The 120,166-nt window shown below is 42.6% G+C and overlaps 4 protein-coding genes across 6 annotated transcripts; 3 read left to right on the forward strand and 1 right to left on the reverse strand.

The window, feature by feature from the left end:
• Positions 1–5,515: 5,515 nt before the first annotated feature.
• mrps18c (mitochondrial ribosomal protein S18C) lies at positions 5,516–16,116 on the reverse strand. 2 transcript variants are annotated; one of them, XM_067994382.1, is made up of 6 exons: positions 16,008–16,116; positions 11,649–11,710; positions 10,066–10,149; positions 8,444–8,501; positions 7,396–7,455; positions 5,516–5,683 (listed from the first exon to the last, which is right to left on the reverse strand). In XM_067994382.1, exons 1-6 carry the CDS (start codon positions 16,036–16,038, stop codon positions 5,607–5,609), a joined length of 372 nt encoding a protein of 123 aa, XP_067850483.1. In that variant the 5' UTR covers positions 16,039–16,116; the 3' UTR covers positions 5,516–5,606. The 2 variants fall into 2 exon arrangements, with proteins under 2 accessions (XP_067850483.1, XP_067850482.1); XM_067994381.1 differs by lacking the exon at positions 16,008–16,116 and adding an exon at positions 14,419–14,467.
• A 91-nt stretch (positions 16,117–16,207) lies between these two features.
• helq (helicase, POLQ like) lies at positions 16,208–56,879 on the forward strand. 2 transcript variants are annotated; one of them, XM_067994377.1, is made up of 18 exons: positions 16,208–17,086; positions 19,426–20,236; positions 20,664–20,842; positions 20,953–21,153; positions 24,778–24,850; positions 26,541–26,638; positions 30,530–30,628; positions 31,312–31,457; positions 37,467–37,706; positions 41,722–41,863; positions 43,525–43,629; positions 47,035–47,260; positions 47,647–47,804; positions 50,265–50,363; positions 52,807–52,980; positions 54,072–54,185; positions 54,563–54,697; positions 56,091–56,879. In XM_067994377.1, the coding sequence occupies exons 1-18, from the start codon at positions 16,883–16,885 to the stop codon at positions 56,196–56,198; spliced, it is 3,312 nt and encodes a 1,103-aa protein (XP_067850478.1). In that variant the 5' UTR covers positions 16,208–16,882; the 3' UTR covers positions 56,199–56,879. The 2 variants fall into 2 exon arrangements, with proteins under 2 accessions (XP_067850478.1, XP_067850479.1); XM_067994378.1 differs by lacking the exons at positions 54,072–54,185; positions 54,563–54,697; positions 56,091–56,879 and adding an exon at positions 51,799–51,938 and having other exon boundaries at positions 52,807–52,892.
• Positions 56,880–58,592: 1,713 nt separating this feature from the next.
• Positions 58,593–91,788, forward strand: hpse (heparanase). Its single transcript, XM_067994383.1, has 12 exons — positions 58,593–59,042; positions 62,600–62,745; positions 69,931–70,053; positions 70,345–70,515; positions 71,554–71,728; positions 73,938–73,985; positions 75,529–75,622; positions 76,688–76,794; positions 78,371–78,485; positions 82,204–82,331; positions 83,897–84,043; positions 89,382–91,788. The coding sequence occupies exons 1-12, from the start codon at positions 58,825–58,827 to the stop codon at positions 89,539–89,541; spliced, it is 1,632 nt and encodes a 543-aa protein (XP_067850484.1). The 5' UTR covers positions 58,593–58,824; the 3' UTR covers positions 89,542–91,788.
• A 6,430-nt stretch (positions 91,789–98,218) lies between these two features.
• Positions 98,219–117,546, forward strand: LOC137329026 (protein farnesyltransferase/geranylgeranyltransferase type-1 subunit alpha-like). Its single transcript, XM_067994384.1, has 9 exons — positions 98,219–98,599; positions 102,479–102,564; positions 103,656–103,770; positions 106,068–106,172; positions 106,267–106,393; positions 109,789–109,937; positions 111,834–111,896; positions 113,495–113,666; positions 116,946–117,546. Exons 1-9 carry the CDS (start codon positions 98,412–98,414, stop codon positions 117,096–117,098), a joined length of 1,158 nt encoding a protein of 385 aa, XP_067850485.1. The 5' UTR covers positions 98,219–98,411; the 3' UTR covers positions 117,099–117,546.
• Positions 117,547–120,166: the final 2,620 nt, after the last annotated feature.

Here is a 120,166-nt window from a genome sequence, read left to right on the forward strand (position 1 = left end):
TTGTGAATTTGCTCTTGAATGGCCTAGCACTAATTTTATGTCTCCTCATCCTTGATTCCCCCACCAGAAGAACTAAATTCTCTCTACCCTATCGAATACTTTTAACATTTTAAACACCTCGATCAAATCACCCCTCAATCTTCTGCACTCGAGGGAATATGAGCCAAGTTTATGCAACCTGTCCTCATAATTTGACCCTCTAAACATTAGCCCAGCCCGATCTATCTTCTCCCTTTCCTGCCCCTTCACTTCTGTATCCTCATTTGTGAATTGTGCTTCACCCAGTGCCCATTCCTCAAAATCACAAATTCCCTGCCAAGAGGTGTTAGTATTTGGGTTATGGCAAGAGGGGGAGGGTATCAACGCACTCTTCCGTGATGGGCACTAGACCATGGTGCTGCTGTGTTCTGGGACGTCACCTTATAACCAACCTACAGAAGGAGAATATGGCAGCTAGTTATAAAGCATCCTCACAATAGTGCCTTGAGAGAGGCAGGAGCGTAAAACATTTTGTGTGTCATACAGCAGTTTAGCAAGTGAAACCCCAGCAGACAAGCAAGATAGGGAATATGGGAGAGATGTTAAAAAACAGGATACTCACTGGATGTCAGAAGTTCCATCTCTCTTTTCACAGTGCCTAGTTATGACCAGGCTTGCCCATATAACAATTTGCATTTAAAGCACTCCTTTAATGTAGTAAAACATCCCAAGGTGCTTCACAGAAGTGTAATCAGACAGAAATCGACACTGAGCCAAAGAAGGAGATATTGAGACAGGTGTTCAAAAACTAGGTGAAAGAGGTCGGTTTTAAGGAGCGTCTTAGAGAAAGATGGAGAGGTTTAGGGAGGGAATTCCAGAACTTAGGCCTAGATGGCTGAAGCGACAGCCCACCAATGGTGGGGGATGCACAAGAGGCCAGAGTTGGAGGAACGTAGAGGGTAGTAGTGCTGTAGGAGGTTACATAGACAGAGGATCGAGGGCATGTAGGGATTTGAACACGAGGGTGAGAATTTTAAAATCGAGGCGTTGCTGGACCTGGAGCCAATGTATGTCAGCGAGCACAGGGGCGATGGGTGAATGGGATTTGGTGCAAGCTAGGGTACGGACAGCAGAGTTTTGGATGAGATTTAAGTTTATGGAGGGTGGAAGAGGGGAGACCAGAAGAGCATTGGAATAGTCGAGTCTCGATGTAACAAAGCATGAAATTTTAGCTCATCCGGAACTGGGATGTTGGTTTAGCACGTGGGACTTGTGTTTTTGGGTGATGTCATCTGAACACCAACTGTCACCATCCCACTTAAAGCAGGTACAGACTACAGGCAAAGAACATAATGAGGAGGAAACATAAGACAAGGGACCAAGCACTGCTGGTTAAGGGAGTAGTAGTGGGATGGCTGTAGCATCTGCAGTGGCGACCTCAGTTACATGGACACAGTGAGGATATCTCTTTATGAATGCTCCCATTGCTGCTATAGAAGCTTTGTGATCCAAATTCCAAGATGCATGGATGATTTCAATTCAACGTGGAGAACCTTTGCAGGCAAGTAAGGGGAATTCTGAGACCTCAGATGCTCTCTGTTCATTTAGATGGTATCAGTGGGAGGTGCTCATGCAACAGTACTGAATTATTACAAAGCCCTGCACATCATTTCTGAAAGCCGATAAAGGTTCATCATGATTGGTTACAGATATAAGTGGCAGTTCTTTATCCCCTACTTTTTGTACAAAGTCGGGCACATAGGAACAGCAACAAGCCATTCAGCCCTCGAACCTGCTCAGTCATTCTATTAGATCGTGGCCGATCTGTACCTCATCTAGATTTTCCCGGCTGTGCTCCATATCCCTTGATACCCTTTACCTAATAACAATGTCAATGTCTATCTGAATCTTGAAAATTTTAATTGACCCAGCATCCACAACCTTTTGGGGGGGAAGAGAATTCTAAATTTCCACTCCCCTGTGTGCACAAGTGCTTCCTGATTTTACTCCTGAATGGTCTAGCTCTAATTTTAAGATTTTGCCCCCTTGTTTTGGATTTCCCCCACTAGAGGAAATAGCTTCTCTGTATCTACCCTATTGAATCTCTTAATCATTTTAAACACCTCGATTAGATCACCCCGCAACCTTCTAAACTGAAGGGAATACAAGCCAAATGTATGCAACCTGTCCTTATCATTCTGGTGAATCTGCGCTACAATGCGTTCTGCACAAGACAATACCAGTAGCATCTGCGGTGGAGACCTGTTACACAGGTCATGGACACAGTGAGGACATCCCCCCTAAGACCTATGTATCCTTGACGTGTGGTGCCCAAAATTGAATGCAGTACTCCATATGGGATTTGACCAAGGCTTTGTACTACTGAAGCATCACTTCATTACTTTTGAATTCTAATCTCCTTGAGATAAAGGCCAAAATTCCATTAGCTGTTGCATTAGCTTTTAGTGATGTGTACTGGACAGCTAAATCCCTTTGCTCCTCCACAGCTCCCTGTTGCTCGCTATTTAGAAAATATTCCAATTTGCACTTTCCACATTGAACTACAGCTTCTATACTTTTGCCCACTCACTTAGTCTATGTCCCTTTGTGACTTCCTGCTCTCATCTACACAACTTACTGTGCTTGCTAACTTCGTGTCATCTGAAAACTTGGATATACAATTCTCTCTTCCTTCATCCAAATCATTGATATATATGGTGATCCCTGGGGACACCACTGGTCACATCCTGCCAATCATAGAATGTTCCCTTTAACCCTACTGTGTCCTATCTTCCAACCAATTAGCAAGCACCAGATAGAAGTTCATGACACAATGCAGCATCGAAACACATGCTTCATAGATGTCATTGTTCCCTGTCAGATGAATGCTGAAAAGGATGTGGTTAGTGGCATGTTCATATATATCACCTGACTATGCCCTGAATCCAACCACCTTGGGAAGCAACCTGGGCTGTCAAAGGCAATGATCAGGATTGACATGTCTGCTAGGCTTGTGCAGAGATGTTACTTGAGAAGCAGAGACTAACAAAAAAATCACTGCTAGTAGTACCAAGCATTGTGGACTCTAACTGGAATCCCAAACAAGTCCCCAACCATAAATTCCACAACATACCTTTGCAGAGGGAGGGGCAGGTTATTACCAGACAATGGGAGCACACTCTAATTGGTCCCCAACAATGCAGAAAAAGGTATGCCCACCCAAAAAAATCTTTCAAAAGGGTAGGGTTGCCTCCATGTTTGGCTGTATCGCCTTCAGTCCTTCATGTTCGCCCTGATCCTAAAGTGTAAGAAACTGCAAGTGTACACATAATTATGCCATCATTGTGCCCTCCTGTAAATGCCATGGAGAATATATACTATATCAATGTAGAACCAGTGTGCAATTTTTCTCTTTTGCAAAACAAATTAAACATTTAAACTTTGGCTGTTACATGTTTAGCCATTTTCCCATTCAATTTGTAGTCTGTTTATTTGTAATGGTTAGCTTCATGAAATAATTTTTTTAAATACCTCCTTACATCTTAAAGAGACACTTGGCTGTCCCTGGACATCATGATGAACCAGTTAGCACATCTCAGTCATAGCGTCTCTGGTGAGCCTGAGCCACCTCCGTGCCCAAATGAGATGACTTGTAGCCCCTCCCCCCACCATACCCATAACATTTCCAGGTGACCCTCCTCAACCAGGCTATTCCTGGTAGTGGAATCTACATCCAAACTTGTGGTCAGACAACTCAAGTGCTGTTTACTGCTCACAAATAACTTCTCTTTCTACTTATCTACCTCTGAGCTACTCGTGTAGCTGTTGCAAGTCACGTGCCTTTGGGAAAAAAAATACATGGTGGGAAATGTGGTCTTATTTATTTACTCTAATTTGAAGAATGCCAACAATTACATCCAAGGGGATAAACTCATGATCTTCATTTGTTACACATCACATATTATTGGAGATGGGATAGAAAGAGAATTACAGCCCTACAGTAGTCAGTCAAAATTAGGTGTAGCAACTCTACAGCTTTAACTCCATATAGAAGTTTTGGAGTTCTAATTAGACGAGGGCTCTTTTTAAGTATGTGAGTTGCTAAGTTTAAGGAATTCCCAAATTGGGTGATATTCCAACACCACCTCACGTGGAAACTTGGTGGTAATTGACCCGTGGCATTCATATTTACCTTTGCCTTTATTTCTGTCTAGTATTTACAAAATATATCTGACATTTCAATAGTGACAATTTTATTTAGACAGATGATGACGTGGGTTTCTTGTTAATTACAAGAAATCTAGTTTGAGCTAAACAAGATTTGACAATCATGGGAGCTCAGCTTCAGACATTTTCTAGGAACTTTTGTTCCTGGTAGATCTGAGCTGAGAATGAGGCAGCTATTTAACTCAACCAATCATTTAATCACCTACAGATTACTCATCTCATTTCTACTGTCAACATTTAATAAAAAAGCTCAAATAAATCTCAACATTTACAGATTTTATAGTTTGGAAGTCCGCCTCAAAGGACCAAGGAGGCAAAGTAAATTGTGTGGATGGGAGGAAGAAGTTACAACGGGACAGAGACGGACCAATGAATGGGCAAAACTGTGACAGAAGGAGTTCAATGTGGGGAAGTTTGAGATCACCCACTTTGGATCAGAGAAAGGCCACTTGGAATAATTTCTTAATGGTGAGAGACAAGGAGGCGAGCCAAGGGATTTAGGTGTCCATGTATACAAATTACTAAAAGCTAGTGCACGGATAACAAAAAGTAATCAAAAAATTATGGAATTTGACCTTTATCTCAAGGGGTTAAGTGACAAAGTATGCTTCAGTTGTACAGAGCTGTGGTTAGACCCTATCTGGAGTATTGTGTTCTGTTTTGGGCACCAAACTTCAGGAAAGATATACTGACCTTGGAAGGGGTACAGCACAGATTCACCAGAATGATACCAGGGCTAAAAGGGTTAAATTATGAGTTCAGGTTGCATAAACTTGGCTTGCATTCCTTTGAGTTTAGAAGGATGATCTAATCAAGGTGTTTAAAACTATTTGAAAGAGCTCTTTTAGGGTAAATCAGGGCAAGAGTGCATAATCTTAAAGCTGGGCCAGTTAGAAGTGAAATCAGGAAGCACTTTTTCAAACAGAGTACTGGAAATCTGGAATCCGCTGCCCCAAAACACCGTGGATGCTGGGTCAATTGAAATTTTCAAGACCGATTGATAGATTTTTGTTAGGTAAGGGTATCGAGGGATATGGAGTTGAGGTACAAATCATTCGTGATCTAAATGAATTGGAGAACAGGCTTGAGGGGCTGAATGGCCTACTCTGTTCCACTGCAAGTCATCCAACGAATTTGGATTGTTATTTCAGTACAACTGTGTAAAGCTACAATATAAAATTACTTCCCTATATTTAAAGAACAAAAGACTATACTACAATAAGGTGTAACAATATATTGCAAAGTAGCTATATAAATCAGTTTTGCATTGAAAATGTATAGAAACATGAACAACAAATCCTCCCACATATCAGCATTCAATTCAGTTTATTGATTCTTGGAATATCATTTCTCGAGGAACTTGAGAGCATTGTACCCCAAGTAGTCACTGTGATTGATGGTCATTCTCGAAGTTTAATATCACAAATGTTTGGATCCTTTAAGAAAGCAGGGTCCTTCAATGTGACTGACATAAATCCTACAGAAAAAAAAATCATTAATACAATCAAAAAAAATCCCTGCAGCACTCAACATGAGATTTCATATTATAACAGATGACTGAAGCAAATATTTAAGAAGGGAGGACAGGTCTTTTACTCTAGCCTACCAGAGGTTGTTCAAAAATGTTGAATGAGTTGTGTCAGGGTGGGGAGTACTGAGTGGAGTGCCTCAGGGTTCGATGCCAGGACCACAACTGTTTCTAATTCACATATGACTTGGATTCACAAATTTAGTGCAAAGTGGTTAAATTTGCAGAGGACACCAAACCAGATGGTGTAGTGAAATCAGAGGAGGCAACACCTTTTGCAGAATGAGCTAGATAAAATATGTGAGTCAGCAGAACAGCAGCAGATAAAATCTAATTACAGACAAGTGCAAAGTACGCGTAAGGGAAGGAAAACACGCGACACACGTACTCCACGAATGGTGTTGAACTAGCCAAGGATGAAGCAGAATGAAATCTAGGAGTCTCAATGCTCAACATGTCTAACCAATGCACAGCAGCAATCAACAAAGCTAATAGAATGTTAAACTTTGTACCCAAAACAGTGAAATATAAGTCAGAGGAAGTTGTGATCAAACTGTACAGGGCTCTGGCAAGACCATATCGCCAGTACTAAGTGAGATATTCAAGCACTGGAGGCAGTACAGAGAAGAGCCACAAGGCTGATGCCCAGTGTCAGGGGGTCTGAGTTATGAGGAAATACTGGAGAGGTTCAGGCTTTTCAGCCTAGACAGGAAGCATCTGAGAGGTGATCTAATAGAGGGATGTAATAGTTAAGGGAATGGAAAAGGTAAATCCAGAATATTACTTTATATTAAATTATAATATAGGACAAAGGGACACAGTTTCAAACTAGTAAAAGGTATTTTTAGGACTGCCATCAAAGCAATCATGTGGAATAAAATATGTACTAAAGTCTTATAACAACAATTTGCAATAATATAGTAACTTTCATGTAGAAAAACATCCCAAGGTGTTTCAGAGCCATAATCAGATATAAATGGATGCCAAGCCAAAGAAGGAGATACTAGGAGGATGACCAAAAGCTTGGTCAGAGGTGGGTTTTAAGGAAAGTCTTAAAGGAGAAGAGGGAGGTGGAGAAGTTTAGACAGATAATTCCAGTGTGGGGCTTAGGCAGCAAAAGGCACGGTCGCCAATGGTGGGACGAAGGGAAGGGGGTCGAATAGGATGTCGACGTTGCAAACAGTCTGGTTCAGCCCGAGACAATGGCCAGGCAAGGTGATTGAATTGGCAACTGAATGGAGTTTGTGGCGGAGTCGAAGACGATGACTTCGGTCTTCCCAATGCTTAACTGGAGAAAACTGCTGCTCATAGAAGACTGGATGTCGGACAAGCAGGTGTGGAGAGGTAAAACTGGGTGTCTCAGCGTACATGTCAAACTGAACCCATGTCTTATGATGTCATTAAATATATGGTCAACTAACAGAACCACTTTTGAAAACTTATGTCCATGGGTCACACACAGAACACGAGTAAGCCAAATGCACATCATTTGTCAATGGCCAGGTACAGAGGGTGGGAACATACAGCTGCAGTTCAAAGACAGAAGAATCTAAGCCTTTGAACATAGGCAAGATAACTATAAAAATGTTTACACGTGCCAGTTAGGAAAAGGTGTTCAATGTTAGCTTTAGAATTAACGTTTTTTTTAAATCAACACATACCCATTTGCTGGGCTCTTTTGATGGTCTTGGAAATTTCTCTTTGTTTCTTTCCACATAAGCCTAAAAAGGGGAGAAAAATTAAAAATAACAATTTACTGCACTAATACAACAGTAGGACGTACTGCTTGATACATACTTCAATTTCTCGACAGCTGACTGATCACAGGTCTTAACCAGGAAACTCGACTGATTCATCCAATAAATGTTTTAGCTAACAGAAGGTTTATTTATCTATTCCAAAATGAATGCCTTCAAAAGTGGGGAATGAAAACTTCTCTTGCCTTAATTCAATCACTTAAAATTCTACTAAGTTGGTGCTTTTAAGTTATAAGCTGAATTTTAAAGTTGGTTTCCAATTCCTGCTCACACTGATCAACTGTCAAAGAAAGGCTTTCTATTCTGTAAATAAATATTCAAAGCAGTCAGCTTGCAGGTATTGTGCATTTGTACTGACAGGAATTGAGATAGAACTAATATTCCAGCAACAATCCTGCACTCCATGGTAAGTTGTGTGGTGTGAGTGTATGCAAGGGTCATGTTTGAACGTTGTGAAAGAAATGGCAATTCCTGATTCTATTTTTAAACCCTTAACAAAAGCAAGCCCAATGAAACAAAACTAAATCAGTACATTTCTTCTTAATGTAAATGGTTATTTGTGTTTTGTTCTATCCTCTTTCTTTGCATTTCTCCTCTCTCTCTTTGCCTCATTAATGTTTATTAGTGGTAGAGTTTTTGCTTTGAAAAGTATCTCTCCCTCATCCCTGACATTTCAGTTACAATTTTTTTTTATGCTATTATATTTCAATGATTGAGATAACTGTACCTCATCTGAATTTAATTGGAATCCCCTGCTTTACAGCATGCTGGAGTTTCAAGATTCCATGCTCTAATATATTAAGAAGCTCACCAGATCCCTAATGTAAACTATACCTGTTCTCCCCTACTTCAAAACACACACACACTGGCTGTGGGTGTTTGTCAATATGAAAAGCCCAGAACTTTCTCAGTTGGAGCCCTAAAGAATACCAAAACTTTTCTGGTGTCTTACCTGTTATATGTCTGCCAAAAATGCGACCCGTATATGGAGATACAAACTGGGACAAAAGCTTATTAAGGGTGGGGGGAGGGGAGAAGAGAGAAAAAAACAAAAGAAATGGAAATAGATGTTAGTGTCAATACATTCACAAGGTTAAAATACAAGTATTTTGTATTTGGTTTCAACTGAAGTAAAGTAAATGAGCCATTAAAAAGGTTGTAAGTCTCAAGTTTCTCTCTTTAGAGAAAATTGACTTCTCAATTCCAAAATTAGTTTTATAACTTTCATTTGTTTTGGATAACATTTGTTGTAAAATGAGTTTGGGTAGTCTCAACCCAGTAACTGATGGGCATGGACCCATATCACAAGACCATCCATAACTGGGCAATCTCACCGAGACAATCCACAAGGATGGCTGGTGCAGGACATGAAAAACATTCACAATGCATAAAGAGCTGCTCTTCTGAAGCCGGGCTTAAGGCACATCATTGAGGCTGAATAGAGGATGCGTTACTTTGCAGGTGGCCTGCGTTACATCTGACTTTGGAGTACTTGTTGCTGAAAGAGTGGAAAAGTGTTCTATTCCTCAGTATTCACCTTGATATGCACCAAAATTGAAGAAAGAAATCCCACCTGATCCTTATTTGATATGTGTGGCTTCTAAAATGGGAATCCCCCCCACCCTGGTATTAGCATTAATTAATGACACTAAGGCTACTACATATATCAGAAGCAACAGAAACATATTCATGGCACAGCCATACACAATTAGGACAAACATTCCAATCCTCATCTTCTCTGCTCGACGTACAATTTTGACCTTAAACTAATGCAAAAATACATCACATGACCTCAAAACGTATCACTCTACAGCCAGAGTGCAGCCATAAAGAACGATAACTGCGGGGGAAAAACTCTAATGTTGCGGCCAATATATCTCACACTCAGGTTTATTTTCTGTAAACCACTTGCCCTGGCTTGTATCTTGTCTGTGTTCCACCCATCTTATCAGTGGGGCACTCCAAACGTGACTTCAAAAAATCGAAACCAGATAAATGTTTGTGGTCCAGTGACGTTCAGGGCAGTAAATGCATGGACAAACACGATGTTTCGCTACCTACATCGTCCTCACAGGGGCACTAGTGTGACATTTTTCATTTACTATATATTTTCTTATCTTTCTAACCAGAACTCCAGAAGTATGACAGGGATATTTTATACTTTGGATTCATTGCCATGAGATACTAGTTTTAGAGTCAAGAAGTTGAAGCATTCACCAGAGAAAGGAGACATTTGTTCAACCCGTTTACATTGAGAGGATAGCAATACTCTTTCACCATACCGTCCAGTCGCTCATTTAAGATTTTTCTTTCTAGAGTCATGGACAGAATAAATGGAGTATGTATGAAGGATATCTGGAATCACAATTATAAATAGCTGCTATACTGAGCAACCAATGCATTCCAGCACAGTAAACAGTAGCATTCGTCTAGAGTGGTGGAATTTTAATAATCAAATACTATTCCATGCCAAAATCACGTCAACTTATTTGCCCAACACACAAACAACTTATGTTTATTTATTTGATCACATTTACATCTCTCCCCAACCCCCAGTGAGTAACATGGACAAACCTGTATGTTCTTGTAGTCCACTGAAACACCACACAGAATGCACTTCTTGGGAGGTTCTTTGTAAGGATTTTCTAACTTTATTGGCTGTAAGAAAGTGGAAACTATTTGAGCTCTTGAAACACATTCCTGCACTAAACCATTTCCCTCCTCAATTCATACACAATAGAAAAAATGAGTTGTTTACAACATAGTATGTCATAAAAAGATACAAAACATACAAGGAAATTTTGCATTTCACCCCTTACTATGTCTTCCCCATTAAGACAATCATAACATTAAATCTTCAGCAAACTATTATATAAATTGTAGATGCAAAAGAGGGAAAGTTGATGTGGTATTTTCTTGTATTAGGGGGGTGGGCACTGACCAAAAGATTGGTTCAAGAGGAGAATTTTAAAGAGGGTCTTAAAGCGAGAAACATACAATAAAAAAGTAAACGTTTAAAAGGAGTAAAGCGAAGAAAAGAACGTGCTTTTATATAACATATTCTCAGAACAAATTTCAAAGCACTTCCCAGCCAATTAATTATTTTTGAAGTGTAGTCACTGTTGTAATGTAGGTAAATTGTGCAGTATTAGGTCCTTCAATAAGCAATGAGATGATCTCATTTATCTGTTTTAGTGATGTTTGTTTGATCAGACTTGGGGCTTCAGGTACAAAATTTTGGATTTCAAGTACAGACGAGTTGATAAAGCTGTTTAAAAAAAAATGGGATCGTAGGTTTTATAAATAATGGCATAAAATGTAGAACAAATAGGTGATTAAATCTCTACAAATCATTGGTTAGGCCACAGTTAAAATGTTGTTTCCAATTTTTGGTGTCCTACTTTAGGGTGGATGTCTAGGTCATGGAGAAGGCACAGAAGATATTCACTAGGATGACACTAGGGATGAGAAGCTTTAATCAAAAGGAGAAAATAGAAAAACTTGAACTCTCTTGATTACAGCAGAGAAGGTCAACAGAAATTCTAATGAAGATGTTCAAAATTATGAAGGGTTTTGATAAGGTAAATATAGGAAAACTATTTCTGCTGGTTACTGAGTCGGTAACTAGAGGGCATAAGTTTAATATCATCACCAAAAGAACAAAGGGAGAGGTTAGGGGATTTACACACAGAGGGTTGTTAAGGAATGAAATGCCCCATCAGAAACAGTAGTGGAAGCAGGATCCATATTAGCCAGTAACTGAACCCAAGACCTTTCTGTCTTGCAAAGCTGAATACAACACCATTCAGTGTATTTACTCATTGATCATTGGGAAAGACTAAGTAAAATTTCCTTTAACAATAATGAGATACAGCACATCACCCTCTTCTACCAGCTCCAATGCAATATAATCACCACCAAATGTCAATACAGCAGAGTAGTAGAACTGTTCAAATTAGTGGAACATTTTAGAACATATTTATTTACTCAACACAACCCATGGTAAAAGCACGATTTCTCTGGCATAGCACATAGTTCACTCAACTTTGTTCATTCACTGCCCCTAGGAAACTGAATGTCATTTTGAGACTACTATGAACTTTTAGGATCTAAAAATACTTGGTGATACGTGTTCACATCAGATAATGCTTTCTTACCATGTCAGAAGTGTTACTAGCGGCTGGAACATGTTGAGTGCTGATCCCCTTTTGCCAGTACCCTGCAAAGTAAACAAATGAGAAAGGAAACAAATGAGAAAAGGCCAGTTTTCTGTTGTCTGGGTCTTCGGGGGTTGCTAAATTGCAAATGCTCAAAATCACTTCACTCAGGAGCAGGAGTTCAACATTAGATTTTAAACCAGGGTCCCATGTGTGAAGACATTTCTAAACAATTACTGCAATTAACACCAAAATACTCAATAATTTAATAACAAAATCCATTTTGCAAACATCATCAAGGCCACTTCACAAAATGGTAATTGTCAAAGTAACTCCAGACTTTTGTGTAAGATCAACATAATCCTATCATCCTTAGGGTTAAGCATGTCAGTTTCTGGGCAGGTTGAACAGAAATTTCCAAAGTGTAAACTAGGCACCTAAAATATAAGTTATTCCCCCCCATTTACTTCTGCATCTTATGATGCAGAAGCACTAATTAATGTAGAAGAACATTTTAGGGGGTTGCACTTTCCATTTAAAGTTCTTCTTGACAAAAAAAAAAATTGGTAACCAATATAAGATATTGCCAAGTTAGTTGCGACACTGTGATCCACCATTTGGGTCTCCTCCCCTCGTCTCAGCCACTCCATGGTGCAAGTTACAGGGAGGGGCCCTTTCAAGTCTTGGAGCATTTTCATTGAATTTAGTCGGAGCCCATGCTGTGGACCAACTTTAAAGCTAATCCAAAGCAACCCAATCCCCAAAAGCACTCTACTGGCCAAATATGTAATACTCTGTTTTGTCTAGGGTCAGGTTGTACCACATCTGTGGTGAGCTTTGTAGGTAAATTGAGTGTAATGAGCGCTGGGAGATGGAAGAACAGATGAGATAAAACTGGAGGAGGAGAGGAGTTTGAAGTTGTTCTTGCAATTTTAAGCGATGGTGCAGAAGTAAGCAGATTTGGCTGTGGAAGGGGAGATAATAGTACTGGTCGAGGTGGTAAGCTCTTAGAGTGGGCAGCTGGGCCAGTCAGTCGCCATGTACATTTGATCTGAGAGGAGCAAAGAAACCAAAGGGAGACGGTTGTGGGGTAGAATGTTAAAGGAGATGAAGTCATCACAGGTGGTAGACCAGAAAAGGTTGGCATTCAAAAGGGCACTTGAAAAAAATTGCAGGGTAGTTTTTCCCCCTAGGGCCAGACGAGAGTGGAGGAACTTGGGGCAGGCAGAAAAGATAAGTTTTTTTTTATTGTTTTGTTGGATATCAGCACACACAAATTGGGCCCCAACCCAAAGCCATTATTCATTCAAAAACTTCATAAAAGAAGCTAACACACACAAAAGGCTTCAGATTTACCAGGAGCTCTAGAGACAAGCAACTCTAGACAAACAATGTCACTGAAGTTCCTATACTCTTCACTTTAGACTGGACGTCAGAGATATACATTGCTGATGTGCTGAAGAACTCTCCATTTATCAGATGCCAGCAAGATTACCAAGTGTTAAATGCTTTGACTGCTTCTTCCAGTAACTCACACCAGGGAAGGAAAATCTAAAGGGCTGGTGTCTCCATGAGGCAATAAATTCAATGTTTTTAAAAAATACTGCAATTAGGTGAATTAAAGATCATTAAAGTCTTAACTGCAGATTTAAAAACCGATTTTTTTTCAGGGTCAGAAACTGAGAAATTGATATGGGGGGGGGGGGGGGGGAAACAGCACCATAGAATGCAGGGAAAATCAGCAAATATTAGTTATATTTGGAACATCACTAGAAGTCAAGAAAAGAAGCAAGGGACTAAATGTACAGTTAAGCTAAATGACCAACCCTGCCTTTTAAAATGGTACACTAGTTCCAAAATTTCAGGCAAGCTTGAAATGTACCATCTAAATTAAAACAAGATTTTGACACTGTATAATGGAATCAGCATTTGTTTTTAAACAAAGTAATAAGACCGCTACAAGGATATTTCTTGGCACAGTTTGCTCTCCAGATTTGTACCAGACGCCTCTGTTGTCAGCCAGGTATTGTAACTCCTTACATGTGTGCATAAATGTATTTCTGTACCCAAAGGATGCTATAGATGCACTGATCAAAAATTAGGGCCTTATTAACTCAACACTGAAAGATGCTAAGAGTACAATCACTGACCCCAATTCCCTGTTGAATTTGGCACTGAAATACACGCACGTTGCAGTAGTGACAATAATCACACACGTTGCATGATTTACATGCAATGTGTGACACACAACACATGCAATGTGCAAGCAGATATCTCTACTACAAAGCACACACATCCTAGGACCCAATTTTCAGCACAAAGATTAGGGAAAATTCTGGGATTTTAATACAAAACTCACGAGAGAATTTTTTAAAAACAGATCCACCAACCCCCAAAAAATCCAGGAATGGGTACTGATTCCTAGTTACAATACTTGCCACATATCACATTGATAGTGTAGTGCACCAAAGAGAACCTTTGCGTTTCTTATGGATGACTTTGAAAACTTATTCTTGGCTCATGATATTTCTTATAATGTAAAATACACATTCGTTTCCATTGCAAATAAAAACCAAAAAAGCTGCAAGTATTGCCAAATCTGAAGCAAAAACATAAAATGCTTGAAACACACACATCAGTCAGCATCTGTGGAGAGAACAGACAGCCAACAGTTCAAGTGTAACCCTTCAACACAGCTGAAAAAATGAAAAGTAAACAATGAAATAGAAATCAGAACTTATGAAGGGTTACACCCAAAACATTAACTTGCCTGTTCTCTCCAAATCCTGAATGACTGGCTGCATGTTTCCAACATTTTCCAATTTTTAAATTTCTATCACCCCCCTCTCAAGCACTTAAACCATAGACGTTTACAATGCAGAAGGAGGCCATTTGGCCCATCGTGTCTGTGCCAGCTCTTTTCTGGAGCAATCCAAAACTAATCCTACTGCCCTGCTCTTTCCCTATACCCTGTATCAATCCCAAACTAATCCCAATGTGCCACTCTAGAATCATAGAATCATAGAAGTTACAACATGGAAACAGGCCCTTCGGCCCAACATGTCCATGTCGCCCAGTTTATACCACTAAGCTAGTCCCAGTTGCCTGCACTTGGCCCATATCCCTCTATACCCATCTTACCCATGTAACTGTCCAAATGCTTTTTAAAAGACAAAATTGTACCCACCTCTACTACTGCCTCTGGCAGCTCGTTCCAGACACTCACCACCCTTTGAGTGAAAAAATTGCCCCTCTGGACCCTTTTGTATCTCTCCTCTCTCACCTTAAATCTATGCCCCCTCATTATAGACTCCCCTACCTTTGGGAAAAGATTTTGACTATCTACCTTATCTATGCCCCTCATTATTTTATAGACTTCTATAAGATCACCCCTAAACCTCCTACTCTCCAGGGAAAAAAGTCCCAGTCTATCTAACCTCTCCCTATAAGTCAAACCATCAAGTCCCGGTAGCATCCTAGTAAATCTTTTCTGCACTCTTTCTAGTTTAATAATATCCTTTCTATAATAGGGTGACCATATCCTGCATCAATCCCAAAACCCCGCTCTCTCCCCATATCCTGTAACAATCCCAATGCCCTGCTCTCTCCCCATACCCTGTATCAATCCCAAACTAATCCAAATGCCCCACTCTCTCCCCATACCCTGTCTCACCCTCTGCTCCAATTTTCCCTTAAAAGGTAAACAATTTTACAACACCAAGTTATAGTCCAGCAATTTTATTTTAAATTCAAGAATTTAAAATAAAATTGCTGGACTATAACTTGGTGTTGTAAAATTGTTTACAATTGTGAACCCCAGTCCATCACCGGCATCTCCACATCATGACTACCCTTAAAAGGTGCAATGGTTTCTGCCTTAAAATCCTACAAAATCCAAAATCTGTCGCAAAGCATTCCATGCTCCAACCTCCATGGAAAGAAATTTCTAAGCTCTCTCCTCACTCTCAGTGATCATTTTAAATTGATGCCATCACCACTCACCCATCACCAACCAGAAGTCCTATTCATCTATCAAAAACTATACATAATTTTAAAACCCTAAATTAAATCTGCTCTCTGCTTCAGTGGAAACAGTCCCAGTATCTACTCGCAGCTATAGTTTATCATCCCTGGCACCATCCTGGTGAATCTCCGCTGTACGCTCTCTTGTGGCTTAAATGTCCTTTCTATAATGGGGCTCCCAAATCTGCACACAGTAAACTGCGGCCTGACCAGTGTTTTATACAAATTTATCATCACTTCTTCAGTCTTGTAAGCCACGAAGTAACTTGGTTTCCACCTTCCCGTCCCCTTTAAAGTGTTCCAGGGGGTTTTTTAATCGCCCGCCGGGCCTGTTACCTAAGCGCCATGTCCTCGCCGCCCGCAGCATCCCGCCTGCCCACCGGAAGGGGTACGAGCGTTGCGCGCGCGCGCACAACACGCCGAGCTACCAACGAGCGCGCGACACCTCAGTCCTCGCGCGCACTGGTTTCGATGATTTGAATCGTCAACCGCTGCGTCATCAACGGACCAGAGAGCGCCCAGGAGCTCCTGACCGCGCCGGAAGTGACGAGTACCATTCGGGCTCTGAGTTGAGTGAGTGGAGCGCAGCTTGCTGTTAATGTGGGCCGGGCCAGGCCAGGCCGAACCGAGGGGGTTGGAGTCCGTCACTGTAATGTGATTTCTAAAGACATGGGGAGGTTTGGCCTGCCTGGAACAGCAGCAAACCTAGACACGCCTGCACAAAGCGTCAGCTCCCAATCAGCGTGCACCGTATGAATTTAAACTGTCAGCACAGTGGGACGATATTAGTGAGAAGTGATTATGACAGCTGTAGTGTGTGTGTGAACTTTGGGGTGTCATTGTGAATGTTCTAGTATGAGTGTGAACATTGAGGTGTGAGTGTGACAGTTCTAATGTGATTGTGAACACTATGAATGTGATTGTGGCCGTTCCACTGTGACTAAACATCAGGAGTGTGATTGAATGCTCTAGTCTGATTGTGAACGTTAGGAGTATGATTTGGTCTTCTCTTGTGTGATGTGAACATTGGGGTGTGATAGTGACAGCCCTAATGTGAGTGCTAGGGGTGTGATAGTGACAGCCCTAATGGGAGTGCTAGGGGTGTGATTGTGACCGTTCTAATGCAAGTGAAAATATTCCAGTTTGATTGTGTTTTTCTGGGGAGATGCTGAAACAAGACAGAACTGGTGTGGCACTGAGCGTGTCGTAACATGGATTTGGACCAGGCCAACAAGAGCCAGGATATTAATCAATGGGTTTCTATCCGGAAACGAGTTAGGGAAAGAAAAATCAGTGTCCAGACTCCACCGCCCAGCAAGAAAAAGAATAACCACATGAGCCTTCCTGAAATGAATGTGAAGGGAGAGGAGGAGGTACATCCTGCAGCATCACTGACCCAGGATTACATGGAGCAGGTACTGCAGTACACAGTGATGTGAAGATTTGCCAGACATATACACAACAGAATATGTGGATTTACACAAGAGATTTTAAAGGGATGCACAACACATTAAAAAAATACAGAAAAACTTGGGTAAAAGACAAAATAGATATAAACAACAGAGAATGAGTTAAATAGAGATATGCAACCGAGATATAGATGTATATAAGACATGTAAAGGGGTGTATAGGATACAACAAATATCTACAACAAAGACCTGGATTAAAAGAGAAACAACATATACAACATAGGCCCAGCTAAAAAAGATGTTCAAGATCTAACTGGCTTATACAAAGGACATGTACAAACAAACCAGAGATGTGCAACAGAGATTTGCTGATATACACAAGAGATGGATGTATAGAGAAATAGAGGATACATGTCAAGGACTAGTGGTAAATGGAAAATGAATCAATGAGTAGAGCCAACTTGGTAATTCACGAGGCATACAGATGTGACATGCTTGCTGTTTAAATTTAGAGGGTTACATGTGCTGAGGACTGTTTCTTGGCTCATATTCCCACATAAACTACTAATGTGTCCATGCTTAATAAGGAAAACACTATTAAGATTCAATTAAAATTATGTCTGGCAAGGCTGTCTCCCCAACCCCAAGAGATTCCAGGGGATGTAATTATATCCACCAACCTCATGTTTAACCTCCTTTCACTCTGCCAAATCACACTTCTCTGCTGTCCAGGTCCTCAATGTTCATCACCTTCAGCCCAGTTTCTAATTACTCTAATCTCAGACAATTAACATTTAACTTTGAAATCAATTTACAACTTTAATATTTTTAATTATAAATAAGTATGTTAGTTGAACTCCCATGACGTTACACACAGGGTGGGGAGATAGGTCATTTTGATAGTGCGCGTTAGTGTAAAATGGGTGATAGCGAATCGCAGCTATCACCTATTTTACACTATCGCACAAAGTCAAAATTACCCCCAGGGAGTCACGGCCAAGTGTAGTCTTCACTGCAAGGTGAAGTGAAGTTAGAGGGTGGGAGTAATTGGGTCAGGGCACACAGACGTAATTCAGTTCCCATTTTAAAGTCTCACATTCTATTATTTTTATAATTCCATTAATTATGAATTCCTCTGTCCACATTTATAATAGAAACTGCCTATGTAAACTTATCACACTGTGATTCGACCCTCCAGTAAGTGGTGGTGCTGCAGTACCTCCACTGACGGAAGTATAATAACAAGTTTACATAGACAGTTTCCATTATAAATATGGGCATAAGAATTTATAATGGAAAAAGTTGATGGGAAGTTCATACAGACATAAGCTTTTTAATGTACTTTTAGATACTAATTGGTCTCCTGTGGTGCAAGTAGTTAAGATCAATTTGAATTTTTCAGGACAGGGAAGGGAGAGAAAGGGGAAAGAGGAGTGCTGAGGCAGGGGAATTCAGATCAACGGGGATAGGAGTAGCATTTTAGGGGGAATGGCAGCCAGTGAGCGACTGGGGGGAATGGGATTGACAGCTAGTGGGGCGGAGGGGAAGGGGTCGAAATCTTGTTCATTGGGGGAGGGACCAAAATCTTGCTCATTTGGATGGTGTTGTCAATTCATCTGCTCCGGTTGAGGTGGTGTTGGGGGGGGTGGGGGTTGAGGGCTGAAATCTTCCTTCGTGGAGGCAGGGGGGGGTGGTTGTGTTGGTTTACTTGGTCACTTCATGATTTTCTGGTATCATGATTTTTATCAGAGACTAACACACAGATTCCTGTGTGTTTAGTTAGGGGCTATCATGTAATTGTTAGACTCGGCCCCATTGTAATGAATTGTTCACATAACGTTCTGTTTGCAGCAGCACCAGCTGGTGCAATAGCTTTATAATCTTGAGACCACTCACTTTTTATAATAAATAACAGATTTTTATATTTATATATAATGTGCATGTGTTTATTTTTTTGTATACACTTAATCAAATTGAACGCAAGTTATATATGGTGTGCCAATATATCATTAAAAATTAATCTCTTTGAAGATAAATGTTATTCATTGGTCAGTTTTAAGCAAGATTTTCTCAGCCAAATAGTAACACTGAGCATAAAGTTTAGTGTATCTGTCCTTTCCCCATATTTAGAAGAGATGCAAATATCCATAAAGGTCTGACTTGTACATCAAATTTTAGTTGTAAATTAATGAATAATTATTGCCAGGTTGTGATCTCCAAACTTTTTTCAGCCTCCAAGCTTTCCTCCTTGTGGTTTATTGTTTTTTTGTATTATTTGATGTGGATGAAATTACTTTGTGCACTACTTTAATTGTGAACTCTTTGTGCTACTGTATTTTTTTCAGGTTGACTGTGACAGTCAAGAAGACCTCTTTGGGGACTATGATAGCTTTGCAGATGACAGCTGCTTTTTGGCAAAGCTTGAAGATACAGAAAGACGACATCCTGTTTGTACTTCAAGCCCAGTGGAAAATGAAAAGGAAGACTGGACATGCGCTGTGGAATGTCTGACAAAATTTCAGAATCCTGAGTTGCTTAATTGTTTGCAAAATGATGAGAACAAAACGCACAAGCATCCTACAGAAGATGCGATCTTTGCTGCTGTCGACGCAGTTACAGACTCTAGTAGGAATAAGAGTAATGCTGCTGCAACTGAACAGATTTGTACTAAAACTTTGTCTGTGTTGCATGATGAAAGCACAGATGAACTAGATGAGTTACCAAGCTCACAACTTGCACTATTGGAAGAACTTAACTCGCCACCAATAAAACAAGAAAACAAAGAATTAGAATCAGAAAATAGTTGGTTGTTGAACTGCTGTGTCGATGACAACCCTGCTGTTCCTTCAATTTTGGATAAAAAAGCGCTAATTCCTGATAAAATACAAAACCAATCAAGGACTACAAATTCTGGAACAAGTAAGCGGTTGAGTCTGAAAGATCAGATGAAAAATACAATGGCTGGAAATGCTAAGGCACCAGCTCCACAGACATCAAGATGTAAACAACTGAAGGAGATTGTTCTTTCTGAGGAAATAAATGTTGCTATGAAAACGATTGAAGCTACTTCAGGCATTGATATGGGGCCTTTTTATGGACTTCCAAGCAAAGTTAAGGACCTGATTTTCCAGTTCAAAGGCATCAAAGAACTTTATGGTAAATATGATACAAACTTTAATCAGGCATTTAACTGTCATAGCCATGTACTAGGTATATGGATAAAAGAGCCGATTAAGTTGACCAGTATTTATGCCGTGATGGGACATGATATCCAAAATCTGTCTTAGGTTATTTCATGATTTACTTTCTCTACATCTTGCATTCGGTAACAACAGTACAACAGAACGTTTTCACAAATTCTATTACACTTGCTGGTTAATTTTTATAATTACAGAATATGCAACGAGAGTAGACGTTTATAGTGACAAATTTGTGCAGCGGCAAGACCTCTTGGTGAAAAGAAGACTGCTAATTAGCCTTAATGCTAACTTGATCTTAACACTACATTTAAGTATATTTTATTCCTGAAATACTAAAATGATTTATAGTGAAACATCTGGTGATCTTTTATTAAACTTTACAGAGTGGCAACATATTTGCTTGACATTAGAATCTGTGCAGGAAAGAAAAAATCTAATTTATTCACTGCCAACAAGTGGAGGGAAGACACTGGTTGCTGAGATTTTGATCATGCAAGAACTACTATGTAGGAAGAGAGATGTACTGTTTGTTCTGCCATATGTGGCTATTGTCCAGGAAAAGGTGAGAAAAACTGTTAACTAACTTACGATGCAATGTTTTTAGTTAGTCCTGCACTCTGAAATAACACAGATGAATTATTAGGGAATTGTTCATTTCTTTGATTCCTTTAGGTGCGAGGACTCTCGGCTTTTGGAATAGAATTTAATTTCTTGGTGGAAGAATATGCTGGAAGCAAAGGCAGGTTCCCTCCAATCAAGCGTAGACAGAAGAATTCCCTGTATATTGCCACCATTGAAAAGGCCCATAGTTTGGTGAATTCTCTAATAGAAACAGAAAGAATTAATAGTTTGGGACTTGTTGTAGGAGATGAGGTAAGCTTACTGATTGTTGCCATATTGATTATCCAATTAACTGATTTTGTCTGTAGGATTAAAAAGAAGTTGAAATGGCGGTGTAGAGGTGCAGCAGGTTGAAACAGCAATGTGCAGCATTATAGAGTGGAAGGTTGCAGATTCAATGCCTCATTCACTGATTCCCAATTTCATCTGCAGTCCATAGGAAGCAGCAGAGACAAGCTGCCCCCTCTCAAGGAAGAGGGACAATTGGAGGGGTGTCTTTACTAGTCACTCATACAAAGCTCCTGCAAGCAGGCGTCTTAGCAGCTGGAGCAGCATGGTTTCGCAGGGGAAGGGGAGAAACAGATGATTAAGTAATCTTGAGGGAAAGAGGTATGCTCTTTCTGAAGCATAACGCCTTGTCCTAGGCTGAGTTCCAAAGATATACAGTATACAATTTTAAATTCCCAGTTCTAACTTACACGTTCTAGTGAAAATTTAGCTCATCGTACTTCACTATTACAAAGTAGAGTTGTGTTACAATTCAGGCTTCCTCCCAGACTTTTTTAAAATTTGTGGTCATGGATGAAAGCAGCTTCCTTAGGCTGACTTGAGCCTCAAGTGATCCAGATCTTCTAACCTTATTCGTGCAGTTAATGGGTTAGCATGCCACAAGATTAATAATGACACTTTTACTGAGTTACTTTGCACCACATTTACATATGGGTTTAACAGCTTATGCACTTGCTCTCTTTGTTAGACAGAAAAACCTTAAAGTTCAGGGTGTAACACCAGTCAAAATTATTGCAAGAGAGCAACTCACGTGGAAGTAAAATGAATACTACAGAACAGTGTTTAACTTACACACTAATATTTCTTAACCTGAAAATAACAAAGTATTTTGGAGTCTTATGAGTACTTTTTCAGACTCTTCAAACTGAGTTCTTTTATGGCCTATTATACGCAGCAGGCCGGCCTTCAGAGTTTTCTCTCACTGCTGTGATGTGGAAAATAAATGGTTAAACTGAGTGAAGTAAGGATGAACAGCTATTGCAAAAATAATAAGCTTTTCATGTCAGCAGTAATAGTTTTTGTCTCAAAATTGTCTTCCCCTTGATAAATACACCATTAAAGATAACAGATTTTGTTATAATAACAAAATAATACCTGCTTCCTCAAACTGCACAATTGCACAAGCACCGTATTTAAAAGCCTCCTATATGTGGCCAAATCTTTAAAGCTAGAAATAATTAAATAATTGCAATTTGTGTCTCTTTTTTTCCCATCATGGATTATACAGTTTTTTTGAACTCAGGTAAAAGGAAAAATTCATGGTTGCCATTCTGTCCCTGATGTGAACATAATTTTATTCTGGGCCTGAGCAATTAATATGTGGTGACTCCTCTCCAGGGGCTCATGCAGAAACATGAATGTTCTTGTATTCACTTAAATCCAGGCCCCAAAGTAGAGACAAAAGAAATCCTTTCAGAGTAGGTTACCAGAGCTCCATTTAAAAGTCACAATACTTCAGCCTAGCTTCAATTTCATATGAGCAAGATATAACAGGACAGGGCCTTGCATCCATTGCAGTCTGCTTATTCTTTCCCCATCTGGGATAGATATGGAAGGTGAGAGACCTTTGAAGGTGAGGTGGAACAAAGAGAAAACTTAAAAGTATAAAATTATGCTCTCATCAGGGACAGAATGGCAACCATAAATTTTTCCCATTACCTGAGTTCAAAAAACTATAATCCGTGATGGGGAAGAAAGGGACAAATTGCAATTATTTAATTATTTCTACCTCTAAAGGTTGTAGTTATAATATCTAGATATCATATATTAAAAATACTCATCTGTGTGCACTTCCTGTTAACTGTTTTCATTATAAATTCCTATTTCCACATTTATAATGGAAACTGCCTATGTTAACTTGTCACACTGTGATTTCACCCTCTTGCCAGTGGTGGTGCTGCAGCATATTCACTGATAGGAAAAACATGAACAAATTTACTCGGGACTTCTTTTGTTGAACTGCAGTAACTTCAGAATTTTGGTGGAAACCCTGTTTACGCACTTAGAGTTTCTGCTGAAGTAATGGTGGTGGAGTGGGAGAAGCCCTGAGAAAATTCACCCCATAGCAGTTACAACGCGGAACCAGGTCATTCAGCTGAACCAGTCCATGTCGCTGTTTACTCTCCACACAAGCAAGCAGTCCTAATCACAACTACCCACCTTGTTACCATATTCCTTAATTCCCTTTTTTCTTCATCCACCTATCCAATCTAATCTTGAATGTTGACGTAGTGTCTATGTCAACCACTAATCCTGGTAGTGAATTCCACAGTCTCTCACTCTCTGTGTGAAGTTTCTCTTGCTCTCTGTTTTAAATCTCTTATATTTAATCTTGCCAATTCCAATGACCTGCATCCTGACTTGTACTGTGCCCACTTGCCCAGTCAGTATTAGGACCACTGCTCTTTTTGATACATATTAATGACCTGGACTTGGGTATAGAAGGTAAAATTTCAAAGTTTGCAGATAACCAAAACTTGGAAATGTAGTATCCAATGTGGAGGATAGTAACAGACTTCAGGAGGACATAGACAGAATGGTAAAATGGGCGGACACATGGCAGATGAAATTTAACGCAGAGAAGTGTGAGGTGATGCATTTTGGTAGGAAGAATGAGGAGAGGCAATATAAACTAAATGGTACAATTTTAAAGGGGGTGCAGGAACAGGGAGACCTGGGGATGCATATACACAAATCTTTGAAGGTGGCAGGACAAGTTGAGAAGGCTGTTAACAAAAAAACATATGGGATTCTGGGCTTCATTATAGGCATAGAGTACAAAAGCAAGGAATTTAGGCTAAACCTTTATAAAACACTTGTTAGGCCTCAGCTGGAGTATTGCATTCAATTCTGGGCACCACACTTCAGAAAGGATGTCAAGGCCTTGGAGAGATTGCAGAAGAGATTTACTAGAATGGTGCCAGGGATGAGGGACTTCAGTTACGTGGAGAGACTGGAGAAGCTGAGGTTGTTCTGCTTAGAACAGAGAAGATTACGGGAAGATTTGATAGAGGGGTTCAAAATCATGAATGGTTTTGACAGAGTAAATAAGGAGAAACTGCTTCCAATGGCAGAAGGGTCAGTAGCCAGAGGACACAGATTTAAGGTGATTGGCAAAAGAGCCAGAGGCAACATGAGGAAACATTTTTTACACAGTGAGTTGTAATGATCTGGAATGCACAGCCTGAAAGGTTGGTGGAAGCAGATTCAGTAGTAACTTTCAAAAGGGAATTGGATAAATACTTGAAGGGAACCTTATTCTGTCCCATTCAGTCATGTTGCAACAAAGCATCATGACCCTCAATGCTCCCCATCCACTAGCAGCCATGTAATCTCCTGGGAGAGGCTGTACTTCCTGGACTATCCTTCCTAAACTCTCTAACTTGCTCCCTTTCCCCCTGCCTTTTAAAGGCCTTCTCAAAACCAACCCATTAACCCATGCTTTTGTCACCTCACCCAACTCCCCACTTATGCATGAAGTCCATTTTTTCTCCTTTGTGAAATGCCTTGGGACATTTTGCTGTGTTAAAGGTAATATTTAAATGCACACATTGTTGTTATTATTATGCTTTTTCTTTTCTAATGTAGCTGCACATGCTTGGTGAAGGAAGCCGTGGAGCTATACTAGAGATGACTTTGTCTAAAATCCTCTACACAAGCAGTAAGTAATACCAATATTATTTGCAGTTAGCAACATTTTTATATTTTGTTATTGTTCATATCTTTTTCTGAGTGCATGTCCCCTCCCTCCAGTTAGCCTCTTCAATGCTAATTCATCTCCTGGTATAGAAGACAGTCCAACTTGCTGTGGCAGACAATACATACAGCACCATTTCTTAATTTGGCAAAAGCTATATTTGCAGAGTGTGATAAGAAGACCTTTGAACAGATGACCTGACCAAGATTTGTCAAAGCAGGTATACAAGAATAAGGCCTCTAATTTCCCCTCTCCAGATGGCCTGGAATAGATTGGGAACTTATGCTGCGGGGGAGAGCCCCATCCTGCTACTTTACAACACACCCAGGCACCAACTATAAAATTCTTCTGTCATTTTAAACTTTTAATAAATCTTTTCCCCACTTACAACCACACTGCTAATAGCCAACATTGGCCAACTGCCCTCCCACGACTACTGATGGCTGATTCCATTGTTATGCTTCACTGCACTTTGTGACCTACTGACATTACAACGAGGCATCCATTAAAAAGACTGATGCATGAATGGTGCTTACGCCCAGAATCCAAGTTTAAGTATTCTGAATGACGCAGTACTGCTAACAAATTAAAAAGTTGGTCCCAAGCTCAAGTAATTGAGAATTTTCAAAATAGCTCATAGTATGTTTTGAATTGTGCTTAGACCGCTAAGAATCCTTAAACTTAAGTTATTGTATTGGTGTCACAGATTAATTATACCATTGTCGTTTTAAGTGAGCAAAAAAAACGTAGGTAAAACAGTCCTAAAAGAGCCCGTAAATACAGCAGTTGATTTTCTTTCTCATGCTCTACATGTTAGAGGACACTGGATGACTGACAAGGTACTAAATAGAAGCTACCACCTGAGTCCAAGTGTGATTCTCTATTTAAATGTGAACCCAACAATTTAACACACAAGTGTCATAAATGATTCTGTTGGGTTGAGTCCCTCTTGTCGTAAACTGCAAGAGTGAATCTGAAATGGTTTAATTGGCATTTGAGCCCTAGGGTTGATGAGAGGCACTTATCTCCTGGCATATATCTAGTACTTTTATGTTAAATTGGAATTTTTAAAAAATTACACCAGCCACTCTAATTATGGGTTGGTGCTCAGGAACAGATCCTTATTAGATATCAATCTGTTGTGTAGGTTCACATAGGATTGCACCAGGATATTTTGGATAGCTAATTGCAAAAGAATTTACCTTCCTCTGAATAATATGTTTAAAAATAATGAAACGGGCAAACTTGGTTACTCAAAATTAAAAAGAACTTGCAATATTTATTTTTGAACCAGGCCAATAATCTCATAAATGTATAATGCAGAGCAGTCTGCAGAGAGAGATTACATGGCCAAAGTGATTATCTATTATCAGCCTAAACTTTTAGTAACCAGATCAAGCTTGAAAGTCATGATGTGGAGATGCCGGTGATGGACTGGGGTTGACAATTGTAAACAATTTTACAACACCAAGTTATAGTCCAGCAATTTTATTTTAAATTCACAAGCTTTCGGAGGCTTCCTCCTTCGTCAGGTGAATGATGTGAAAAGCTTGAAAGTGTACTCGGAGACTATGGGACTAAAGAAGCTAGCTGGTCCAGTTCCAAAGACAAGTTCCAATATTTCACTGTTCAATATTTTCTGCCCCCTTTCTAGAAACCACACAAATCATCGGAATGAGCGCAACCCTGAATAATGTTAGTGATTTGCAGCACTTTCTGAAGGCAGAACATTATACCAGTAACTTTCGACCTGTAAGTAAGGTGAAAAGTAATAAAACCACATTGATGTTCTGTATTTAAATTTCATTTTGGAGACGCAATCTGTTGCAGATTTAAACTATGGATTTCTGTTTCTCTTTTGCATTCTATATCAGTGTTAACAGTTAATATTTAACTACTACAATTAGTTGAGATCATTTACAGATAACAAATATTATGTGGGATGTTTTGTTACAGATACTTGCTTTCATTAAGTCCCAAAAGGACTCCATTCAAAATTGCCCTAATTATCTTTCTTTGTAACCAGGTGCCTGTAATAGTTTTTGCACATGAAATAAAGAATTGGCTTTAAAACTTACATCTGCATAGGTGATACACAAGTGCCAAAACAGAAAGGAAAAATGGAAGATAAACAATGTCAGTATATGGTTATGATGTGGAGATGCCGGTGATGGACTGGGGTGGACAAATGTACGGAATCTTACAACACCAGGTTATAGTCCAACAGTTTTATTTGAAAATCACAAGCTTTTGGAGATTATCTCCTTCGTCAGGTGAATGAGTGAATGAGAGGTTCTCAAATCGCATATCTTATATTAGGCTGGGACACCATCACACCAATCAAAGGTGTCGTTGGTGTTCAGACAGGTTAGCCACGGAAAACAGTAGGTCCCAGTATACTGAATACACAATGGGTCAAATTACACAGACAAAGAAAGAAAGAGACCCGAAAGGCAGAGAGAGAGAGAGAATGTCCAGTTGTATTAAAAACAGATAACTTTTTTTTCCTGCTGGTGGGGTTACGTGTAGCGTGACATGAACCCAAGATCCCGGTTGAGGCCGTCCTCATGGGTGCGGAACTTGGCTATCAATTTCTGCTCGACAATTTTGCGTTGTCGGCCTTCGAGACACACGACAACGCAAAATTGTCGAGCAGAAATTGATAGCCAAGTTCCGCACCCATGAGGACGGCCTCAACCGGGATCTTGGGTTCATGTCACGCTACACGTAACCCCACCAGCAGGAAAAAAAAGTTATCTGTTTTTAATACAACTGGACATTCTCTCTCTCTCTGCCTTTCGGGTCTTTTTCTTTCTTTGTCTGTGTAATTTGACCCATTGTGTATTCAGTATACTGGGACCTACTGTTTTCCGTGGCTAACCTGTCTGAACACCAACGACACCTTTGATTGGTGTGATGGTGTCCCAGCCTAATATAAGATATGCGATTTGAGAACCTCTCATTCACTCACTCACCTGACGAAGGAGATAATCTCCGAAAGCTTGTGATTTTCAAATAAAACTGTTGGACTATAACCTGGTGTTGTAAGATTCCGTACATTAGTATATGGTTACAGTGAGGATGAAGATGAGGCATAATCAAGGATCATTAAAATCAGTTTTTTTTTTACCAATTTAAAACCCCATTTTTTCAGGTTCTATTTTTAACATTAAAAGCAGGAGAAAATCAGTGGGAAAATTGAACCCCAAAAAACCCAGGTAACTTTGGAAACTATCAGTAGTTATTTGGAGCATCGCTAAACCTCACAAAAGCAAACCAAGGACAAATACACTGTTGTAGTGAGTAGAAATGAAAAGACACTGTAATCTAGTTAAATGAATAGCAAATGTGATTAATTGCACTGTTTGCTGTGAGTGACTTACTGTAATCATTACAAGCTAGGGAGGATTTTTCTTGTGCAGGTAATGCAGTGAGTTACCTATTGAGCCTGTAATATCCTCATATTGGTAGAATCCAGAAGGCTTGTACTTTATCGGCTTCTACCACCTTATATAGGAGGACCTCTATTTCCTCCTTGCCTGGAGCCTTTCGACTTCATCTACCTGGAGACCCATCAGCATTGATGCTGCTTTTTCTCACTTGTTATTTAATCTGGAAATTAAAATTTGCTAACTGGGGAGATCAGTGCTACTCCACTTCTTTTCCTGCCAAAAAAAGTGCCCCAAGATGTGCACGCATCACATTTGTGACCTCATCATGCACATTGCATCACTCATGGCACATGTAGCATGCATTGTACATGATGACATCATGAATGTATTGTGCGTGCATCTCGGGACCTGATCTCCTGTAAGAAGAACAGCAGAACTGAGGGCTTTTTTTTTTAAAAAGAAAGATTGGGTGGAAATAAATTTTTACTGATCCACCAACCAAAAAAAAATCAGGAAGATTAGGTGGTAATTGGCAAAAACAGACTTTAATGATCTTGATTTATAACAATGCAGATTATTGCTTTCTTCAGCTAGTCAACCTGAGTGTTTTTTGCATATTCCAATAATAGTTAAAGAATCACACAGGCAGATCTATGATGTAGTAATGAAAGTCCAAGCACGTTTTGCAGTTGAATAGGAGACAGGTGTATCCAGACTTAACTAGTTTCAGGACCCCTGAAGAAAGCATTCATAAAAGTCATTAAAGGAGGACTTTAACTAGACTTTGGCCTGAAATATTAAATGCGCGCTTTGATGTGCATGACAAATGTGGAATTACCTTTGAAGTGTACCCAGATGTCTGTGAATGGCATTCACGTTATAGGAGGTACTAGAGAATGGCTCTGATTAGCTTGCCCTTCCATTTTACCCTCCTGCCTTATAGGGATATGCCTCGTGTATGCTTGATACCCCTTCCAACATCACAGCTGAGATCAGAATCTTTCCATCTGGAGAATTGAGTAGCAACCCTCATCCTATTTTTCAACTCAGTGCTTCGGAAGACCAACAAGTTTACCAACTCAGGCAGCAGCAGCCACCTCGAGCCACCTCAAAGCATCACTTTGCTCCACTATGCATACCACTTATTGTACAACTTAATTATCCCCTCCTACCATCCTCACTCCCACCCCTGCTAGAAATGCTGTGTTGTTGCTGACAATAATGCACACCAATAGGTGGGAGGACAATGCAGGTTCCTAATTTAAATGAAGATTATTAATGAGTAGGCAACTTAAAAAAAAAAAATAGGGTAAATGTTTGTCTGTAATGCTCCTGGCTATAGCTTTGTGTGTAGGGAGCACCTATCAGAAAACTGGGCTGCTCACGATTTTCTGCCCATTAAAATGAATGTTAAAGACTAAAACCTTACCTCAGACTGAAATGCAAGTAAGCAAATTATTTATATGCAATTGGATTGTAAATGCGAAAGTGAATGAAAGCACATTGTGAAGCTTGTTTTTTTTCAGGTGAGTAATTTTAGTGCTGGAGAGTGTAACATTTTCATTTACCAAAAATAATGAAGGGTGTAACGGAACAATTACAATAGAATGATCTCACTAAGGGGTTCAGATGGAAGATTTTATTCTTTTTTTGGAGGTGGTGTCCTGGCCAACATCAGTTGCCGAGATGCTTTATTCAGTTTATGTGTGACAATGTTATCAGTAAAATATTAAACTTCTGACACAGGGGAACTGGGTGCACAGTGGCCTCTCACCTGTGATTCCTGGGTTCAAATCCAACCCAGACTGATAGGATGAAAGTTTCCTCTGTCTGGTGTCTGTAAGGACCCTTTGTGAAATGAGTTTTGGCAGTGTCAGTCCAGCTCCTAGTGGGCAGGGCCACACATTTAGCAGCAATTGGCAATCTCACTTGGAGAGAAGTGGGAAATGGAAAATTGTTCTACTGGTGCAGCACGGGTACTCTTCTGAAGTTGAAGCCGAGGTACATTGTTGGAGCAGAGTAGAGGAAGCTTTACTCTGTATCCGACTGTACTATACCTGACCTGGGAGCGCTTGATACTGACATTGGATGCCTGGAATGGAATAAAGTTTCATTCTACAGCACTCATATCCATCTCTTGATGAGCACAAAAATATTATAGAAAAAAACTTGTGATATAAGTACCTTTGGGAAATAACACTACTTTTTAATTATTTTTGCTTTTTAAACTTTACTAAAATTATTTTTCTAGGTCCAGTTAAAAGAATATGTTAAAATTCGTGACAGTATTTACGAGGTGGACAACAAATCAGAAGACTATTTTACATTTTCTCGTGTATTAAATTACAAGGTACAGTACAATGTGAAATGATTCATTTTTCAAAAGGAAAGATGTCCAGGCTCATACTTAATTGCAGTTCTAAAGCAAACTGGCAACATACTTCTGTATATTGTTTCAGTAGTTACAGTTATAATAAGTACTGTTACATGCAATACTGCTAAACTAATAGAAGCCCTCCCCCCCTCCTTTTTTGATTTTATTTTTGCTTCCTTGCTTCCTTTTAAATTTCACATATGCCATCCCCAGCCTGGTAACCACTTTCAGATGTACATAATTCATACGATACAGATTTTGAATTCGTCCTGGGTATCTGCCAATGCCACTGTGTAGCCAACTGTTAAGAGGGGTGCAAGAGTAGTCTGTGTATAGCCAAGTAATATTTATGTGTATATACTTTAGATTTGCTAGTTAATCTCTCATTGCATTGCTCATAAATAAGAATTGAATACTTATAATTAAGTGGTCTCTTCACCCAGTGCAGATAAGTAAGTGAATAAATAAATTTGTGCCTCTCATGTTCCACAGTTACATAAACAAATAAATCTGTGAATATAAGGTATTAAGTTACATACAAAATACATCTGTCCAGACCATCAACTTTGGTACTGATATAATAATGGAAATAGGAAAAATAAGAATGAGAAATTATAATATTTATAAGAATGTATGTTTTTGTTTTGTTTTTCTCATAGTATTCAAATAATATGGAGAAGATTGATCCAGATCACCTAATTGCGCTGGTGGCTGAAGTTATTCCAAAGCATTCCTGTCTTGTGTTCTGTCCCACCAAAAAGAACTGTGAAAATGTGAGCAAGATGCTCTGCAAGTATTTAAACAAGTATGTACGTAATTACTGCAAATACATTTCATATAGTGGAATTTCAATTGTTACATTTTCTAACAACTGATATATATGTGGCCAAAATATTAATAATACAAAGCAGTCGTGCCTTTTTTGGATCAAAAGCTCCATTCTGGTCTGATTGAACCAACTCAGTTTGATTTCCTAACCCAGGTTCATGTTCATGCCTGTTATTAAGGGATGTATTTGTGGGTTTTTTAAAATTCATTCTCGGGATATGGGCGTCGTGGGCAAGGCCGGCATTTATTGCCCATCCCTAGTTGCCTTTGAGAAGGTGGTGGTGAGCCTTTTTCTTGAACCACTGCAGTGGTGAAGGTGGTCCCACAAAGCTGTTAGGTAGGAAGTTCCAGGATTTTGACCCAGTGACGATGAAGGAACGGTGATATATGTCTAAGTCAGGATGGTGTGTGAATTGAAAGGGAACTTGGAGGTGATGGTGTTCCCATGATCCTGCTGCCCCTTTCCTTCTAAGTGGTGGAGGTCACAAGTTTGAGAGGTGCTGTCAAAGAAGCCTTGGCGACTTGCTGTAGTGCATCCTGTAGATAGTAACCACTGCAGCCACGTTGCACCGGTGCTGGAGGCAGTGGATATTCAAGCTGGTGGATGGGCTGCCAATCAAGTGGATTGCTTTGTCCTACGTGTGTTGAACTTCTTGAGTGTTGTTGTGGCTGTACCAGTCCAGGCAAGTGGAAATTATTTCATCACACTCTTGACAAGGTGGTGGAGAGGCTTTGAGGAGTCAGAAGGTGAGCCAATTGCTGCAGAATACCCAGCTTCTGACCTGCTGCAGTAGCCAAAGCATTTATGTGATTGGTCCAGTTCAGTTTCTGGTCAATGTATAATAACTTAAACTATGCTACTTTTTTCAGCATCTTTGTGTATTAATTGTATTAATTCAGCTCCTTTTAGCACTTTACTCTTTCAATTACAAGCTCAGGTATTATAAAAATTATCCAGAAATGAAGGTAAATGCACAATACCTTGTTATGTTTTCAAAATTAGTCAAAATGCTACCATCACCTTTTGAAGAAATGAGAAGGCTTTTACTATATTTTGAACCATATTTGATATGCTGTTTTTAGGGCCAGATTCTGATCTTTACCTGTTGACTTCTGCAGCAGGTGCCCCTAGTTAATTTTGTACAACACAAGATAACTTTGCTACATCACGAGCCCAAGAATTACTGTTGGTGATAAAAGCAGATTAGCATTTATATTGCAGCTAACAATCTGAGACCCATAGTTCCAGTTCAACTTCCAGCCAGACAGTCCCCTGTTCACAGAGCTTGGCTGAAATTTCAGTTATGTTAGCCACAAAAGAGCTGTGCACAGACAGGCACAATATGTAAAATATAGACCACATTGCTCAAAGATTTAAATTAATTGCAGGTAGGTCTAAAAAGCATCTAGGGGCTCCAAGGAATCCCTTGGGCATGTTTTACACCTGCTTTGATATCATGCTGCAGTTACACTGCATGCAATTTAAACTGAAAAAACGTGAAGTTACTTCCTCCAGGGAGTCTCGTACTACTTCTCTCCGGATTAACATAAGAACATAAGAAATAGGAGCAGGAGTAGGCCATACAGCCCTTCGAGCCTGCTCTGCCATTCAATCAGATCATGGCTAATCTACGACCTCAACTCCACTTTCCTGCCCGATCCTCATATGCCTTGATTCCCCTAGAGTCCAAAAATCTATCCATCTCGGCCTTGAATATATCTAATGACTCAGCAACCACAGCCCTCTGGGGTAGAGAATTCCAAAGGCTCACAACCATCTGTGTGAAGAAATTCCTCCTCATCTCAGTCTTGAATGGCTGACCCCTTATCCTGCGACTATGCCCCCTTCTAGACTCTCTAGCCAGGGAAAACAATCTCTCAGCATCTACCCCGTCAAGCCCCCTCATAATCTTATATGTTTCAATGAGACCACTTCTCATTCTTCTAAACTCCAGAGAGTATAGGCACATTCTACTCAACCTCTCTTCATTGGACAACCCTTTCATCCCAGGAATTAATCTAGTGAACCTTTGTTGCACTGACTCCAAGGTAAGTATATCCTTCCTTAGATAAGGAGACCAAAAACTGTACACAGTACTCCAGGTGAGGTCTCACTAAAGCCCTGTACAACTGTAATAAGACTTCCTTACTCTTGTACTTCAGCCCCATTGCAATAAAGGCAAATACGCCATTTGCTTTCCTAATTGCCTCCTGTACCTGCATTCTAACTTTTTCTGTTTCTTGTACAAGGACACCGAAGTCTCTGAACACCAACATTTAATAGCTTCTCACCATTTTAAAAAATATTCTTTTTTTCTATTCTTCCTACCAAAATGAATAACCTCATACTTCCCCACATTATATTCCATCTGCCACCTTCTGCCCACTCGTTTAATCTGTCCATATCCCTTCGCAGAGTTCTTTGGGGGAAAAATTCGATAAGGGTCCGTTTTGGGCAGATGCGCTAACACCCCGCACCCGACGGACCCTGGGCAGACAAGATGCAAGTTTGGACCCAAGAGAGCACTTACCTGCAATCGGCGCTCCTTTCCAGGCCTTGCACGTGGAATCAATGCAATTCGCACTTTCCACCACAAAAGAGAGCTCAATCTCTTAAAGGGAGGATGTTTCTTAGAAATCTCTTAAAGGTAGCTGGTACCTGTTATTTGCTGAAATAACAGTCTGCATGGAGTCTGAACAGAGATCAGACATCGCACACATAAAACACAGATGCAGATCCCATCCCTATGTTTACACACTGATGAGTTATGTTAAAACACTGAATAAAGGTTGCGCAGTACTAAATCCCATATCCTCCAATCTGCACACCAGACCTCACCAATCTGCCGATCCGAGTTGGTACCAGGTCTGCGAGAGTGCATGCACCAAGGTTCTCTGCTGATGCACTAGAGGCCTTGGGTGCAAGAGGTGGACAGAAGGAGGGACATCCTATATCCGCAGGGGCGGGGGAGATGGGGCAAGAGGCCCTCCAGACATATACTCAAAAGACAGTGGGAGGCAGCGGGGGGCGAAGTCAATGCCAGGCGCACAGCATCATGAACATGGATGCAGTGCAGGAAAAAGTTCAATGCTTTGACATGAGTGGTCAAGGTGAATGAGGTCAACTGTCAAGTGGCGACTCCTACCAACTGCACCTCCGTCCCCCACATACCAATAAACTCTTTCCATCAGGACTCAACTCTTCCAATCAGATGCTTCCTCTCACCCTTACACGTTACCGCTGTTACAAGCCGCCCACCCATAACTCACAGGCCTCACACGCTGGCAGCTATTCAACTGTGACGGGCACATCACCCAGGTACACTTTCTTGCAGGAGAAGGTGGCGTATATCAAGAGGCAGCAAGTGGCCGTGGCATTTAGCCCCTCGAGCCTGTTCCACCATTCAGTGAGATCATGGTGGGCCTGTGACCTAACTCCATATACCCGTCTTAGCCCTATATCCCTTAATACCCTTGGTTCACAGAAATCTAACAATCTCAGATTTAACATTCACAAGTGAGCTAGCATCAACTGCCATCTGCAGAAGAGCATTCCAAACGTCTCCCACCTTTTGCGTGTAGAAGCATTACCTAACTTCACTCCTGCATGTCCTGGCTCTAAATGTCAGGCTATGTCTCCGCGTCCTAGTATTCAAGTGTAGGAGACCTCCAAAAACAGTTACAAATGTCGCGGCAGCCAGAGGCAATAATCCAGCCACTAACCTGTAAATCCTGCGTGGTCCCTTTAAATAGTGCCGGTGGGGGGGGTCCTCCAGGAACTCTAAGACACGTTCAGATGGTCGGGGTTAAGACTGTGCGTTGAGTTGAGCGTTAAGTCCCAAAATGGTGTCTTATCACTTTAAATCAGCGTTGCACACTGATTGAAGCCATTTTCTCCCTACTTTACATGATTCCAGCGTTCGTTATTTGCGCCTGCGCAAACTCCTATACCAAGATGGCGTCTGGCGCACATCACGCAGTAAATGTACATGCGCGTCCAAGACGCCATCTTGGATGTCAGAGAGGCCATGTACCGCCGAATCAACGGGCGGTACATGGCCCAATTTAGCGCCCTTTGTGTCCTCCTCATAGCTTACTTTTCCCACCCAGCTTTGTATTGTCAGAACTTGGATACATTACACTCGGCCCCTTCATCTAAGTCATTAATATAGATTGTAAATAGCTGAGGCCCGAGCACCGATCCTTGCGGCACCTCACTAGTTACAGCCTGCCGACCTGAGAATGACCCGTTTATCCCTACTCTTTCTTTTCTGTCCTTTAACCAATCCTCTATCCATGCTAATATATTACCCCCAACCCCATGAGCCCTTACCTTGTGTAACAACCTTTTATGTGGCAGCTTATCGAATGCCTTTTCAAAATCCAAATATACTACATTCACTGGTTCCCCTTTATCTACCTTGCTAGTTACATCTTCAAAAAACTCCAATAAATTTGTCAAACACTATTTTCCTTTCATAAAACCATGTTGACTCTGCCTAATCATATTATGATTTTCTAAATGCCCTGTTACCACTTCCTTAATAATGGATTCCAGCATTTTCCTGACGACCGATGTCAGGCTAACTAGCCTGTGGTTCCCTGTTTTCTCTCTTCCCTCCCTTCTTGAATAGCAGGGTAACATTTGCTACCTTCCAATCCACTGGGACCGTTCCAGAATCTAAAGAATTTTGGAAGATCATAACCAATGGATCCACTATCTCTGCAACCACCTCTTTTAGAACTCTAGGATGTAGGCCATGAGGTTCTGGGGAGTGTCGGCTTTTAGTCCCATTAGTTTGTCCAGTACTTTTTCTCTAGTGATATATATTTTAAGCTCCTCACTCTCATTTACACCTTGGTTCTCCACTATTTTTGGTATGCTTTTTGTGTCTTCTACTGTGAAGACAGATACAAAATATTTGTTTAACGCATCTGCCATTTCCATATTCCCCATTATAATTTCTTCTGTCTCAGCCTCTAAGGGACCAACATTTCCTTTTGCTGCTCTCTTTCTTTTTACATACTTGTAAAAGCTGATCAGGAAGAAAATCACATTGCACCAAAACTGAAGTTGTAGTGTAAACACGCCTTGATTTAATGTCTTATCTGAAAGTAATAACATTACAGTCATTAATCCTTCACACATCAACAAGTGAGAACATAAATTGTCACCAGTATCCTCACTAACAACTATTTGCATAAAAACACAGACCTAAAATGCTGTCAGATTAATCATTATTATAAAAATGCCCTGGAGTGCTTTTGAGCCATTAATCTAATCTGATATAAATGATGATTATTATTGTTTAAAACTATGAAAGAATGGTAAACAATTTTACAACACTAAGTTATAGTCCAACAAATTTATTTTAAATTCCACAAGCTTTCGGAGGCTTCCTCCTTCCTCAGGTGAACGGTGGAATTTAAAATAAATTTGTTGGACTATAACTTGGTGTTGTAAAATTGTTTACAATTGTCAACCCCAGTCCATCACCGGCATCTCCACATCATGAAAGAATGGGACAGAGTAGATAGAAACAGACTGTTTCCAGTAGTTGAGGGACCTACAAACAAGAAACCATACATACAGGTTTAAATGTAAGAGATTTAGAACAGAGAACAGGAGAAACCTCTTTACACAGAGAGGTATAAGGCTGTGGAATTCACTTCAGGGGTTAGTGTTTGAGGCAGAAACTATATGCACACTCAAGATTAGATTGGCTAGGTGGGTGAAAGAAAAGAGGATGAAGGGAAATGGGATCAGGGTGAGTAAGTGTGATTAGGATTATTTGCTTATGTGAAGGGTTAACTTCAACACAGGCTGGTTGGGCCAAGTGGCCTGTTTCTGTGTTATAACTTCTATGTATTTCCAAATATAAATGCTGTTCCAAGTCAAAAGCATCCTTTGGACGCTAAAGTACTCAGTGCTCAGGTACTCATTGTGTATTCATGTTTAATCTCCTCAATAATCTGCTTTCCCCAGGTCATTTATAACCCTAAAGGAGAAAGAAAAAAGTGTTCTTATTGAGGAATTGAAAAACATTGGAAATGGTGTTATATGCCCTATTTTACGTGGCACTGTGCCATATGGATTAGCGTACCACCACAGCGGGCTAACAAATGATGAAAGAAAGCTTATAGAGGAGGCCTATTCTGCAGGAATACTTTGCTTGCTTACTTGTACATCAACACTTGCTGCTGGTGTTAACCTACCAGCTCGGAGGTCAGTACCAATTCATTACTGTACCATTGAAACAATGCTGTTTGAACAGATGAAAAGTCTTGTATGATTTTCTTTCATCGATTTTTTTTTCATCTTATCACATTCACAATTTAAGAACAGCTTCAGAAGGACATACTGCATTGTCAGCACCTCGGTCAAGTGGCCATTCTTCATGTATGAGCCAAGACAGTGAGTGCCAGCAGGCTATTTAAAGGTGGGGGATAGTATGGCTGCAATATAGTATGGCTGCAATAATCTTACATCCATATTTGCGCTCTTTTCCACAGGATGAGATCTGGCCAGTAGTGATGGTCTCCACAGTTGAATAGACTGGCAACCCTCACTGTCCAGGCTCACGTGAAGAATGACCAATTGGGTACAGTGCTGGAGGGCTGCTTCTAACTACAGAACTGCATCCCAGTATAGTGGTCAACTTCTGGAGATGTAGGACAAGGAGATTAAAAAACAAATACCTAGCATAGATTTAGGCTTCCCTCTGGGATTTCCTTCTTTAAATAAATTAGCATAATGTATATTTTTTGGGGTGAGGGTGAATTTTAGTGAGCAATATCACAACTGATGAATGGAATATTTTTCTATCTTGGGCACCCTGTTTTAGCACCTGGCGCTTCTAGACCAGTTTAGCACAAGCCTAATGCAGAGCAGAACTGCTTTTTTCTGCCCCAACAATGCATCGTAAACTCAATGTCAGAAGAGCAGCTCCTAATTCATCAGTGTGATTTTTTTTTTCCTCTTCCCATACCACCCATCCTTTTGGCCTCTCTGGTCAAGATTGCAAAAAGGGGGGCGGGGGAGAGGTCAGGTGAGGGGAAATTTAGAAATCAAAAGAGAAAAGTCAAAGCAACAGAGCAGCTTAGTGATTTGGGTAAAGATAAGCAGACTGTGGCAGGAAGGGACAGAGAGTTTAATGGCAATAGTGCATCAACGAATAAGGTCAAAGCAGGGAAAAATGGTAAAAAGTTATAATTAAAGGGTCTTTATTTGAATGCACGAAGCGTTCGTAACAAGATAGACGAATTAGTGGCACAAATAGAGATAAATGGGTTTGATGTAATAGCCATTACAGAGATATGGTTGCAAGGAGACCAAGGTTGAGAACTAAATATTCCAGGGTAATTGACGTTTCGAAAAGACAGACAGAATGGAAAAGGGTGGGGGGGTGGGAAAAGCCCTGATAATAAAGGATGACATAAGGACAGTGGTGAGAAAGGATCTTGGCTCGGAGGATAAGAAAGTAGAATCAGTATGGGTGGAAATAAGAAATAACAAGGGGTAGAAAACACTGGTGGGAGTAGTTTATAGGCTCCCTAACAGTAGCTATACCATTGGACATAGTATTGATCAAGAAATAATAGAAGCTTTTAAAAAAAAAAGGTAATGCAACAATTGTGGGGGACTTCAAAACTTCATATAGACTGGACAAATCAAATTAGCAAAGGAGGATGAGTTCATGGAATGTACCCGAGACAGTTTCCTAGAATGGAACCAACCAGCGAACGGGCTATTTTAGATTTTGTATTGTGTAATGAGACAGGGTTAATTAGTAATCTCACGGTAAAGGATTCTCTGGGGAAGAGTGATCATAATATGATAGAATTTCACACTGAGTTTGAGAGTGACGTACTTAAGACCAAAACTGGAGTCTTAAATTTAAATAAAGCCAATTACATAGGTATGAGGGGCGAGTTGGCTATGGTAGATTGGGAAATTAGATTAAAAGGTATGACAATAGATAAGCAATGGCAAACATTTCAAGAAATAACTGCCCAAACTCATTTCATACAAGATCTTCACAGCCAATTGAGAGAGGAGACTTTCACCCATCGTTCTGTGCTGGCTTTAAACCCAGATCCTCAAAGTTAACTTACTGAGCTAAGCACCCTCACACAATTATATTAATTTTTAATTGAAACACAGTTTTAAAAACTGGAGAATTTTTCAGTGACTGAGGGATGCTTCCTATCAAAAGCTGAGGCATGGGAAGGCTAGGAGCATGTATCCAGGTGCTTCTACTCAGGTCTGGGTACTCGAGCCTCTTAAAAGCAGGAAAATGGTGCGCTCAAACAGGAGGTGAGCCACAGATAAGGATTGTTTTTAAATCATTTAAAAACCTACAAATTGTACATCGTAAGTGAATCATTACTGCATTCTTGGTGAGCCTCCTGTGAGGAAGGCTTATTAAAATTGTTTGGAGCATATCTGTATGTGTATATCAATTCTTCCCAATGCGGTAACAATTAGATGGATGGTCAGATTACAAATAATATGCAGAATAATCATTGAGGACATTGCACCTATACTCTGACTTCACCCAAGTGGCAACCTAGTATTTTTGGATGCATATAGATGTTAGGAAGGAAAGAATACTTCAAAAACCACGGAAACTCTGTACTTCCATTAGTTTTGAAATTTCAACAAAACTGTATTGTCTCCCTTTACCCATTCTCAAAGTGAAGATTCATGCTAGGTTTCTATTGGTGAGAGTGCCCTTCTAATGTCTTTCCCAAGTGATTTCCTGTGAGCATGGACTGTGAATGACACCATGCTATGGAAATCAACTCGGCATGATCTGGCCCTATGCTTGTCTGGCATCCACACACTTGCTTTTCCAGAAGTAATCACTAGGTAGCAATATAGGCATCTCCCGTAACTGCCCAGGCTGACATTGGCTAATTTAGTACCAATCAGTTAGTGAACCTTACTGAACCATACTATGCAGTGCATATACTCACTGAGCCACTGGGACAAGCAGGACTTAATGCAAACTCAGGAGCTTCACTCAACAAGTACCGGTATCCCACCCCAGCAAAAATAGTGACACCCTCCTTACACCTGCAAAAAGTAGTAAAATTAAAATAAGGATTTTGGGGGAATTTTACCCCCCCCCCCCCCCCCCCGCATGATGGGCAGGAGAGGGTCGGGGGGGGGGGGGGTTAAATTCCCAGCAACCCGTCGCAAACAGGGTCATTTCCGGTTTTATCGCAACGGGTTTGAGGGCGGCCGAGTAACCTAATCTGGAGAGGCAGGTCGGTGATTATAATTTTTAAATGAGGTTGCATTCCTCAGATTTTGGCAGCCATTTGAATTTAATGGCCACAGGCTCAGGAATCTCGACAGCTGAAGGGAGGCGGGAGCTGCCAGCTCCAGCAGGCAAGTGCTTTTCTAGCATAGCTTGTGGGTTAGGAGGAGCAGGAGTGCTCCTCAAGCAAACCTTCTCTCCCTCCCCCGATTGGCCGATCCCCACACAATTCTATCTCACCCCCGCCCCCGCGATCTCAATCACCCCACCCCCCACCGTGCGATCTTGATCACATACACCCGTCCCCCCACCGCAGTCTCTGCCTGCCCCCCACCCGCGTAGTCTCTCTTCCCCGCACCCGCCGCGGTCTCTCTCTGCCCCCCCCCCCCCCCAAAGCCCGGTCTCTGCCCCCCCACCCCCGTGATCTCCCTCCCTCCTTGCTGCTGCCCACCGAGCCTCTCCTCTCCCCTCCCCTCCCCCCCACCCCCCCCCCCCCCACCCTTTACCAACAGCCCCTGATCTTCTCAATTGCTGGTGACCATCCCCACTGGTCCCCGGCTGCTGCCTACTACAACAGGCTTACCCCGCCCGGTAGCTGGTCAGCGCCTCAATCTGGCCAGCTGCCAGGCAGGAAACAGAGTAAAATAATCCTAACAAGGTCCTTCCGTTTTTCCGGGTTGCCCGGCCGCTGTCACACATCCCCCCACTTCCTCTACACCTCCCTGTAAATATCAGGACCTTGGTGTCGACTCCAGGCATGAGTCAGGCCTGAAAATCAGCTCAGCATCAGTTTTGTGGGAGCTTGGGATAAGTGGTTGGGGAAGGGGAAAACCCAGTGGCCTTCAGCTGTGAAACACGAAACCTACAGGCTAAGGCTGGGGAGAGAGAGCTATTTGAGTAAGTCATTGAGTTGATCAATTGCTAAAAGTCCAAATTGTTCTGATTTTGCTGATCTTATTTATATTTTTTTTCAAGGGTTATTCTGAGATCACCTTATGTTGCCAGAGATTTCCTAAAGAGAAGTCAGTACAAACAGATGGTTGGTAGGGCTGGCCGAGCTGGTATTGATACAAAAGGAGAGAGCATTCTGATAATACAGGAGCAGGACAAACAGCTGGTAAAATCATTTTAAAAGTTATGTTTTAATGTAATGCTGCATGTGCTTGGTTTATTTTTGATGCCCCAGACTGATTCACATTCGTCGTTATGTTCAAAGACTAATCTCTAGAAAACTCAAGTGAAAATACACATTTCAGTGTCCCCTTAACAAAAAAAAATGTATAGGTTATATATTCTCAAATTGTCACTATGCAGCTGGGGGAAGGTACACTTAGGAAATGGTCGATAATTGGTTAGGAGATAGGAGACCGAGAGTAGCCGTTAAGGGTTTGTTTTCTGATTGGCGGGATGTGACAAGTGGTGTTCCCCAGGGACCTGTACTGGGGCCTCAGCTTTTCACCATATTTGTTAATGACTTGGATGAAGGAATAGAGAGTTGTATATCCACGTTTGCAGATGACACTAAGTTGTGTGGATGGGAGTAGGAAGTTACATCAACAGAGTAAGTGAGTGGGAAAAACTATGGCAGATGGAGTTTAATGTAGGGAAGTGCGAGGTCAGCCACTTTGGATCCGAGAAAGACAGATTGGAATATTTTCTTAACGGTGAGAGACTAGGAGCTGTGGAGAAGCAAAGAGATTTAGGTGACCACATACACAAATCACTAAAAACTAGTGCACGTGTACAAAGAATAGTCAAAAAATCTAATGGAATGTTGACCTTTGTCACAAGGGGGTTGGAATTCAAAAGTGAGGAAGTAATGCTTCAGTTGTACAGAGCCTTGATCAGACCCCATCTGGAGTACTACATTCTGTTTTGGGCACCGGACCTCAGAAAGGATGTATTGGGTTCGGAGGAGTACGGCACAAATTCACCAGAATTATAGCAGGACATAAAGGGCTAAATTATGAGGGCAGGTTGCGTAAACTTGGCTTGTATTTCTTTGAGTTTAGATGGTTATGGGATGATCTAATCAAGATGTTTAAAATGATAAAGCAATTTGATAGGGCAGATACCGAGAAACTATTCCCTCTGACAAGGGAATCCAGAGCAAGAGGGCATAAAGATAAAATTAGAGCTAGGCCATTTAGGAGCGTAATCAGGAAGTACTTCACTCAAAGATTAGTGGAAATCTGGAATTCTCTCCCCCAAAAGGCTGTGGATGCTGGGTCAATTGAAATTTTCAAGACTCAGATCGATAGATTTTTGTTGGGTATGGGTATCATGGGATATGGAACAAAGGTGGGTAAATGGAGATGAGGTTTAGATCAGCCATGATCTGATTGAATGGCGAAACAGGCTCGAGAAGCTGAATGGCCTACTCCTGTTCCTATGTGCATGCAGCCTTTACAATGCCAGCTGAATTGTAACAATGTACAGTTTTAAACTAATCTAAAATATTTTCCTCCTATTTAAATTATTCTATCCACTTATGTTCTGCTATTGAAAGACAGACAAGCAACCTGTCCCTAGGTTGGTGCTAAGCTGGGCAGCAGGAGGTGCACATAAGGAGCCTGAGTTGACTCAACAACTTTCCTAATGTCAGGAAAACTACATTACCTCTGATTGATGTCTCCTGCTAAATGGCTGACCAAGATTGGGAATTTGGAATCCTATGTGAGGATCACAAATCACAACTCCTACGTATAAATACATTGTTACATGATGCTCTGCATTTACCTAATTGTAATAACTTTGTATGTTTTGCATCTCCTACAGGTTACAGACTTGGTCAGTAGACCTCTGGAAGATTGCTACAGCCATCTTATACACAGCAATGAAAAAGGAATTAAAGATCTGCTGCTATCCCTGATTGGGCTAAAGGTACATGTCACATACTGTAAAAATGTAATAGTATATGGGCACTGTTCACTTAAACTGGTAATAGATTATAACTAGTTCTGGGTTTTCTTTCTACATGTACTGTCCAGTCAAACAAAATCACGTTCTTCTGATGATATGAAAAGCATTGGTCCTGAACTTATGCCATGGATTACTAGTTACGGATGGCTAACATATCGTTTCGAAGTTCCTTTCTCTGCTCTTTTAGCAGAGACATTAACCCATTAAGAGGTAGAAAGGAATGTTAGACAAATGTGTTAAACATTTGTATGCTACTAGTTTCAGGGCCCTTGTGATTGCTGGACAGTTAACTTATGGGTTTTTTTTCGCTAACAGCAGCTGTTGTAGAAACAATTGATTAACCACTGTACTCCACTGATATGAAATGCATGCTGAAAGATTAATGACACAATCACTACAAGTTATCAAGTGACAAATAAGAGCTGATTATTGGGAAATAATAGTCAGTATTTATTGTTATCTTGAGGTTCAGATGAAAGTTATAAAGTGCTTGAGCTTTGCTGTTCTGATTTATAACAGTACCTGAAACCCTTAATTACATTACTGCCTTACAATTACTTCAGGATATCAGTTATTCCCTGCGTAATATATGTTGAATTGTTTACTTTAGAGATTTAGAGAATCTTCAAAGGGCAAGCTATTCAAAGATAATATCGTTAAGATTGCCAGGTTTCCCCATCCAGTCCTATATCCCGTTTCTGGAAAGAGGCTGTTTCACAGTGCAGGAAAGGATGATTTTGAATAAATCCAGTGTGTTGGTTACTATGGTGTAAAAATCATATTCACAATTTGACTTTGTGTCATTAATGTGAGAGATGCTAGTGCTGAGGAATGGCACACTGCAATCACCCAGTGACCGCTTCAGGCACTTGAAGATTAAATATAACCTGAGCCAAATGAGGATTCAAGGTCTTCTACTGATTCCACACTTTGCCTTAAGCCCAATCTCAAAAGAGCACTTGCCTGTACATTAGTGTAAACTTCTCAATCAGATACCTTTGTGAGCTATCCCAATAGGATTTCCGGTTTGTTTGCAGTTTTGTATTATGGATCCATATCTACTAGGAATTGAGTTTAGATTTGTCCAAACTCCTATTTCACTAATGACCCTAATAAGTGGCAGAGAGAAAAGGATTTTAACCTATCGATCTTTGCTAGATTCAAACCCAGAATCCGGAGATGAAAAACCAGCCAGTCCCCTTGAGTTTATGATTTTTAAAATCAGGATTTCTAAATTGAACTAGTGCCTAAGTTGAATTCCTAGGTTTGTGGGACAAAAAACCCTTCATGAAATTGCAACTTACACTGTAGATTATGGCACAACACTTTTTTACATACAATCTGTCTTTGTCTTCCTGCAGTCTCCCATATTCTTCCTCACAGCCCGCAGTTTGATATCGTCCACAAATATTTGATATTATTCCACCTACATGCGTGTCCAAATCATTTATGTAGATATAGAGAAAAAAGAAGTCCCAGTGCAGGTCCCTGGGTATCCCACAAACTGTACCTTACCAGTGCGAGAAATATCCTTTTACTCCACTCTCTTCATCCATGCCACCATTTTACTTTTAGTACAGTGATATTTAACAAGGCTCTTATATGGCACTGTTTCAAATACTTTTTGAAAGTTCAAAAATACTACTCCACTGCATTACCATTGTCTACATACTCGGTAATTTTTTCAAAGAACTTGATTAAATTAATCATGTACAGCCTGCCCTTTACAAATTGTCCCTGATTATCCCATCCTTTCTAAGTATTTACCAGTGTTATTCCATATTGTGCTGTTTTTTAAATTTTGTTCTTGGGAGGTGGGTGACACCAGCAAGGCCACATTTATTGTCCATCTCTAATTGCCCTGAGAAAGTGATGGTGGGCCTTCTCCATGAACTGCTGCAGTGCTTGTGGTGATGGTGCTCCCACAATTGTGTTATGTAAGGAATATCAGGATATTGACCCCACAACAATGAAAGAACAGTGATATATATCTGAATCAGGATGGTGTGTGATTTGGAGGGGAACTTGGAGCTAATGGTATTCCCTTGATATTGCTGCTCTTGTCTTTCTTGCTGGTAGCAGTCAAAGGGCAGGAAAATGCTGTTGAAGTAATCTTGGTGAGTTGCCGCAGTGCATTCTGTAGATCGTATGTACTGTAGCCACAGTGCACAATTGGTGGAGGGAATGGATATTGAGTCCAGTGGCAGGGGCGCCAATCAAGCAAACTGCTCTGTCCTGGATGGTGTTGAGCTTCTTGAGTGTTGCTGCGGCTGTACCATCCAGGAGAGTGGTGAGTATTCTGACTTATAGATGGTGGAGAGGCTTTGAGGAGTCAAGAAGTGTGCTACTCATCAGAGTACCCAGCCTCTGCCCTAACCAGGAAGCCATGGTGTTGATATGGCTGGTCCAGTTAAGCTTCTGGTCATTGGTGACCACCGTGATGTTGATGGTGATGGTTAGAGACTGGGCAGTGGTGGTGCTGTTGAAGGTCAAGGAGAAATGGCTAGACCCTCTTGCAGTTTGCCTACTCCTAATGTTAAGCTATCTAGTTTATATTTAACTGGCTTATCTCCTTCCCTTTTGTTATAACATAACTGTAATATATGTTAGCTACAGGATTAGCAGCAACCAAGTTCAATAAGGATTGTTCAACAAGGATTATTCACATTATCATTATCTGAACAAAGGAACAAAATATTTTGCAACATGAGGCAAGATTGTGTCTTTGTCAGTTATATAGAAAGTGGTAGTTCAGGTCATATTGCTTTCCCAGCAGAAGGAACGAATCATGGCACCAGGTTACTAACAAAAATGTAACATGTTCTTGAAGTGATTGGGGGATCAAGAAGGGGAACTGAATTAAATTTATTTTTAAAAATCACTGACAGAACTTGGTTTTATTGTTAAAGATTTATCATTCATGTGGCTTGTGCATGATTCAATGTGTGTATCCCAGTGGCTTTGTTTTGTTTATGTTGTTTTGAACCTCTTATGTCCCAAGTGAATATCATACTTAGTTTAATCTTGATTAAAGCTGCCTTCTTCACAGTGGTAACAGAACACTTAAGATTTGCTTTGGAATGAAACAAGTTTTTAATAACATTTATTAATTATACATTCAAAGCCCCAATGCCTTTTCAAACTATTTGTAATCGTAAAGAGCATATTTACAACAGTTTTCACTAAACATTTGCAGTATGTTATGTCAAGTGGCTCATTCAGTTTTTCTAAAGGATAAATAGCTATTTGCTTTTGTTGGAAAACCAAATAAAAATGTTTTGCCATGTGAGGCAACATTGTCAGCTGTATAGAAAATGGTAGTTCAGGTTGACCTTTCACCTAAATTTGTGGTTTTTTCCCCCAAAGATTGCCCAGACACTTGATAAAATTGTTGAGTTCATGGCTGGCACACTGCTTGGTGTGCAGCAGCAACACCTCTTCAAAGGGAAAAGCTTTCTGGAAGTCATAGAACAAGCATTGGAATCGTTGATGGAAAAAGGTTTAATAAAGGGCAAAATATCAAGTGGTACTGGTGAAGAAGAAATGTGCCACAAGCTGGAAGTCACAAAGCTGGGTCATGCTACCTATAAAGGTGAGCTGGGCTCTCACATTTTCAGCTACTGACCTCTCGTTTATTTGGCAGCATCTGAACATTTTAAATCTAGGAATTAAAGTGCAGGGAGCTCCTCTTGTGAAAGCGTCCTTTTTTTCTACAAGAAGAATGTTTTTCTGACAAGTGTTGTGCACTTAACCAAGCCTCTCTACTGAGCAGGTTTCCTATTACATAATGGTCTGGAACTGCTGTATGTGTTTCAATCTCTGTACTGGGCAGGTTTCCTACTATATAATGGTCTGGATCTGCTTTCTGTGTTTCATTCTCTGCTGGGCAGGTTTCCTAATATATAATGGTCTGGATCTGCTGTACACGTTTCAGTCTCTGTACTGAACAGGTTCACTAATATATTGGTTTGCCTCTAGGATCAATAGACTTGGCTTACTGTGATACTTTGAACATGGACTTGAAGAAGAGTTTGGAGGGGTTGGTGCTTGATAACTACCTTCACCTCATCTACCTGGTTACACCATATGATATGGTATCCCAGTGTACTCCAGACTGGATGATCTACTTTAGGCAGGTAAGACATAGGAATTTAGTGTGCCATTCACAGTTACACAAACACTACATCTGAGTCAGTATCCACACCTCAGTGCTTACTCTCGTATTTATAAAGACAAAACTGAACAAAATGTCAGTGTGATCTTTACTTCAATACCGGCAATGAGAGACTTGGAAAAACTAGAGCTGCATTTGATGGAGCAGAGAAAGTCATGGGGAATGTAATAGAAAGTTTGAAAGGTTTGTGAGCATAAATAATGAAGTCTTTTCACTGGTGATTTGGGAACAAGTGGGTATAAAGTTAGGATTAGTACAAGAAGCATAGAAGAAAGGGGGTAGAAGAGTTTGTTCATGCAAAGGCATTTTAGAACATGGAATGCTGTACTGCAAGTGGCTACTGATCTCAAATTAATAGGATTTAAGAAGGAAATGGATAAACACTCGAAGAAAAATATCAAAAGATACAGAGTAAGAGAAGGGAAATGGGATCAGAGTAAATAACTCGTGTAGCTGGCATAGGCACAGTGGTTTTCTTCTGTGCTGAAATGCCTCGATTCTACAGTATTATTTGATGCAGTATTAACATCCATGAGAGTTCAGGAAATCCACAACGTAGTACACTCTTAAAATTCTGACAGCTAATGCATCTCTTATAATCTTTCAACACTTGTGCATACATATTCCAGGAAGATTCCAGTTTGGATAAACGTGGTTCAAAAAGACATTGACACATTATTGTGGCTTTTACAAACGTTTTTCATTGAGAATTGCTGTGTATAATATCTTGGTTTGAAATTTCTTAGAAACCAACAGTCACTATTAGTCATCAGAATTTTGTAAACCTTTGCTGTGGGTCCAATGTGAGAGAAGTTGTTGCGTGCCATTTTTTTATATAGATGTTCAACACTCACTACATAGAAATACATAGAAGATACAACACACAAACATTTAACCCAACCAGTCTGTGTCGATGTTTAACCTCCACATGTGCAAATCATATTTACCCACCCTGTTCCCATATCCCTTCAACCCCTTTTTCTTCATCCACCTATCCAATCCAATCTTGAATGTTGACATAGTTTCTGCCTCAGCCACTAATGGACTCATAAATTAAGTATGGGCGCTTGGATGAGGTACTAAAGGGTTGTTAATTGTATTATGAGATTTAGATCAATTAGTGTTAATTGTATTCAGTTGGTGTGTGCCAAGTGGGGACTCTCTTGTATCCATTTTATATGAGAGCTTATCTAAGGTGTGTGTGAGACGAATCTCTGTGAATAAAGGATTGGAAGCAACTAAAGACCAGGCTCTAGTAATCTAACCTTCACCAATTGGCTATCCTATTCGTAACAAATGTGACCAGTGCCTGAATAAGCTTAACTCGACAAGAGTTTGAAGAAAAGGAAAGGGCAGAAAATTGGGAGGAAAATTACTACCATCTTTTCCATACCCCTTGTGACATTTACTCTCTGCATCCCATATTCTAATCGTCCATCCATCATCTATTGATTTGATTGTTCATTATTAAGTACCTTGCTTCTGTAAGCTTGCGGTCCAGCTATGAATAAAGAGAGGAACTTTTGTGGACAATCTGTGTGAAAGCTGTAAGCATACTCAAGAATGAATTTGTGGAGAATGTAAATGTGCGTGTGCACATGCAAATGCATATGTGTATTGGGAGAGAGAGAGGATAGAGATACAGATTATACTGATACTGTAGTCCAGTCTGATTACTCCAGTTCTATTCAAGTTGAAAAGATAGAGATACTGATTCTGTAGTCTGCCCAATTACTCCAGTTCTTCTCTAGTTTAAGTCTAGTGTCCAAAAGTTTAAAATCCTGAACCTACAATATGAAATTTAATGCCACAATGATGCTGCTCTCATCTTTTCTCATGAACGGTCCTGTTAGATCACATCTACCACCAAGTTCCGCTCCAAATCACACACCATCCTGACTTGGATATAAATCGCTGTTCCTTCATCGTCACTGGGTCAGTATCCTGAAATTCTCTACTGATGTCCGTGTGGGAGCACTATCACCACATGGACTGCAGCAGTTCAAGGAGAAAGCTCCACCACTTTCTCAGGGCAACTAGCGATGGGCAATAAATGTGGTCTTGTCGGCGACGCACATCCCAAGAACAGATTTTTAAAAATAAGATTAAACTCCTAACAATGTCAGTGGAAAGCTTTAAACATAATGGAGTAGAAGTTACTATTTGCAGCATTATTATATGAACACTTGACCCTCCTCGTACCAGATTCCTCTTTCATTCACAGTAATCTATGTATATAGCTATAATTTTAACGAGGGATCCACTGCATGTCCAAATTTTAGAGTCTATTATCAGAGCTTCCGATTGGGGTTTTATTGCCTCTTTGGCCCTATGGGAAGTGCAGAGAAATATTTAATCTTGTGATAATATTACAGCAGTGTGCTAAAGAATGATTTCAATAAATGTTTTATTCCAATTCTAGTTTCATCAGTTGGATGTAATTGAACAGAAGGTCTTTGCCACTGTGGGTGTACCAGAGGGCTTCCTTACAAAGAAGGCATCAGGTCAAGCAGTCAGGAAGGTAAGACTGAAGTCTGCTCTGTTGAGGGATATTGGAGAGACATTCCCCTTACAAATAGGCAGGCTGATTTCCCCTAGATGGGAATCCAGAACCTTTATCCTTTGTAAATTCCTTGCAAAAGTAGATTCCTTAAAGTTTAATGAGAAGATTTTCCCTGACTTTTTTCACAGCCAGGAAATATGTGTCCTAAACATTAATCTCTCCTGGCAGTTATATTTGTTTCAGATGCTCTCAGTCCTGATACCACGTGCCACCTTCAGGATATTAAATCACCATGTGGGAGGTTTTTGTAAGGTGTCAGCCTTGGCTCCGTGGTAGCATTCTCGCCACTGAGTCAGAAGGTTGTGGGTTTGAGCCCCATTCCAGAGACTTGTGCACAGAATCTAGGCAACACTCCAGTGCAGTACAGAGAGAGTGCTGCATTGCCGGAGGTGCCGTCTTTCGGATGAAATGTTAAACCAAGGCCCAGTCTGCCCTCTCAGGTGGATGGAAAAGATCCCATGGCACTATTCGAATAAGAGCAGGGGAGTTGTCCCAGTTTTCTTGCCCTCAATCAACGTCACTCAGACAAATTATCCGGTTATTTACCTAATTGCTGTTTGTGGGACTTTGCGTGCAAATTGGCTGCCACGTTCCCCTACATTACAACAGTCACTACACTTCAAAAAGAACTTCATTGGCTGTAAAACGCTTTGGGATGTCCTGAGGTCATGAAAGGAGATAAATGCAAGTTATTTCTTTTAATGAATGAATGGTTTAGAATACAGCCCAAAGGTCTATATTTTCCCAGCACTTTGGGAGGAGAGTGTCTCTACTGCTACTGGGCTGCCCAGACCAAGGTTGTGATGGACTGTGTTCACGCACCTGCCCACCACCTGCAATACAGCAGGAACATTACAATCCTATTTTCACCTTCATATTAACATTTTCTCTCATCTTAAGTGTCTTAAGTGATTTATTAGGCTGACACAGCTTGCTGCTATTTTCTTATCCAATTGGGTTGTTTTGGCAGCTGGCTCATTTAACAAAACCCTGACTGTGAGGGGCAAGGCTCACAGTCAGGCTGGGAGAAGGGCCTCAGATAGCTTTCTAGAAGAAGGTGTACTTCAGTTACACTGTTCCTCATCTTGGAAATGATGACTTTTTCTCTGCATCAAAATTCATTACTTTTTGTCACATCCTGCACATTTCTCCAAAGCTTCTCAACTTTTGATGAGAGTGGAGCAGTTTATTTCCACTATTGTCTGAGATTACATTGTTCTCCTTTATTGAAATTCTATTTTGTTATGTGTGAAATAAATGGTCTCCAGCCCTAATTTATTGGTTTGGAATTCAGATCTGAATCGCTGTCTGGATCCAGACACTGTGAACAGTTGGAGCAAATTATTTATTCTGCTTTAACATTGAGAAGTTTCTCTGATTTTTATAATTATAGCTATTGCTGCACAGTAAAAGAAATGGTTTCAACAAAGCACATTGCCTGCTACAGGGTGTGAGGAACAAAATTTCCCTGAGTCAAATTCACCTTCTAAAGGAAAAGGATTATTAAGATTTCCGTAACATTTGAAAACCAGGGTAAGCTGTAATACACCCATTCCAATGCGACTTTGCTAAACAGGATACAAACGCAACCCAACTGCAATGATACATGACCCTCAATTTTAGTTATGATCAGGATACAATTGTTGCATGACTTCAGATTGCATTTTCCCAGTGCAGAATATGTACTGACCTAGTTTGAGTAACAAACACTGAATATTTTCTGCAGAGCGGTGGAATGAGGCAACAACACTAACAGATTTAGTATTTTAAAAATGCGAAGGACGATAAAAGTAATTAGTGCTAAAGTCAAAGGCCCAATAGCCAGTGTATTTAAATGATCTTTCCTAAGGAATTTGCAAGCTTAGCAGTGACAGCTTCTGGCTGGACTATTAACTCTTATGTTTTCTTAAAAATGAGAAAAAGAGGGAACACCAGTCATGAACATGTTCCAAATGAACAATTTTTTTTAAAAGTTGGAATTGAATCAGCCTCAGCAGCTCATACCGCTAATGTTGACTGCTCATAAATTGAGTCCCAGACTTGTCCCGGCTTTGACCAGGCCCACGCTTTAAGTAAAAATTTCAGCTCAAATTTGAGTGTTAATACTTTCTAGTTGGTTCAGTTACGTAAATGTACAGGTTTTGGTATGGAACCATAATAGCTACCTTCTGGTTTTTTTTGTGGAATGTGATTCTTGCAACTAATTAGTTCCTGTTAACCATGTGGCTGAGTATATATGTATATAAATAAACTTGTTATAGAGTGAGTGGGGTTTATAGTTGCTGACATATCCCATCCAGGAGCAGGATAGCATCTCTACTGACTCACAGGAACATTACTGCTGTGGAGTACAAATGGTTGTATCAGTTACAAGTATTCAAATGCATTTTTCTTTTTGTAGACTATAGATGACTTTGTCGTAACCCGGTTCTACCTATCCTTGGTGCTCTACTCCCTTTTCAAAGAGATGAACATGTGGGCTGTGGCACTGAAGTTCAACATGCCTCGTGGCTTTATGCAAAGTTTGCTGAGTTCAGCAGCAGCTTTCTGCTCTAGTGTGCTGCATTTCTGTGAGGTATTTGTAAAGCCTTTATTTAATATTTTCAAGGGACATTTTTCTGCAATTGAAAAACCTCTATAATACACTAAGTGCATTTTCATTGCTAAACTTCATCAGTTCCTGACCGAAGTAAAAGAAACCTAATTGCAAAGAGAGAAAGAACTAGCAAATAACATCTCAAAATCCAACTTTTTAAACAATTTTATAAGCAACTTGGTAAACCTATTAATAAGAAGCTTGACAACATATATTCTGCACTTGTTTGCTTGTTATGTCTGAACACTGCCTGTATTTGCTCTTCTGTGAGTCATTGTTAGGCAGAAACATTGGGACAGAACTTTCTCTTTTGATCTACAGATCAGCCATGATCTAATTGAATGGCGGAATAGATTTGAGGGGCTGAATGTTGGGCTAGAGTGTAAATAATTGCCTGGATGAAGCGCATAGAGAAAAATCGAACGGAGGGGATCACACGCCCGTAACGGAACTTGTCTGATACTCCGTCCATTCCAATATTTACACCCAAGTGCAAAAGAGGAATATATGCCCCCATTGTCTTTTTCTATCCAATCACTCTTACTGGAAAGGGCACATGTGAATTCGAGGGGGGACAGGATGGCTGTGATGCCTTCCAAAGTGTAGCAGCTTGCTTTTTTTTTCAGCACTTACAAATGAATGCATCAGAAAGTTGCCATTGCTCATGGAACTGTACCCCAGAAGCCTCAGACGAGGGGGGGAAACGTGGGCAAAAAATTTGAAATCGCAAATATGGACAACCACCTAACATTTTTACACATTTTTAACAATATTAAAGAGGGACATCCCAATGGTACACAGAGTGATAGGAAGCAGGTTCCACACACAACTTGTTTTAGTGCTTTCCTAAGTCTCAACTGGGGTGCGAACGCAAAGTGGAGATAAAACACTTGCTATCTTTGCTATCAAAAACACAATTTTTGAGATATATATATATATATTAGTACATCATCTCAACAATTGTGTTTTTGGAGCATCTTATGTATATCTTATCTATATGTGTGTATTAATAAAAAATAGTGTTTCTTTTTTAACTAAGATTAATTTCAGTTTTGTTTTATTGCCTGCAGGAATTAGAGGAGTTCTGGGCATATCGGGCTCTCTTTATAGATCTCACTCATAAACTGTCATACTGTGTGAAACCAGAACTTGTCCCACTTATGGAAGTAACGGGTGTCCTAGAGGTTTGTAAATCTGAATTATTCTTTTTATAAAAGACCAGGATGAAGTTTGCCCGCCAAATGAAGCATCTGGCAATAAAGTAACATATTTCAAAAATGACTATATTCCAATGCACCATGGTAGATTTGTAAAGCATCAAAAGGGTGACACCTGAAACATTAACTTGTGGTTTCTCTCTGCAGATGCTGATTTGACCTGCTGTGTAATTCCAACATTTTCTGTTTTTGTATCAGTTTCTTTTTTAGTTATCCAATTGCAGCTCCTCCAAAATCAACTTCCTTTTATGAACTCCTGTAAAGCTGAATAATAGTCAGAAAAGCATTAATGTGTTAGTAATGTATTACGCTGTATCCAATTATTTAACTGTTTTGGTTTGCAGGCTCGCGCTCGGCAGTTGCACACTGCTGGTTATAAATCTTTGTCTCATCTGGCTAATGCAAGACCTGAAGTGTTGGTCAAGACAATTGAGCATATGTCCAGACGCCAGGCTAAGCAGATTGTTTCCTCTGCTAAAGTAAGTACCATTTTCTGGCTTCACGTCATTGTTTATATGTATGTATGTATGTGTGTATATATACATATTTATATATATATTAATAATGTGATCAGTCGAGTACTTTTGTTTCTTCTCCTAAGTAGATGTGAGTGTCGAATGAAGCCCAAGGGCACTTGTTGCCTTGAAGGAGTGCAACAATGGCAGGCATATAGTTGTCCTGTCACCAGTGACGCTCCTAGTTATAAAAGAGGTGGCCTCAGGTGATCCTATGACATTTTTATGTAATTCCTGCATTACAACAGTGATGATACTTCAGAAATACTTCATTGGCTGTAAAGCGTTTTGCGATGTCCTGAGGTCGTGAAAGGCGCTATATAAATGCAAGTTCTTTCTTTAATTAGATACCTCTTGTTCTGAGCTGATAGACACGTGGACCCAGCTCTCCCACACTTATGTGCTTGTGACACATACAACCATACACACCATGAGCATCTTCACATTGATTCCCAAGCTCTGCTATTTATGTAGGACTATATTGGATTTGGAAATATTATTTCAAAGTTCCTTCTCAATCCCAATCAATAGTGTTGTATTCGTGCTGCTAAGTAGATAAGCATCGCATGGCTTTATGATGGACACGGTTCTCTGGGATGGAGCTGACGAATAATTATACACTGTTGCTGACTGCTGACACATCGCTGAGCCACCTATTTCCTGGGCCTCAGTGGAGAGGGAGCAGTCAAATCAGAGTGAGATTTGGCTGCTGCAGAATTAACATGGCTGCAGGTGTATGTTCAGCACTAAAATTCTAGAATAATAAAGTCTCATAGTATAAGCATGAGAGAAACTGCAATACTCTCAGGGAGAATTGCCCTCCATTTGCAGAGGCCTGGGAATAAGTTGACTGCAGTTAGTGCATTCTGTGGGTTGGAGGGAGAATAGTGATTCCATATCTGTGCTAAAAATGGATTTGGCGTGTGCTGCTGTTTAAACATTCGTATTCACGTAGAGATCAATCATTCAGAAAAATTAACTATTGGATTGCAAAATAAACAGAGCCTATAGCCAGTATATTTCCAATTGTATATTACCCCGTTGTAGTATGCATTAAAAAGGAGAAACATTTCATAACCATATCAGTAAACGAACCCTGCTACCATCCAATTGCATAAGTACAATTGAGAATTGCCTGAATTACCAGCATTTACAGTACTGTGTATATTGTAAGAATAAACACAGTCAAGAACAATCGGGTTTTAAGTTAATGTTGCCAGTAGAACAATGTGATGAAGGGTACACACCCAAAATATCAAAGTCTACCGTTTCTTTTTACAGGTGCTGACTGACCTGCGTATTTCCACCTTTTTCTGTTTTTATTTCAAAATTATTCTTGGTTGTTATCTGTTTATAGATGTTGCTAAATGAAAAAGCTGAAGCTTTACAAGAAGAAGTAGAAGAACTTCTGAGACTGCCCAGTGACTTACCGCTACAGTCATTATCTACTGAGGGTGCCCAGTGACCTACCACTACGGTGTGTATCTACTGAGGGTGCCCAGTGACCTACCGCTACAGTGTGTATCTACTGAGGGTGCCCAGTGACCTACCGCTACAGTGTGTATCTACTGAGAGTGCCCAGTGACCTACCGCTACAGTGTGTATCTACTGAGAGTGCCCAGTGACCTACCGCTACAGTCATTATCTACTGAGACTGTCCAGTGACCTACCACTACGGTGTGTATCTACTGAGGGTGCCCAGTGACCTACCGCTACAGTGTGTATCTACTGAGAGTGCCCAGTGACCTACCGCTACAGTCTGTAACTACTGAGAGTGCCCAGTGACTTACTGCTACAGTCTGTAACTACTGAGGCGGCCCAATGACTTACCGCTACAGTCTACCTACTGCACACAATTACTAAATGAACAAAGATATTGTCTGTACCATAGATGATTGTAACTGCAATTGTGGTTAAACTAAGTGGAGAGTTTTAGGTCAAGCAGCCTGTTTTGTTGCATTGTATGATTTAGTAGAGCAGAGCAGTTGTCTGAGTGTACAAATACAACCCCATAAGATCTGTAAACTACAGTGTATATATTTCTTATTGTAGAAATAGTATTGAAGTAGCCTCAAGTAAATATTTAACTAGATTTGATTATTCAAATGTCTATATACATACCTTTTTATAAAAGTACACAAAATCAAGTGCAATAAAATATTGAAAATTTCTAATATTGTTTACTGAAATGCTTCGGTGAGGGGGTTTGGGGAGTCGGGGTGGGGATCCCAGAGATGAAGTACAAATGTAACATGATATTAAAGATGTAGAATCCTGCAGTGCAATGCACTGGTGCAGAGAGCTTGTGCTTCCAGCCCATCCGGCTCACTGAAAGGGGCAGCCTGGTAGTTTTCATGGTGCATGGCACCTTTGACAATGTGAGGTAAACGCTTCTCAAATATCAGGATAAAGATTTGGTCCAATCTTCAAAAATGAGCAACCAGGTCAAAGAAATAGGAAGGCTAATGCCCAGTACGTTCGTGGGAAGCACGGAGGGTTCATCATTTAGAAAGAATTTAAATCGAGCCAAATCTCCAGTTACACACAGCTGAGTGCGCAAGCCTTCTCCCCCTTTGCTGCTTCTTCCTGCCTCATCTCACTGCACCCCACCCCATGTAAGCACCATGTATTTTCCCACATTCCCCGCTCCCACCCTGCCCCCCAACAAAAAACCCTATTGCCACGCTTTTCTCAGCAATAGTCCACAACCCCCTTTCCACTATTTTCCTCCCCTCCCACATCCCTCTCCCGACACTCCCACACATAGCAACCCTCTCTCGCCAAAGCTCCCACGCTTCCAATCCATGCTTCATCTCAAAATTGCCCTTAACCTGCCCACTGCCACATGCAACCCATCCCCTCCCCCCACTTCCCAACACTAGCCTCCCAACACCTAACCACACTGCCCTTGTACTGCTACACACCATACCCGCTACCTACTGCATCCCAGGCTTTAGAAAAAAGTAACAAGTAAAATTAATGACATATCTAAACAAACAGCTAATAATCATTACGCCACTGATTATAGTTTCCATAGCGATAAACATGGAACTTGACCTGAAAATACTACCGTACTATGTAATAAAAACAGTTTAGTTTATTCCATCACGATAATTCAGTAGCCTAGACAATATATGGTGGGTCACATATGGGCTAAAACAGCATGTCCATCAATTCAACATGAGCGACACCAAGGCGATCTGCTAAATATTGTAGAGTGTAGTCCTTCAAAGTGTAAACATTTTTTTAAATAAACAAAGAGCCACTTTATGATGGCTTCTTCAAACTAGGTGTCAAAAATTTGTAAGTAGCTACCAACTTGGAAAAGTCCCTCACCACAATAGTAAATAACCTCTGCTTGATGTCGGGATGTGCGTATTTACAGCGGTTAGACAGTGTGGTCTTAAAGGGACAGGCCAAATTAAACTCAGACGAACCTCAACAGCAGAATAATACGTTGTAACGCTCCTGAAATTAATCATCGGATTTTCCGACAGTTTTCCAAATTTCCCGAACAGCCCTGTGAACCGTCTAGTCCCACATCAGGTAGACGGCAGCTCAGACTGTCACCATCAGCTAATTCCGCCTCCCTCCCAAAATGCTGACTTCATCTGATGGTTTCAGAATGAAATCTTCTTTTGTTGTTTCCTTGCACTTTTTTTGTTATCACTTGTCAATGAAGCTCCAAGAAAAGCACAGCAGCTTTTATTTCACACGTTAACTTCACACACACACACACACACACTGAATTGAGATGCCTCCCAGCTCTGCCCTGTTGTTGGAAGGCGGGTCAATGATTCATTCGGTGGAGTCGAGTCGTTTGCACCGCTGGCTCTTTGCCATGTTGATCAGGTGACAACTGACTTACCTGTTGTGGGAGGACAAGGAAACAGTAAAGAGGCGCTGAGCTTCTGCCTGGGCAGTGCCTGTCTCTTTAAGTGTGCAGAAAGGAACTTGACTGGGGATTTAGCAGGTTAAAGCGGAACTGAGAGAGCTGAAGTCCGGGGAGAAGGGGTATCGAGAGCCGGAGTCCTGCTACCTCTGCTTGTCCGGCTCTAGATCCCGATCCGTCTCCGTTTTGAAGCCGGGCCATGAGCTCCCCGGTGCTGTTGACGCTCCGGCTGCTGAGCTGCTCTGTGGTTGCGGTCACCCCGGGGATTTTCGCCGCTTCCCCAGGCTCCGAGTGGCGGCCGGAGTCAGTGCGAGTTCAGCCGGAGTTCGCTCGCTCCCTGCGCGCCGTCAGCCCTCGCTTCTTGTCGGTGGCTCTGGACGCCTCCTTACTCCGGACAGACAGCCTGGATTTACTCCGGTAAGTGATCGAGGTACTGTCGGTGACTCGGGAAGAAACAGTCACAGCAACCCCAGTACCAGGATTGTACCCACTGATCGGTTTATACAGTAATCCCGGTACCAGGATTGTACCCACTGATCGGTTTATACAGTAATCCCGGTACCAGGATTGTACCCACTGATCGGTTTATACAGTAACCCGGTACCAGGACTGTACCAACTGATCGGTTTATACAGTAGCCCGGGTACTGGGATTGTACCCACTGATCGGTTTATACAGTAACCCGGTACCAGGATTGTACCAACTGATCGGTTTATACAGTAACACGGGTACTGGGATTGTACCCACTGATCGGTTTATACAGTAACCCGGGTACTGGGATTGTACCCACTGATCGGTTTATACAGTAACCCGGTACCAGGATTGTACCCACTGATCGGTTTATACAGTAGCCCGGGTACTGGGATTATACCCACTGATCGGTTTATACAGTAACCTGGGTACTGGGATTGTACCCACTGATCAGTTTATACAGTAACCCGGGTACTGGGATTGTACCCACTGATCGGTTTATACAGTAACCCGGGTACTGGGATTGTACCCACTGATCGGTTTATACAGTAACCTGGGTACTGGGATTGTACCCACTGATCAGTTTATACAGTAACCCGGGTACTGGGATTGTACCCACTGATCAGTTTATACAGTAACCCGGGTACTGGGATTGTACCCACTGATCAGTTTATACAGTAACCCGGGTACTGGGATTGTACCCACTGATCGGTTTATACAGTAGCCCGGTACCAGGATTGTACCCACTGATCGGTTTATACAGTAATCCCGGTACCAGGATTGTACCCACTGATCGGTTTATACAGTAACCCGGGAACCAGGATTGTACCCACTGATCGGTTTATACAGTAACCCGGGTACCAGGATTGTACCCACTGATCGGTTTATACAGTAATGGATTGTACCCACTGATCGGTTTATACAGTAGCCCGGGTACTGGGATTGTACCCACTGATCGGTTTATACAGTAGCCTGGGTACTGGGATTGTACCCACTGATCGGTTTATACAGTAGCCCGGGTACTGGGATTGTATCCACTGATCGGTTTATACAGTAACAAAGTAAAAAATACAGTTATAAGAGCAAAGCGAAAAACAGTTCCTCGTGGATGCTATCATGGGTTTTGTTGTGCCGCCGGTGGTATAGCGGTGAGCATGTACTGGTTGAAAATTATAGTCCGTAGGCACAATCGCCCGCAAACCGATGGTAGGGAAATCGGAGGGACAGCCACACTTTTCCTGCACACTTCCCTTTGCTCCAGGTTCACTCAAGCCAATTGTCATCTTTGAACAAAACTTTGATTCAGCGGTTCTCAAATATTTTCAGGCTGGGCACCATTGGAAAAACTCTCAGCCTCTCACACGCCTGGAGCCAAAAAAATGCTTCTCACTCCTTTACTTCTGCTTTTCTCTCTCACTTCATTCAGTGTTTTGCTCTATCAGTACTCCACTTGTCTCAGTCCCTCTCCTCTTTCACTTCTGTTTCTCTTTCACTGTATTCTCTGCTTGTAGTTTCTCTTTCTTCCCCCATTATTTTCATCTCTCCTCCACTTTTGTTTCTCATCTTCCTTTTTTCTTCCTATCACCTTTTTTGTTTTGCTTTTTGCATCCAGTTTCCTTTTCCTATTTCCTACAGCGTTGGAGCTGCTGTGCAGGAAGAGTACAGGGAAGATGACGGAGGGGCCTCTCTGTCGTTGGAGAGGTTGGGGTTCAACTTCAAAATTAGCTACAGGGAACGGGACTTCCAAAAAAGAGCCATGGGGTGTGGGGGATTATTAATTGTTGATCAAGATTGTGCTCCGTACACAATTTGGTTCCTGTACTTTCAGCTCCCACTAAGGAAACTGCAAAGGAAGCCACAATAACGAAGATGTTGAGTTTGACATGTGGCAAATTAATGGGCTGCATTGTTTAGCTGATGATAATGTTATCACAAACCACTTTCGATGTATATTTTGCCTTTTTATGTGATAAATATAGTTATTGAAACAGTTTTAAGACAGAGTAATGTATTACATGGAAGCAGCTATTTTTACACTGGTATTATTTCTCTGATGCCATTCTCTCCATACACAGAAAGCATATTTTCTGGAATTCTCTGCTTTTATTATGGAAAGGCTATCTCGTTTCCTCTTTATCCTTGTTGTATAAACAATGGCTCAGTGACCCATTGAATAAACATGGGTTTCAACCGGTTTCTAAATATTATTGCACTCCTTCCAGTCCAGTGCTGAGGGACTGCTGCACTGTCGGACGTGCCATCTTTTAAATGGGATGTTAAACTAAGGCTACGTCTGCCCTCTCAGGTCGACGTAAAAGATCCCATGGCACTGTTCGATAAGAGCAGGGGAGTTCTCCCAGTGTCCTGGCCAATATTTATTCCCCAACCAATATCACTAAAACAGTTTAATTGATCATTTATCTCATTGCTGTTTGTGGGGCCTTGCTCTGCACAAATTGGCTGCTGCGTTTCCTACATTACAACAGTGACTACACTTCAAAAGTACTTCATTGGATGTGAAGCACTTTTGGACATCCTGAAGACATGATGGGCGCTATATAAATGGAAGTCTTTTCATTCATTCCTTGGTAGCAACTTGGTAACTAATTCAATGCTTTGAATAAAGCTGTCATTCCTTCTCTGTACGATAACTTGTATTTATATCTCACCTTAACATAGAAAACATCCCGAGGTGCTTTACATAGAAGGGGAGGGGATGCAAAAAAATCAGTGTTTCAAATGTACCTGCCATGTAGTTGACACTGGACTAGAAAAATAAATCCGAAGTTTAGCTTGGATTGCTTTTGAACTACTTTCCCCACAGTTATTGGAACTTTGGGACTCAGTCCAGTTTGGATATGCAATCACTCTGGGTGTGCAAACACGAGTATCTGATTTCTTTTTTCATGTATAGGTACTGAGATACATGTTCCAACTCAGCTCCTGTCTTCAGTAAGAGAAATGGGAGAAGAAGCAACTGGAAAATTGGGTTGAAACCGAATTGCTTTTGCTCCATTGTGACTCGACAGGACTGAGGGAGATAGGAGCTGTGGAACTGATCAGGCTGATCAGGCAAGATCATCCCTTTCTGCTTATCTGGTTATCATTCAGTTAATTCTCATTAAACCTGATGGCTAATTTCATTATTTTACCAATAATTGATGTGACTGGAGGGTCTGTGCTGGCCAGATTAGATTGATTCCCTCTTTGGAATATGGATAGCACCTTATTTCTCTGTTTCCACTCTTAAACAATCATTAAATTTTGCTCCAGTTACATATTTGTTCAGGCCATTTTTTTTGAAGAGTCCCTGGGAAAAGGAGATTTCCCCCCCCCCCCAACCTTGCGGAGTAACTTGATCTCATAGGATGATGGAATGGCTTATTTGACAATATTGATACTTTTCTGAATTTAGCACCGTGTAAGGATGGGCCTGTGTGAGATTTGGAAAGAACACATCACTATGCGTAATACTTTATAATGCAGACCTTTTCTGTACCTAGATCTCAGAAACTAATCACTTTAGCCAGAGGCCTGTCGCCTGGATACCTGAGGTTTGGTGGAACCAGAGCTGACTTTATTCTATTTGAACCAAATGATCGTCCATCTTTACCACAGGAATATGGCTGGAAATCTCCGAACACTCAAGGTAAACTCTGGCATGGTCATAAACCAAGACAAGATCGTTTACACCGCGGCATTCTCTTAAGATTGGAAAGCATGTTGTGATTTTAAGTAAGGCCAGCCATGAAAGAACTGCGATTGCGGCTGAACAAAAGTTTATTTTTTGAAAGAAGGGATTGTTCATCCAGCAATGCTAATTGTAATTGAAGACTGGTGTAAAGAAACTGAGCAGCGAGATTGAAATTTGCTGGTGCTACCAAATTAGAGGACACGGCAACTGAGGGAGAATGCAGGAGAACATAGACAGGTTAGCAGAATAGGGAGATAGGTAATAGCTGCAGGTCAGTGCAGAGAAATGTAAAGTAGCACATTTGGTGGTGGTGGGGGGGGGGGCGAAAAGAATGCTGAAAGGAAGGATACCTTAAATGGTAAGATGCATCGTGGTGTGGAGGCTGTGCCTTGCAGTGTGCTTCTCACTGCTACACTTTGCCAGTTCTATCTGAGGCAAGAATATTGCAAACTGCTTAAAAACAAGTTTTAGTCTCTCTTTGACTTATTTCTAACTGCAGGGTGTCCAAAATTTCTTTCCCTGCAAAAACATGGTTTGGAGCAACGGATAACTGATGTTTACTAGTTGAAAATTACAGGGCGTTCAGTCACTAAGATCTGCCTGCCACTGATGGGATAACAGCCCATTTTAAACCTAGACACTAAGTCGAAACCATTGTTTGAGCATGCCGAATACCGTATTATTTTCCTGTCTCTCGGATGTATATTGTCGTATGGTTTTTAATTCCCCTTTGAGATACAGAGATTGTGTAGCAGTGTCCTGAGCCATATTGCCAACAATTCAAGTTGTCTTCACCCTGGAAATAAATGAGGATTGCAAAATATGGGCACTGAGTACACTTGCTGCAAACTGTACATTCACATGCAATATGTCTTTGACAGCGGCTACAGATCAAGTGAGGTCCTTTTCCATTAATGAACACAGGTGCTTTGATGGTCACATGGCTGCAGTCTTTGTGCTCTGGGAATGCCATATCTTTCAAAAAAACAGTCACCCTCTGCTACTGCTCCATGCTGGCACTGAGTTTTAATATTACTCACCAGCATGTCACAACACGGCACCAGTGACTTACGCAAATGGCAGTGAATCATAAGGTGACTCATCCTTGCCAGTTCCATCAGCAGTTGCCTGGAAGGAGCCTCTGGCAAAAAAAGTTGAGGGACTTTGTCATTTTCGCCACTGTTGGTGGCACATTGTTTCAGCTGTTCTTTTGGTCATTTTCCTCACACATTGCTCCTCGGTGAAGTCCAAGTATCTCTGTCTCTGGCAGCAGATGTCCTGCCTGGGGTAATGCTGGATTCTCCCTCTTTGCTGATGCATCTGTGCAACTGTATGGACCTACAGTTGAGTCACAATTTCTTCCACTTTGCTCTGTACTGGATCTCTGACTCTTTGTTTCATTAATGTCAACTCAATGGGGGGGGGCGTCATTAAAGTGAGGGGAGCTAGAAGGTGAGGATGTGGAAATTTTCACATTTCCCTTTAATTGGTGTTTAACAAGCCCCCCAAAAACATGTAACACAATGTCTGCGTGTTAACATATATTAAACCAATTCATTCTTGGGAGGAATTTTGGGAGCTTGGGGGAAAAATTGGGCTAAGTTTCATTCATGCTAATGCACCAGTGACACAGTAAAATGCAATTAATGCTTGTGTTACCTTCAAAGCATGGAGTAATTTCAGCCCCACAGTGAGTTTCCAATCTTGGCCCAGCTTGTCCGAATTGGGCGGGGGGAGGGGAAGTTGCTTCTCCACCTAAAGGAGAGAAAGGATCAGATGCTGAGTAAAGATGGGATGCTCTCGCACATCTCCGAGTGATTCGTCACAAGCAGCATCAGCAGAGGCCGAGCAGTGGGACTTCTGCCGTTCCTCATAGATGGAGAGACCGAGGGCTGTGGGGTGGAGGGAGGGGCAGGGAAGAGAATGTAAAGTAACTTGATAGCTGCCCCTTCGACCCCAGCCCTCATCCTCTCCAAAAAAATAGCAGCTCAGGATATGTAAGTGAAAATGTTTGAGTAAATACTCCAATCCTGCTAACTAGACTTCATAAACTGTGAGCACAGCAAATATGCCGCATATTACTGGAAAAGTCATACAGTAAAGACACTTCCTTATTTTTGTTCCGCGTGGAAAGTTGCAAAACAAAGTTCAATTACTTTATAAATACTTGTGAAGTCATTTTCCTTGTAAAAAAAAATTCACTGCCACTCACTAAGTCCCCCACCCCCCGGACCTGCATCCACCCCATAATATGATCGCCTTTAATTTTGTGACATTTTTGCAACAAACCATCAGCTTCTCTTCCCAAAGTTTGTTCTTCGTTTCTGCAAGTGATGCCCAATTTAACACCGGGCTCTAGTTTGCCACAAGAGCACGGGTTTTGTTAATCCATTACTAAATCCAACCCTAAACCTCTCCGCCTCTCTACCTCTCTCGCCTCCTTTAAGACGCTGCTTGAAACCTAAATCTTTGATCAAGCTTTTTGTCACCTGTTCTAATATCTCTTTATGTGGCTCGATGTCAAATTTTGTTTCATAATCGCTCCTGTGAAGCGCCTTGAGGTGTTTTCCTATGTTAAAGGCGCTACATAAATGCAAGTTGTTGTTGTAAATTGAAGGGATGGATGTTTCTTCTTCTCCACCTCTATTCTTTTACCCTCTCCCCAAAGATGCAGCCATCTCTAGGGTGAACTCCATACCTGAGCGGGACACAAAACAAATGCAGATGCAAACAGGAAGATAGCGGGTTTCGTTTATACTTTTTTTTTTGGGGGTGGGGGAGGCCACTTTTTACATTTTTAAAATGACCACTCAGTTTCTCCGAGGAACCTTCAACATTTTTACATCTCTTCAAGGAGCTCCAAGGTTATTTTGAAACCTGAGATGCCAAGCGAGAATCTTCATTTGGTTTTGTGCCTCGCCTAACACGAACAGTGTCTTCCCTCCATTCCTGATTGTCGTACAGTTCAGAATTAATACACCTTCTATATTATTTGCATGGAATGTCTGAGCTAGCTATATTTTTCTTGAAATAATCGGTTTATGTCTGCAGTATAGCCATCTGAAATCGGGTTACTTTTAATCCCAGTCATTACTGTCTAATCTCCACCCTGAAGAGCTTTTTAAAATCTATTTGTTCCACGCCTGCTCCATTATTGCAGACAGACAGGGTGGAGGGAGCAGAGCTGGCTGAGGAAGCATGGTAGAACAACACACACACACACACACACACACACACGGAACGGGGAGAAAGCACCAAGTAAATTCTGACCTTGGGTCAAACTCTACCAGCAGTTTGTTTGTGTATCCGATGTGCTTGTTTGTGTACACAAGGGGGAAAGTATGCAGAAAATACCCTGGTCCTGATTTCAAACTGGATACACGGTCCTGGTGGAGGGAACCTCGATTTCACAACTGGCTCTCGGGAGAAATATAAGGAAAGGCTGAGGGAATGAATGAATGAAGTGTTTTGTTGATCGTGGGTCTATAAGCGTTTCCTGGTCCTACATTATTAATATTTTTGTGATGGGATAGATTTGAATGTTTTATCTTTTCTGAAATTCTTAGTGAAGTGCCAGATGCTGGTTATGAGGAGATGTGTCCTCTGTTTGTGTTTCAGGCAGAATTTGGTTGAGACAGTGATCTCAGAGTAAAAGATTTTAAATCGCCTGTGTTTTGATTGAGTAATGTATTTTGACACTGCCTTTGTTCTCACTAGGACTTCTAGAATGGTACCAGGGATGATGGACTTCAGTTATGTGGAGAGATTGGAGAAACTGGGGTTGTTCTCCTTAAAACAGAGAAGGTTAAGGGGAGATTTGATAGAGGTGTTCAAAATCATGGACGGTTTTGATAGAGTATATAAGGAGAAACTGTTTCCAGTGGCATAAGGGTCAGTAACCAGAGGACACAGATTTAAGGTAATTGGCAAAAGAGCCAGAGACGACATGAGGAAACCTTTTTTTACGCAGCGGGTTGTAATGATCTGGAATGCATTGCCTGAAAGGTTGGTGGAAGCAGATTCAGTAGTAACTTTCAAAAGGGAATTGGTAAATACTTGAAGGGAAATAATTTACAGGGCTATGGGGAAAGAGCAGGGGAAGGGGACTAATTGGATAGCTCTTTCAAAGAGCCGGCACAGGCACGATGGGCCGAATGGCCTCCTCCTGTGCTGTACCCACCGTGATACTATGATAAACTCTTGGCTCTGCATCTGTGAAAAGCAGGGTTGAGATCATGCAGTCTGTTATTAGAAATTCCTGTCTGCGTGAACCTGTTTGTCACTAATATCTGTGCTTTCACCCCAAGTACAGTGGAGCTCGTGTGACACTGAGATTAAACCCTGCATGGGATCATAACTTCCATATAAAAAATCCTTCCCCTTCGCTGTGTGTATAATATCAGAGACCTCTTAATTTTTTTTTAGCTCACCAATTACTGTTAAGATTTATTTTCTTGTCCTTCTATTGCAAGACATCAAGGGTTAAAACTTCCGTCGGAGATTCTCCTGATTTTCTGCTGTAACATCAGAAATCTTTGGGAAAAAGCAAAAAGGGCCATTTCTCCAGGGTTTCCCCTGATCTTCTGCTGAAGTTATGATGGGAGATGGTAAGAACCCGCAAAGCCTTTACCCCCCCAAGTCTTCGTTGGCTCTTGGCGAGCGCAGCCGAGGCTATACGACAGAGAATTTATAAACCCACTATTCCGTATTCCAATTTTTTTTTTAAGAATCTATACAAACCCGAGGGGAGGTGAAGAGAATTTTTTTTTCGCAGCAAAATGTTATGAGATGCACGGCCTGAAAGGGTGGTGGAAGCAGATTCAGTAGTAACTTTCAAAAGGGAATTGGACATATACTCGAAAAGGAACAAGTTGCAGGGCTATGGGGAAAAAGCAGAGGGGTGGGACTAATTGGATAGCTCTTTCAAAGAGCCGGCACCGGCACAAGGGGCTGAATGGTCTCCTTCTGGCTGTGAGATTCTATGAAACCCACCTAAAGATAAAATTCAGATGCTTTCTGATGAATTGAAATGTACGTCAGCACGGTGGGATGCTCGTGCTGGGAGGAGATCTAGTTGGCGCAGTGGATTAGGACGTTTTTAACTTTTGCAATCTGGGTTTGAAACTTTACAGGAATAAAGACCTCCCCTCTCTCTACTGGCTGTAAGGGTCCTATGGATAATGAGCTTGGAGCAATCTTAACTCTATTCTGTGCATTGGTCCAGACCACAAAATTACCCATAGTTCGCCCATTTTACTTGAAGACCAAGAAGGATGGCTGATATAAGCAACCAGTGGTGTTGTCGGGGACGTTGAGATTGCAGTTGAGGCCTATTCTTGGGGCAGAGGAGGGAGACCCTTATATCTGGTACTGTACCTGAGCTGGGAGAGCTTGATTGTACTGTACTAGGCACCAATAATAAAGTGTCCTATTCCCAGCACACGACCATATGTGTGTAGGCATGTATGTGTATATACACGCACGCACACATACATAGGAGATAATTTTGACTTTGGGTGATATCAACTCAGCAGCCTATTAGACTCATAGAATCGTGGAAAGGTTACAGCACGGAAGGTAGCCATTCGACCCATCGAGTCCCCGCCGGCTCTATGCAAGAGCAATCCAGCTAGTCCCACTTCCCCACGCTATCCCCGTAGCCCTGCAAATTTTTTCCTTTCAAGTACTTATCCAGTTCCCTTTTGAAGGCCATGATTCAATCTGCCTCCACCACCCCCTCGGGCAGTGCATTCCAGATCCTAACCATTCGCTATGTAAAAAAGTTTTTCCTCATATCACCTTTGCTTCTTTTGCCAATCACCTTAAATCTATGTCCTCTGGTCCTTGACCCTTCTGCCAATCGGAACAGTTTCTCTCTATCTACTCTGTCTAGACTCTTCATGATTTTGACTACCTCTATCATATCTCCTCGCAAACGTCTCTGTTCCTAGGAGAACAACCCCAGCTTCTCCAGTCTATCCACATAACTAAAGTCTCTCATCCCTGGAATCATTCTCGTAAATCTCTTCTGCACCCTCTTTAAGGCCTTCACATCTTTCCTAAAGTGCAGTGCCCAGAACTGGACACAATACTTCAGCTGTGGCCGAACCAATGTTTTATAAAGGTTCATCATGACTTCCATACTTTTGCACTCTGTGCCTCTATTTATAAAGCCCAGGATCCCGTATGCTTTTTTAACTGCTTTCTCAACCTGCCCTGCCACCTTCAACGATTTGTGCACATAAACCCCCAGATCTCTCGGTTCCTGTACCCCTTTTAGAGTTGTGCCCTCTAGTTTATATTGCCTCTCCTTGTTCTTCCTACTGAAATGTATCGCTTTGCATTTTTCTGCTGTTCACTGTTTACCACCCTTCCAAGTTTTGTGTCATCTGCAAATTTTGAAATGATCGCTGCTCCCTAAATGCTCCCCCACTGACACTTGCTCCACTTGGCCTGCCTCATTCCCTAGAACCAAGTCCAGCAGTGCATCTCTCGATTTTCGTTTCACAAAAGGTCCATGCCCGAAATGTTAACTCCTCCGTTCTCCCCACAGATGCTGTCCAACCTGCTGAGTGTTTCCAGCATTTTCTCTTATTGTTTTTGGCTCATTGGCACTGATTCTAAAATTAGAGTTTGGATTAAATTGCTGATAAACGGAGCGTGTGCTGACCGTTATAGTAAGCAACTAGAAAGAGATTATCCATCTACACCTAATATACGTTAACTGGATTTCACAATCCTTCCTGTAGCCTGGAAACGACTGTGAGTCGTGTTTTCACATGAACATCTAACATGTTCACCCCCTCTCTCTTCTATTTTAAGGGAGGCATAAAAAATGTTTTACTTTAAAGGGCCAATGACCCCGTTAAGATAACAGAGGAATTTGATATAAGGCTGCTAACAAAATAAATCACTCGGTTTCCAGGCTAAGGTGCCCACAAACAATGCGTGTTTTTCCACCTGCAGACTCAGCTTCTGCTGTCTCTGCAGAGGATGCACATAGTTCCAGATGTTTTTTTAGAAATGGGCCGTAGAAATTGCCGTTGGGAATGTGAACTTGTGTGTATCTTTAGGGATGAGCTTTTCCAGTGACACGAGTGCATAAGCGACTGACCGTTTTTGTGGTTTATCTCCTGATAGGTGAGTGTCTAAATCCAATTCCTTTTGAAGTAGAAGAATATCTGACGTTTCTTTGGGCCTCACAAGCACCTGTCATCCTGAGAGAGGAATTCCAAAACGACTTTAAGAACATTACAATTTCAGGTAACAGGCAGATTTTCCATCATTTTTATACCAAAAAGGGCAAAGCGATATTGTTCACTTTCATCGTATAAAAGCGGGTTTTCCTCACTATTGGTAATCTTGGTGTGGGTGCTTATTTCTGCAGAGGTTGAGTAGAACCTGTAAAGTCCCAGCACATGATTGAACACGTGGTGCTAGTAAGATTGTTTGTGACACTGTACGATGCAGTATTGCACCGTTATTATGTGAGTGGAGTGTGTGTGTGCAAGTATCTAATGTGATCTATAATTGACCATTATTTTTTACTTACAGAAAGATCCGTGGACATCTTGCACAGTTTTGCAAACTGCTCTGGGCTTCATTTGATCTTTGGTCTTAATGCCTTATTGAGGAAAAACTATGCATGGGACAGTACAAACGCTCAAAAGCTCCTGCAGTACTGTGCGACAAAACAATATAACATGTCCTGGGAACTTGGCAATGGTAGGTTAACGCTGAGTTTTCTCAGGGGAGGGGGAGACATATGGAATAGAATCATTAAAAAGGGGCTATACAATCTCTTTCAAAAAGCTATAAAAGTTTTTATGAAGTTAATGCACTAGTGTATTAAAACACTGTCCTTTAGCCTCTAGAACAGGTCTGAATTCAGTTGAGGCAGTTAGATGAAAGTCTCCTTTCAGAAATAGCTGCTAGGATTCTTGACCTAAATGATTTTGAACATTATTCCACCTTCTGGTCAGTTTAACTCCAGAGCACACTCATGATCTGATTCAGCTCGACAATGAAGGGGGCAGAAGGATTGATTTCATGGAAAAGGAACGCAACACCATTGTATATGTGTGTGTGTGTGTGTGTGTGAGTGAGAAGAGGTGGTGGGGTTGGTTTCTGCGTTACATTTTAACACCACATCCATTAACCAGTGGACAATCCATGCACTATGTTCTACTACTTTCTAGGGGCAACACTGGAACTTCACCCCACCTCACTAGGGAGGGAAAGGTCCTTTGCAAATATGATTTATTTGCACCACACCAGCCGATGTCTCCATTTCTGTTCTTAATGGTTGATGTTAAAGCAGTAAACTTATGGATATCCAGCTAGAAAGTCTGAATTAACCCAGCTACTCACTGCTGCTCTAGATTGATGATGCTGCTCCTACTACCACTTAGCGTTTCACATTGAATCATACAACACAGAAGGAGGCTATTCAGCCCATCGTGCCTGTGCCAGCTCTTTGAAGGAGCTATCCAATTAGCCCCATTCCCTGTTCTTTCCCAATAGCCCTGCATCTGTGTGCTCTTCAACTTAACAAAGTAAATCCGAAGTTAAAATACAATCAAATGCTCAGTAGCATTTGAAAGAAAGCCAAGGGTCCTTTATTGAAACTCTGAACTAAAGTAGGTCTGTGGAGATATCCACAAATTGTTACTGTTTGTGACCAGATACTTAAGAGAAATCAGGAGGTGGGTAGACGACATGTAACTTTGTCACTTGGTGATTTTCTTTCTCTTGTGTTCACAGAGCCCAACAGTTTTAGAAAGAAGGCTCACATAAAAATTCGCGGCACCCAACTCGGACAAGACTTCCAGCACTTGTACAGTCTGCTGCACACTTTCAGGGCCTTCAACCACACAGGGCTCTATGGACCTGATATCGGCCAGCCTCGGAAACGACCGATAGTCACCCTGCTAAAAGGGTGAGTTACTCATCAATCTTACAAACGTCTGCTCCAAGAGCAGAGCCCTGCCAGCCGGGAGCATAAATCAGGAAATCGTGGGCATGCTCCCCACGGTTTTCCATCTGTTAATAGCCAGCAATTTCCCCACATGCCCTGCTGGTGGGTGAGGGCTCTATGCTGGAAGCGCTCATTCATAAAGATTGTCCTGTAGACTTCTCCTCCAGCGAGACGATGTGTAGAAAAGGAATACCCACTGCGGCATTTCGCGACTTTTGCCTATTTGCCAACAAGGGATTTTGGGTTGAAGAAAAGAAAGAACTTGCATTTATATAGTCCCTTTCATATCCTCAGGTCGCCCCAAAGCACTTCTCAGCCAACGAAATACTTTTGAAGTCCAGTCACTGTTGTAATGGAGGGAAACATAGCAGCACTGCAGGGTCCCACAAACAGCAGTGAGATAAATGACCAGATAATCTGTTTTAGTGATGTTGGTTGAGGGACAAATATTGGCCAGGACACCAGGAAGAACTCCCCTGCTCTTTGAAATAGTGCCTTGGGATCTTTTACATCCACCTGAGAGGGCAGGTGGGGCCTATCTGGGAATGTTAATTAGGCCCATAAACAGGGACTAGATGAAGTGATTAACAGAATTGTTGCTTGCATTTCATATCCATATAAGACAATGGGGTTTGTTAATACACTTTAGAAGCATTTGCACCTGTAATGTTAGAATGGCTTCCACTAGATTGTCGGACAATGCATTGCCATGACCCTTCCACACTGAAGGGGGAAGGTGTGGTGCCTGTTTAGATTGGCAGCACAATGAGCCAAACCTCAACACAGAGCTGGGGGAGGGGTCAGGGCTCGAGGTCAGCTTTGTGTGTCCATCTCATAGTCTGTGGCAGTTTGAGTGTGAAATGGTCAGCGAGACAGAGAACACTGCATAAAGTTAGCACCGGTCAGCTAAAATCAGGGGTAAACACTGAAACCCTGAATTAAAGAAACAGAAACTTTCTTTCCTTGTATTCTGATCAGTTCCTCTTTTATTTAGATTCACCTCTCTTGTTTTTCTGTCATTACCTTTTGATCTTTTGTTCTTTGTTGTCCTAATATAGAATTACATTGAATGAACAGCACAGAAATAGGCTGTTTGGCCCAACAGGTCCATGCTGGTGTTTATGGTCCACACGAGCTTCCTTCCTCCCTACTTCATCTAACCCTATCAGCATATCCTTCTGTTCCTTTCTCCATCGTGTGCTTATCTAGCTTCCCCTTAAATGCATCTATGCTGGTCGCCTCAACTACTTTTTGTGGTAGCGAGCTCCACTGTCTGGGTAAAGAAGTTTCTTCTGAATTCCCTATTGGATTTATCAGTGACTATCTTATATTTATGGCCCCTAGTTCTGGTCTCCTCCGCAAGTGGAAACATCGTCTCTACGTCTACCCTATCAAACCCTTTCGTAATCTTAAAGACTTCTATCAGGTCTTTCTATCATTTTGTTTTCCCCTCGGCTGCAGTTAATTCATTTGCTTTTTTAAATTCATTTTCGGGATGTGGGCGTCACTGGCAAGACCAGCATTTATTGCCCAGCCCTAGTTACCCTCAGACGGTGGTGGTGGGCCCTGTTGAACCGCTGCAGTCCATGTTGTGACGGTGCTGTCAGGTAGGGAGTGCCAGGAATTTGACCCAGTAAAGATGAAGTGACATATGTCCATCAGGATGGTGTGTGATTTGGAGGGGAACTTGAAGTTGAAGGTGTTCACATGCACCTTCTGCCCTTGTCCTTCGAGGTGGTGGAGGACGTGAGTTTTCCTCTCAATTCACCATTCTTGCTGCCTGTTTCTATTCTTTTCCCTTTCTCTGTTTTCTTTTCCATGTTTCTGCTGCTACTTTTTCAATTTTTCTGTCTGTCTCTGTTTGCACTTGTCTTTTTGCCACGTATATTGACGATGATACTCAGCTGTATTAATGCTGCACTCTTGAAGTCCAGCCCAAGCCCCAACAGATAAATGTCAAAAACATACCTTTATTTGTTAATCTAATGTATAATTGCTTGAATGTTATGTAGTCTAAGCATCACATCAGACCATTGATGCTGTGATATCCTCTATAATTCACAAAATAATGACAGAGTCATAATTATGGATTTGGTTTTTTTTCCATTTCAAATTTATCTTTTAACTCTAATGATATTTGAAGTGGGTTTTTTTCTTTATTCTATCTTAGGTTTCTTGAAATTGGAGGGAAAGTCCTTGACGCGATCACCTGGCACCAGTAAGTAACCCTTTTTACAATGTACTTATAATGATACACCTCAGCTTTGACTAGAAAGAAAGAAATAACTTACATTTATACAGCGCCTTTCATGAACTCCGGACATCACAAAGCACCTTACAGCCAATGAAGTACTTTGGAAGTGTAGTCACTGTTGTAATGTAGGAAACGTGGCAGCCAATTTGCACACAGCAAGCTCCCACACACAGTAATAAGATAATGACCAGATAATCTGTTTTAGTGACGTTGTTTGAGGGACAAATATTGGCCAGGGCATCGGGGTGAACTCCCCAACTCTACTTCAAATAGTACCATGGGATCTTTTACGTCCACCTGAGAGGATAGATGGGACCTTGGTTTAACGTCTCATCCAAAAGACGGCATCTCCGACTGTGCAGCACTCCCTCAGTACTGCACTGGAGTGTCATCCTAGATTATGTGCTCAAGTCTCTGGAATGGGACTTGAACCCATGACCTTCTGACTCTGAGGCGAGAATGCTACCAACTGAGCCAAGGTGCAGGGGCGGTGAAAAAGTCAAACGGGATCTTCGGGGCCCCGTGCAAAGCTTTGGTTTGAGGTAGCCTACATTTTATTAGACCATGATATTAAACGTTCAGTCGATCCGTTCGGGGCCTCGTGCAATTGCACAGTTTGCACGGCCCTAACGTTGCCCTTGACACGAGATGGAGCACAAGTCCAGGAAGTGATGACTCGTGATAATAGTGAGAGCACTGGTCTGCCCTCCCCTTGACGATTGAAGTTCTGGGCACTGAACCATATGGGAAACATCCTGGCCTTGGAGGGAGTATAAAGAAGGGAAACAAAGTTAATAACTGGGATTGGACATTGGTGCTTTGAGGAGAGACTGGGTATGGAAGATGTTTACGTGGCTTAGAGATGATCTTACTGAGGTATTTAAGATCTTAGCATTGAACATCCTTATGCAATCCAATTTATCGATTCCATTTAACTCGAGCTCTAGGACAAGGAGACGCAGGCTCGAAGGTTACATGAGAAGTTGAATACATGGTTACGATATAACTTCCTACACAGAGGCTATGTGGAATAACAGACCCAGGAGCCAATGGCTGCAGTTATATATCTCATGGGTGATGGATATATTTTTGGCTGATAGGGATAGTGAAGGGTATGAGACAGAAAGTGGGACATGAAAGTCTATGACCTTTGTGACTGGCCTGATGAATGGAAATGGTCTCTCCCAATCTGTACAGTTTGATGTCCCTAAGGGCAATGGGTCATATTTTGGCAGGGGTGGGGGGGGGGGAAGAGAAGGGGAAGAGGTGTTATTTAAGTATGTCTAGTGATGTATCATGTTTGCCAGGAGCTGAACAGAAACTCTGGAAGCAAAGCAGCTCGCAGCCACCATCTTTATTTTCATTTATTAGTCAGAGCAATTAAGCTCTTCTCATGAAAAGAGCTAAATCCACCCCTCTGTAATCAGAGGCAAGCATTCACTGGCTTTCATTACTTGTATCATCTGAAGTGCATACTGTCTCAATAAAATGGCTTGTTCTTCCCCAGTTATTATGTGAATGGGCGGAATACATCACTAAAGGACTTCCTCAGCCCCAAGGTGTTGGACAGCCTCATGCTTAAAATCAATCAAATTCTTACGGTAAGCAAAACATTCATGTACAGTGGCAGGGCTAGTCAAATACACTGACCCCGATATTAACCGGGAGGCGGGGAGGGGGCGGGGGAGCCCGGAAGCAGGAGAAGAACCCGACATGTCCGGGGATGTAGAAGCCCTGCTGATCTTAACGGCAGGGCTCATTTAAATAGACTCCCGCCCTACAGCCGGCCAGATTGAGAGCCCTGCTGGTGGGCTGGAGCAGGAGGCTGCAGCTGGGGACCCACGGGAACGGTCTCCAACAGTCAGTGGGGGGAGAGGAAGTCTCCGGTCGCAATTGGGAGTCGGGGGGGGTGGTGGAAGGATTCAGACTTTGATCTGGTTGGGGGGGAGCCTGCTGATGGCTGCGATCAGGAGCGGGGTGGGGGTTAAAATCGATGCCACTATCTTCAGCAAAACCAGTACTGAACATTTGAGGGGGTGGGAAGTTAATGATGGAAACTTATAACTGAAGATTATAAAATCTGCTCCAAGCAATCAATCATTGACGGATCATTTGCAGTAATATCTATGTTTTTCCCCCAATTGTCACTATTATGTAGCTGGAGAAACCAGAAACGAGGGAACTGTACTGTGTACACCATTGGACATTGGGATTTCCCCATTAAAGTTTTCTTTAAATGTAAAAATCTTATTTGCTCCGATCACTGGGCAGTGCAGTGTTGTTGAACAGCAATCCATCAATCAATTTGCTTAAGTTGTTTCCTCAGTTTGAAATGAGTCCTTTTAAAGTTGTATATGCGGCTTCTGATCTCTGGTATTTCTGAGTGCCAGATCATGTTGAACTTGATAACGGTATTCACTGTTCACCAAGGGTTGCCAGGACCTCCATATCCTATACATTGTACGGGTCGTTTACAAATACTCGATCTAGATAATCACTACCGCTCTTAGCTTCTCTGATGTACTGGGCCATGGAGCAGTCCATGCATTTACATTTGCCAACTCTGACTCAATATATATCTGTAAGTTTTTTTTATTGTTCAGCCACTAATGGTATTGATCTTCACACTGAGATAACCTTTTTGGCCTCTTTTTCTTTTACTGCAGGTTGTGGCTAAAACTGTTCCTGATAAGAAGGTGTGGTTAGGGGAGACCAGCTCAGCTTTTGGAGGAGGAGCTCCCGATCTATCAGATAAATACGTAGCTGGTTTTATGTGAGTAGGAAGTATCTATTTTCCTGCATGTAACTTGGCGGGGTTGGTGGTGATGAGGGGTGGGGTTGCAGGGTTAATTCCTCTGTGCTAATTTTAGCACAGTGATAAGCACATTTGTGTCATCCGGCATCTGGAACAACCTATAGTCAACCAGATGTAGAGTACAACTCTCCCTGGTCTGCTCCAACACTTGGGTTAAGCCCACCCTCAGAAGACCACCCTGCTGCATCAGTAGTCATTTTCTCTCTTCAGCTACCCCTTGCCACATGTGGGCATTTTTGTGCTGTGACACTCATTCCGCCCCCCTCCCCCCTCCCCCCTCCCCCCACCAGAAGCTGGATTGAGACATGCCCAAACTCAATCGGTGTAGGACCCTGATAGCCGGCAGAGAGTCTCTGGATTGTACCAATTTTATCAGAGGTGAAAGGCCCAGTCTCTCATTCACTGTGCAATCCTGAGCTCCTAATGTTCAGCAAGAATCTCGGACCATCGGCAGAAGTATCCGTTGAACTGAACGGCTTTAAAACTTTTATCATTTATTTTTCTCTTGGATGAAGTTATCAACGCTTTTACATTTTATTTACTTCCAGTTTGATGGAACATTTGCAAGAATCCTATTTTGGAAGCTGCACAAAAATGACTCCAATGATAAACTGGAAGAACACTCTAATGTGTACTTGTCATTTCTCCCCTTCTCTCAAGGTGAACAAGTGCAATAGAATTACCATACGTTATCTGAGTGACTTTAGAAACTGATTCATTGGCCTCCTGTCCTTAAATCCTTGCTGAGCACAGCCGCATGAGTGACAGTCACCCTCCAGTACCTCAGCCAACTGGCCATTACTCATGTGTGAGCCTTGACTGCCTTGGAAATCTATTCAACTGCAGAAGGCATCACAGCCAAGCCCAATCCCGTCCTTTTCCCCCAAAATCCACATTGTACTTCCAAGATGTCACAGGGTAGCGATCAGGAGTGGGAATCCTAGCTAATTTTTCCCCTTCCCTAATCGTGGGGTGGGGGGGGGTGTTGAGGGGAGGCTCTGAGATCATTTGTAGCACCCTTCCTGCCACTATAACTTAGATCCGTTAATTAGCATTGACTGGGGACCTACTGCTTTCCTTAACTACTTGATGATTAAATGTTCTGGGCTGTTCAAGGTAGCCTGCCTATCTTTGTTCTTTTCATTAAACTAACATTCAAACTAATGATAAATAGAAAGTTTGTTTTCAAAGAAGCTGCCATGTAGCGATGATCTGCTCCCTACTGCAGTCTGATGATGAACCCATCGAGCCGACAGAATACTGTGTAATGCTGTATGGAGCTTGAGTTGCAGTGCATTGGACACTGTCGCTCCCATTACTTAGGACTGTTCTCTAACCAGCAGAATGGCACACACGGTAGAAAAAAGTTGCATGTGGTCTGCGAATGAAACCAACTTAACTCTACAAAATTTCACTCTGTGTGTCCACCATTCAGAAATATGTGCTGGATTTCAAGGACAGTTTTTAGCTTTTCGGCAAATGTGAGCACCATTTGATCAGCACAGGTCGTCATCTATTCTGCTTTGTTTTACAGGTGGTTGGACAAACTCGGACTGTCGGCTAAATTGGGCATTGACGTTGTTATCAGACAGGCTTTGTTTGGCGCAGGGTATTACCAGCTGGTGGATAGGAATCTTGACCCGTTGCCCGTATGTATGGTTCTGTGTTTAATGAAGTAAGAGGTAGTATTTCATAATTTTAAAAATGATTTAAACTAACATTCACTGGGCATTACATTGTAAATGTCCAGATCCATTTCAGGGATTGTACATCTTTTGCTTCTGGCTTAACCAGTTCCTAACCCAAAGATTCTTGGGTTGATAAAGCACCCAGTTTGCACGGGTTGTAAGTAAAACCAACTCAGTAAGTATATCCTGATTTCTATTAGCATTGTCACCTCTAGCATTGGAACATAGAGTTGAGGCCCAAGTTTTAACGTCCCAGGCTCAACTCACATTTGTATGTGGGCTTGCTTTGAAAGTCTCGGCTGCATTTCTTATGAAGGAAAGAAAAATTGGAGTATGAGGCATATCTTACCATTTCATTCAACCATGTCTACTGCTACATCAACTAAGGCACTGCTTGAGCACCATGGACCATACCTATGACCTGTGAAGGTCTCTGAACTAACCTGTTTCTCTTGGCCACTAGTTTGCCACATGATAGCGAGATGCTCCACCTTGAATGCTTTTGTTGGAGGGAAAGAAAGCGTGTTCTGGTTGGCATGGTTACAACATTGTCTTTCTGCCTCGGGAGCTGGGTTTGAATGCTGCTCAGATTTGAGATGAAAGCCTTTTCTCTGACTCGTGCTCGCTCTCTCTCTCTCGTGATCTTGCTCTCTCTGTCATGACTGAAAAATCATAAATAAAATGCGTTTCCATCAGGAAATACATTTGGACAGTTTCATCCTAGTACTGTTGGACGGGCCATTTCACTGGTTGTAAGGATCGCCGGTGTGGAAATTTGAACAGTGTTACACTGAAGGGGACTTTTGTGGGGTTGAAGCCTACTGTTAGAGTGAATTGAAAAGAGCCCTACTTTCATGTGGACCCTGCACTCCACCTGACCTGGGAGTATTCAGTGCTGCCACTGGTTGCCAAAACTGGAAAGCCAATACCTAGCCGGGGGTGTGCCATGTATATGTGTGTGTGCACGTGTGTGTGTGTGTGTGTGTGTGTGTGTGTGTGTGTGACATGTACAATTTATATCTTCCTGGTGCCCCTGCGTCCTCCTGCCATTGTGGGAGTGAAATTCTGCTGTGGGCGGGAATTCTCTCAAAGGTTTGCAAGATCAGGATTGCTGACCTCAAAATTATTTTGAACTCCCTCCCACAGGACCATTTCATCCCTCTGAGCAGCAGGCAGCAGGAATGGGCTGTGGCATTGAGTGGAACAGATTGAAAGGCCAGCGTGAACTTAGCCCAGGGGCAGGGTCGTGTTTTTTTTTATTCGTTCACGGGATGTGGGCGTCGCTGGCGAGGCCGGCATTTATTGCCCATCCCTAATTGCCCTCGAGAAGGTGGTGGTGAGCCGCCTTCTTGAACCGCTGCAGTCCGTGTGGTGACGGTTCTCCCACAGTGCTGTTAGGAAGGGAGTTCCAGGATTTTGACCCAGCGATAATGAAGGAACGGCGATACATTTCCAAGTCGGGATGGTGTGTGACTTGGAGGGGAACGTGCAGGTGGTGTTGTTCCCATGTGCCTGCTGCTCTTGTCCTTCTAGGTGGTAGAGGTTGCGGGTTTGGGAGGTGCTGTCGAAGAAGCCTTGGCGAGTTGCTGCAGTGCATCCTGTGGATGGTACACACTGCAGCCACAGTGCGCCGGTGGTGAAGGGAGTGAATGTTTAGTGTGGTGGATGGGGTGCCAATCAAGCAAGATCAGGATTGCTGACCTCAAAATTATTTTGAACTCCCTCCCACAGGACCATTTCATCCCTCTGAGCAGCAGGCAGCAGGAATGGGCTGTGGCATTGAGTGGAACAGATTGAAAGTGTGGAAGGTATCAGTATGAGCTGAGAGGAAAAGAGAAAAACATTTGCATTTATATAGTGCCTTTTACGACCTCAGGACATCCCAAAGTGCTTTACAGCCAATGAAGTACTTTTGAAGTGTAGTCACTGTTGTAATGTAGGAAACACGGCAGCCAATTTGCACACCACAAACCGCATTGAAATAAATGACCACATCATCTGTTTTCCGGTGTTGATTGAGGGATAAATATTGGCCAGGACACTGGGAGAACTCCCCTGCTCTTAAAATAGTGCCATGGGATTTTTTACATCCACCTGAGACGGCAGACGTAGGTTTAACATCTCATCCGAAAGGCGGCACCTCCGACAGTGCAGCACTCCCTTAGTACTGCACTGAGGTGTCAGCCTAGATTATGTGCTCGAGTTTCTGGAGTGGGACTTGAACCCACAACCTTCTGACCGAGTGGCAAGAGTGCTACCCACTGAGCTAAGGCTGACACTGGAGGGAAATAGAGTGCCAATGTGAACGGGGGGGAGGACTTAGAGCCTGTGTGATGTGGAGGAGATGGTTGGAGAAAGAGAGTGCCTCTAACGGGTGGGAGGGAGTGGGGGTGGTAAAAGAGTGACGAAGGTAACCTGTAGAGAAGTTGGACTGTTGAATATGGATAAACACAAATTCCACAATTTTTTCCCATAATATCTTTTTAAGATTAAAAATCTTTAAATTGTGAAGTAAAATGTGGGATTGAAATGAACCAGAACGCACCATTTCTAATGTGACAATTCAAAATTATGCAGAAGAACATATTTTTAGGTGCTCCCCTTGCCCCCCACCCCGAGATGTAAGCATCACTGGGTGGGGCTCACCATTTGGAAGCAGGGTATCCCAATCACAGAGTGTTTTAAATCTGGATATCAGTCTCAGCACTTTGTTAGATTTCAGGTAAACTGCCATTTGGTGCAATACATGGAGGTCAGATATTCCATTAAAGGAGAGAGACAATAATCTGGATCATGTCACCTGCTAAAATTACTACTGCTGGTGTCTTTTCATCATTGGTTTTACAAGGGACGAAAGATACAAGTGCTGCTCATCAAATTACAAGTACATTCAACATCAAATGAAGTGTTTTAACCTGTGTAGTGTGAGTAAACATTTATGGTGACAGAATGAAGGATTAAAGGAGAGAATATGATATTATTTAGTGGGAATTTATGTCTAATCATCTTCCAGACACTTCTTTTATGAAAAAAAAGGGCAGCCCATGGAATAACTAGAATATTATCAAAGAACTTTCACTAATGGAAAAATCATTGTACCTCACTCGCAATTGTCATTTTGTTATATTCATTCTCGGGATGTGGATGTCGCTGGCAAGGCTGACATTTATTGGCCATCCCTAGTTGCCCTGAGAAGGTGGCGGTGAGCTTTCTTGAACTGCTGGTAGCAGTTTGATATACAGCTGAGGGCAGTTAAGAGTCAACCACATTGGCATGGGACTGGAGTCACATATAGGCCAGACCAGGTAAGGATGGCAGGTTTCCTTCCCTAAAGGATATTAGTGAACCAGTTGGGTTTTTAGGACAGTCCGACAGCTTCATGGTCACTTTTACTGAAACCAGCTTTTTATTTCCAGATTTTTGTTTACACTGAATTCTCAAACTGCTATGGTGGGATTTGAACCCGTGTTCAACTCAGGATTACTAGTCCAGTAATGTAAACACTACACTAAGTTTGTTAAGAAAGTGCCAAATGCAGCTTTAGTGGTGGCCTGCTTGAATGGTGCCCCTGGCATTCACTTTAGTCTCGTTCAACATCCTACATTTTAGTATCTGTCTCCTAGTGTTTAAAAGTTCCTGACGATAACACGTGTGTAATCCTTGTTTCTGTTTCGTGCAGGATTATTGGCTTTCTCTGATTTACAAAAGGCTTGTAGGTACCAAGGTGCTGAATGTATCTGCTGTGCACAGTGATGAAGCCAGCAATGGAACACTGCGTGTGTACATGCACTGTACCAACCCCAACAGGTAAAGAATCATTCTGTTCTCATCTACTGCTGGCCTGGAACATTTTGTGTGTTGATGGGGTACATTTTAGTTGCACTAAATGGTTGCTGCTGTGGCCATGGAGTTATGATGGAAGTCCCAGGCTACAAATTCAGCGTTTCACTCCAGTCTGTTTATTGATCAGGTAGCTAGAAGCAAATTGTGAAGAACTTCTACCGTATCCCGTGCCTATTTGGTGAACTGATCTTCTGCTGCCATTTTTAGTTGCTGCAATGATTTTTTCTTTTGTTTTCTAAATTGACCTCTACATGTACTTTAAATCAATTAGCAATGCACTCTTCTCGCAAAGGCTCAATGAAGAGTTAAGTATAAGATCATAGATTCAGCAAGCCTTCAACTGAAAGGCCCCAGTAATTCCGAATTGAAGGCATGCAGGTTTTATCAAAACAAAACACTCAACAGCAATATAAGCCGAGGAGCATCCATTTGTAATGAGGCAGATTTATAATGCGTACCTCATTAGATTGCTTGCTAATTATTTGGCTACCAAATAACACATTGCAGCAAGCCTAGTTTTCCCACTTCAAAAATTGGCATTGTTGCTGAGAATGAAAGACCTTGGATTTATAAATCATCTTATCGTGTCTCTCAGGGACCGCACTTCAGAACAGTTCATTGTAGATGAAGTGCTTTGGGACATCTGTTATATGGGTGAATGTGGTGGCCATTTTTCACACAACAATGTCCCACAAACAGCAACAGGCAGCTAATCTGTTCTTGATGATAGGGGTTGAGGGAAGAATATTGGCCAATGAGAATTCGCGGCTCTTCTTTGAATGGTGCCTTGGGATCTTTAACATTAACCTGAACCAAAAGAAAAAGACGTGCATTTATATAGCACCTTTCATGACCTCAGGACGTCCCAAAGCATTTTACAGCCAATGAAGTACTTTGGAAGTGTAGTCACTGTTGTAATGTAGGAAATGTAGCAGCCAATTTGCGAACTGCAAGGTCCCACAAACAGCAATGTGACCACGATCAGGTAACCTGTTTCAGTGATGTTGGTTGAGGGATAAATATTGGCCAGGACACCCGCTGTTCTTCGAAATAGTGCCATGGGATCTTTTACATCCACCTGAGAGGGCAGACAGGGCCTCAGTTTAACGTCTCATCTGAAAGACGGCACCTCTGACATTGCAGCACTCCCTCAGTACTGCAGTGGAGTGTCAGCCTAGATTATGGGCTCGAGTCTCTGGAGTGGGACTTGAACCCATGACCTTCTGACTCAGGCGAGAATGCTACCACTGAGCCGCAGCTGACAGAGCTGAGTCTGTGAGTATGAAAGAGTGTGTGTGTGTTTCATTTTTTTGAAACTATTGGAACTGTCTTGATAACTAGGGAGTCTGTGTCCTGGCTGGAGTGAGGGGAGACCACAACTCTCAAATATGGTATTGTAACTAAAACTTTGAAAATGTCGTACAAGTACTAACCTAAGTATGTGGGTGTGTACTTCAGATTGGAAGGAGTGGCAGAACAACCTGATTACCGACTTAATAGTAATTCAATTTTTCTTTTCTCCCTTTCAGTCAAATCTATCAAAAGGGATCAGTGACAATGTTTGCTTTAAACCTGAGTGATCAAGACAAACATATCCTCCTGTGCTGTAGTTTGTTCAACAAAACTGTTCAGTACTTGCTCCAGCCTGGTGACCGTGAGAAAGGATTATATTCACAGTAAGCAAACCTTGTCTTTTAACAATTAGTGACTGGGTTGTCCAAAGTATGTATTTTAATGTTCTGCATAGTGCAAATGTTTGTTTTCAGGTCTTGCTCCACTCTCACTTTCTTCCTCTTTTCCATACTGCTTGAAATAGTGTTGAAGAAACCAAACTGGGGACCTATTCCATGGCAACCATTTTCCCTCCCCATCACCATGTCATCCTGTTTCAGCTAAGGTGATGAGTGCGCCCACCATTGCTAGCAAATAAAGACATTTATAGAGAATCTTTCATGTCCTCAGTTCAGCCCAAAACACTGTACAGCCAATGAAGTACTTCTGAAGTTTAATTACTGTTGTAATGCAGGGCAATGCAGCAGCCAATTTGTGCACAGCAAGATCTCACAAACAGCAATGCAATAAATGACCAGATCATCTTTTTTTGGTGGTGTTGGTTGAAGGATAAATATTGCCCAGGGTACCGGGAGAACTCCCCCCTGCTCTTCTTCGAATAATTCCATGGGATCTTTTACGTCATCTGAACAGGCCTTGGAGTAACAATGCAGCACTCCCTCTGTACTACCCTCTCAGCTTACATTATGTGCTCAAGTCCCAAGGTTGGGCTTGAACCCATGATTTTCATTCAGAGGCAAGCGTGCTACTGACTGAACCAAGCAGATACTCTAGCAGTGATTCCACGAACAGGATTGGGTCCTTGCTGATAGATTTCCACCATTGCACATTCCTGGCCCAGAAGAGAACTGCAGTAGTTTCACCGTTGAGAGCAATTCACTTAGAATGGCTGTCAATAATTACAGAATCAACCCTTCCAACTACTGCTTTCCAAAAACCTTCCCTTTCTCACCAGTCCTTTCAATGCATAGCTGCCTTGAAGTTATATCCCACCTCTCTCAATCACCCTCTACAAGACTTTCCAATCTGCCCTGTCAACAGCAAAGTCAAACAACATCCTGTGTGATTATGATGACTCACTGTTTCTCCTCATACTCTTCCGTCCCACCATCTCTCTACTGCCTCTGACATAGTGGATCACTCAATTCTCCTCCATGGTTCCAGTCTTTGTTCCAGTCTCAGGCAGTGAAACCTTGCACCTCCAAACTAAATTTGAGATAGCAGCGAGGGAGGTTGATAGAGGCCAGGGCCTCTTTCATGATCTGGCAGGGGCCACAGAGGATGGCTTTCGTTTTACAGCCATTAAAAGCTGTAGGAAGTTATGACTCACTCTTTCGTTCCAGTTCTACCTGTCACAACAGTGGTTGTTGGAGGCCAATCATCTCAGCCCCAGGGCATTGCTGCAGGAGTTCCTCAGGGCAGTGTCCTAGGCCCAACCATCTTCAGCTGCTTCATCAATGACCTTCCCTCCGTCATAAGGTCAGAAATGGGGATGTTCGCTGATGACTGCACAGTGTTCAGTTCCATTCGCAACCCCTCAGATAATGAAGCAGTCCGAGCCTGCATGCAGCAAGACCTGGACAACATCCAGGCTTGGGCTGATAAGTGGCAAGTAACATTCGCGCCAGATAAGTGCCAGGCAATGACCATCTCCAACAAGAGAGAGTCTAACCACCTCCCCTTGACATTCAACGGCATTACCATCGCCGAATCCCCCACCATCAACATCCTGGGGGTCACCATTGACCAGAAACTTAACTGGACCAGCCATATAAATACTGTGGCTACGAGAGCAGGTCAGAGGCTGGGTATTCTGCGGCGAGTGACTCACCTCCTGACTCCCCAAAGCCTTTCCACCATCTACAAGGCACAAGTCAGGAGTGTGATGGAATACTCTCCACTTGCCTGGATGAGTGCAGCTCCAACAACACTCAAGAAGCTCGACACCATCCAAGATAAAGCAGCCCGCTTGATTGGCACCCCATCCACCACCCTAAACATTCACTCCCTTCACCACCGGCGCACTGTGGCTGCAGTGTGCACCATCCACAGGATGCACTGCAGCAACTCGCCAAGGCTTCTTCGACAGCACCTCCCAAACCCGCGACCTCTACCACCTAGAAGGACAAGGGCAGCAGGCGCATGGGAACACCACCACCTGCACGTTCCCCTCCAAGTCACACACCATCCCGACTTGGAAATATATCGCCGTTCCTTCATTGTCGCTGGGTCAAAATCCTGGAACTCCCTTCCTAACAGCACTGTGGGAGAACCGTCACCACATGGACTGCAGCGGTTCAAGAAGGCGGCTCACCACCACCTTCTCGAGGGCAATTAGGGATGGGCAATAAATGCCGGCCTTGCCAGCGACGCCCACATCCCGTGAACGAATAAAAAAAAACAGTCGGTACATCTTCTCCAACACCTTCTCCTCCCATGCCCCTACATTCCCCTCCTAGTGTAGTCCAGGGCTCCAAATCTGGCCCCACCCTTTTCATCATTTTACATGCAGCCTCTTGATGGAGTTAGCTTCCAAGTGTCTGCTGATGACACCCAGCTTCACCTCTGTACCTCCATCTTCAACTGCCTGTCCAGAGTGAGTCATAACTTCCTACAGCTTTTAAATGAAAGCCCCTGCCACATAATGAAAGAGGCCCTGGCTTGACTTCTCGAATGTTATCTTTGCTGCTATCCACCTTCCACAAACTACAGTTTATCTCGAATGCTACACTGTCCTTGCCTGCACCAGGTCCCACACTCCCATCATCCCTGTTCTTGCCAAGTTCCTGTGCCTCATTGGATTGATTGCAAGACCCCTCCATGACATTGCTCTGCCCTAATTTTTTCCAATGACGTGTTCCTGCATGGACCCTCTGCTCTAACACTGCTCCACTTCTCTTTCCCCGTCCCCTCTGATCCGCTATTGGCGACCATTCTATGAGCCTATATGCTAGACCTCCCTCTGCCTTGCCCTCTCTTCACCTACTGCATTGTTAAAAGCCTCCTGAAAATCCTTCTCTTCTGAACCACTTATCTTCCACTCCCCAACATCATCATCTTCCCCCAGCTCAACTTCTGCTCAGAGTCCGCCTCCCTGTAGAGCACCTGAGACTGTATCCTCTACATCTGGAGGACAAAATGAAGGAACATTGTTGTCATTTATAAAATTGCTTGTTTCTATGGTGTTCCTCATCGGTTTCTTTTTGCTGGTGGGAGGTTGCGGGGGGGATGGGGTTGCTAATTATAATTCTGTTCATGAAAAAGCAATGGGACATTATGGGTGGGTCTGCTCACTTGTGGGGCCTACTTGCAACCTATAAACATTTTTTTTTTAAAACAGCCACAAAAAAGTCTTTGACATTGGAAGGTGCCTACACCAGCTGCCAGAGACGACACCTCCTCAGGCCACTATTTAGAGGCAGGTGTTCTAGTCCTGAGTCCAAGCTGCTCCTAGAGGGGAAGCACCTACTCTGTCTCCAGGACAGAGAGTGCCAGAAGCTGGGAAAGTGGGAGGCCTAGTGGGTGAGATCTTGATGGGACCATGGCAATTCTGGGTGGAGACTGCAAGCTGTGATCATCCAGGGAGATCTGGCAAGAGTAGAGGTTGGAGTATGGTTTAGAGCCCTGGAAGGCTTCTAGGAAGGCTACAGAGCAGGTGTGGTGAAGGACCTGGCTATGGATTGGAGTGGGGGAGGCGTTGGCTATGGATTGGAGTGGGGGGGAACGTTGGCTTTGGATTGCAGTGGGGAGGCAATGGCTATGGATTGGAGTGGGGGAGGCGTTGGCTATGGATTGGAGTGGGGGAGGCGTTGGCTATGGATTGGAGTGGGGGAGGCGTTGGCTATGGATTGGAGTGGGGGAGGCGTTGGCTATGGATTGGAGTGGGGAGGCATTGGCTATGGATTGGAGTGGGGGAGGCGTTGGCTATGGATTGGAGTGGGGGGGAACATTGGCTTTGGATTGCAGTGGGGAGGCAATGGCTATGGATTGGAGTGGGGGAGGCGTTGGCTATGGATTGGAGTGGGGGAGGCGTTGGCTATGGATTGGAGTGGGGGAGGCGTTGGCTATGGATTGGAGTGGGGGAGGCGTTGGCTATGGATTGGAGTGGGGGAGGCGTTGGCTATGGATTGGAGTGGGGGAGGCGTTGGCTATGGATTGGAGTGGGGGAGGCGTTGGCTATGGATTGGAGTGGGGGAGGCGTTGGCTATGGATTGGAGTGGGGGAGGCGTTGGCTATGGATTGGGGTGGGGGAGGCGTTGGCTATGGATTAGATAGGAGTGGGGGAGGCATTGGCTATGGATTGGAGTGGGGGAGGCGTTGGCTATGGATTGGAGTGGGGGAGGCGTTGGCTATGGATTGGAGTGGGGGGGAACGTTGGCTTTGGATTGCAGTGGGGAGGCAATGGCTATGGATTGGAGTGGGGGAGGCGTTGGCTATGGATTGGAGTGGGGGAGGCGTTGGCTATGGATTGGAGTGGGGGAGGCGTTGGCTATGGATTGGAGTGGAGTGGGGGAGGCGTTGGCTATGGATTAGATAGGAGTGGGGGAGGCGTTGGCTATGGATTAGAGTGGGGGGCAGACGTTGGCTATGGATTGGAGTGGGGTGGGGGGGGTTGGCTATGGATAGGAGTGGGGGAGGCTTAGGCTATGGATTGGAGTGGGGGGGGGACGTTGGCTATGGATAGGAGTGCTGGGACTGGTCTGTGGTAACCTCATGCCCAATAATACCAAAAACCAGATGGTTCCCAAAATCATTCAGATAACTAGGAAACGGTGGCACCTAAACAAGGACCAGTCAACTCAGTAGAGACACCCACACACTTTTAAAATCTGGATACAAACGTGGAAAACACAAAGTAGTTGTTTACAAATAAAATCCCTGAGGAGATTTCACTTCCTTCTTTCGGATTTCACCTACTGATTGTACCTTATCTTGTTAATGGATGCACTGAAGGCAATAATCACAGTCGAGAAGTTAATATTGCTAGTATTATAGTAATATTGCTAGTATTATAGTAATAATGAGGTTTGCGTATGTAAGTGGAGGTATTTTCTGATTGGGGAGTAGCCATGTTTCATGTACCAGGAGTATGTTTCAGTCACACCTTCCTCATTAGTGTTGGCAGCTATTGTTTCTGGTACTAGTCCATAGAGTACGGATGTCTCTCACCATTGGTCCATCACTGACCAATATGCTATACAATTTGTTTTCATCTTGTTACCAATCCTCACACTCTTAAGTAATCACTTAGTAGCACATAGATAAGGATGTAATTGCAGTTAATAAGTTAGTCATCAGCTTTTAACAGCAACATAAGGGGGGTGAAAGTCTGGGCTTTAGGGAAGTGCTTTATTGATGTACAAACAATTTAACAGATGAAGAAAATGATAATGAACAGGCCGTGCACTGCTTGAGATATCAGAACTTCTGTCTGTTTCTTAGGTCTGTACAACTCAACGGTGAGCTTCTCAAAATGGTGGACAGCAAGACCTTGCCGGTTATTGAGGGAAAAGCACTTCAGGCAGGAAGTCCGATCATTCTCCCTGCACTTTCTTTTGCATTCTATGTAGTTCAAGATGCCAAGGCTCCAGCTTGTCAATGAAACAGCATCAACACAACTGTACAATCAGCAACTGTTTAAACTTGGTGTTGCAGCTAACTAGATATGTACTGTGGAACTACTAAATCACACAAAACCTCACGGAACCTACAAGGCTTCTATATTTAAATTCTTTATCAAAAAGAACAAAGATTTCTAACCATGATTATTGTAATGACTTAATAGTAAATTTTCATTTGGGTTGTGTCGATCGGGCTGCATTCTTTTTTATGAGAGAGAGAAAGATAATAGAAATTTACCCGCCATAAAGCAGCATCCAATTTTGGCTGCTCCTCCCAGCTCCACAGGAAGATTGTAAACAAAAAATAAACTTACCTGATGGCGGGGGCACTGATCGCTGGGGAAACATGATTGGAGCAGGTCTGGCACCTGCTCCGCTCAACATTGCCCAATGTCCTGCAGGGATCCTGAAACAAGCATTGGGCCCCCTCACTTACATATACAAAGGACCTAACGCCAGCTTCAGGCAGGCAGCTGGGCAGTTGCCTATGCCAATGTGGCAGCTCCCATACCCCGGCACAGATTGGGCACGGGATGTTGCGCCCAGAATTTGGCCTGTAAAAAAAGTGCAACGGGGAACAATTTCCACCCCAGAGTGAGTGTGTGTGCATATTTTATGAAACTACTTGTGCCTTTATTTTTCCAGTGAATTTAATTCTCTTCAGTCTCTATGTGGGTGTTAGTCACAACATATGATGTGGAAATATTTTTGAATCTGTTTGACATAAAGTGCTACTATTTATTTATGATCTGTGTAGTTTTGTTTTGTAATCTTGCTTCCAATTCTGTTAACATTCAATGAACTCCATTTACTGTAAATGTTAAAAGTGATTTTGTGGGATTCTGGGGTCACTGAGCCCCCACTGGCATGAGTGTGTGGGTGTCAAGGAGGCCCATGTGGGCAGGTGCAAGTTGTGAAATACTGCTGTAGTTGTGCCTGCCATTTTTGCACATTGTTTCCAGGATGTGCCCATTATCCAGGAAGCAGCCACGATGCCTTCGTTAGCTGGCAGCTCACGGTCTCCACCATATTTGAAGGCTCACATTGACTGAATGGACAGTTGCTGGCTGCCCTCTACAACAAATAATTATCCTGCAAAATAATCCTGAAACTGTCCGCAAAGTGATGTGGTTTTCTCTAAAAACTGGGAAAGGATCCTTGAGCTGTTTAGTATGCAATAAATATGCTTTCTGTTTGGGACGAGAATAAGCAATAGTACAAAGTGACATGGACTAAATCTAGCCAGTGTCTTTTTGACAATCTAGTATAAACTGTTCCAGGTTTTTTTGATAATTCTGGTGATTTTCCTTGTACCTAACAACAGGTATAGCAGAAAGTGCTTGCTCAGCACCTGGTCCAATAGTGGCTTGTGGAACACTGCTTACTTTGCATAGGCTTGTGGGAGTCCAAAGCACCTGACTGTCTTAACAAGGGTTTACCTTCTCTGATGAAGCAAGTAGGGAATTTTAAAAATCTACATATCTCTTCACTGAACTCCCTGTACTGCAGATATCTCGAGTAAGGCAACTACAAAACATCCCTTTAAGGTAGCTTTCTCATGGAACCCGTTATGTCCTGTGAGACCCCAGACTGTTGGCAGAAATGAAGGCTGATGGTGTTGCTGTCCGAACACTCGAAGCTTTCTTGTGACATTTCTCTGTGAACTATTTTAATAAAGTTGTTAATGTATTTGATATAAACAGGCGAACGCCGACATTAAAACAGCAGACAGAGGAATGTCACATGTTGGGCATTCGCTCTCTGATGTCACCAACAGTCATTTCTAGGTCTTTTGCTCTGTTTTGAAAAGCAATGTGTTCAGCTTCTAACTTTAATTTGTGGGTTAACTGGAGAAAAATTCCCCTATTGCTGATGATTGCTTGGAGTATCTTTTGCTAAGTATATTTTTTGTCGGCCATGAATTTAGCAGGATGGAAAAGATGCAATTGGTGTGACACAATATCATTATTTTAATGATGTGACAAGCAGGATTCTTTTTACTTGTTCAATTTTAGTACTGAAGTTTTAATAGTGTTACTTTTTGAAAAAATATAATCCACATATTTTTGCACAGTTATATTTTTGAAAAATTATGCACTACAGTTCCTGCTGTTTTGATGCAAGTTTAGTCATTGTTTTCTCTTTCTGAATAAAATCTTATTGGCCAGTGTCTTTTTAACTGCATGCTTTTGTTAAAAATGATAACTATGAAAATAAGACTGGTTTGAAGGACAGCAATTCCATTAAATGAATTATAAATTTGTCCCAATTGATTGATTTTTCTCCTTTCATTACACACTCTTCACAGATTTGACATTTATTTCTGCCTATTAAGAATTGGAAATTACTCTGATAAAGTTATAATCTTTCACTTTTTCAACTGAAACTCTTAAATCTACAAATATAGTCTAGGTCCCAGATGAACAATTTGTCAATAGTAGGTTAGACACAAGACTTGGAAGTAGCTGTAGATGGGAACATTTGAACCTGGCTCACTAACATGTCATTGGCCATACGTGAGTGTGTTGATTACGGGACCAACGGGAGCGGAACATGACTGCCTCATGGAGTTGTGCACGCCTGAGATGTTGTAACCCGTCTTTTCTCTTTCCAGACGCTGACCCATATTTCTAGCATATTCTGCTTTTATTTTAGTGAGCTGACCTCTTCATATTGCAAGAGAATAGTTTCAGTGACAGCAGGATGCAAAAACAAAGTTTTTAAAATTAATATTCAGGGCTTTTACTTTGGGAAATCACGCTTTGCACCCAAGTGTAGAAGATCATAGGATCTGTGATAGGATGTCACACCTTAACAAATTTTGCCTTGGGTAGGAGATAAATAACATAGAATATAGGAGCAGGAGTAGGCCATTCGGCCCTTCAAGCCTGCTCCGCCATTCAATATGATCATGGCTGATCCTCTATCTACCATATTCCTGCTCTCTCCCCATACCCCTTGATGCCTTTTGTGTCTAGAAATCTATCTAGCTCCTTCTTAAATATATTCAGTGACTTGGCCTCCACAACCTTCTGTGGTTGAGAATTCCACAGGTTCACCACCCTCTGAGTGAAGAAATTTCTCTTCATCTCAGTCCTAAATGTCCTACCCCGTATCCTGAGACTGTGACCCCTCGTTCTGGACCCCCCCCCAGCCAGGGGAAACATCCTCCCTGCATCCAGCCTGTCTAGCCCTGTCAGAATTTTATACGTTTCAATGAGATCCCTTCTAATTTTTCTAAACTCGAGTGAATACAGGCCGAGTCGACCCAATCTCTCCTCATACGAGGTGTCCTGCCATCCCAGGAGTCAGTCTGGTGAACCTTCGCTGCACTCCCTCTATGGCAAGTATATCCTTTCTTAGGTAAGGAGGCCAAAACTGCACTCAATACTCCAGGTATAGTCTCATCAAGGCCCTGTATAACTGCAGTAAGACATCCTTGCTCCTGTATCAAACCCTCATGCAATGAAGGCCAACATACCATTTGCCTTCCTAACTGCTTGCTGCACCTGCATGTTTGTTTTCAGTGACTGGTGTACAAGGACACCCAGGTCCCTTTGTACATCAACATTTCCCAATCTATCACCATTTAAATTATACTCTGCCTTTCTGTTTTTCCTTCCAAAGTGGATAACTTCACGTTTATCCATATTTTACTGCATCTGCCATGTATTTGCCCACTCACTCAACTTGTTTCAATCGCCTTGAAGCCTCTTTGCATCCTCCTTACATCTCACGATCCCACCTAGTTTTGTCAAGGTGTGAATCAGAAATTGATTCACTCATTTCCCTGAGGACTGTTTTCAACAAGTTTTACTTTGTAAGGACAAATATATGTTTATAATTGAGCCACCAGACTACATGGGTTCGATGTTAGCAGGGCTGCGGGTTCGCGGCGGGGGGGCTATTGGGCGCGTGGGTAACACGCCTGGTGAAATTAGTCTGCCCCCCACGCGATCGCAGCCTAATTGGATCCACTTACCTCTTGTTCCGGGTTCCCCACTGCTGATCTGCGCATCGGGCGGAATGCGCATGCGCAGTAAGCTCAGTCAGCTGGAGGAGCTCTATTTAAAGGGGCAGTCCTCCACTGACAGATGCTGCAACAAATAGCAAAAATTACAGCATGGAGCAGCCCAGGGGGAAGGTTGCTCCCAGTTTAATGATGCCTCACTCCAGGTATCATTAGATGGGGTGAGGAGGAGGGGGAGGACAGAGATCTTCCATCCGGCGGGCGGGAGGAAGCGGCCTGCCTCTGCCATCAGGAAGGCCTGGCTCGAGGTGGCAGAGGAGGTCACCAGCACCACCAACATATCGCCCACCTGCATACAGTGCAGGAGGCGCTCCAATGACCTCAGTAGGTCAGTCAAAGTGAGTACATTTACTCATTCCCCTACACTCCATCTGCCACATCACCGCCCCCACTCCACATCTCCTTCTGCACTACTCTGTCACATCACCCGTCATACCCACTCAAACCTCATCCTCATCTTTCCTGCACTTACTCACCTCGCCAGTACTCATCCCGCCACTACCACTCAACCCAATCCTCATACAATCTCATGGCACTATCTCATACTCACCCTCTCGTGCATCTCTTTCACAGTCAGCCTCACTCAACCTGCCACTACCTGTGCTGCAGCCACAGGGCATGCATCACTTATGTGCAGTAGGCAGCGTAAGGCAAACGTGTCATGAGCATGAAGGGGATGCACAAGGGTGTTGGAGGGTTTGTCATGGTTGTTACTTATATTGAATTTCTGACCAACTCACATTACATATTATATTGGCACCACTACTGCCACGTCTTTGCGAATCTTGTCTGGTTTGTGCAATAATGCCCTTTCCTGAGGATCACTATGAAGACCCACAACTGATGCCACCCATTGTGTCACTGCAGAGTGGGTGTAGGTGTATTTGCAGGGCTCTTTTGTGCAGACGACTGAGAGACGTCGACGATGTCCCCGGTGGCACCCTGAAAAGATGCGGAGGAGAAGTTGTTGAGGGCAGTGGTGACTTTGACAACGACAGGTAAGAAGATGGTGCTCGGGACAACCGGGAGCAGCTCGGCATGAAGGAGGCTGCAGATGTCCACGACTACATGTCGAGTGACTCTGAGCCTCCGTGTGCACTGCTGCTCAGAGAGGTCTAGGAAGCTGAGCCTCGGTCTGTGGACCCTGTGGCGAGGGTAGTGCCCTCTGCGACACATCTCTCTCTGCAGTTGCCCTCCCTCCTGCTGTACAGGTGGACGTGTCACAGCACTGTGTTGTGGAGCTCCATATGTCAGAGGTGGACGGTGAGGCTGGTGATGCTGTTCGCCCTCCGAGGAGGTCATGACTGCAGCTACGGCGGCCCCCATCCGGAAGATGGACATCTGAGGGGGTCCGCAAGGTAGGTACATGTCTCTGGACCCCGGGGTAAGTGTGCAAGTTGGTGAATTTTCTTGTCAGGAGGAGGGTGGTGGAGGCCAAACTTTGTCCCAAGTGACAGAGTGGCCTCCTGCAATGAGTGAGGGTCTCCCTCCCCGACCTGTCAAATGAACCTTTGCAGCTGCCACAGGCTGACAGCTGCAACAGGTCCATTTCAACTGGGAGTGTTTCCCACATTATGGGAAACAGTCCCAGTTGTCAATAAAATCCCACCCCTCCTCACATATTCACTTAATCAGGTCTGTTAATATCCTGAAAGACCAAGGTAAATACTGTTAAGTGGAACCCCGCTGGCTTTAATTGCCTGCGGGATTCCCACATGCGGGGGCTGCGCGCGCACGTCAGCGCGTCTGTGGGGAACCCGGAACTGGGCGGGTTGGAGCCGGGCTCCGAACCCGCTCCAGGATTCCCCGATTTTCGGAGCCCCCCCCGCCAGGAACGCACCCGATAGCGGGTGCTAAAATGAAGCCCCATGACTCTTTCCTCAGTCTAGAATGGTCCCTGTTTCAGTCAGTTGCTACATCTCTAAGAGCATATTATTGGATGTATTTTGCCAGGAGTTACTCCTCTCATTGTCCAATGTCATTCTTCCATTATGAAATCATAGCACATTACATCATGTGTGTGGTTATATAGTAATGGGTATTACAGCTTGATCATCTTCCCAATACCATTAATTTTTCTCTTTAGATGGGATATGTGCCCAGCAACGGTCACACAATGAGCTGCCAGTGAAATACTACCTGGAATAATCTTGTCCAGCATCTGCTTAAGGCTCTGAGCAGCCACTTAAGGCTCTGAAATGACACGTTAAGACAATACAGCTGTTTCCAGAGCAATTTCAGTGTGGAATGGTCCCGTTTTGATGCATTGATCCACCACTTACAAGGTAAAGAGAAGGGAAAGATACCATTTACAGGACAGTGATTCACTCTTCTCTAAGAAACACCTGGTTGAGCTGGAATATTTACATGTCTGTGCTTAGAATAAAGCAGGACCACAGCAAAAAGTTGGAATAGGTGGTTCACAAGTAACAGTACAGAAATGTGTAGGAAAAGATAGATCAATTGGTATATGTGAATTGATAGGTTTTTAAGTGGGCCAGCTCTGGTACTTATTGAAAGACATTTTGGATTAATGTTGCACATTCTTACTTGCTGCACAGGTGGAACTGCAACTAGTTCTTTTCACTCACTCTGGCCTTCCTGTCCCCCAATCACTGAAACGCCGCTTCAGGTTGCCAATTGTGTATTTATAGACATCTTCATTGTCCCATTGTACCTGCACTCAGCTCCTATCTGTCATTCATAAAAGGTAGGTTTTTCCCCACCTATGTTCCTATGCTGCAATAACATACAGCAGTTGGTCAGCTGCACTAAGACTAAACACATCTTTGGAATGACTTACCCCCTTTACTCAGCCCCAGGAGTTAATGAGTGGAGGTCAGGAGGAGAGCTCCCCATGCAATGTGAACATCTGGGATCCAGTTCTAGATCCAGTACATATCTAGCTCCCTGTCCAGATCCAAATCTAGATCCAGTACAGATCCAGGTCCCAGTTTAGATCTAGTTCCAGATCTAGATCCCTGTCCAGATCCAAATCTAGATCCAGTACAGATCCAGGTCCCTGTTTAGATCTAGCTCTATATTCTAGATCCTTGTCCAGATCCAAATCTAGATCCAGGTCCTGGTTTAGATCTAGCTCCATATTCTAGATCCTTGTCCAGATCCAAATCTAGATCCAGGTCCCAGTTTAGATCTAGCTCCATATTCTAGATCCCTGTCCAGGTCCAAATCTAGATCCAGGTCCTGGTTTAGATCTAGCTCCATATTCTAGATCCCTGTCCAGATTCAAATCTAGATCCAGGTCCCGGTTTAGATCTAGCTCTATATTCTAGATCCTTGTCCCGATCCAGGTCCTGGTTTAGATCTAGCTCTATATTCTAGATCCTTGTCCAGATCCAGGTCCTGGTTTAGATCTAGCTCTATATTCTAGATCCCTGTCCAGATCCAGGTCCTGGTTTAGATCTAGCTCCATATTCTAGATCCTTGTCCAGATCCAGGTCCTGGTTTAGATCTAGCTCCATATTCTAGATCCTTGTCCAGGTCCAAATCTAGATCCAGGTCCTGGTTTAGATCTAGCTCTATATTCTAGATCCTTGTCCAGATCCAAATCTGGATCCAGGTCCCAGTTTAGATCTAGCTCCATATTCTAGATCCCTGTCCAGATCCAAATCTAGATGCGGGTCCCAGTTTAGATCTAGCTCCATATTCTAGATCCCTGTCCAGATCCAAATCTAGATGTGGGTCCCAGTTTAGATCTAGCTCCATGTTCTAGATCCTTGTCCTGGTTTAGATCTAGCTCCATATTCTAGATCCTTGTCCAGATCCAAATCTAGGTCCAGGTCCCAGTTTAGATCTAGCTCCATGTTCTAGATCCTTGTCCTGATCCAGGTCCTGGTTTAGTTCTAGCTCTATATTCTAGATCCTTGTCCTGATCCAGGTCCTGGTTTAGTTCTAGCTCCATATTCTAGATTCCTGTCCTGATCCAGGTCCCAGTTTAGATCTAGCTCCATGTTCTAGATCCTTGTCCTGGTTTAGATCTAGCTCCATATTCTAGATCCTTGTCCAGATCCAAATCTAGGTCCAGGTCCCAGTTTAGATCTAGCTCCATGTTCTAGATCCTTGTCCTGATCCAGGTCCTGGTTTAGTTCTAGCTCCATGTTCTAGATCCTTGTCCTGATCCAGGTCCCGGTTTAGATCTAGCTCCATATTCTAGATCCCTGTCCAGATCCAGGTCCTGGTTTAGTTCTAGCTCCATGTTCTAGATCCTTGTCCTGATCCCGGTCCTGGTTTAGATCTAGCTCCATATTCTAGATCCCTGTCCAGATCCAGGTCCTGGTTTAGTTCTAGCTCCATGTTCTAGATCCTTGTCCTGATCCAGGACCTGGTTTAGTTCTAGCTCCATGTTCTAGATCCTTGTCCTGATCCAGGTCCTGGTTTAGATCTAGCTCCATATTCTAGATCCCTGTCCAGATCCAGGTCCTGGTTTAGTTCTAGCTCCATGTTCTAGATCCTTGTCCTGATCCAGGTCCTGGTTTAGTTCTAGCTCCATGTTCTAGATCCTTGTCCTGATCCAGGTCCTGGTTTAGTTCTAGCTCCATGTTCTAGATCCCTGTCCAGATCCAGGTCCTGGTTTAGTTCTAGCTCCATGTTCTAGATCCTTGTCCTGATCCAGGTCCCGGTTTAGATCTAGCTCCAGACCTAGATCCGAGTCTGTGCACTTTTGCTGGCCGGTGTGTGCGAGGCCGGGATAAAGCGGGTTTATTGCCGGTCGCTGGGAGCTCGGCGCCGGCAGCAGAGGCAGGGCGAGTGCGGGAAGTGACGTGGGCCTGAGAGCCGGAGCCGGAGCCGGAGGAGCACGAGATGATGGCCGAGCAAGAGCTCCAGTGCGCGGCCTGGGAAGTGGCCGCTCCGGAGGGGGAGCTGGCCGAGCGGGAGCCCCAGAGCGCGGCCTGGGGAGAGGCGAAGCCGAGGCCGGAGGGGGAGCGCCGGGCCTCCGGGGATTCGGATGGCGGAGCCAGCAGGAGAAGCGGCGGATACACGTTCTACAGGTGGGAGGCCGGAGCCTGGGGGGGCGGGGTCGGGGGTCTGTACGCTCCCGGGGCCCGGGTGGTGGGCCCCGCTCCCCGCTCGGACAGCAGCCTCTGCACCCAAGTTCCTGCGGGCGGGGAGGCTCTCTGTGCATCGGGCAGTATTGGGGGGGGGGGTGTTTAACCCCCCGATTTGTTTGGCATGGAGGTTAACATGGGTGGGTACAGCGCAGAAGGAGGCCGTTCGGCCCATCGTGCCTGTGCCAGCCCTTTGAAAGAGCTATCCAATTAGTCCCACGCCCCTTGCTCTTTCCCCATAGCCCTGCAGATTGTTTCCCTTCAAGTATTTATCTTCTGAAATTTATTATTGAATCTGCTTCCACCAGCCTCGCAGGCAGGGCATTCCAGATTATTACAACTCGCTGCGTTTTTTTAAAAAAAGTTTCCTCGTCGCCTCTGGCTCTTTTGCTGATTACCGTAAATCTGTGTCCTCTGGTTACTGACCCTTCTGCCAGTTTCTCCTTATTTACTCTATCAAAACCAGTCATGATTTTGAACACACATCTCTCCTTAATCTTCTCTGTTCTAAGGAGAACAGCCCCAACTTTTCCGGTCTCGCCACATAACTGAAGTCCCTCATTCCTGGTACCATTCTAGTAAATCTCTTCCGCACCCTCTCCAAGGCCTTGACGTTCTTCTTAAAATGTGGTGCCCAGAATTGAATGCAATACTCCAGCTGAGGCCAGACCAGTGTTTTATAAACATAGGAACAGGAGTAGGCCATTTAGCTTTTCAATGTTCTGTGACCTAACTCCATATACCTGCCTTAGCCCCATATCCCTTAATATCTTTGGTTAACAAAAATCTATCAACCTCAGATTTAAAATTAACAATTGAGCTGGCATTTGCAGAAGAGAGTTCCAAACTTCTACCACCCTTTGCATGTAGAAGTGTTTCCTAACTTTACTCCTGAAAGTCCTGGCTCTAATTTTTAGGCTATGTCCACTAGTCCTAGACACCCCAACCAGCAGAAATAGTTTCTCTCTATCTACCCTATCAGTTACCCTTAATATCTTGAAAACTTTGATCAAATCACCCCTTAATCTTCTAAATTCCATGGAATACAATCCTAGTTTTGTAATCTCTCCTCGTAATTTAACCCTTGGAGTCCAGGTATCATCCAAGGCCAATATATCCTTCCTAAGGTGCGGTGCCCAGAACTGAACACAGTACTCCAGGTGTGGTCTAACCAGGGCTTTGTATAGCTGTAGCATAACTTCTATCCCCTTGTATTCTAGTCCTCTAGATATAAAGGCCAGCATTCCATTTGCCTTTTTGACTATATTCTATGACATTTTAATGATCTATGTACATGGACCCCTAAAGTCTTTTTGGACCTCCGCTGTTTAAAGCTTTTCACCACTTAGAAAGTATCCTGATCGATCCTTTTTAGTTAGAAAGTGGATGACCTCACACTTGCCTACATTGAAATCCATTTGCCACAGTTTTGCCCATTCACTTAATCTATTAATATCTCTCTGTAATTTTATGCTTCCATCTATTCTGCTTACAATGCTGCATGTCTTTGTGTCATCGGCAAACTTCGATATGTGGCTCCCTATTCTGTCATCTAAGTCATTAATAAACACAGTGAATAGTTGAGGCCTCAACACAGATCCCTGTGGGAAACCATCTCCTGCCAATTTGGGTACCTGCCCATTATCCCTAAGCTCTTCTGCTGCTCAGCCATGGTTTAGCATAACGTCCTTGCTTTTGTACTCTCTGCCTCTATTAATAAAGCCCAGGATCACATATGCTTTTTTAATCGCCTTCTCAACTTGTCCCGCCACCTTCAAAGATTTGTGTACGTGCACCCCCAGGTCTCCCTGTTCCTGCACCCGCTTTAAAAATGTACCATTTAGCTTATATTGCCTCTACTCATTCTTCCTACCAATATGTATCACTTCACACTTCTGTGTTAAATTTCATCTGCCATGTTTCTGCCCATTTCACCAGTCTGTCTATGTCCTCCTGAAGTTTGTTACTATCCTCCACATTGTTTACTACATTTCTGCATTTCGCGTCATCTGCAAACTTTGAAATGATACCCTCTATACCCAAGTCCAGGTCGTCAATATATATCAAAAAGAACAGTAATCCTAATGCTGACTCCTGACGAACACCACTGTATACTTCCCTCCTGTCTGAAAAACAAACGTTCACCACTACTCTCTGCTTTCTGTCCTCTAGCCAATTTTGTATCCACACTGCCACTGTCCCTTTAACCCAATGAGCGTTAATTTTGCTAACAAGTCTATTTTGTGGTACTTTATGAAATGCCTTTTGAAAATCCATATACACATCAACCGCACTACCCTCATCAACCCTCTCCGTTACTATGCACCTCTAGTGTTCCTGGACTTGCCCCATATGCTCCTTCCCCTCCCCATTGTTTATTGACAGTGTTATATAATTGACCCTTTTTATACTGATGCTTTTGCACTTGCAGTTTGGGGTTTGCATCAAGCAAAAATGCATGGGATCATGCAGTGTGCCACTCCATTCTTGTTTATGAATTTAAAAGCAATTTGGCACCGATTACCTAAGTTAATGTAATTCCAAAGAGCAGTTGGAAAATACTATTGAAGACACAAATTACTATTGTAGCATCGTGTGGTCTAGAGCTGGCTAAGTAGAAGGCCCATTCCTCAATCCATAGTGATGGCAACAGCAATAATTGAATGTGGCCCAGTGGCTCTAGTAGTAGAGTGTTTGTGTTCACAGAGGACCCTTGCTCTGAGCCCCAGCCTTGACTGATAATCAGACTAGGATGATTTTAGTAGGTTAGAGTGGTGATGTTGTCTTCAGGGAAAGAGGAAAATCTGTCTTAATTGAGTCCAGCTCTGCAGAATTGCACATTTTGATCATGGGGTACCACAGACAATGTGGAACCCTAGAACCCAAACGACCCTGCCTACCAGCCAGCTCAGCTACAGGAAGACCTCATTTACAGGGCACGGCTTGTAATGATTTCCAAACTGATGTACTCGGGATGTAGTAATTATCCACTAGCAGCGATAGCTAGTTTAACAGTCTACTTCAGTTCTGTGAAATTTGTTCTACAGAGCAGATCTGGTCTAGGCTTGCTCCTGTCGTAATCAACGTGTAGTTCTGGGTTTTATTCACAGATTTTGAATTCCAGATAAACATAATTTTTTCAGATGTTATAATCTTCTAAACCAATATTTGGTGTTTACTTGCTAACCATGGCAGACCCATTCCATTACTATTCATTCAGTGGCCTGGTTTGTTACACCACCCAGGCTATGATTTATAAATTCCTGAGTCCGTTTTTATATTGGCCGCTCTGTGAGAGTGATATTGAATGTTGTTGATTTCGTGTAGTGTAAGAAGTGGTGAGCAAATTAATTTAAAATGCTGAGTGTGTGTTCCTTCATCTCTTCCGCCCCCCGAATAACTCAGTGGGGTTAATGATCACGTGGGGTGGCACTGATCGATAAATGCCTGGGAGGATCAGGTTCAATCCTTGTCTGGGGCGAATGAACTAATCTCAGCCCGTGGGGCCACAGTTATCCTCAGTATCCTGGACTACTGCGGGTGGCTGTCTAATGACTCCTGCCAGGAATTGTCTATGGGGACACCAGATAAGGGATAGGGTTCGGCTCTGATGTTCCCAATAGACGAACGGCTCATTGATACTCAATGTCCATGCTCACACATGAAGCATGACTATTTAAAGGAGGTACTGGGGGGCCATTGCAAAGTGTGAATGTACATCCACACAACCATCTGCCGGCATGAGATGCATGAACGTTAAGAGTATCTCTGTGATTGCTATGGTGGATAAAAAGCATTAATGAAATGTTTTCCTTTTTCTAGAGACCGGAAGGAATGGGCCGATATTCAGCCTGTTCCACAGGATGATGGCCCCAATCCAGTTGTTCAGATTGCTTATTCTGAGAACTGTAAGTATTGAATTAGGGGTGGAATTAATTTTGTGGATGAGTTCATTCTGAACTTGATTTCTGGTCTCTTTTACTGTGCTGTCAGTACTTCTATAATTGGAGGCCGTCAATGAACAATTAATAGATGACACTTCTGAGCTAATGCAAAAATTGAGTACTACCACTTCTGTAACATCACCTGCCTTGGCCCCCGTCTCAGCCCAACTGCTGCTGAAACCCTCATCCATGCCTTTGTCACCTCCAGACTAGACTATTCCAATGCTCGCCTGACCGGCCTCCCATTCTGCACCCTCGGTAAACTCCAGCTCATCCAAAACTCTGCTGCTCGTATCCTAACTCGCACCAAGTGTCCTCGCTGACCAACATTGGCTCCCGGTCCCCCAACGCTTCAAATGTAAAATTCTTATCTTTGTGTTTCAATCCCTTTATGGCCTTGCCTGTCCCTATCTCTGTTGTTCTTCCCCCCCACCTCTCTGTTCCTCTGACTCCGGCCTCTTGTGCATCCACCCCTCCCTTTGCCCCACTATTGGTGGCCGTGCCTTCAGCCGCATTGGTTTCACACTCTTGAATTCACTCCCTAAACCCCTCTTTATTCCACCTCCCTCTCTTCCATTAAGACCTTCCTTAAAGCCTGGCTCTTTGACAAAGCTTTTGGTCACCCGTCCTAATATCTCCTTCTTTGGCTTGTCATTCATTTGTTCCTTACACCTCTGAAGCACCCTGGGATGTTTTTTCTACGATAAAAATGCTACTATAAATGCAAGTTTTTGCTATAACATTGCATTTTACTGTGCTTTTTATGGCCTTTCTATGGAGTCCTGGATCGTGAACCTGTGGAACTTTTGATCCAGTGAACGAATCCTTGTATATTCACACCAGCTTTGTTACCAGAATTAACCGATCATCAGAGAGAGGAGACTTATCCATAGGTTTTGGTTGGATTTTTTTCAATCTGCTCAGAATGCCTGTCTGAAAAACGCCTTTTCAAAATTTGTGATAACTTTTTTTTAATTCTAGATAATTCAGTTATTGGTAATTGAGTTGTAAATTAACTGTGAACTCAGGCTTTCTAAAGTTCTTTTTTCTTCCAGTTAAAGATGTATATGACTACTTCAGGGCTGTTCTAAAGCTTGATGAACGGAGTGAGCGAGCACTCAGTCTGACAACAGATGCAATAGAACTGAATGCTGCGAATTACACAGTATGGTAAGACAGTTTGAGCTGGAAATCAACTTTTTTTTTTGTGGAAAAGTAACAGTCAAAAATTGCAGTAATCCTGTATGTCCAGACTTACGCCATTTTGATATTAATATCATTACTTAATCGGTGAACAACTTTTGTGCATGGTTGATTTTTTTTTAAAGTAGCATTGATGCAAAAGGAAAATCTAGATTAAAAAGACTGTTGCAATTCAGACTTGGTGTTCTTTTATCCTGCTTTTAGATTTAGTACTGATTGATAAAGACAAAGAGAAGAAGCGATGATATACAAAACTGATGGACAGGCTGAGAATTCATAAAGTCAAAATGAGGAGTGACACTACAATCTGACAGTTACAAAGGAATATGCTCAGGATTCTTTTGAGTGTAGTTTATAAGTGTAGAAGGCAATCACGTGTATGGAGATTAAATTCTAAGGCCAGAGAGGATTGTATAGCCACTAACCCTGGGCAAGTTGGGGATTTATCAGTTAATGGTGCAGCGATGCTCTAATGTGCATCTAGGAAATTTATTTTCCATTACAATTGTCTAGTGGTTCACCTTTTTATATTAGAAAAAAATGTGGCCCGGCCATTTTTTCTTAGTTCCTGGGCGTATTCCTTTATAATTCAGATTGTAGTGTCGCTCCTCATTTTGACTTTATGAATTCTCAGCCTGTCCATCAGTCTTGTATATCATTGCCTGTCTCCGCCCCTACCTCAGCCCATCTGCTGCTTGTGGTGGGCCTTCTTCTTGAACCGCTGCAGTCCATGTGGTGAAGGTGCTCCCACAATGGTGTTAGGTAGAGGATTCTAGGATATTGACCCAGCTACAATGAAGGAACGGCAAAATATGTCCAAGTCAGGGTGTTCTGTGGATGATTGTGTTCCCACAACATTGCTGCTCTCATCATTGTTGGTGGTAGAGGTTGCAAAAAAGGGAGATGTTGTCAAAGTAACCTGGGGTGTGTGTTTTTGTTTGCCTGTTAAAATTGCATTTTAAATGTATTTGCCGTAACTATTCCACCTAACATTACTCCGAGTAATATGCACTTGGAATAAAGAAATTCTTCTTAACTTCTGTTTTAGATTTACTTTTTACGAATTCAAATTTACTTCCCCTGGATCATACTCTTGATCTCTTGGCTTTTACTTGAAAGTAATATTCTGGGTTTATGTTATCTGTATCACGTTCTACTCCTCAGTGAGGTCCCCTCCCTCTTTAAGCACAGACTGTGCAGTTTGGGTTTCTCTAATCTTTTTCCTGGTAGGACAACACTTGAGACTAGTCTTGCAGCTCTTCTCCGCACCCTCTCCTGTGCTCATCTTTGCTGCATGGTGACCAGAATTGAACACCGTTCCCAAGTGGGATCTGACTAGCACATCTTAAAACCCCAATGAAACCTCCGGAAACTTGTACTCTGCTGTCTGTATGTCCCAGCATTCTGTTACCTTTTTTTAAATTGCTTTGCCATATTGTGTAGACGTGGAAAGCCATGAGACTTCCATCACTTGCAAGTCCCTTTCCAACTGTCTCCTACCCACCGCTAATTTGATTCAACGTGGTAAATGAGAGCAAAAACAGTTAATGTGATGCTAATATTGTGTTCCTTGGTTTGGCTCAGTTGGTGTCACGCCCACCTCTTGGTCAAAAGGTGGTAGATTCTAATCCAACTCAAGGATTTGAGCACATAATCTAAGGTGACAATTCAGTGCAGTATCGAGGGATCGATGCATGTCGGAGGTGCCGAGTTTGGACAAGACCCAATCTGCTTGTTCCAGTGACTCGGATGGGTGTTAAAGATCTCTTGTCACTATTGGAAGAAGATCAGGGAGTTCTCCTGGGATGTCCTGAGCCAACATTCATCCCTCCAGCACACTGCCGAACACAGATTAACAGGTCATTCATTCATTCATTCATTCATTCATCACGTTGCTGTTTGTGGGATCTTGCTGTGCACAAATTAGCTGCCTGCACAATGACAGTGGCTGCATTTCAAAAGTAAATTGTGCAAAGCGTTTCGAGGTGTTTTCCAGAGCTGTGGTCTGAAATCTGGATCACTTCCCCCAAAAGGCTGTGAATGCTGGAGCAATTGGAGTTGTCAGGACTGACATTGAGAGATTTTTATTGGGTAAGGGTATCAAGGGATGTGGAGCAATGGCAAGTAAGTGCCGATCAGCCATGACCTAATAGAATGGCGGAACAGGCTCGAGGGGCTGAATAGCCGCCTCCTATTCCTGTATAAATGTGACTTTCTTTCCATCTGTACTGACTATGCTTATTTGCAATTTTTTTTCGCCTCAGGCATTTCCGCAGAGTGGTGTTGCAGTCTTTGAACAAGGACCTCAACGAGGAATTGGCTTATATCTCCGAAATAATTGATGACCAACCCAAGAACTATCAAGTTTGGTATATAAAAATACAGTTGCTTACCGTGTTAATAAAACCAGATGATCAGAGAGGAAAATAGAAAATGAGACTTTGTGACTCTGTTGGTTTCTAGGTATCACAGACAGAAGATTGTAGAATGGTTAAAAGACCCTTCGCAGGAGCTGGGATTTATTTCTGGGATCCTCAAACAAGATGCAAAAAACTACCATGCATGGCAGCACAGACAGTGGGTGATTAAGGTGCTCTGGATATTTCTTGGTTCTCTTTCCCTTGTGTTGAAGATTAATCCAATCAGTCTTTTTTTCATTTAAAGCTGTAGGTGAGGAGCCAAGGACAGAAATAAAGTTGAAAAGGGGGGAGGAGATGGGACATGTCAAGGTTTGGTGACACCAAGCTTGGATTTTAAAAGTATGTCAATTGTAGGAGGAAGAGAAAACTGAGGGAGTAATGCCGTAGTTTTCCAGATCATCACTGACCTCCTTTCCTATGGAGATCTCACGCCCCCCTTCTCCACGGCTTCCAACCTCATAGTCCCCCAACCCCACACAGCCTGCTTCTACCTCCTTCCCAAGATCCACAAACAGGACTGCCCCAGTAGACCCATCGTTTCAGCCTGTTCTTGCCCCATGGAACTTATTTCTTCCTATCTTGACTTCACTTTTTTTCTCCCCTTGTCCAGTCTCTTCCGACCTACATCTGCAACTCTTCTGATGCCCTCTGCCACTTTAACAGTTTCCCAGCCCTAACCGTCTCCTTTTCACCAACAACGTCAAGTCCCTCTACACCTCCACCAGGACGGCCTGCGGGCCCTCTGCTTCTTCCTTGAATGGGGGCCCAACCAGTCCCCATCCACAACCACCCTCTTCCGCCTGGCTGAACTTGTTTTTACGTTGAACGACTTCTCCTCCTGACTCCACTCACTTCCTCCAAATAAAAGATGTCGCGATGGGACCCAGTATAGGTCCTAACTATGCCTGTCTTTTTGTGGGATACGTAGAACATTCTTTGTTCCAGTCCCCTCCCTCACCTCTTTTACTGGTACATTGATGACTGTATTGGTGCCACTTCCAGCTCTCGCCCTGAACTGGAAAATTTCATCAACTTTGCTTCCAATTTCCACCCCTCCCTCGCCTTCACGTGGTCCATCTCCGACTCTTCCCTTCCTCGACTTCTCTATCTCCATTTCTGGGGATAGGCTGTCAACCATTATCTATTATAAGCCCACCGACTCCCATGGCTATCTTGATTACACTTCCTCTCACCCCGCTTCCTGTAAGGATTCTATTCCATTCTCCCAGTTTCTCCATCTCTGCTGCATCTGTTCCGACAATGCCACCTTCCACACCAAAGCTTCTGATATGTCTTCCTTTTTCCTCAACCGAGGATTCCCCTCCACTGTGGTTGACAGGGCCCTTGACCGTGTCCGTCCTATTTCCTACACTTCTGCCCTCGCCCCTTCCCCTCCCTCGCAGAACCACGATAGGGTCCCTCTTGTCCCCATCTTCCACCCCACCAGCTTCCACGTTCAACGGTTCATCCTCTGCCATTTCCGCCACCTCCAGCGCGATCCCACCACCAAACGCATCTTCCCCTCCCCATCCCTTTCAGCATTCCGAAGTGACCGTTCCCTCTGCGACACCCTGGGCCACTCTTCCAACGCCCGCTCCTCTTCCCACGGCACCTTCCCGTGCAAGTGTAGGAGATGCAACACCTGCCCTTTCACCTCCTCCCTTCCCACCATCCAGGGCCCCAAACACTCCTTCCAGATGAAACAGCGGGAAAGTGGAGATGAGATCGAAGATCAGCCATGATATTATTGAATGGCGGAGTAGGCTCGAGGGGCCGGATGACCTACTCTTACTCCTGGTTCTTATATTCTCTTCATTTAGTATGCTGTATTCGCTGCTCATGATGCGGTCTCCTCTGCAGTGGGGAGACCAAACGCAGATTGGGTGATAGATTTGCTGAACACCTCTGTTCAGTCTGCAAGCGTGACCCTGACCTGCCGGTCGTTAGCCATTTTAATTCTCCGTCCCACTCCCACTCTGACCCCTCTGTCCTCGGCCTCCTACACTGTTCCAATGAAGCTCAACGGAAGCTCAAGGAACAGCACCTCATCTTTCGATTTAGGCATTTTACAACCTTCTGGACTCAACATCGATTTCAATAACTTCAGATCATAGCTACTGCTCCCATTTTTTTCGGACAGCAAGTGCTGGTAATGGTTCTACTGTTGCCATTTACAGCTCCTCTAGACCGATCTTTTGTTTCTTTACCTGTCCCATTACCACCCTCCTTGCCTTGCACCATCATCCCTTTTTGTCATTTAATGAATCCTGTCCTATCACAGACCATTTTTATTCTTTTCTCCTCTCCCCTTCTCTTTTCCCCTGCCCACCACCCTCCTTTTCCCTGGCTCTGTACTTGCTTAAAAACTGTTAAATCTTTACTTCTTCCAATTCTGACGAAAGGTCATCGACCTGAAACGTTAACTCTGTTTCTTTCTCCACAGATGCCGCCTGACTTGCTGAGTATTTCCAGCATTTTCTGTTTTTATTTCAGATTTTCAGCATCGGTGGTATTTTGCTTTTGAGGAGATATAAATGCTACTTCTTGATCATCCTTTGGTCGGCCTGTTCTGAATTGCCTTGTGCTTCATTCATTCTGTAAAGTCTGTTCTCTTAAGTCAGAATGCTAGTGGATTGTGAATGATAGATTACCTACCGAGAAGGTTGGTCTTCATTCTTTGAAATGTACCGTGCACCCACACAGCTTGTCCATTGCGTCCCGTTTGGAAGTGGAGTACACAGATCCTTACTCGTTGTAGGTAGCGCTCGTTTATAACCTCTGAGAAAAGGACAGGGTCCAGATGGAGACGCCTTTCAGCGCAAAGCATGGGCGAGATTCTGACGTTGAGTCAGTGGTTGTCACGTGAGCTTCTCCCAAATATCTCGGTGGCTAGAAACATCACCTGGTGTGGGACTGAGCCATAGAGTTCAAGAAAGGTCTTCAGGTCGGATTCCTGGCCTGTGCTGAGTTAACTGATTCGATCAGGGTGGGCAGGAGTGGAGATATAGTTGGCCTCAGCGTCTCTGATCAAGGAGGGGAAATGTTCAGGGCTTCTGCTCTTGATCACTGTCCAGTGGCATGACTGCAGATATTGAGTGAGGATGAATCTAGCTTAACAGTGAATCCCTCTCTGGTGGAATAACCTGCTCTCCCTCGCTGTTTAAACTCACATCACACATGAAGAACTGCTATTTGAGCTGTCTGCACTCGTGGATCTGTCTGTGTCTGTCTGTCTGTCTGTCTCTCTATCGCCTCTATCTCTGTCTGGCTCTCTTTTCGAGGAATGAACAACACTTCACTATCTGGTGAGATCACTTCTTTCTAAATTCTTTCAGTAGATTTGTGCCACCGTTCTATTGTAACAACATAACCACTGACTTGCTCAGAATAATACCACAGGCTGTTAACCTTTAAACTCTCCACAGCGGCTGGCCTCAGCATATTACCATTTGACAGATAGCTGACCTTGAAAAGCTTTAAATATTGGGTGCAGAGCTTAAGTTCATTTATTGTGTATTGCTTGCTGTGTTGGGTGCTGATCTTTGTTGCATTCTGTGTCTTGCAGGAATTTAACCTTTGGAACAATGAACTAGAGTATGTAGATCAGCTGCTGGAAGATGATGTGCGAAACAACTCTGCATGGAACCAGCGATATTTTATCATCTCAAACACCACCGGCTTTGATGATGCTGCAGTGCTTGATCGTGAAGTCGAGTTAGTCTTCCATATATTTTAATTATCCCCACTTAAGTTAATCCAACACTGAGATTCCTGCCTCCAGTTAGGGAGGGGTTTAGATAGGAGGATTTCACAGTCACAGACATACCGTTTGGTGCCCAACCATCACACTGTACGTGAGTCTGTGCTGTCTCATGGTAGATCTTGGAGAAGTGTGTAAGAAAGAAAACTCAAAACAATACTTTCCGATATAAGAGAGTACATGTTCAGGGTTGCGAAGGGAACATTTATTATCGATGTCAGGAAGTTTGTCTTTAGAAAGTAGGAAGCAGTAGAAAGAAATAACTTGCATTTATATAGCACCTTTCACGACCTCAGGACGTCCTAAAGCGCTTTACAGCCAATGAATTATTTTTGAAGTGTAGTTACTGTTATAACGTAGGGAAACGCGGCAGCCAATTTGCACACAGCAAGGTCCCAAAAACAGCAATAAGGTAATGACTGGATAATCTGTTTTGGTGATGTTGGTTGAGGGTTAAATATTGGCCAGGGCACTGAAAGAACTCCCCTGCTCTTCACCTGTACGCAGAGGGGTCCTCAGTTTAACGTCACTCTCGGTGCTGCACTGAAGTGTCAGCCTGAATTATGTGCTCAAGTCCTGGAGAGAGGGGCTTGCACCCCCTGACCTTCTAACTGGACAAAAGTGCTACCTCTGAGCCAAGCTATCACTTAGTGGGAAGGCAATAGACTTAGTATCCTGGATAGTTGAGATCCAATGGATTGAAGAAACTCTTTTATCTGAACTTCTCTTGTGAGCGTAGATTTCTTTTTATTCCTTACAAATTTAAATTTCTTCTGGTGAGAGCATTTTGAGATGTATGACACCAGTGTGAAGTGCTGGTAGTAGGAGCAATTTGAAATGAAGTAAGAATGTCACACAAGTATTACATGTATTGGTACAAAGTATTTAAGTATTGACCCAAGTGTGCCTTTTCCTGTTGTGATTTGGTACCAATATTCTAAATATGTCTTGTGACAACGCTGGGATATGTACTTTCAAGGTTCTAAAACACACTGATGGGCAATCAATGTTCCTGTTAAGAGATATCACACTCACAGTTAATGCTGTCTGATATCTTGCACCTCTCTACCAGAGGTAATGAAGCTTCTTCTTGTATTAATCAGTGGGTAGAGCAATTCCCCCTCACTCAGAATTAACTTAAAATGTAAAGTCCTGATGTTTAGCAGTACAGCTGCACTATTTTTAAATCACTGCTTTTCAAATAGTTAGGGAGGGAACCTAAAGATTTTAAATTTTTCAAGTTTTTTTTTAATGACCCGTCTTGCAGCAGCAGTTCCACTTCATTTTAATTCCTCAGTAAAATGAGCAACCCGTTTCTTCCCCCAACTCCCCGATCCCAATAAACACTGGCGGTTGTAATGGATTATGTCCATCACTAGAGGGAGCCGCACACCTGTTTTAACTGATGATGGTTGGCCACGAATGTCCTAGTGAATGTGAATATATCTAGAAAATATTAAAACTGCGCACAGATCCTGTGTCCGCACTTATAATGGTAACTGCCTATGTAAACTTGTCAGGCTGTAATTAGACCTTCCTGAGGGGGTGGTGGTGACGACAAAAGCTATCTCCCCCTGTTCTGTGGTGATGATCACAGATGAGCAAGCTATGCTGCCAAACTATTGAAAATAATCTAATATAAAAAGAACATGTGCTGCTTCAAACTCTAATAAACAACATCAAATATATTGAAAGCCCCATTTTTCCAACTGCTCTGTCTATTATTCATGTCCGAGGAAACCCACTACTCTTTAGTACGACAGATAATGGGGCATTGAACTCCTGCCTGTAAATGAAGCCCTTATTCTTCATGTTCCTGTTGTCTAACACTATTATATATTACTTTACAGATATACCCTGAAGTTGATCAAGAAGGCTTCTCATAATGAAAGTGCATGGAATTACTTGAAAGGGTAATGTTCAGATTTTCTGGATTGCAGAATCGTGCACCATATTCGTTCAAGGCTTAACCTGGGTGTAAAGCCTCTAGAGGGATCAATGTTTTTGAGTCATTTTGATTTTTTTGGGTTTGATTTAGAGTGGAAGTTGCCTTGAAGGTAATTGTTACACTTTTAATACGAACACAGGAATTGCTAAACTAAGAAAGACTGAGGTCCATCTAGTTCGCCTTCTGCCATCATGGTAGTGACATGATACAACAATAATGGAGTTGTTGACTATCATAGCAATCAATCTCTATCAATTAGTCTACAACAGACCCAGAATTGAGGCAAGGAAAACCCCAATGGTGGAGAGCTTTGGGAACCATAGGTCCAGTCACTTATTCCTCCCAAGCACGCTACACTTGCCACTTGTCATGTCTCAAATTACTGATCTATTGTATTACAGATTTATTTCAGAAAATAACATTTTATATAATTTGCATTTGAATGAATCAATACTATCTGCTTCTACTGTCTCCCTAGGGAGTCTGTTCCATAGATTTACCACTGAAATATTGTTGCCGCAGATTAGTTATGAATTTACCCCCCTCCAAGTGCAGGCCGTTCTCCTGTTCTGGACAAGGTGAAATAGCTTGTCATAGTCTACTTTATTTAGTCCCTTTAGAATCCTAAAAACAGCGATCATATCAATCAGCAATACGCAATTAAGTAACCTAAAAGACCATTGCTTCATAACTGTGCTTCCAGACTATAAATCACCGCACATAGTGGTGGGTTTTTCCAAAAACAAATCTCCACTATACTTTCAGCAGTGTTACTTTACTGTAGAAACTGCAGCGTTTTGAGCTCTTTTAGTTGTGTCCACAGTTGCAGCAGAGTTGAATTCAGTTCTTGTCTGTGTCTTTTTAACCAAAAAAAAATTGGGTTCTGAAGAAAGTATATTGCTATTTTATATTTATTTATATACATGTGTCTGTACATTCACGTGTATTTTATGGAGCTATTTTATAACGAGGTGTACATTCACACATTTTATGAAGCCATTATGTGATTACAGTACCTTCAGGTAGATATTTTATGAGGTGGTTGTACGTTTAGGTGTACAACCACATTTTATGAGCGTTTACACTCCTATAGATAGTTTATGGTGTCACTGCTCAGAGCCTGTGGGAGGGATGTATCCCCACATCAGCCTGCTGGACTGGGAGCAGTGCTGGTCAGTGGTCGAGGCAGCTTGGATTCTGCGGTTAGTTAGTGTTGGGACGATGGCAGGGAACTGTCCTGTATGGTGGTCATGTTGGTTGGAGTTGGTGCCCCTGATGGCCAGGGGGTGGACTGTTGCACTGGGGGTGGGTGTAGTTCATGTTGGGTGGGTCTCCAAGAGTGGGCCCCAGAATAAGCCGTTATTTTTTGACTCCTTAGTGAATCAGACAGAGTGTTGGTGTGAATAGTTTTTGGTCAGAGAGGATTATTCTAGATATCTAGCGGGTGTAGTGTAATTCTGCTTTGACCTGGCATTTAATTTTAACTTGGTATGAAATCCTCATTCAGTCAGTTGAAAAAATAATGCTAGTTTCAATCTCTCTGCTCTCTCCTCCCTCCCTAAGAATTCTACAGGATCAGATTCTCTCCAAGCATCCCAACCTGTTGGAGCAGATTTTGCAATTGATGGAGAAACCTAGTTCCCCCTACTTGATTGCTTTCCTGATTGACCTGTATGAAGACCTCTTGGAGAACAAATGTGAGAAGAAGGAAGAGACCCTAAACAAAGCACTGGAGGTCAGTCACTTGGACACAGGGTGAGATCCAGAGGGTGATGGCACTAAGTTCAATAACAATGGAGAGCAGGTCCTAACTTCTTATAGTACAGGCATCCATTCAGCCAAGAAAGATAAACTTCCATTAGTTCAGCTTGGCACTGTGTTCACAAGGTTTCAATCCATCTTAGCTCACCCTTCCAAAAGACCCAAGTCCTCCATCATGGCTTCTACCTGTGAAATCGTTCCAGGGTTTTTTTTGCCTCTACCTACCCAGGAGTTGCTTCCATGTGTTGATCACTCTTTCTGTGTGAAGAAGGATTTCCTGGATTAGACCTAAATTTGCCTTTCACTAATTTGAATGTTGTCCTACTGTCGTGATTTAGTTTGAAGTAGTGTCCTGGACATACTCTTGCTATACCGTTTATCGTAACTCTCTGTAAGGCCACCTCTCAATCGTCCCCTTACAAGCCCAAGTTTCTCCTGTAACTCAGTCTCATGATGCTAGGGATCAGTCTTGTGGTTTTTCTTTGCACTGCATCCATGGTTGAATATCTCCCTTGTGTCTCAGTGATCAGAACTGAACATAGTACACAAGGGCCTGAACAGAGCCCTGTACAGCTTATGCATTCCTCTGACTTATACTATGTTATTTTTGGCTATATAACATAAGAACATAAGAAATAGGAGCAGGAGTAGGCCAATCGGCCCCTCGAGCCTGCTCCGCCATTCAATAAGATCATGGCTGATCTGATCCTAACCTCAAATCTAAATTCATGTCCAATTTCCTGCCCGCTCCCCGTAACCCCTAATTCCCTTTACTTCTAGGAAACTGTCTATTTCTGTTTTAAATTTATTTAATGATGTAGCTTCCACAGCTTCCTGGGGCAGCAAATTCCACAGACCTACTACCCTCTGAGTGAAGAAGTTTCCCCTCATCTCAGTTTTGAAAGAGCAGCCCCTTATTCTAAGATTATGCCCCCTAGTTCTAGTTTCACCCATCCTTGGGAACATCCTTACCGCATCCACCCGATCAAGCCCCTTCACAATCTTATATGTTTCAATAAGATCGCCTCTCATTCTTCTGAACTCCAATGAGTAGAGTCCCAATCTACTCAGCCTGTCCTCATATGTCCACCCCCTCATCCCCGGGATTAACCAAGTGAACCTTAGTTCAGCATTCTGATTTGTTTTGTTGATTGCTGCTCTGCAATGAACTCCTCTGCTACTGTTGAACAGCTACTGGGAGGCAGAAGGAGCAGATCACAAAAAAACCCCTGACATCAGTACCTCTTGTCCCCATGTGGAGCATCGAGTTACCATTTCGGTTCTGTCTTCTCGGATTCAGTCACTGCCTTATGCGGTCTCAGCATCTTTTGTGGGAGTTGATTCTCACTGCCCAATATCGACTTTTAATATTAACATCCCCTTGTCATCGGGACCGGATCGTTGTGTCCTTCACACGTATTTCTTCAATTTCTCCAAATGTGCACCAATTTATCACTGGATGAGGCAAGGCTTGATTTGAGTTGTTAAGCTGCTTTATTCCACACTAAGGTGAACGTGTGAAGCATTAGTCACAATCAGATTCATTTAGTTCAATTAATACAACTTATCTCTGCATAGTAACATTAAAAAAAATGAGCATGTTACTTCAGACCACTTTTTTTTAAAAAAATTGCAATAATGCTCTATGCTCTTATAATGCACCATTTAAAGTAACTATTTTTGAAAATCCTTTCTGCGGATAAATGATCAAAAGATCCAGAACCGTGACAACCCAGATCTCTCTCTCAACTTCATGCCTAGTTACTTCAGCTTTGTTCATGGAGTATTTATGTTGCCCATTTTGTGGAGCAGTGGTGGCATTCAGCGGTGGGATATAGCTTTGATTCTGACTGACTTGTCAATCTGGGCTGCATTGCTGTTGAGGAGATAGAGAGGCTGGGGACAAGAGGTACTGATGTCAGGGGTTTTTTTTTGTGAACTGCTCCTTCTGCCTCCCAGTAGCTGCTCAGCAGTGGCAGAGGAGTCGATCTGGTTGCTGTTCGTCTGCCCACTCTCTCGGGTAATTGATGTACAGCCTAAAGAGACAGGAAAGGCCTGAAGGAGGAAGGAATTTGGGAGCAATGTGCTGCCCTCAAATTATAAGACCATAAGAGATAGGAGCAGGAGTAGGCCATTCGGCCCCTCGAGCCTGCTCTGCCATTCAATGAGATCATGGCTGATTTGATTTTTTACCTCAACTCCACTTTCCCACCCTTTCCCCATATCCTTTGACTCCTTTGCTGATCAAAAATTTGTCTAACTCAGCCTTGAATGTATTCAATGACTCAGCCTCCACAGCTTTTTGGGGTAAAGAATTCCAAAGATTCACGACCCTCTGGGAGAAGAAATTCCTCCTCATTTCCGTCTTAAACGGGCGACCCCTTATTCTGAGAGTGTGCCCCCTAGTTTTAGATTCCCCCACGAGAGGTAACATCCTCTGAGCAAATACCCGATTGAGTCCCCTCAGAATCTTGTATGTTTCAATAAGATCTCCTCTCATTCTTCTAAACTCCAATGAGTATAGACCCAACCTGTTCAATCTTTCCTCCATAAGACAACCCTTCCATACCCGGAATCAACCTAGTGAACCTTCTCTGAACTGGCTCCAATGCAAGTATGTCCTTCCTTAAATGAGGGCACCAGAAGTTGTTCCCGAGTCTGTGATGTTTCCCCTGCTCCTCTTTACAGTGCTGCTGATTGTAAGCCAGACTTCAGTGGCAGTGCTGCTGGCTACAGTAGGCCTGAAACACAGGGCTGGATTTTACCAACACCTCAGGAAGCAGTAGCTCGGCAATGGAAAATATAACATAAATAGAGAAAAAGAGAACGAGGGGAGTCTCTGTCAGCCTCAGGGAAGATGCAGCAGTCCGAAAACACCTATCACTTTTCAATGGTGTGTTCAGCTGCTGGTTATTCTGGTGCTTTGGAATTCATCCCACTTAATGGGGTGAGTTACACAGCACTGGTAGCTCAAGGTGTTCCAGAATCACTTCATCTTCAAGTCTCTTGGAGCTCCTTTTTAAGACGCTCCTTAAAACCCATCTCTTTGACCAAACTTTTGGTTACCCCTCCTAAACTCCCCTTTTGGTTCGGTGGCTCTCGTCAAGCACCTTGGGATCCTTTTCTGTGTTAAAGGTGCTGTATGAATACGAGTTATTGAAATGAGTTTGGGCAGTCTTGGCAAGTCGAAATTTAAGGAAGTGGATGCATTTTAGTTTCCAATTGATTGCCTTTCAATATCTCTCTTTTTCAGCTGTGTGAGTGTCTGGCTACAAAACGAGACACAATCCGACAGGAGTACTGGAGATACTTTGCGAGATGCCTGAAAGCCAAGTATGGTGATAATCAGGAAGACAGTGAGCCTATGGGAAGTGAAGACTCTCTTCAGGAGAGCTGTAATAACTAAGGGCCATTTCTGTAGTTCACATCTCCTAGTACGCAGGGCAAAAAAAGTGATCAATATTGATGGTTTTTCACATCCTTCTTTAATTTTTTCTTAACACCTACACAGCACGCTTGTATATGTAAATGTGTAAAATCATAACTTTTTGTATATGTATATATATTATTTGAAGCACAAAGCTAGGAGTAAATAGTAACTGTATAAACACATTTGGTCACTTTTTTTGCCTTGACTGTACACTTACAAAATAAATTCAATTCAAGAGGACACAATTGAAACTAAGTCAGCTTTACTCACATGGAGGGGAGGCATAGACATTGGAATTTATTTAAAATGTTACTTTGTTTTTTAGTTGCCATAATTGCAGGTAAAATATTCACAAAGCTACAGTGCCAGTGTTGTATAGTTTTTACTGCCTATTGCCAATAAAAGCTTTTGTGAAAGTGTTAAATGTTTTCTGTCATGTTCATTAAAAAAAATATGAAGTTCACTTTAAGTCATTCAGTAATTTAAAAAATATAATTTTAAGTACATAAGAAATAGGAGCAGGAGTAGGCCATCCAGCCCTTGAGCCTGCTCCACCATTCAACAAGATCATGGCTGATCATCTACCTCAATGCCATTTTCCTGCACTATCCCCCATATCCCTTGGTGCCTTTAATATATAGAAATCTATCGATCTCTGGGGTAGAGAATTCCAAAGATTCACCACCCTCTGAGTGAAGATATTTCTCCTCAGCTCAGTCCTAAATGGCCTACCCCTTATTCTGAGACTGTGACCCCTGGTTCCCCAGCCAGGGGAAACATCCTCCCTGCATCTACCCTGTCGAGCCCTGTAAGAATTTTGTATGTTTCAATGAGATCATCTCTCATTCTTCTAAACTCCAGAGTATACAGGCCCAGTCTACTCAATCTCTCCTCATATGACAATCCCACCATCCCAGGAGTCAGTCTGGTGAACCTTTGTTGCACTCCCTCTATGGCAAGTATATCCTTCCTTAGGTAAGGAGACCCCCCCACCCCCCAAAATTGTACACATTACTCCAGGTGCAGTCTCACCAAGGCCCTATATAATTGCAATAAGACATCTTTACTCCTGTACTCAAATCGTCTTGTAATAAAGGCCAACATACCATTTGCCTTCCTAATTGCTTGCTGCACCTGCATGTTAGCTTTCAGTGACTCATGTACAAGGACACCCAGGTCCCTTTGAACATCAACATTTCCCAATCTCTCACCATTTAAAAAAATACTCTGCATTTCTGTTTTTCCTACCAAAGTGGATAACTTCACATTTTTCCACTTTGGATGGGAAGTAATGACATACGCTGCCATCTTGGTCAAAAGATCTTCTGTTGCACTATTGGTCTTGTTCTGAACTGCATCCTTAATTCATTTTCTCTTATAACAAGAACAACTTACATTTATATAGCGCCTTTAACGGAGGAAAACATCTCAAGGCCTTTCACAAAGGTGTAATCAGACAAAAATGGATGCCAAGCCAAAGTAGGAGATATTTGGAGGAATGACCAGAAACTTGGTCAAAGAGGTGGATTTTAAGGAGGAGAGGGAGGTGAAGAAATAGAGACATTTAGGGAGGGAATTCCAGAGCGTGGGACCTAAACAGCTGAAGGCACAGCCTCCAATGGCAGGGGGATTCACAAGAGGCAAGAGTTGGAGGAAAGCAGTGTTCGCGGAAGGTTGTCGGGCTAGAGGAGGTTACGCAAATAGGGAGGGGCGAGGCCTTGGAGGGACTTGAACACGAGGATGAGAATTTTAAATTTGAAGTGTTGGTGGACCAGGAGCCAATGTAGGTCAGCAAGCAGAGGGTTGATGGGTGAGTGGTGTGGATTAGGATACAGGCAGCTGAGTTTTGGATGAGTATGAGTTTATGGAGGGTGGGAAGTTAGTGAGCAATTTTAGGAATAAATACAGAAAATGCTGCAAAGAGATATCAGGTCTATCATCACCTAAAAATAGTAACGGTAAAGGTTTGAGGTCATAGAATCTCATAGAAGAAGGCTATTCGGCCCATCATGCCTGAGCTGGTTCTTTGAAAGAGCTATCCAATTAGTCCCACTCCTCTGCTCTTTCCCCATAGCCCTGCAAATTTTTCCTTTTCACGGTATATATTCAATTCTCTTTTGAAAGTTATTATTGAATCTACTTCCACCACCCTTTCAGGCTGTGCATTCCAGATCATCGTAATTCGCTGCGTAAAATAAATTCTCCTCGTCCAAACCCCCTCCCCCGTTCTTTTGCCAATGACCTTAAATCTGTGTCATCTGGTTATCGACCCTCCTGCCAGTTTCTCCCGATCTACTTTATCAAAACCCTTCATAATTTTGAACACCTATTAAATCTCCGGTTAACCTTCCCTGCTCTGAGGAGAAAAATCCCAACTTCTCTAGCGTTTCCACATAACTGAAGTCCCTCATCCCTGGTACCATTCTAGTAAACGTCTGCACCCTCTCCAAGGCCTTGACATCCTGTAGTGTGGTGCCCAGAAGTGAATACAATACTCCAGCTGAGGTCAAACCAGTGATTTATAAAGTTTAGCATAATTTCTTTGGTTTTGTTCTCAATGCCTCTATTTATAAAGCTCAGGATCCCGAATGCTTTTCTAACGGCCTTATCAACTTGTAATGTCAACTTCAAAGATTTGTGTATGTGAACCTCCAAATGTCTCTGTTCCTGCACCCTCTTTAGAATTGTACCATTTAGTTTATATTGCCTCTCCTCATTCTTTCTTCTGAAATGCATCACTTCTGTGTGTTTGCCCATTTCACCAGTCCGTCTATGTCTTCCTGAAGCCTGCTACTATCCTCAACATTGTTTACTACATTTCTAAGCTTTGTGTCATCTGCGAACTTTGAAATTATGCCCCCTATACCCAAGTTCAGGTCATTGCTATAAAGAGCAGTGGTCCCAATACCGACTCCTGGGGGACGCCACTGTATACTTCCCTCCATACTGATATGGTTATAAAAAACTTTAGTGTTCCCTGCTAATCTTTTTTCGTGCACTCTCTTAGCCCCTCTTATTTCCTTTTTCAGTTCTCTTCTGCACTT

The sequence above is a fragment of the Heptranchias perlo genome, chromosome 1 (assembly GCF_035084215.1).
Source record: "Heptranchias perlo isolate sHepPer1 chromosome 1, sHepPer1.hap1, whole genome shotgun sequence".
In the NCBI taxonomy this organism is placed as follows: Eukaryota; Metazoa; Chordata; class Chondrichthyes; order Hexanchiformes; family Hexanchidae; genus Heptranchias; species Heptranchias perlo.

Coding starts and splice junctions, on each gene's coding strand:
- mrps18c (XM_067994381.1), bottom strand. CDS start 14,452: ATGCAGCCAGTCATTCAGGATTTGGAGAGAACAG. Junction 11,711..14,418: donor TCAGGATTTGGAGAGAACAG/GCAAGTTAATGT, acceptor TTTACTTTGCAG/GGTACTGGCAAAAGGGGATC. Junction 8,502..10,065: donor TGGACTACAAGAACATACAG/GTTTGTCCATGT, acceptor ACCCTTAATAAG/CTTTTGTCCCAGTTTGTATC.
- helq (XM_067994377.1), top strand. CDS start 16,883: ATGGATTTGGACCAGGCCAACAAGAGCCAGGATATTAATCAATGGGTT. Junction 54,186..54,562: donor AAGTAACGGGTGTCCTAGAG/GTTTGTAAATCT, acceptor TTTGGTTTGCAG/GCTCGCGCTCGGCAGTTGCA. Junction 54,698..56,090: donor AGATTGTTTCCTCTGCTAAA/GTAAGTACCATT, acceptor ATCTGTTTATAG/ATGTTGCTAAATGAAAAAGC.
- hpse (XM_067994383.1), top strand. CDS start 58,825: ATGAGCTCCCCGGTGCTGTTGACGCTCCGGCTGCTGAGCTGCTCTGTG. Junction 59,043..62,599: donor GACAGCCTGGATTTACTCCG/GTAAGTGATCGA, acceptor TTCTGTACCTAG/ATCTCAGAAACTAATCACTT. Junction 71,729..73,937: donor ATAGTCACCCTGCTAAAAGG/GTGAGTTACTCA, acceptor ATTCTATCTTAG/GTTTCTTGAAATTGGAGGGA.
- LOC137329026 (XM_067994384.1), top strand. CDS start 98,412: ATGATGGCCGAGCAAGAGCTCCAGTGCGCGGCCTGGGAAGTGGCCGCT. Junction 103,771..106,067: donor GCTGCGAATTACACAGTATG/GTAAGACAGTTT, acceptor TTTTCGCCTCAG/GCATTTCCGCAGAGTGGTGT. Junction 106,394..109,788: donor ACAGACAGTGGGTGATTAAG/GTGCTCTGGATA, acceptor TGTGTCTTGCAG/GAATTTAACCTTTGGAACAA.